The following is a 140,816-nucleotide window of genomic DNA, read 5'->3' on the forward strand; positions in this document are numbered from 1 at the left end:
AAGCCCTGCAGCACAGCTGTTCTCCCAGTGCATCGTCAACTTCACTGCTGAGCCCACAACACACGCTCAGCCTTAACCCCTGCTCACACACTCTCGTCTTGTTGCTGAATCTTCCTCTCTCCTTTGTTGTCTTTCGTTTTTCACTCCCCTAATTTTCTCCGCTCATCTAAAGCTCTACATGCAAGTCATTTATATATCGCATCTTAAAATAGTAAATTTGATTCTCACATAACCAAAGACTTCCCATCTACCCCAGAGCCACACAGGGACATTTTTTGCGTTCCTTTTTTTCTACTGCGTATCCCCCTCAACTCGACTCAGACGTCCAATCTCAAGATGATCAGCCAACCCCGGCGCCGACATCCGACTGAGCGCTTTGCTGATAATTCACTCATAAGTCCAATAGTTTCTGTCATGTGAGCTGTCTGTCAGTGGGCGTGGCCTCTGAGTGACTGACAGCTCTCTGATAGAAGGGCAAGCACTGTGTCATCATGGTGACTGCGGAGCGATTTAAGGAAATGGAGTGATAAGAGCAGAGTGGAAAAGGCTCAAGCCTGAAGGAGCAGCTGGCATTAAAGCAATGTACCAAGACGTGTGTGTGTGTGTGTGTGTGTGTGTGTGGATAGTCCTGAGCAAGAGTGCACGTCAGCACGCCTGGGTACATGTGCACATACATAGGCCTGCATGTAACTATATATTGTCAACTGTGCTGCTTCTAAGATCCCATTAATCATTCAAGGCTGAGAACAATGCAGAGAGCATCTGTGTGTACCTGAGCTCTGCTTTGTGCTCGCGAAGCCACACACACTCGGTGTGTGTTATATTAAGGCATTGTTTCAAAAGTGGTGGCTTTGCTCCTCTTTTTCTGCCAGAGAGATTAAAAATAGAAACATTCATGCTCTCTGAATGTACTTTCCCTCCAGGAAGTGTGCAGTTGTGGGCGTAAGACATTGGCCGGGCGTCGTCACGTGGCGTTTTCTTCCCAGGCCGCCATTGGCTGGCACCTGTGGGGCTCTGTGAAGAGAAGCTCTTCTGACAGGGCCCAGGAGCCCAGAGGAGCTGCTGGAAACTGGGAGAAGGACAATGTCGGTGGAGCCGGGATAGCATCAGGGGGGCTGGAGTGATGGCATCAGCGTGGCTGTGGATGAGACGTACGCAGACGAGACCTCACAGCTACGGCCAATCGCAAAAATCCACAAAAATCAGCACATGGTTGAAGAGTACAGAAAGAAAATGAATAAGATTGAAGATGGTGATGGAAATGCAGAAACAACACACACTCATCATGTACTGTGATTATTCAGAGAGGATTCTTCAGTATGTTATTTCTAAAAAAAAAAAAAGAAAGAAAAAAAGAAAAAAAAGAATCATTTGCAGTTGTTGCTTCCACATCAAGAACAAAGGTTAATTCAACTCTATGTCAAGAGCTCCTGACTTGATTATGCACAGTCAATTGAAAAAAACTCCCAGGTCTTCCAGGTGTTAAAAGCCTTTCCCTCAGTTATTGAGGAGTCTAATAAACCTTTTCAGGAGCGAATACCATGAAACACTGACGGAGAGACAGCGACCTCTTGTGTCTGATGTCTGGATTACAACCAGCCTGTGAAGACAGAATGTTCAAAATGGAGTAATGTGAGCTCCTGCAACAAACACACAAACGCACGCGCACACACACACACACACACACACACACACACACACACACACACACACACACACACACACACACACACTTTATTGATATGCTACGGGTGTTAATCTAAACTATAATAAAGTAAAATTAACCATGTGAGGGTTACAGCTAAACATTAAGTTATTTATGTAATGATTTAATAGTTAATCAGATCATGTCTGAGTCACTATTCTCTCTTTTCCACTGTGCAGTAGAAGCTTCTGGCCTGTTCAATGTGGTCAGTCGTCTAAAAGCAGCACTCATACCCCAGATGCTGCACACAAGACCATGTTTTCCTTCACATGCACACACATGCAATGTTTCCTTCACAGAACTGATCTTATATGGCCACTGAGCAGATGCAGTCTGTGTGATCAATCAATAATCCATTTAGACTCAGCGAGTGACCAATGGAAAGAGGTCACGTGTAGTATCAAGGTTCCTCCTCCAGGTGGCAGTAAAACCCCTGATATTAACTCCATCAGAGAACTGGAAACGGCTGCAGCTCAATCTCCGGCGTCTGGCCACGTGCTTGGAAACATTTTAATACTGAGAGAACTGAACAATCCTATGATGGATTCAGTCACTCGACGTTGGTCCACATGTTCTGTCAACGACAGGTAAAAGCAAGACTCTACATCATTTGACTTGGCATGGTTGTGTTTTTGTGTCTTTTTCCCATGCATTGCGTTAACTTAAATTATGTATATATTATGCTATTTTTCCAGTGATCCTATACACAGAAACTCAAATAATGCGAAACAATTTGCTTTTCAGATAGTTTCCTGCTTCTACACTGCACCGCTGCCGCTGCTGTGCCCTGCAGGTCTTGCGGCTCTTGGACTTGTCTTGAGCAGACCTATATATGAGGCCCTTGAGGTCTGCTGCAGAAAGGTTCAAAGGAAAGGACAGAGTGTGCTCGGTCTGGCACTAAGCTCTCTGTGCATCATAATGTTACTGCACACACATGCAGGAAGAGGAAAGACAGTGGCAGTGAGGAGGAGGAGGAGCTCAGGGTGGTGGAAGGGCTCTGGGTGCAACACTGAACTTTTCCCACCAAGACCCACCTTCAAGAACCTGTTATATGGCATCTGCCTCACTCTGTCTTCAAGATCCTGTTGGTTTTATGTGCATGACCATAATTAAATTACTTATGCCCTAATGCAAACAAGAAATCTAAATCATCTAAATTTAGACTGCATATTGATACTAAAAAATTGGAAGGAAAAAAGTACAAAAAATTGTATTTTTTATCGTTGAACTTTTTTCCTTTCAGTTTATCTGATGCAGTTTATTTCAGTTTGTAACCCCAGCCGTTCAGTTTTCCCCCCACAGTCCAAAAGCATGCATTTGCGGTTAAATTGTCCGTCCTTTGTTTGTTGTAGGTGTGAGCGTGATGGGCTGTCTCTTTGTGTTGGATCTGATGGACGGTTGTGCCCTGCTTTCTCCCATAATTAGCTGGGATTATCTGGGGGTTCTGCCACTTTCATTTAGATTAATCAGTATGGAAAATATATGGATGATCAAAAATAAATCTATCTGTATTTCTACTGGATAAGATGGAGTAAGCAAACCTTTCAACATGAGTACAGTTATTTACTGTAAAACTATGTTTTTTACCAATAAGAAACTCAATTTTCTTTTATTCTTTTAATTCTGTCTTTTCCTGTTTTGCTCTGTTAATCACTCCATAATGAGTGATTCATTAACAAACAACAATCAACCGTTTTTCAAACATCAGTTCAGACAATCGAGCCACTGTAAATCGGGGTGAGGTGCTTGGAACAACCCCCACCCCCAACCCTGCATACACACACACACACACACACACACACACACACACACACAGACACACGCGCATGCACACACACGTCCATCTATAACTGAGACAAGCCTCCAACATCCCATCCACGCAGTAGCCAATAGAATAAGTGCACTTACATTTTCAGCAGTAACACCCATCCACACGTCACTGCCCCGTGTGTGTGCATGTGTGTGTGTGTGCGTGCGCACACATGCACGCGCGCTATATAGAGCATCTCCATTCTCTCTCTCTTTCTCTCTTCCACACACACATTTGCAGGTGCTGCTCTTTGGCATCCCCCTCTCCCTCACACACACACAAACACACACATCCCCAGTTGGTCCACTTTCCTCTTTTTGGTGCTTGTAGAACTTGATAGTTTGCCTTCATGGAGGATTACCACAAACCTGACCAGCAGACAGTGCAGGCGCTGAGGAACATCGCCAACCGGCTCCGGATCAACTCCATCAAGGCGACGACCGCAGCGGGCAGCGGGTGAGTCCAAACCACTGATTCCCCTTGGTGGGTTTTCCTGGAACAATGCGAATGCGCTGCACTTTCACCCATCCTCTAAAGTTGGAGTTTGCTGACATTTCTCGGATGGACATCATTGGTCACACCTACCAACCCGTGCATGTGGAGATCCACTCATTCACATGCAAGCGAAGGGCCGAAGGAACAACGTGTTCTGCCTTTGTGCTCCTCCTTTTGTGTATTCGCAGAACAAGTTAAACCTCCAGAGCTGTTTGGTGAATCTTCGTGAGCCGTGATTTGAGTCCTTTTCAAATTTTATGACATATCTGAATTATCCCAATCAAACATATAAAAAATAAATTAAATAAATTTTGCTTTATGGAGAATTTCTAGTGTATTCCATAGACAAAAAAATATCCATCAAAATGTTCTGTTTAACTGTTGCATAATGAGAACATTTAACTATATATTGTTTTAACCATCAAAGATTTTGAATTTTTAAAGTAAAGTATGTCAGATGAATGAACATTAATCTCATATTTTAAAATGGAATTTTTGATCGGGGTAATATAGAAATTACTGGAATTTATATTGTTTACAAAAAATATTATTTGGATTCTGCTTGTAAATACTGAAAATTGCGTTTGACTTGATAATTTGTCCTCGTGCACTGTGAGGTCGACACAATGGATGGCAGACATGTGGGTGAAGTGTGTGTCGCAGTGGCTTTTACCGATGCATGGGCGCTGCAGTCAAATTCATTCAGCATCGATTCAAATACACAGGGTTTTTATTTTTTAATATGATAGTAACTAGTGTTATATTAGTTACAGATGCATTTCCTGAGTGCAGATGGAACATCATTGCACTTATTTGTGACAGAAATGCATTATCTGGAGATCAGCATAGTCACTGGTGAAAAGAAACCTGTAGCTTAATTCACGTCTTGAAAATTCAGCCATTTCCAGCCTATTGTGTGGAGAAATTTCATTTAGGAAAAAACGCCATGCTGCTGGACTATTAGTGTTCAAGAAATAAACAATCAATCAACCCACAACAGCGCGCCAAAATACTTAATCCTTTGCTGTCCACGGCAGTGTGAGGAGTACTGAACAATACTGACTGTAGGACTGAAGCTGGTTAGGGGTTTGTTGAGATGTTCTGAGCTACAACGGGACATTTTATGATCATTTTATTTGCATTTCAAATCAGCTTTGCGATTGTCGGAAGATTGGTTTGGATGTATTTGTGAATGGACTGTAAAGCTAAAACGCACATTGTGAGAGTCTGTGCGTTCTTCTGTGCGTATGTACGTGCTTATATTTGACATATGGGTGACAGCAGTCTCTCCCTTGTTGCACAGACACCCCACATCATGCTGCAGCGTGGCAGAAATCATGTCGGTGCTTTTCTTCCACACCATGAAGTACCGCCCTGACGACCTGAGGAACTTCAACAACGACCGCTTCGTCCTGTCCAAGGTGCAAATCAGTCGGGCCACGAGGAAAACGAAGCTCTGTGTGTGTCGAGGATGAGGATCTGAGCTACATTTGGAATTCTTTACAGGGTCACGCGGCTCCAGCGCTGTACTCCATGTGGGTCGAAACCGGTTTCCTGAAGGAGAGCGAGATGCTCACCATGTGCCACGTTGACTCCACGCTGGAGGGCCACCCCACCCCGGTGAGCCGTCACACACGGTTTCTCACACACACGTCAGGAATGAGGAATATCCCACTGAGCAAAAATGGTCAAACGCCCTCCGACATGTTCCCACATGACGACTTGTTCTTATGAGCCGTGTGATTTTCAGAGGCAGCAGTTTGTGGATGTGGCCACCGGGTCCCTGGGCCAGGGTCTTGGCGTGGCCTGTGGGATGGCGTACACCGGCAAATACTTCGACAAGTCCAGGTAGACCCTGACGTTACACTACACTGCTCTCAATCAATCATGTTTCAGGGATTATTATTTTTTATTATCATCATCATATTACTAACTTTACTTTATTTACCCTCATCTACAATGTTTTTTGCTAGAACAGTTTTTATATAATGTTTCTATTTTGAGGCGGTATCGTGCTTCCCCCAAGTAGCATTTGAGGAGGATTTTCCACATTTTGCGTGTGTGTGCTGCAGCTATGTGCATTTGCTCTCACAATTCTTCTGCTCCAATAACCACCGGCATGGCAGTCATCTCAGTTATTTTTACCCTGCAAGCAGATTTCGTCTCAGAATCCAATTCCAATATTGTGCTTTCACCATTTCATTATTTCTAAGTATTTTGTACTTAATGGCTTTCGGACTAATTCCATTTGATACATTCAGTTTTATGTTCGGTGATGACAATATGAAAAAAATGCAAGAGAAGCAAAACTGAATATATAGAAGTTTTTTTTTTTTTTTTTCGTGAAACAAAAGATTAACGGGTATTAAAATGAGATGTGAAATTCAACCTAATAAGTGATTCTAACGTTTCAACGCTTCAGGTAATGGAAAGTCTAACCAGCTGAAATCATAATGGTTTCTCCTGCTTTGCCTCAGTTACCGTGTGTACTGCCTGCTGGGGGATGGAGAGATGTCGGAGGGCGCTGTCTGGGAAGCCATGTCGTTTGCTTCTTACTACCAGCTTGACAACCTGGTGGCCATCATGGATATCAACCGCCTCGGCCAAAGTGACGCTGCACCCCTGCAGCATCACGTTGAAAAATATCAGAAACGCTGTGAAGCTTTTGGGTAACGTTGCATTTTACAGTGAAATTATTCAGTTCCTAATGTGTATAGCTTATCATGGGAATCATATCACATTTCTCTTCATCTGTGTGTAGCTGGCACGCCATCATCGTGGATGGACATAGTGTTGAAGAGCTCTGCAAGGCGCTGAGCCAGCCCCGCCATCAGCCCACTGCCATCATCGCGAAAACCATCAAGGGAAAAGGCATTCCAGGTACTTTATTTGATCGCTGTTCACACTTCACATTACACCACTTTACATGCAACAGCACCCGGCATCGGCTTTCCAGCCTCAGTGAAATCCATCCAGACACGCCATTCTCCTGTTGTTTCAGCTGCAGAGGATAAGCTGGGCTGGCACGCCAAGCCTCTTCCCAAAGACATGGCCGAGATGGTCATGAAGGACCTGCAGAGCCGGATCATGAGCAGCAGCAAGCACCTGTACCCCCCTTCCCCCATGGAGGACGCCCCACCCGTCAGCCTGAGAAACATCCGGATGCCAAGCGCCCCCAATTACAAGGCCGGAGAAAAGGTTGACCCAAAGGATCTGAGCGATACACGGCACATGTTCTGATTCATGCTGTTACAAGCCACGTTTACAAATCGATGTCTCTTTCGCAGATTTCCACGCGAAAGGCGTACGGGATGGCTCTGGCCAAACTGGGCCGCTACAACGAGCGCGTTGTGGTTCTTGACGGAGACACCAACAATCTCACCTACTCAGAGATCTTTAAGAACGAGCACCCCAACCGCTTCGTCGAGTGCTACATCGCTCAGCAGAACATGGTACGATCCCCGATCAGTTTCCACAGTCATGATTAGAACACAAATATTTATTTACCGTTCAAAAAGCCTCTTTGTCTTCTGGTGGAGTAAATTGCTCCTGCTCGGTTCCTACTGGCCTTGAGAACAACCTCACATGTCCCAGCTGCACGTCTGAGCCTATATTAATAAATTATACATGGCTGGCCTCGCTGTAATGTAAGGATGGCCAGAGACACGGGGCGTGTGTGTCCTGGTGGTCAGTGTGACAGCTGCTGATACTCCCAGTCGGAGAACAGTTCCCCCATCATTAATTTAACTGATAATAGTTTCGGGAGAGGTAATCAGAGTCGTCCCCCCCCCCCCCCCCCCCCCCCCCCCCCCCGTTACAGCTTCAGCAGCAGCCGGCTCCAATGTAGGTCAGGCATGTGTGTGATGATAAGCCGTCATGACAAGTGTATTCAGAAGTGAAATATTAATCAGTGTGGTGGGTGGGACCATCTGGCTGAGCGCATGAGACACGTCAAAGGTTGAAGGGTACAACCTCAGCGGATGAATGAAAATACGGAACATCAACCATTTTATTTATGATTAACAGAAAAAAAAAAGATACTTGAGCCTCTATGAAGTCTTTATGAAGACTTTATCCAGCATCAGATTTTAGTTTGGACAGAGGAACGATGTTGTAGTTCTGTGGAAAGTTTTGGAGACGGAGAGCAGAGGAAATTATTTCTGTCTCACTGTTGAATCTGCCCATATGGTAAAATAAGCTCCTGAGATTTGTGGGAAATGCCGCTCTCTTACTCTCTTCTAAAAGTAGTTTTTGGTTCAAAGAAGCTTTTGCAGATGGTTTATGCAGCGGATATTTGAACCTCTGGATGATTTTGTTGCGATCCAGACCTTCCTCTATCTAATCTGGCACAGGCTATTTTAGAATCATCCATGTGGCTCATGCAGGTACTAAGAAGTTATTCTCTTTCCCAGGTCAGTGTAGCGATGGGATGCGCCGCCCGTGAGAGGAACGTCGTATTCGCCAGCACCCTCGCTTCTTTCTTCGCTCGTGCCTATGACCAGCTTCGCATTGCAGCGATCTCAGAGAGCAACATCAACCTGTGTGGCTCCCACTGCGGTCTGTCGACTGGTTAGTAAATCAGCTGCTCGCACGCCACGCACACTACAACCCTCCCTACACACCTCTCACACCCTCACAATAAAACCTCCCTGACACTGAGCACTGCACACTGTCCGGTAAATTCACAGTATATTAATTGAGAAGTCAAATCTTTGTGTTTTGTGTGTGTGGTTGATGTCGGCCTCTCTTTCCTCTAATGTTGTGTTTTCCTCACAATTTACCACCTTGACCTTGCAGCTATTACTCAATCCTCCCCCTTTTCTCCCTTCGTGTCCACCCTGGAAGCTGTCAGCAGGTACCCTGCATGCAGTCCAGATTTACGCTCCGCGCATCTGCATGTTCTCACCTCACCAAAACCACCACATGACTTTTGACAGTTTCTCCCAGTGATTGATCAATACAGTTAGCTATTGGTGTTTATGTTACAGGGGAGGAAGGCCCCTCTCTGATGGGTCTTGAGGACATGGCGATGTTCAGGACCATCCCCTCCACGACCATTTTCTACCCCTGCGACGGGGTGTCCACAGAGAAGGCGGTGGAACTGGCTGTAACCACCAAGGTATTTGACCGCAGGACGGCGCTTTCTCCAAAGGGTCCGCAGTTACAGATGTGTGATGTCCTCTGTTCCCTTTTCCCCCTCGTTCAGGGTGTTTGCTACATCCGTACTGGCCGCCAGGACAGCGCCATCATCTACAACAGCAACGAGGACTTCCATGTTGGACAGGCAAAGGTGAGCAGGTCCTTTCTGCACCATGAGGATAAAATTAGAGGATTTAAAGAATATTTTAAAGAAATAGAGGATACCTTTGATCTTGTTAGGTGGTGTACCAGAGCAAGGACGACCAGGTGACGGTGGTGGCAGCTGGAGTGACCCTGCATGAGGCCCTTGCTGCAGCCGAGCATCTAAAGAAAGGTACAGCATAGCATCACATTGAGTTTGACAAAGAAAACTAAAAAGAATTGCCATGTATGGCATGTCCAGTACTTCAAGTTTCATTTCACAAGCACAGAGTGGATGCAGATGAACATTTATTTCTTCTTGTATTACAGAGAGGATTGCCGTCAGAGTCATTGACCCTTTCACAATCAAACCTCTGGATGCTAAAACCATCATCGACCACACGCGCGCCACCAGGGGACGGGTCCTCACCGTGGAGGACCACTACTATGAAGGTGGGTTTGCGCCACAGTCGCCGACTTTGCTCAGCTTCGACCGGCCGCAAGACCGGTAGCAACCCAGCAGCGAGAGGCTCGTCGGCAGGATGCAGCCCGGCCCCCGTCTGCGGTGGCACATTTCCATTGGTCCGGCGACGGAGACGCCGCGCCGTGGCGTTCGCTCATTGGCCGATGCGAGGGCGCCTCTTGTGTGCGTTCATTGCGAGGCAGCGCATCGGTGCCGTGGCGCATTTTGTAAGTGTGAGGGCCAGAGAAGGCGAGCGCTGTCAGATTTCCTTAGCCGTGCCCGTACCCATGGGGCTGACGCTGACCTAGATAGCACAGACAGCAGAGCGCTGTGCCTGCTAAGAGAGAGGGGATGGGTGACGGCACAGGACGGAGCGGACAAAGAGAATATACAGTCTGATGGTGGGGATCTCATTCATTCTACATCTTTACCGGTTTTGTTTCGGTGGAAGCGATACGGTTGTTTTTTTGTTTTGTTTTTACTTTTAGTGTTTTACTGCCTTTAGTGCACGGTACAGATCAATTGATTTTCCTCTTTGTTGCTCCCCAGGTGGCCTCGGGGAGGCGGTGTCTTCGGCCATGGTTAACGAGACCGGCTTCAACCTGCACCGCCTGGCCGTGTCCCACATCCCTCGCAGCGGTAAACCGCACGAGCTGCTCAAAATCTACGGGATCGACCGCGATGCCATAGCTCAGGCCATCCGCAAGATGCTTAGCAGTGCAACCAACGCCAAGTAACTTTGTTCCCCCTCCCCGCCCCACCCACCCACCTTCGTGGTTAAAATCAGCAGTCAAGTATGTTTTTGATTCACATGACACCCAGCTCTTTCGATTCATTCACTGTGAATACCCCTACGTGTTTACTGAAGTAATGTGATTTTCGTGCCGTACACTTTGAAGTAGAGATCCACGTCGACCTTCCTTTTGTGCATCCGTCACATCACAGAGAAAACGCAGAATCCCACAGATTCAACTGCGCGAATCACTCATGAGTTCAGCAGTGCCATAGATCCAGGTCAGTCACGAAAACATCTCTATAAGTGACATTGTCATTGGTGAATACTCACTGTACTAAATAATTCATTATTACATGTTCAACATGCATACGGTGTGATGCTCCTGTCTGTGTTTTTTTATATGATGCTCTTTCATTAGCTTTATTCAGCTGGAATTGCTTTTTTTATTGTTCTGAAGTAGCTCTTAAAAAGTGGGTGGGGCCTAGTTTTACAGTTGGTGTTGATCATGACAGCAGTGTCAGAAATAAGCTAAGTGAGTTGTTGTTTGTAGAAGGTAGTGGGAAAAAAAAGCAAATGTAGGTAGGACATAAAAAGCAGTAATGATGTTATGACGGTTATAGCTTTTCCAGTTTCAAAGGTAATTTTTTTCCTCTGCACTGCCTTTTGTTGTCAAAGTTACCATAAACCAACACACCTCAGTATTCATCTGTGCCCCGGCTGTACATTTGAATCCGCAGTGTAGCTTTTTGTCTTTTACGTTCGATGGATTCCAGCAGAATGGAGTTGCTTGGGACTGTGAAGGTAGATGCCTTGTTACATCTCATGTGTGAACCTAAGAACAGACATTTTTCTTTGTTACTTGAACTTTTGTATACACCATATTTCCATGTAATAAAGCCCTCTGCATTTGACTTTAAAAGCCTCCAACAGCTTGTTCCTTTCACATTCACATTTCTTTCAGCTCATGTTTTTTGGTAATAAAGTGTAATAAAATAAAATGTACTGGCAGGGCTCGTTACATTAGGTACAACATTATTGCACAACATAATCCACCCATTATACACCACTTTATCTAACATAACATTATGTAAGACTGGAGCTCATGCCAGATGACCTTGATTGAAGGAGGATATACAGTACACTCTGCAAAGGGTTGCATCAACCAGAAACAATCACACTGATGGGGAATCTAAAGACCTTTCCACCTCAAACACACGTTTTTGAACTGGAGTGCCAGAGTACTGGAGTATGCAAACATATGATACGCCCACTCCAGATACAAAGCCTCCCAAGGCGGGACTTAAAGGAATGCTCCGAAGATTTTTGACCCACGCCCTATCCCTATCATTGACAAAGTTAAACAAGCTCATAAATACCTTTATTGTGTCTCTGCATCCAGTGACTGGTTCCCAGCTGTTAGCATCATAGTTAGCTTAGCTCAATTGCTGGAAGTTAATAGGGAACAGAGCCAGACTGACGAAAGTGGACAAAATAGTCCTTCCAGTGGTCCAGGGGACGGCGTATTAGCACGTGAAGTAAATCCGAATGGTTATAAAACATTTTAAAAGACGTGTTATCTTTTCAAACCCTTAAAATAACATTTTGATACACACAGGATAAATGGAAGGATATACCGGAGCACAGCAGTAGAAGCCATAGACTCAGCCGCTGTGCGCCGGTATATCCTTCCGCGGCGCACTATGCTTGTGCAGGTGTGTGTGTATCAAAACGTTATTTTAACAGATTGAAAAGAAAACACGTCTTTTAAAATATTTTGTAACCATTCGGATTTACTTCACGTGCTAATACGCTGTCCCCTGGGCCACTGGAAGGAGTATTTTGTCCACTTTCGTCAGTCCGGCTCTTTTCCCTATTGACTTCCAGTGATTGAGCTAAGCTAACTACAATGCTAACAGCTGGGAACCAGTCACTGGACACACAAACACAATAAAGGTATTTATGAGCTTGCCTAACTTTGTCAATGATAGGGATAGGGTGTGGGTCAAAAATCTTCGGAGTATTCCTTTAAACCGGGGTTCACCTCTCTGAGGCTCGAGTGCTCAACACTGAATCATCACGTTGCGACATAATTAAGGTCTAAGCAGAGGAAAAAGCTGTTCAAACCTCACGATTGTTGGGAATTGGTATGAATAAAATTAGAAATGATACATTATATGCATAATAATGCACATTGAGGACATAATCCAGCTAAGAAATCTTATACACAATCTTGGACACAGTAACCCTGTAATGTCCTCTCAAATGGAAACATATTTAAAACTCGTCTAGAATTTTTTACCATGAACTGGACTCCTGCAACTCTGTAACACTCACTGAGCCTCTTTCATCTCAGCCCAGACTCATTAAAATAAACTGGATTTTTAATACCAGATTATGACTCTTTGGACTACATTCTTTTATTTACAGATTTAAAATGTGTCTGAATCACCAAATAAAGCGAAGTCTGATGATAACTGGAACAAATGAAGTCCAGTCAAAAGAAAAACACATCTCAAACAAGATCAATAGAAGTGAGGCTCTTCAGATAAGCATCAGTGTTAAAATAATGGGATGGAGTGTATAAATATGAATGATATTTATTTTATTCATTATGCAAACATTTTAAAACGCTGACCGTTTCCTTCGTTTTTATGGGAGATTGAGACCTGACAAGTAGGGCGAAAATGCTTTAATTCTTCAATTCTTAACTATCTGAACATTAGAATCTAATTAATGAAAAGGAAAAAAAATTTTTTTTGAATATACATCAAACAAGAAACACAGTGCCTGAAATACATGCGGTGAGATATTTGTATGACTGATGGCAATAACTGTATTTAAAAATAACTTCATGAAAATGAAATACAAGTCAGATTATGTGTCAAATAAATTACTTATTTACTGTCAGTGACTTTACATTTTTCCTACTATAACTGCCAATAGATCTGAGACATGATGGTTTTCCTGTTAACTTGATTAACTCCTGAAACTTCGTCTTCACTCAAAAGTCTCTGTGGTTTTAAATTCATTTCACCACCTGTTGTTTGCTCTGTTCCACTGCTTCCTGTTAAGACAGACAGAAAAACGAAGAGTTTTAAGTTTCATTTAAAGACACAGAATTGATTTAGTGTTGAAAGTACAAACTCTGTCAACATATTAGAATATTTGTAATCATTCATATTCCACACACCTCAGAGAACTGTACTTCCTTTTTGCTCCCCTGAGAGCAAATACAAGGATCCCACAACCATAAGACAATGTATAGACTGAAATGAAGCACAGCATTTAATCAAAGACGATATCAATTTCTCCAAATATCCATATTCATCTGAGAACTAGGAACCCAAGTGGTTTTACCGTGATATGAGGTGAGGTGCAAGACTGCCACAAAAAGTGCTGAACCAAATCCCCAATAAACATCTAAAAAAAAAGATTGGAGAGGGAAGTCAGACAGAACAAATCGGTATTTAGATCACAATTCACAATCACTGTTTTTAAAAAGTCTATATGAATGGAAAATTATTGTCTGTAGCAATATGTCTTAGTGAAAACTCTTGATTTATTATTGTATCACTGATGGTAAATACCTCTTTTATGATAGGGAGTGCCTTTGCATCTCTTTGTATGAGGTGGCATGTCTGAGAGGGAGAAAAAAAAAAGCAAAAGTGACACTGTTATTCTCAAACAAAGCCTGAAGCATAATATAAAATGATACTCATTACAAGATATCAATAAATCAAATCCAAATCAAGTCAAGGTTACTGATAGAGCACTTTAAAACAACTGATTTCCAACAGCATGAAAAAAAAAGATTATCTATCTATCCAATGCAAAGTATACCTTACCAGTAAGTATGCCCAATAATTCAAAAGCTATGGTGAAAAATACACCAAAACTGACTGGCATCCAAAGAGCTGCAAGAAACAAATGATTTCAAACATCCGCTGAGTGCATACACAAACATGCCTTTAAAACAACATGTCAATATTTATATATGACAATAAACCATTCGGATGACGTCTACTTACTTCGAAATGGCCGATATGAAGCCATTCCACAGCCCAGACCAAAGCACAGTGAATAAAAATGATAATATTTGTCTGAAAAGGTTCATAATTAGATATTAAGGAAAGTTGATTTGGACAGCCAACTGACTTCAATGATTGTGAAATGTGGATTAAAAAATGCATACAGTGTTGGTAAAAGTCATGTAAGTTGTTTTCCCTCATATTTCTGGAAGAGAGAGAGAGAGAGAGAGAGAGAGAGAGAGAGAGAGAGAGAGAGAGAGAGAGAGAGAGAGAGAGAGAGAGAGAGAGAGAGTTCAATCATTGTAACCCTACATTTATAAAGTATCTAATGTAAAAATATCAATATGAATTACCATTACCACGAATGGATGGTTCCAGTGAAGGCTCAGGTGTTCATGTAACACTATGAAGACTTTTGACAGGCAGATATAGTCAAGACAGACCATGTGACCTCCATAAACCTGCTCAAACCACACTGTTGAGATGTCAGGAAAGTCCCACACTAGAAGGGTTTCTCTTTCACTTTTAAGTGCACTGTGCTATCATTGGGCAATCAATAACAGTATGCTGGAAGGTCCTTTGCTGAGACACCTTTTGCAACATTACAAGAAGTTGCAATCTGCCTGATGGGTCTCCTTCTCCTCCTTGTTGTAGCTGAGTAGAGTCCAAAAGGGGGCTCCAAGACACAGCTACTTGGTACATTTACAGGGAGCTAGACATTGAAATGATCAGTGAATGAGTCAAGCTCAAGAGCAGGCTGAAACAGTTACATTATGACACAAAATACAAAAACATTTCTGACACAAGTGGAGTTTTATTCCATACTTAAAAAAACAAGAAAAAACACTTAATGCTTAAAGCTCAGTTATGTTAGAAATGATCAAATATGCTTAATGCCAAAATAACCAACTTTCAACCACAAAGGGTATATCAAGTAATTTCAACATTATCTAGACAACTGGACATATTGAGACACATATTGAGACATAATATCCCCCAAAAAAGTCAATGCATCAAAAAACCTGCAAAACCAACATAAAGAAAAAGAAAAGACCAAATAATCCTGAATTTTTGCGCACGCTTTCCTGTCCTGACAACACTGTTTAAATTTAGAACTTTTTGGGGACTTTTAAAAAGTCTAATTTGATTAATCAATCTGATTGAACCGCGATATTCAGCGGACAATTAATCGTCTTAAACTGGCTTCAATAAATTGCTTCTGGTGGTGTGCTGGTCCCTCTGCTGGTGCTTTCGGGTACTACAAAGAGTAATCAGTAATGTACCGGTTCAACTAAACATTGCTATATTATAATGCATTCTCGGTGGGGAAAAACAAATCTATCTATCTATCTATCTATCTATCTATCTATCTATCTATCTATCTATCTATAATAAGCAATATTTGAGCAGCACTTTATGTCTATATTTTCCACCGATGTACTCCTCTAATACTTCAACAAATGTATTACACTGGTCAGGTTGTGGGAAAACTGAGCTTTAATGAGCTCGTTAAAATTGGGCATCTTGGAAAGACGAATATCAGTCAATTGTTGTGAATATGGTTGCAGTTTCATGGCTTAAACGCTAGGTGGCATTAATGCACTAAACCATTCAGAAACTTGGAGATCCGGTCCAAACTGTGCAATGCATTCTGGTACCTGGAGTCCATACGGCTGCTGACTCCAGTAGGCGTTGAGATACCGGTATCTGATTCAGAACTACATTTCCCGTCACGGACCGGAGCGTTTGAACGCCGTGCAGTGGTAGCTTTTTCCAATAGATGATCTCAACAGAAGTTTCCTCTGTCAGCCTCATGAAGGGATTGGAGAAAGTGCACGAGAATGACAAAACCGCGGTTTAAATTGGGTTTCGTCGAAGTCTGCCGCAGTCAAACACATCGGGGAACAAACGCCGTTTAAGCTCCGACGATGCGGTTCAAACAAAGAAGGCTGTGATTTGCGGGTCTTGGTGGTTTTCTGGCCGCTCCTCCTGCTCGGTCAGGGCTGGGTCCCGTTACAGTTGGGAGTCGGCGGCTCGCCAAGATGTCTACGGAGGAGCAGGAATATCCCGAAGCGGTCCTGGTGACAGAAGCCGGGCCGCAGTGGCTCCGAGCCGAGGTGGAGCGCCTGACGCGGGAGCTCCGCGAAACGAGCCACGAGAAGATCCAGGCGGCGGAGTACGGGCTGGCGGTGCTGGAGGAGAAGCAGCAGCTCAAGCAGCGGTTCGATGAGCTGGAGACGGAGTACGAGGCGGTCCGCCAGGAGCTGGATCAGCTGAAGGAGGTGACCGAGCGCACAGCCACGCACACAAACACACACCTACCAGGCTAATCGAGAATAAACATATTCCTAATCGATTAATCAGATCGTTATTACATTTCAATCACTTGATTATTGATTATATTTTGTTATTTCCTTGAAGAATAACAGAGCACCTTTAAGGTTAAATCTTTCATACTTGTATGAAACCTGTTGGACGTATATCCAACGTTTTATTAACTGATTTTAGGCAGTGGCATTAATATGGCCATGAGTTGGCATCACTTGTTGCCACTTGGCCAAAGGCTGAGGCCTTCAGATCAGACGTGTGCAGCTTCTTAAGCTGATGTCAGCTTTTAACCTCCTGAGTCTCACAAGAAATAAACATAGCTTCAGTGGAAATCAAATAGAGGGCAGGCAGGTACTTTGATTCAAACTAAACTCAAGATTCACCCATTATAGAGGTATTTTAGCTTTACTGTCCCCACTTCCAGAAAAGTTGATTGTAGTTTGTATATTTACCTTCTTGGTCCCTTTAATTTCTGATGACTACTTATGTTACAAGCAATGTAAGAAAGTCTGTGTTGTGGCATGCAGCTCCTCTGTTATGGTTTGATACAACTCACTGATGAACCAAAATATCATCACTTTAAACTTCCTGCAGTTGGCATTGCTGCTTCATTCACACAGGATGCTCGGAGAGCAACACATCTTCCTGTCCACACTCACCAAGTCACCAGCCTATCACAGGACTTTCATTATGAAGCTCAGTTCATCCCAGTGAACATGTTATTGAATTGCATTCCATTTAGGGGGGTGAATGGTCTTTGGCGTGACAGATTTCTCATAGGTGAGCAGAGAAGTTGGGATTTTTGAAGCTTGCCATAGCTGCTCTAAATTCTACAGTAGATTATGTGCAGATCTAGTGTTGATGATTTCATTGCAGGCGAAGTCTCTGATCTGGTGCCCTGTAGCGGGTCTCAGACCCCAGTTCTGTATATGATCTCTTTCTTTTTCATGTAATAAGATTCACAAACCAGACAAAAAGGATTAAGCAATATCAGCTGCCGAGATTTCAATGTGTGGGTGAATGAGGCTGTATGTCAAGAGAGAAGTGGGTTTTCCCCTTCTGTTTGGTACAGTCTGAGCTTTCTTGCAGCCTTTGGTCAGTCATTAGAGGAACTTTCATCACGGCTTCTTTCCATGGTTGTGTGGGCGTTACTTGCTGTCTGTTAACTGCATGTTCTTTGCTCACTCTTAATAATTCAGTGTAGTTTTTTTGTGGCTCCTCAGCTCAGCCTGGGCTCTTAGTCTTTCACACGATAGACAGAGTGGAACTTCATCCCAAGCCTTGATGCAGCAAATCCAAAGTGATAGGTGCATGAAACTAGAGAGCAAATGGGAAGTCGTGGGAGCTGAAGTTTGTGTATTCTTACTCAATAGCAGTCAAAATAAAGAACTACACTTCTTACCCTGAGTGCGTCGATGAATGACTTATGCTTTGTGACACACTGAAGGCGAGTTATGTCCACATTATAACATTCAGCTGCAAGACGAATGGTGAGTCACTGTTTTAGTCATTCGCGTGATAGCTCATAAAACCAAACATAGTTCCTTTTTTTTTAAGTTTTCAGGCTGATGTTCCATCACATTTGATTTTTACCTTCAGTCGTCTGATCGGCTCTCATGATGACTGACCGCAGGAACACATCCGTTTTCTGACTGACAGTTACATTACCGCTTTGCATCAGAAACTGTAGGGTTTGCAACTTCAAGTCTATAAGTCAGTCCGCCCAGGGATCTGTCTTTAAATCCTGTTGACATGATATTTGATTAATATTCTATATTTAGTTTGTTTAGTCCATGTATTCTCACATGTCCAATAATTCCTGATATCTTTTGAATGTTACTACATAGTAGTAATTGTATGCTTGTCTTTTTATTTACCCCCTACCCTAAAATAATTTCCTCTTTTTATTTTCGAATCAAACAAAATTGACTATAATTATTTGAATTCATTCCTATATTCTACCAAACAGCATAAGAAGCAGTAGTTCCAGATTGGTCCCTTTCATTACAAAAACAGACAGTCGTGGATAAAGCATGTAAAAACAGGTCTCAGGTATTTAAGGATGAAAAGACACCAGTGACTGCAGCTGCACATTTTAAAGCCAGTTTATTAATCTTCTGTTTGATTTATTGTCGCTATTTCTTTGTCTGTTTGTCCGCAGGCCTTTGGACAAGCACACTCGACTCACAGGAAGGTGGCGGCAGACGGAGAAAGCAGAGAGGAGTCACTGATTATGGAGTCTGCCAGTAAGGAGGCTCTCTACCAGCAGAAGGTGCTGGAATTGCAGAACGAGCTCCGACAGGCCAAAGCGTCTCTCTCCAGTGCACAAGCTGAAAATGATCGCCTGTCATCTATTGCCCTGGAGATGAGAGAGGTAACAGTAAAAATAAATAAATAACACATGTACCATGTGAATCTTTCACTCTCAAAAATTCATTTTGACCACTTTGAACTTTTTTTAAAATCCAGCTCAGTCGAAGTTTTGAGTTGTTATTATCTTATATTTGTGTAAAAATCATCAGAGGCTCATGTCACGACTCCAAAAGTCTGAAGCTTGTTTTTTTAAAGTAATGATGGAGATAAAACTTGAGTGTGGGTTCTGACAAAGCTGGCACTTGGAACGGGGGAGGGTCCACAAGCAGGTTTGTCCTGAGCCCAGTAGGATGGATGATGTAATGGCTCACAGCGAGTGACACAAAGGATGTCCTCCGCCGCGGTTCTCTGTAGCATGGATTGGTAAGTGGACCATGCTGTCCTTCCGTCATTGCGGTCGCCTGCCAAGGTCTTGCCCCTGTTGGTATGTGAGACATGCAGACATGCTGGTCCTCATTTCACTCATGCTGACCAGACCTTTACTAGGAATCAAACTGCTCGTCTCGTCACGTAGCGATAGAGTTGATCGATTTGCATTTCGCTCGTCATGGATTCCTCTGTGAAATGCTGCCATTCTCCTCTTTGTTCTTGTGTTGCAGAACTCGGACCTGGCAGAGCTGCAGCGCTCTCAGCTGCGGGACGACATCAGGGAGTACAAGATCCGGGAGGCGCGCCAGTTGCAGGACTACAGTGAGCTGGAGGAAGAGAACATCTCTCTCCAAAAGCAAGTGTCTGTGCTGAGGCAGAACCAGGTGAGACACGCTGGAGGTGATCCCAGTACTCTTTATTGTCTTACCAATATTGGGATGTATTCTTAATTTTCTCTTTTAAACGCCTGTGCAGAACTGTGCATATGTCGCTTCACTGGACTTGCCTTGCTTATGCTTGTGATCCTCTGCACAGGTGGAATTTGAAGGTCTAAAGCATGAGATCCGCCGCCTGGAGGAGGACTCCCAGTGTCTTCACAGCCAGCTGGATGAAGCCATGCGTCTGAGAGACATCGCTGATCGACAGCTCACAGAAGCTTTAGAGACCATTAAGACAGAGCGTGAGCAGAAAGCCACGCTGCGCAAAGAGCTGTCCCACTACATGACGATCGGTGGCTCCGTGTACAGCAGCACTTTCAACACGTCCATCGATAACCCCAAACTCCACGACGATCCCTCCACTGTCATGGAACCTGACAACGACGATCTGATCAGAGGTTTCGAGAACGGATTGATTAAAGCAAGCGAGAGCGATGAAGACAACAGATCTGCAGGAAGCAAGAGGGGAGAGGCCTTCAAGCCGGCTCCAAGCCTGGTGGACGACCTGCTGAGCGAGCTCAACATCTCAGAGATCCAGAAACTCAAACAGCAGCTCGTGCAGGTAAGAGATCTGTGACGTGCACAGATGTAGCGTTTAATGTCTTATTCCGTTCTTGCCGATCCTGTTTTGATCCGGTTCTGCCAAGCGGAGTGAAAATGTCCTTCTGTTTGCTTTAGGTGGAGAGGGAGAAGGCCGCCCTGATCAGCTCTCTGCAGGAGAACCAGAAGCAGCTGGAGCAGGCCTACAGCACAGTGTCCGAGCAAAAGGAAACGGTCAACAGGCTGACCGAAAACCTGAGCGCCATGAGGAAACTCCACGCAAGCAAGGAGCGCCAGTCTGCTCTGGACAGTGAAAAAGACCGGGACAGCCACGACGACGGGGATTACTATGAGCTGGACATAAACGGCCCGGAGATCCTGCAGTGTAAATACACGGTGGCGGTGTCTGAAGCAGGGGAGCTGAGGACAGAGCTGAAGACGCTGAGGGCGCAGTACGAGGAGTGCCGGACGCAGTACGAAGACGAGCGGGCGCGGCTGGAGAGCGACGTGCAGGACTTGAGGTCGAAGCTGTCGTCCCTGGAGAAGATCAGCCAGGCGGATAAAGCGGAGGTGGCTCGTCTGGAGAAGGAGCTCCGTCTGGTCAGCGAGGCCGCAGGAGAGTCGCTCGGCAGCCTGAACGTGGCTCAGGACGAGCTCATCGCCTTCAGCGAGGAGCTGGCCAACCTCTACAACCACGTGTGCATGTGCAACAACGAGACGCCAAACCGCGTCATGCTCGACTACTACAAGGAGGGCAAGGCCATCGTGAGGAGGGGGCAAGAAGGGAAGGAGATCCAGTCTCTGCTTCTTACAAACGGGCTGATCAGTGAGACCGAGGCCGGAAAGTCAGAAACCAACAGCACCTCGGCTGCAGCGCACGAGCACCGCCCAGAACCCATGAACATCTACAACCTCGTCGCCATCATCAGGGACCAGATCCGCCACCTGCAGCAGGCGGTGGACCGCACCACCGAGCTGTCGCGCCAGAGACTTGCCAATCTGGAGCTGAGCGCAGTGGCAGACAAAGACAAAGAAGCTTGCATGGAGGAGATTCTCAAGCTGAAGTCCCTGCTGAGCACCAAAAGGGAACAGATCGCCACTCTGAGAGCCGTGCTGAAGGCCAACAAGCAGGTCAGAGGATCGCCCCCAGTGTGCCGTGTGTAGGAAACATCCGCTGTGTCTGTAGAAGGAAGTCCATTGTTTCAGTGAAACAGAATGAGATGGGATGATTTAGCGCAGTGGTTCTCATATACATGTACCGTATGAGGGTTTTAGCAATAGCTGAAAATATTACACTATTCTATGATCATGCTTTCACACCCATATGACCACTGTCCTTCAGAACTCTTTCACAGTGTAGAGGTTCCACAGAAAACAAAGAGATTTTGAACAACCTACAGAACTATTTCCAGTCAAGAATTGAATCATCTTTGGATGAAAAGGATCATCACATGAATTCCTGAGTATTCTTATTGGTGTTCTTTTAAGCATTCTTGGTTTTTCATGTGAAGTGTCACATGCAACATCTTTGGACAGGAAGAACAGCCAACATTATGAAGAACAGTATAACACTTTTAAAAGAAAATCCATTATTAAAGTCACAGCAAACAAGTTTGTATTGTAAACAATAAGTCAGATTGTGTTCTTAGTTGTGTTAAATTACAGTGTTGTGTGAACATATATTCTTATGAGAGCTATTTATGGTAGTTATTTAGGAGAAAGGACGTAGGATTAATGTTCACCACTGTTTTTTCAGACAGCGGAGGTGGCGCTGGCCAACCTGAAGAGCAAGTACGAGAGTGAGAAGGCCATGGTGACTGACACCATGATGAAGCTCCGGAATGAACTCAAAGCTCTGAAGGAGGATGCTGCTACTTTCTCCTCGCTTCGAGCCATGTTTGCCACCAGGTATGATAAATACTTTATGTGCATCCTGAGTGTTTTATAACTCCATGCTCACTGTCTTGCACTTGGCTCAAACCTTTTTTGGCACTTGGGGACAACGTACGGGAATGCAGTTGTCACTTGACGGTATTTTAGCCCAGTGATGAAGAACACAGGTGTTATAGAGGTTAACGTCTGCTATCGTAATCAAAAAAACTCCAAACAGCCACGTGTTTGTTTTCCCTCTTCAGCATCTCTACAAAGCTTTGAGCCCCAGTGGTTTTTCTGCTGTTGTTTTGTGTGTTTATGAGAAAGACGCAGTGCATTGTGGGAATAATCTGATGTAACACTTGCAGTCAACTCGGCCTCCCATCTGGAAAATGCTGTCTGGGGAAATGGGGGGAGAACATGTTTGCAGCAGATGACCGAGGCAGACGTCTCCCCCTCCTGGCAGCAGCGTTGAATCGCCCTTCCCGCGTCTCTCCCTCACAGATGTGACGAGTACGTGACCCAGCTGGACGACATGCAGAGGCAGCTGGCCGCCGCGGAGGACGAGAAGAAGACGCTGAACTCCCTGCTGCGCATGGCCATTCAGCAGAAACTGGCATTAACGCAGCGCCTGGAGGATCTGGAGTTCGACCACGAGCAGGCGCGGCGCAAGAGCGCCACCGCGGCGGGAGGCAAGGCCAAAACAAAGGGCAAGGCTGCCCCCGCCAGCCATCGAGTAAGTCAGAAAGGCTCAGGTCTCTGAAGATTTTTCATGTCAGACCTGACAAACACACACATCAGTTGGAAGACACATTTTGGTCAAATGCCAGATTTTCTGTATTATCGGAAGGAAAACACAGAAGAGCTAACTTTTTATCTCTCCCTCTCCCCCCTTTTTTCCATTCGCAGTGAATCTCTCGAGCCAAGTGTCCTTAACGGGAGTCCGTCAGAGTGCGTGACGGCTTGCAGTCACTGTTGCTTCTGGTTTCTTCCCCCACGCCGTGGTCCGAGGCATGCCACCGTTCAGACAAGCACACGTCCCGCAGTATTCGCCAAGAGCCTTCCTTTTGCAGTGCCAAATCCTGTATGTGAAATTCCCCGACGCCTGTGCGGCTGCAGGCGATATGCATCTCTCCTCCAGCTGCCCTTTGCAGTCATCGGTCTTCCAACATTATGCACCACTATAATGATCGATCCATGGGAAGAGTCCAGCATTTGGATTTTTCATTGCCTGTATTTCCCTGACTGAGCACTTTTTCTTCCACTTGTCTGCTCTTTGGCAATTCTTGAATAATGCTAATGATATCATACAGTGTGTATACTGGTTGTGCATGCTAGTCCACCAGGTTTTTAATATTTTTATGTATCTAGACATATTTTAACCTTATTTATTAAGTAACAAAGTCACAAATGAGGGTTTTGCGTTTTTAAACCAGAACTATCGGCTTATTTTTTTGAATTTTTTTAAAAAATAAGAAGCAAATATATTTTTCTTTTTTTATTCCTGTGTTGCCCGTTGGCCTTAGATTTAGATTTGCCTTTTTTGACAACTTATAAAAGAGAAGAGATGTTACACACAAACTTTATGTCCTCCTATGATCCTGCAGTTACGGAGTTTCAGAGTCAGGGTCCTAACCACATTTTGTGTTCTTGTTCTTAGAGTTGTTACAAATCCAAGTACTCCTGTTGCGTCTGAGAAAGAACTTTACAAATCCTATTTAAAGATTTTTAAGTTAAGGTCAGATCATAACAGTATTCATAAACTTTATCCATGATTGAGTGTTTTATTACAACTTTTTGTAAATCTTGTTGCGTGGTAAAATAATGTGTCTGCAGTGCCATTTTGTGACTTGTTTTTGAAGTGCAATTTGCAGCCATTGTAAAGAGAAGACTAAAGTCTATGTGCTGTATCAGAATATGTTACTTGTTGCTACTCACAGTTGTGGTTCTATTAATGTTACATGTTGTTACTGTTGCTGCAGTTGTATTTATTTGACGATGTTCTGAAGACAGGATTTGTCGTTGTATTTGTTTAACAAGTCTGAACGGTCACAATTTCAAGAAAACTGAGCTGTGGTTAAATAAACACTAGCAACATGTATGTAGGCTGTCTGTCTCTGCTTACACTCGTGGCTGGTAAAAAGTAAATAAATCTAACTTTTCACATTTCTATTGACCTATTCTCTTGGTTTTTACGAATACATTTTAACAGGCATCTTTGATGATCTACAGTTGGGTTGAAGCTGCACATGGTGACCCCTACTTAACATTTATTACATTTTGTATCACCGGAAATGCAGTGAACAGATACATTCACCTCGTTTTCACAAATTTCAGATAACTTGACGATTAGAACTTTTTTTTCAGTTCCTTCAACATTAATTAGGTGTGTGGCCCTATTGTTAGTATTTCCCATTGGTGGGGTATTCAATGATATCACAATAAATAGTATACAAATATAAACATTATACTGATAGGGAAAGGTGCAGCAACTATTAGTTGAACAAAGTTTTTATCAGTTATTCAATTCAGACTTTATTTTCAGCTAAAATGACATTTACTCAATGAACCTCTTGAATTCTCCGTTTAAAAGTACGTTTTGATATATTTGTACATAATAATAAGTGCTGAAGATGTCAGTTAAAGACCAAACTCTCTTTAAATCCTCATAATTAATAAATGAAGGTAAATTTCAGCCCTGTCTAACATTTCATTTCCGCTGAAAGTGAGGTTTTTTTCAAATATGTTGACGCTGCCCATCCCTGCTGCGTGATGACGTCAGAGGGCGTGTCCAAGCAGAGGACAGAGGGGACTCCACAATGGGAGGTTTGTGTCTTTCTTACACAAAAACAACAAATAGCGCCTTAATAACTTGTTTGTTTTCCACGCGTGTCCGTCGCGAACATGTCACGAGCACGACCACGGCGCAGGCGAAGTGGACGGTGGCTTTCGGTTTAACACAGACAGGAGACCGACTCCTTCTAAGGCTTCCGAAAGTTTCCTAACAAGACGCCTGAGAGGAGAAAGTGGTTCATTTGAACTTTGTTTTAGTCACGCTTGCTAATCAATGGGCGTTTTATCAGATATTTACGAATATCAAATATCTCCCATGTTGCCATTTCTTATCTGGCGAATGTGTTCGTTCATTTCGGAAAGTGCGACTTCGCGCTACCTTTCTTTCTCATTCAGTACCAGTTGCCGCAGTGTTGTCCTTTTTATTCCAGACAGTTTTCACGAGCAGCTGACAGAGGACAGCGCTTTCCTCCGGGCTGACAGCAGGCTGGACACGGAGCTGGTGGACAAGCTCATCCTGCAACTGAACAGGATCTACCCACAGATCCTCACAGACAAGGAGGCCACCAGAGTGAGTCCTCCCTCAGTCCCTCCTGTCCTGTCCTGTCCTGTCCTGTCCTGTCCTGTCCTGCCCTGTCCTGTCCTGTCCTGTCCTGGGGTTGTTGCTGCAAACAGTCCCACAAATAAACAGCCTGTGTTAAAATGTCATGCAAGGCTTTATTTGCAGGCTGTTCCCAAGGAGCCAAAATAAATCCACCCTGCACCAGCATGACCCCTATCCAAACTGTGTTGTCTTTATGCAAATATTATTGGTGCCTTGTTTCTCATATATCAGTTTACAAGCAGTATTTGATGTTTTTGCTTTGTGTTTGTTTGAGTCTAATGCTTTGTCGTTGCAAAAAAAAAAAAAGAATCTTAAATGCAAACATGACATGATTTAGGTATTGCAGCATTTTACTGCAGAGCTGAGAGTGTTTTTATACCTACTTTTATGCATCTTGCTTAAAACCATATTTAAATTCTAAAGTACTTTTTCATATTGTCTTTCTACTAGTGCTGTCAATTTAATCGTGATTAATCCATTGAGGTCTGCCAATTGGGTCAAAGAAAAGAACTAGAGGATAATAGTGTTTTTTTCCTGACATTGGGACTGATTTATGAGGATTAGATTCTTCATTGCAATTAATCTCAACTTTAAAAAAGTTAATTGTTGACAGTCCTCCATGAATTAATCACGATTAATTGCGATCAATGCGATTAAATTGCGATCAATGCGATTAAAACTGACAGCACTACTTTCTACACAACTATATTTTCATATTTTGTTTTCACACAACTACCTCATCAACAAATTACTTTTTTAAATGAAAAGCAATAATTTCATTCAGAAAAATGGCACGATCTCTATAATATAAAAGCATTCATGGGTTCTGTAGAATTTATGTCACACATCTGTAGGTTAGTATGCCAATATCCTAATGCTATTACTCTCCTCCAGTTCAGGAATCTGGACGTCCCGACAGGTGTCCGTCTGGGTGAGCTCCTGACACACCTGCAGCGAAAAGGCGATGAAGCATGCAAGGAATTTTACAGAGCTCTTCACTTGCATGTAGAGGAGGTTTACTTCAGCCTGCCCACACGCCTTCGCCTCAGAGGTTAGGACCTAAAGCTATTTCCATGTGTCTTCCTACCTTCATAATTTTTAAATCGTTTGACACAGTGTACTTGGTTACAAATATTCCAAAATGTTTTTATGTATGCTGATATATTTTACAGTTGTTTTTATACTACTCTGCCTTCAGATAATAACTTCGATCCACTTGCATTTCCGCAAAGCTGCCAGCAGAGATACGTTCTGAACGACAGGGGTGAGACATGAAGCTTAAATGACCTATATCAGTGTGTGTTTAGTACATGTAGTCGCTCTTATTATGCAGTGTATAAAGGGTGTTGCTTTGAATGATGGACAGTAAGCATTTTGGTCTAAATAGCAGCATACATGATTCTCTTTTATAGGTATTATTAGCTTTAATTTCAAGCATAACACAATATTCGCACTAATTATGTTTATTCACATCTTTATTTTACAACAAATAATTTCTTTATTGTCTATTCGTTGTGTAGTGTGTGTGTGTGTGTGTGTGTGGTGTGTAAGAATAATTTTCACTCTTGCATTTCACTCATGCACTTCAAAATTCATGCCAGAGTGAATATTCCTTTTTTGTGTCATTATTTGTCACAGTCGCTGTATGATTTTAAACAGGAAAATAATTACACTGGTTAGTTTTGTTTTGTTTTTTTAATTATGCAAACTCTTTTCTAGGTCCCGTCTTCTTTCTGGGCTGTTTCAGCATTGCAGTTGGGCTGGCTTTACTCTATTACTATAGTGGTAAATCATTTCTTATTTATTTTTTAATAATTTTGCATTGCAGTTTTGACACTAGGCCACTGCCAGCATTATAGCTGGTGTGTATGATTGAAAACTCATTTCCACTCAGACAGTGTGTTTGTTCCTGCAGAAGCCAAAGTGTCAGGAGGCAGCCACGGTCTGGGGATGGCTGCTCTGGGCCTGAAAAAAAAAGCTCAGGAAGTCCTGATATGGTACAGCGCCGAAGGCCTCGGGAAGTAACGGGTAACTTCTCCACAGCAGGTGCTTCAGCAGCGCTGCTTTAACGGATTGATGCCTGCACTAAAGCGCCGCACACGGCTCTCGGATTGTTCTTGACAGTCTGACACGATCCAACAACTCTCTTCCAAATTTCACCATCACAAAACGTTCTGTTATGCACTTTTTTTAGTTACATTTAAAGAGGTGATCATTTGAGGTTATGTTTCATATTGCGGTTGCGTCTTATACAATGCACCATGTTTTAAAATGCATGTGTATGTCAGTGGGGTGACATTACTGTTAAAAACACCTCTCATTCTGCAAAGATACCTCAATAATCACAAGTTGAACTCAGCACCTTTGCCAGTCTCAAACTTACATGAACCATATTGTCTTTGAGAAAATTGTAGTTTTTGCAGACCTGTTGTGTTGTGATCAATCTAAACGAGTTAACGGATCAAATGAGTGTATCTTCTAAACGGTTCAGTGGATATTTTGTACACTGTGTATATTATTTATCATTTATTCCTCAACATCTGAGAGAGGAAACGTGAGATCTATTTGGAGCTCTGTTTGGCATTTTGCTCCTATTTGCTCTCAATTAGATTTATATTGGTTAAAGGGAGGAGTGACTAGTAAGTCTTGTCAAGCCATGTTCACGGCAGGTGTTTGAACTTCAAACTAAGCCCATCTTTTTTATGTTTGGTTTGAGATTAAATATATCATTTGTATTGTATTGTATTCATCATTTTCCACGCATTTATAAGCATCAGTACTTCATGGGGTTTTCAGCCTTCAGCATTAGTAATCTGGAGTAGCCTGAAAGGAACCAGCATGATTTGTATACACACCAGATCTACTGGATTTCTGAACATTCTTAGTGTGTAAATATTACAGCAACGGAGATCTCAAGGAACCAAACGTACCCGTACATACATATTCTGAAATCTGAATAATCTGTTGGTCATTTATTCCAGGGATATTCATAATGTGGGTTTAATTAATTTAAAATGTATTGTGAATGTGATCAGATAAAAAGGATCACACTGGTGTCTGTGGTGCTGAAATTTGAATTATTACACTCTTACTTGTGTCAAGCTTGATTGTGAGTTGAAAATGCCTTTAAAAAAACATTCATACACTTGTCTGAGAAATATGGACATGCCCTCTGCTCTTCTTTGGCAGGAGACAGAATGTTGTGGCATGAGGTTTTTTTTTTAATCCATGAGTACAGAGACATGAGCAGATTAAAAAAAAAAAACACACAAAGGTAAAAAAAACGTTAAAATTCATATAAATTACAACTTCAGAAGACAAGCATGTTTGCATGATGGTGGCACGTGGTCGCCCTCTGGTGGCAAAAAGCGATAGCACACCACAACGCCGGTGCTCGTTTTAAAAGTGTTTCCTCAGACCTTTCCACTCACATCTGGACTGAAACAAAACACCAGTATATCCAGTGGAACTGTGAAAACAATCGGAGGCGTAAATTGACTTGTGGTACGAGTTTGTACGAGTATATTGTGTGACTCGGGATCACGTGTGTGCTTCCTCCAATTATATTTCGCCGTTTCCGTGCAATGCATTATGGGTGGAGGGAAACTAAAGCAAAATATTAGAATATTTGATGAAAAACCTACTTGGAGGGTCGGGAAATGTATCGGGCTTTGTAATTTGTATATATAAAATAATAATAGAAGCGTGCTGTAAGTGGACAGTCTGATGACTTCACCGTGAACGAGACGTACGGCAGTGATCGCTGGGTATATAACGTGGCAGCCGCGAGAGAAAGGGCGTGTTGTATGAAAGGAGAGAAGGTTAGCACTCCCCTTGACAAGGATGGAATTGGCCCCTGTGGCCTGCAACACATATACGGTTAAGGCATTGCCACCTACTTCGTGGCATCTCTAACCAAGTTTTTTTTTTCCTTATTTCTTTGTGTATCACTGCCTGACTGCCTTAACCCTACAGCCTGTCAGCTCCTCTGTGTCAGACCAAGTTCACTGTGTCCGCTATTCTCATACAGCTGAAAAGAGGAAGCAGGGCTCCAGCATTTCCTTGTGTCAGTGTTTCCACTGGGCTGGGCAGGATGGAACGTTTTACTTTTCCTGTTGGCTTGCAGCCCACCGTGAAGTGCCACAGAGTAGCTTTTACCCTCACCCTTTCTGACAGATCCACTCCAGGAGTGTACTGCAGTTCAGACACGCTCTTTATCTCGTTTGTGTTTTATGTCAATCCCAGTAGTGATTTAGTTTATATAAGAATTTCAGATAAAATCTGAAAGCTACTCTGAAGCACTTACAAAAAATAATTAGAATTTATTAAAATCAGAAAGTGGGGTTTGGTCTTCACGTGGGACACCAGAGAGCGTCTGGAGCTCATGGGAATACATTTTCACTGTTTTTCCCCCAGTGAATTGTTCAAAATAACTTGTTGGAGTGTATAACTGTTACTTGTTTCATTAAATCACAAAAAAACTTTCTACAAAATGTAATCGGCACAAGCAGAGTTTTGCTTTATCCTGCCTCAACAGCCACTAACATTATATCTTAAAGTGACAGCCCTGTGAGGATTCCTCACATTTTGTATTTTCAGCACTTTTAACTTTTAAAACTTCAAGAGCCATGTAAATCCCAGAGACCTTCTTCCCCACTTTTAATTTCCTGCCACTAATATTCAAAGCTTTGCTCTGTTTCCTCAAATGATTTTTTTTTAATGTGGCTCTATTTTTCCTGATGTGATCCTCTGGATGGAGATCCAAACGTTTTGCAGCTTTGCTTTGATGCAATAATCCTGTGAGTGGATTCTGAATCAAGACATTTTTCTTTTGTTTGCTGTCATTTAATGTACAGAAATTGAGTTTCTTACTGTGTATAATGTTAAAAAAATGCCTTCCATCAAGTGGTGCCATTGTTTGCAAAACTGGGACTTTGTCTTTGTGCATTAAGTGTGAAAAATAAATAAATAAATAAAAGAAACCCAACAAGTTCTTTTTGTTTTATTTATAAAGATTGCTTAAAATACTTGTCACAGTGTGTCAAACAAGGCTATATGATAAGAGCTAAGAAAACTTTGGTCCTTTAAAAAAGTGATTTAAAAAAAAGACATTTATATATATATAACTTAATCCATAAACACTGACAGACATTAACTAACATGTTAGTGACTTTAAATATTACACAGCAGACTTTGCATAGCACTCAAATATAAAGTAATAAGGTTCACTTCATTAATCGGTAGAGGTTTGAAACACTGTAAACAGTAGGTGACTTTTATCTTACAGCTTTACAGTAGGCATTGTAACACGTCATGCAGCATTAAGGGAACGGGAAGTCCTGAAGGCCTTGTCATAAATGTTTATGGGTTATAACGTATTCTTCTGTCTAGATGAGGCACATTGAAAAAAATCAGAATCTGTCAAGAAACCGTTGTGATGAGTCGGCGCCCCTGAGGTTCGTTTTAAAAGAAAATTAACCAGGAAAGCATTTCTTTGCATTCGGGAACCTGAGGTAATGTTCACAAGAAATAAGAAGTGACCGCTCTAAAGTTGTTCATCGTTAGTCATCTTTGGATATTCTCTAACACACGCAAACACACACGACCGTAAAACTTGATCCTCAGAGTACGCTCGGCCCTCCTCGAGCCCGGGAAGCTAAATTACAGAAAAGAAAATGCTCCTGCTTGGCATCTGGATATAAACGTCCCCTTCCTCTGCGGAGGATAATAATGGGTTCACTGGTTGGACAGCTGAACTCCAAACGCCGTGATGAAGACGTTCACGACCACAATGATGAAGACGAACGCCGTGGCGAAGTTTTCCATGAGGTTCAGCTTGTAGTGCATCTTCTCATCGTTTAGATTCCACTTCACTGTGAAAGAGAAGCAAGACGAGACATTACTGAGTAAAATCTGCATAAAATGACCAATCTGAGCCACGAGAGGGCGGCACAGAGACTTCCTGCCACTTCAGCTGTGAAGCAATCATTAACAGAGGATATGTCTGCTATTAACATGTGACAGCGGCTCCCTCAGGTGAAAAGCTTTTCCCCAAGGACGTTTCACGGCTCATCAGCGTGAGAATGAACCATCAGTATTCAACCACAGCATAAGCTTTTTGTTTTGAAAAAAAAAACCCACTGTCAAATCCCTCGAGAGAGAATATTTTCTCAGACTTGAGGGACCACTTCAAAACTGGAAGCAGCTGACTCGGTGGCGTTGCTTCCTGCTGTGGCTCTCCGGGCAGAGCTATTAGCGTTCCTTGTTAGCCTCAGATAGATAGGATGGAGGGGGAGAGCGGGAAAAGACAAAACCGAATACTGCAAACCTTTTATCTTCCACATTACTGAATCATAATAGGATTTCAAAGCAATACAGAAATCGTGCCAGCTTGAGTTTATAAAAATATGAATGTCAATGATTACAGGACACAACCAGAAAAGCAAGTGGTTGTGTTTCTGTTTGTCCAGACTCCATCACATATACAGTTAAGGAATCTGTCACCCCCCTCACCTATAAAGATGAGCAGAACTCCCACCAGGATCTGCAGGATGAGCGACAGGCTGATGAGAGTGACGAGGGGCACGTAGAAGCTGAAGCTGGACCCCTGTGCCAGCACGGCCTTCAGCTGGGAGGCGTTGGCCATGAGCAGAGCCACGTCCAGCATGCTCTCGGCCATGCTCTTCTTGTTGGCATAGTGGTTCATGTTGAGGGGCTCCTTCTCTCTCCTCCGACTGCCCCCACGGGGCGGGACCTGCACAGACAAAGAAGATTGTGCGAATTCTGAAAACTGTATTTTCAAGAAGCCACTTTATGGACAACATGTTTTTAACCTCAGTGAACTATTCACCTGGTGGCATGGTGTTGTAGTGAAAACATTTCATTGAGTGATTCTACTTTCATCTAGCCTGGCATGCCAGACTGACCTCATATGTTACACACAGAGACATCTCCGTGTATCCCTGAGCATGGAGAGACAGTCTGGCGGGCCAGGCTAACTTTCGTCCACACAACAGAAACAGAAACTGTCCTGAGTGCATCTGCGAAAGGGAAGTGAAGAGTTCTCTGCTGACGTCACGCTGGATAATACACCGAACAGTGTCTGACTGAGGAAAGCACATTTTCACTTCCACATGAAACACTTGCACAGAATTCAACATCCAGGGAACTATTGTGATTCTCTGACATTTCCACAAGAAAGAAAGATCCCCAGATGTTGAAATGCCTCCCCCCTGTCACAAGGACAGGCGAAACTCCAGGAATATAAATATAACTAACGAAAAACTGAGAAGTAAGACCTGATCATGAGCTGATAAACACTGATGTGATTGAAGGTGTGTGTGTGTGTGTGTGTGTGTGTGTGTGTGTGTGTGTGTGTGTGTGTGTGTGTGTGTGAGTGTATTTTAATGGCTAAAATAATAATAAAGACACAATAACCAAAAATGCACATATATAGCTATTGTTTAGATCATTTAAGTAACTTTCGTAGCGTAATTAACATTTTGTATGTAGTCCTTGTTAGTATTTTGATCCATCCATCCATCCATCCATCCATCCATCCATATTCAAACATGGTGCCACAGAAATTAAAATCCACTTTAAAAACACTTTGGTGGACACGTTATAATCCGCACATTCACTACGTTGTGAAATATTAATGCAAAATTACGAGATTGAGTTGTTTATGTGAAGATTGCTAAGACGGAACTACTTACTAAACATGGCGTCTGGGCGTAGTGATTTCAAAAGAAAAAGCAGTTCCCAGTATTTGCTTCAATGTTGTAACGCTACAATATTATTTGTTGGTGTTCCACAGCGTAGTGAATGTGCGGATTACAACGTGTCCACCAAAGTGATTTGGGGTTGTTGGATTGTGTATTTGATGAGTTTGACAAGGGGAAGCAAAAATACCGCCCACTTCCATTGTGTCCGCCGCGAAGCCCTCCTCGACTCGCCACAGAATAAACAACAGCTCGCCATCACAAAAAAACAGTAAGTATGCTGTTCGAAATGACTAAGCGATTGCGCTGAATGGGCCAATTTGCCAAAATGTTGAAGTATCCCTTTAACACAAATAACTCCATTCGATGCTACCTTCAGAGCCTTGACCTCACACATGACCTCCTGGAGCCTCCTGGAGCCTCGGGGGCCCTGGCTTCAATCCACTGTCCACAGACATGTCTGTTAAAGGTTAATTGGTGACTCAATAGGTGTGAATGTCTCTCTCTGTCTGTTCGTCTACATTTTCAGTCAGCACCGCGTACAGGAGCTGGATGACAGGCAGGAAACAGTCTGTAGCTGGAAAATTGACTGTAAAGTTTGAAGGCTTCAGCTAAAAGTGTGTTTGTGAAAGAACAGAAAATCCATTCCAGTTTTTCAGTTCTTGGTGTGGTTTCTGTTGTGAGTATTATAGGAAGTGAAAGTGTTTCTGTAGAACAGACAGAATCCTTATTTAGAAACATTTCAGTGTTCATAAAATTGCCAAGCGAGCAAAATAATTTGTCAGTGACCAGGTTAAACTGAAAAATGACCTCAGAAATACGGTGGGTCAGGACTCTTAGAAACACGGTCATATTTATATCACACCAGTATAAGCATGCAGTGGCTCCAGATCATGTGTATCACTCTGAGTACAACTCCCACCTTGTTAGAAATACAAAATACAGATTTAATACTTTTAAAAATGCTTTTTTTGTCTGCTTACCATCAATGTGATTTGTGAGGGAACTGTAGTTGTGCAACACAGTTATGTTTCTACCAACGTAGTATTTAATATGTTTTAAACTGACCTGAATGAATGAATAAATAAACTGACCTGTGTGTTTATTTAAGGAGATCCGTTTTACATTACATCTCTGGGTGGAGCGGTTTGGCCCCTGGGCTGGAATTTAAGTCTGCATGTGGAATATTTAAAGCAAATGTGTGTTTATACAGTTTCACTGGTCCCAGGACTGTGGCTATAATAACATTGCAACATATTTGTTTAAACATCAATCCCATGTGTTCACTGTTATTATTATAGTCATATCTTTAAGGAGTTACGGTAATTTTATATCCTCCAAAAATAATAAAAAGTGTCCTAAATAAACTGTCCACCTGGTCAAACTGTCAAGAGATCAGTTAATGCATTTGTACCTTCATTATAGATATGCATAATAACATTTTTGTTTGTCCTACAAGTGAAAGGAGTCTGTGATTAATGATTGATTTAAAAATATGATCTCACAGGAAAGCAGGGTCACTGCGGAAATCTGTTCAGCCCGGCGCAGTTCATCTGTCCAACAATGGCCACCTTGTGCCCAGGTTGGCAGCGGCACATGCTGAGGTTAAGCTCTGCATTTTTCTGTGTGCAGCTGTGAAAACGTGCCAGGCTGCAGAAGGTAGACCGAGATCTGTGGTATGACAGCACACTATCAACCACACCGGCCACACTCAACCTTTGAGCTGTTGCTATTCAGGCTTTCTATGTTTGCTTGCCCAAGCGGTACCAGGAAGAACATGCCACACCAAGTGAACAAACTCAAGAGTGACCTCAAATTTTACTGCAGTTATTCCAGATTTCATCAGAAGTCCAGCAAAAGCAGATGTACCATCAATTGTTTGTAATTATCATTTATTATGTCTGAAACTTTACTTTCCTTATGAAAAACACAACATTTCACATGGTTTGAAATGAGACATAAAGTATTATTCCTTCAAGAGTGAATTATAGACATTTCAGATTCTGGATGTAAAAAAATGTAGCCAAATGATCCCTTAGTAAAGATAGTCTACTGAGTCTGACATCAAACCGGTTTGCCACACAATTTTAGATGACAGTTTTTCATATTGCATACGGAAAGGCATCTGTGACAATATTAGTGTATTTTTGTTCTGTAACTTCAATTTTTTTCTAGGTGCAAAATGTGTATTATTACTGTTTTTTAATCTCACTTGCATGGTTGTCATCATTGGAGCAATAATCTTTTTAAATATTCCTGAATATTCCTTTACCACTGAAAGAAAATACAGTTGCTCCTTTCTATTCCTATGCGGAAGTTGGACAGCAGGTAATTTTCTTTAACAACAGTGGTAACCCTTTATTTTCTCGTCATTTTCCTTCTGGCATCTTCAACAGGACTGAGTGGTTTACTTCTAAGAATGAGGTTAATACAGAAAACCCACCAATGGAAAGTTGTGTTTCCACAGAGCTGCTTAATTCCGGTTCTGAAAGCCTGAAAAGCGTATTGTTGGGAGAAAGCCGTGGTCAGATCCCACCTCTGTGTCCCACCTGATCCGCAGTGATCACACAGCAGCCGCCCGGTCTCCTCTGTCATCCCGGATCAGGTGTCATTCAGGGAAAGCCGAAACCCGCAGCACGCTGTAGCTGCTTTCTACTAAACTACTAAAATATTCTCATAATTAGCCTTCACGCTTCCCGTTCAGTTAAAACAAAACCGACCTTCGAACTGGCTCTATTGTATTTAAAATACCGTAAACGCCGCTTATTCTGCTTCCTTGATTTAAATGAATCTGGAAATGATGTGAATGAATGTGAATAAAATCAGATAGGTCACTCGTGCGGCGGTTAGATCTCTTTCAGCCTGTCGACGGCTGGCTGAGCCTGAAGGACATTAGAGGGGCGGATTAACATTTCTGAACACTGAGCTGTTATTTTTTTTCTTCCTTCTCTCGAGCGGCTGTCTTACCTCCACATCTCCGTTATTTCCCCCCCGGTGCATCATTTCGTTCTCGTCGGTTGCCATGATTCTCTGGTTTGCGTGAGGAGGAGGCTCATGAACCGCCGCTGCGGGCTTACCGGCGGAGCGTCGTGCGGGAACACGGTGTGTTTATTCAGTGAGGAAGAAGAAGAAGAAGAAGAAAAACTCCGGACGACCGCCCCCCGACCCGACCCGGGGGCGACTGTCCTCTGGCTGCGGGGGATTGTCGGGAGAGCGCCTCCCTGCTGGTAGCGACGCCGCGCCTCACTTGTGGTCTATGTGAGGAGATAAGTGTGAGAAAAAAGAGCGAAAGAACGGTCACGATTGCACGATTGTGGATTGCCAATCCACAGACTCATTGACAGCATTGTACTGTACAGTCAGTGGCTGCAACACGCGGACAGTGGCCTCACCGCCCCCCAGTGGGAGCGAGCGGTATTACACTCTGGAAAAACGAGGTCCCAAGAAATATCGATGCCAAAAGAATGACTCTGGCTTCTAAACAGTTCCAAGTCTACACAACCAAGGAGATGATTTCTGCCCCTTTTTTTTTCTTACAGATAAAGGTAACTGCTACTGTAGGATGAGCATGTTTTCTTGTCCAAAAAGAGCATCATCATCTTGATTCTGTCTCAAGATAAACAACACTAAAAACCTATTCAAAGTACCTAATATATCCAGTGCATGCCTAAATTGTTTGAACAAAACAGTCAGTGCTATTATATAAAAGAGATCTTTTTATTAAAAAAAAAAGACACAAATTGTGATTGCCTTCATAGAGGTTGCTTAATCTGAAAACTGAACTGTCTTTGACAATCAATGGCACAAAAAACAAACCAAAAAACCTCAACAGTCTCCAAAAAGAAATAATAACAGAAACATGTTGAAATGCGTAGTACAACAACATAATAGACATCAAATAAAGTTTTTTTTTTTTTTTTTGCTTCAGTCATTAGTTGTCTTTGTGAAAAGTTGGGGGGCTAAAGGCTGCAGAAATCATGAAACCTAAGAAGTAAAAGGCTCTTGACATGAATAGTCAACAATCGGCAAAGAGGATGGTAGGTTGTGCATAAAAAGATACTGAGTTATGCTTAAAGTACATTAAATACTGTATAATTGTTCACTGAATACATTACTCTTTTCTATGCTCAAACCATGGAGAGGTTTTTGAGGTGTCTTTATTTGAAGGTTGTCATGCTATCTCTCATGTTACTGGTCTGGCATAGGTAAGGCCAAACAGTGCTATATGTGGCCCCTGGACTGAAATAAGTGTGACACCCTTGCCATTAAACATTTGGGTCACCAGTTTATAGTGACACTAAAATAATTGCCTTATTTTAGATTATATAATAAATCTCTCTGCAGTGAATATTCTCACTGGAATTCTGATTACTTTCCCTTTAGATGTGATGGTGCCACACTTGGAAGGAATTTGTATTTGTTGAATGATTATTTGAGCTTTGTATGGGGATCACTCCCAAGGAGAATAAAAATCTGCTGACTTTTTGCGAGTGGTTTTCATAACTCTGATGAAGCCCTGTGATGAACTGGTGGCCTGTCCAGAGTCACTGCCCAGCTGGGATTAGCTCCAGCACCCATGACTTTGCACAGGATAAAATTGGAGACAGGACTGATGGATGAACCTGTGTCTCTCTTCTTGTGTGTTATCTCTGTATCTCTCTCCTCTCATCTCCACCCCCAGTTTTTAAAAGGAAGGTTTCTTCCTTTTAAAAGGGAATTTTCCTATCTACGGTCACTTTTGCTTGCTTGTGTGGAACTGTTGGGGTTTTATAAAAGTGCCAAGAAATGACTTTGGCACTATATAAATAAAGCTGAATTGAATGGAATGGTGAGTTGTTCGTAATAATATTTAAATAAAAATGCATAATATCAAATAATTTTTACATTAAATGTGTCATAATTAAATCAAACATGATTCAACCGGCCTTAAACTTTGAAACTGAGTTGAAATAATGCCAGTTAATGAAAAACATTATTACAACATCAGAACAACATTTACACCAAATGGTTGAAGTTGTGCCATTAACTCACTGTAGATTCAACCTTGAAATAACAACATTTTTTTAGATATGTCATCATTATTTTTACAATCGTGACTTTTAAAATTTTATGAAATATATCATTGGAAAAATAACGTTATTTCAACATCCAAACAATGTTGATCAATTTACCATTGAAAAAGTGTCGAAGCATCAACTCTAAATTAAATGTTTGTTGAGTTGTGATAAAAGTGCCAAATTGACTGGCGTATTGAGAACTGTCATTACCCTTGTGACAAAATGAGTTTGTACTTATCTCTCAAACAGATGTCAGGCACATTTTCCAGAAAAATATCTTTGTCTTTTGATTTATTTCAGTGAAAAAAGCCCAGATGAATTTCTGTTTATGTGAATGCCAACCCCCACCTTGTATTTCTTTGTCTCTGTTCTCATTGTCAAGTAAAGATAGAATTATGTCTGAGAAAAGAGACACACAAGCAATCAAATTTATTTCATCATCTGATAATATTGTAAACTTGGGAGGAATACAAAACAAATATTTTACAGATCACCACTTTGTTTTGTGTGTGCTGCACCATATTTCGGGACAAGTGGTTTTCTGCAAACTGGTGGTCATGTTCCCAATAAAAATTGTTCTGAGTCAATTGTTTTAAGTCAGATAGCAGCTTACAGGCAGGGCGGTTTCCTCAGTTTGCAGTAGTTCGAGGGTTCGGATCCTGTGTTTCCCCAGTCCTCTGGTATAATGCTGGAATGTCTGTTAGCATGAATCTGAACCTGAAACTGTCCCAGTGGACAGATTGGGTACCTCTGCTGGGGGTGAATGTGATTCATGATTTTCTACACTTTTGTTGCTATACAGCTCAGTGTAACTGGTGCTATGAAGTCCATTTACTGGTGTTACACTGTTCACATACTTAGCACTAGTGTGTCAAAGTATGGTGAAAAGCAGAAGTTAGTCAACGTTCCCTGGATTTGCAAAATATAAACTAAAACCAACCTCGAGTCATTGTTAAAAACATGACGTTGAAATGATGTTTTGATTTCAACGTTGATCAGATTTGAAAAATCAAAACAAAATTCAACAGTTATTCTGGTACCTGTCGTTAATTCAACAGTGACTCAATGCTAAAATGCCAGCTGGGTAAGTTCTCAATCATGATTTCATCATCTAATTTGCATAGTTACTCATTTGCATATCTAGGTCAATTTAAATGATGACGTAATCTAAAACTGATACATTGTTGCAAACTTCTCAGTAGCGTTCTACATGACGTCATCATACGGAACTACTGTTACAAATCAGATTTGATTGATGTCTTGTTTCATATTATCACACAATATTTGAATAATTTAGATTAATGTATAATTTCTTTTTTTGTAATTTATTCTGTCAAGTGTCCATCTATTTTATTAATCAAATATTCGTTTTATAATGAATAATTGAACATGTATCTTACAGTTCTTTTGAGAGGGGTCCAAATTCTTTGACATGATGAAACGAGTTTTTTTTAAAGCAACACATTGTAATTATTTATTTTTAAAATATTATAACTCAGTTACTAAATCAATAACTTTTCTGAAGAAGTAACTATACTTTTTAAACATAATTTACCCATCACTGATGATTTCACACTATGAACAGACATTGTGAGGCCTCACCCACGATAAATTGATCATCAGGGAGAACATGTCATTTCTGTAAGTGTCTGAGAAAAGCTGCAAGCAGGTTGAGATTAAACCATTCCTAAGAATCTTTTCAGCATCACCAATGTATTTGACATAATTTGTGTGCCTTAAAAGTTTAGTGAGAAATGTGGTCAAACTAAAATATTTGAATTCTTTGGACATATGCTGTTTAGTCCTGTGAGTCTAAGCTAAATCGTTAATTATGAAATGTTGCTATAAAAGTAATTCATTAAACAATATATTGAATGATTTAAGGGATTCTGATTACTGACATGATTTTGACTGCTTTACAAGAAGGATTTGAAAACATCCCTTCAGTTCAGTCTAGTTCAGAAAATGAACAATACTGTGATACATCAGAAATGATTGACTGAGAAAGAGCTCGATGGAAGAAGCATTACATGTGTCCACAGCTGAGGGATTTTCAACCCCCAACCACCCTGTGCTCTATCCTTGTGGGTATGATAACGATGATGATGATGGTGATGATGGTGATGATACACATGTCATTCGGTTGCTCATAGCGTCCCCTTTTGGTTGGTAGGCTTTAGTCATCGCTCCACCGGAGGCGCCGTGCGTCACGCGGAGGGCGGACAGCGCTGTGGTCCACGCAGCCTGTGTTCAGGGGAGGGTGAGGGTGCCGCCTCAAAGCGTGCCAAGTTATTGGGCGCGTGTTGTTGCTAGGGGCGTGGGTTGTGCCGTGAAATTCCCAGTTTTTCCCAAACATCGGCGAGAGAGAAAGATGGGATCCGGGAAGACATCAGCCGGACGGGAGACGCGCTGGAAGCTGCGTGTGCGCTCCAGCCCGCACCACGCCGTGCCGCAGTGAGCATAATCTGATAAGCGCCTCTGCCCCAGGTCAACACGTCGGAGAGAAAAGTAAGCGCGGGGAGTTGCGTGAAATTATGCTCGGGCCACACACCTCGGAGCTGACTCAGAACTGCACCCGGAACACCTGCTACCAATTTGTAGCCAATCATCTGGAGCCTGGGTCGATGCGTGTTTACATTGGAGGACTGCTGCGCACTTCATCCCGTGATGTGTCTGAGGAGGGGAAGGTGCGTGGCACGGGATAAACACCGCGACCTGTCCGCTGCGGGACAGTGATCCTCCCGCTGAACGCATCGGATTTCTACCGTATCCACCGGGCGCGGTGTGGAGGGAAGTGATCCGGTGTCCGGTGAGCTCCGAGGCTGGACTGGCGCTGACAGCAGGCTGGACTGGGGAAAGCTGTACTGCAGCAAGGTGGACCGGGGCGGGAGGTGGCGAGGAGGAACGCACGCGCATCCTCCCGGCTGGATGGTTCGCGGGGGATGTTCCGGCTCCTAAACAAACGTGAGGCGTAATAAGGCCAAGCATCCCGAGCCGCGCGAACTGCGTCACTGCACGAGAGCGTTGCAGGTAGGCTGCAAACTCTGCCCCCGCCGGGAGAGCAGCATGCTTCACCCCCCCACCATGTCGCCGGCGAGCGTTTGACGATCCAGCCGGGATGGATTCGGCGGAGGATTCCAGCAAAGATCCGCTCGGATCCACGTTTTCCTCGGCTCCTAATTTGGACTCGGACATTAATGCAAATGCCTGCAGGCCCGTGTACGAGAATGGGACGGATCACAATGTCAACATACAGAACGCTGCCCTGCGTGGCGCGAGTGACCCCAGCGCGTACCCCTCCACGGACTACCGGGGGCTGGTGCGCCAGAGGTTCGTCCGCCGGAGCCTGTGGGTGTCGGACGCCGAGGAGCAGCCGGTGGACCCGCCGGAGCTCATCAGCAGCAGCCCGGTGCTCAACATAGACCTGAGGACCATTGTGGACCGGAGTCGGACCCGCGTCCTGCACGGCACGCGCCTCCAGGAGACCTCCAGCACGGAGAGCCAGGTGGGCCTGAAAGACAGCGCCACGGAGAGCGCGAGCGCGGACGAGGAGAAGGGGGACAGGGGCGAGAGCGAGCCCCGGGCGGAGGTGGGGGGCGCGGATGTCACAGGTAAAGCCGGAAGTGATGAAAACGAAGAGGAGCCTGGGATGAAGGCCGTGTCCACCTCGCCTGGGGGGCGGTTCCTCAAGTTTGACATTGAGCTCGGAAGAGGATCCTTCAAGACCGTCTATAAAGGTCTGGACACGGACACCTGGGTGGAGGTGGCATGGTGTGAACTGCAGGTGAGTCCACCAATCAGATCGAACAAGAACCAAGGGACCAGGTCTGTGCAGAATCCCCCAAATGTCCCAAAACACAACTCATTCCAACTGCGGGTGTATTTCTTTAAACATGCCACCCTGAGGGGGAAAAAAGGCTGTTAAATTATAATAAATCTCAGACTATAACTACCATATTCTGGTATTTTATGAGGCTTTAGACATGAGCTCATTGGATTCCCTTTATTGTCTTTGAGTCATCGGTTTAACCATGGCTCAGTCAGATAATGTACGGGAAACGCAGCAGCTGCTGGGTAACATTGATCAACCAGTCCGCAGTTAGATGCATCTGTGTCACATCTTAGAGTCTTATCATCAGAATAGCAGCTATAGGACGAAGAAACTCTTCCATAGTGTCTTCCCCACCGTCCCTGATGACTTTGTCTTTTCTTAAAACAGGTGCAATAGGTGTGACGTTAGCAGTTTACAAAAAAGTTTTCAAGTATGATCCTCATTCTTTCCAGCTCATTCTACTCTTTCACCCAGTTATAAGCTTTCTCAGTAGATGATGCATTTCTTTACATTTATTGAGACATTTATGTCTTCATAGCAGCAGCGGCAGCTTTCTGCATCACTAATCTGTACGTGTGGTAATCTAATGATCAGTTTAGTTTCTGTCCATGTGATGCACAGATTAACCTGTCGACCGACCTGCAGACAGCGGCTGCCCTTTCAGAGCTCAAAAATGTGCTCAGCTTTCAGTCTGCCCACAGTCTCGAAGATGAATTATTCTGCACTAAGTTCTTTTTTTTCTCACAGAAGAATAGCTTAAAGCAGGTTTTGATAGAAGATTTCTACTCTTCAGACAGTTGTGATATCAACAGCATGTTTTCGCTGATTTAGTGCTGCTTCAGAGTAAAGAAAGTGGTGGGTTTTTTTTTTAAATCTTGCAGCTCCTGCAGAATTGAGGTACACCACGGAACCCCGGGGGATAACTAATAAAAGAACTGTCCAATCAAGTTTAGCCATTCAGGGAAATTGCTATTTCTCTGTGCTGTTGTTTGGTTCTTCAGTAACTTGAAGAGTCTCTTTATTGAATATATATAGAGGATTACAAGTCTATTGATAGTTTTTGGTGCTTCTGTGTGTCTTGATTTAAATCCATAAATAAAACGGAACCACCTGGGCATTTTTAAAACACTTTTACATTATTAACTACAGTTTAAAGACCAGGGGTATGTCTGCTCTAATGTATACCAGGAAAGGCATGCATCATGCATGACGGTCTTTACAGCTTGTGGTTTGGTTTGCATATTTCTATCAGTGTGTGAGCAGGTTCTCAGGGGAGATCTGGTGATGATTCAACCGTCCCGTCCCCGGAGACGAGGCCGTGCCCTTCAGAGCTTCAATAGCAGTGCGACTTGTTCACGAAAAGATGTAAACCTTCTGTAACTGGAACCTTGCGACTCTGTCTGTATATCTTGCGTGAATTTCAGGGTTACAGCTAAGAGTGACACTGCAAAAAATGTGGATAGTCACAGAAGGATTTATGAATCAGATCTGACGGTGAGACAGTGCCTGGTACCGGCTCAACCAATAGATGGTCAGAGATCTGCAAAGGGAATCATTAACCTAGAATTCAGAAAATCAACAAAACCATTTTGTTAAATGTAAACCAAAAAAAAAAAATACTGTTAAGAGATCTTTTATGTTAGAGTTGCACACAAATATTTGCCTTATCTTATGGCTTAATGATAAATGCTACATTTATAGCCCTGTGGAGTTATGTCTGGAGAGTAAATGTTGCTGATGCAGCCCTCTGTAGCAGGAGGCAGAGCAGAGAGCAGAATAATGGGTTCATCTCAGGACAGCCTGGAAGATGTGTAGTAGTTGATACACAGTCAAACCGTGGCCCCATATTTAATTAGTTGCTGCTTCGTCTTATCGACAGACTACATCACGTGCGCTTCCAAATGTGTTTTCATCCTTTAATTTCCTCTGAGCAAAGATATGACAGGAGACTGTGCACTGCCACACCCTGCTGTGATGCTCCCCCTGTAAATTCTCATTCCTACACTGAAAATAAAGCAATGCAGACCAAGAAGAGGCTAACATAAATGTATCCGTCCTCCCTGAGAATCGGAGTGACTGCAGGTGGGGAGATGAGGATGCTCCTTCGCTGCTCTGCACCTAATGCAAGACGCATTAGACTGCGCACTGCACGGGTCACTATGGGACGAGAATGTAATCTGATTCCTCAGCATCGGTCAATAATCAACGCCAAGGGACATATGGAAAGTCACTCTGCGTCCGAGACATTTGAGAAAACACTAAATTCTCCACTAATCGTCCTCACTGTGAAAACCTGGAGTCGTTACAGAGATTTGCCTGTTCGGTTGTATCAGCTGTGCTGACCGGAGAGAAGCAGAAATGTGGAGTCTGTTTGCTGTCAGCCGTTTTACTATTTATACAACAGTTCAGGAGAGGCAGGGGCCAAAATATTGATCCAGTATACATGGATTCACTCAGGCTGTTACACCTAGAGATGAACAAACTAAACTCTGGAAAAATGGTGCAAAGTAAATGCGCCAAAGACAGATTTTCTTTTTAATGTGTTTGGGTTTTGTTTAATAGATATACTTCCTCCCAGCACTTCTTAGAGTGTGTTATTTACCAGCCATCAAGTCATTTTAGGATTAAAAATGTGAATAATTCATTTATTTGTCAGTGTTGCTGCACCACGTTAAATGAAACATTCACTTGTCTGTTTTCTTAAAGCGAAACTCCTCGTTCTTGATCGGTGTTTGAGTGTTGTAGGTATTATACACAGCAGTGATGAAAACCAGTCAATGCCCAGACCCTCATCTTTGCCAACTCAAAATGCCAGAGGTGTGTTCACTCCAAACATCACCACACACACTTCCTCACATCCGATCAGACAGTGGAGATTATTCAGTGGATCCTAATAGAATGTGGTATTTTGTTACATTTGGATATATGGACTTCTATTTTAGCCTCTCTGTAATTCCAGAGTACTGAGAAGGAAAAAAAAAATGAGCAAAAGGACATAAATTAATTACGTTTCTCCATTTCTCTCAGGAACGGAAACTGTCCAAAGCTGAGAGACAGAGGTTCAAAGAAGAAGCGGAGATGTTAAAAGCTCTGCAGCATCCTAACATCGTGCGCTTCTACGACTTCTGGGAGTCGCCGCTGAAAGGGAAGAAGTGTATTGTTCTGGTGACAGAGCTAATGACCTCAGGGACACTAAAAACGTGAGCATGATTCTAAAAAAATTTATAAAAGTTTATGTCCTTTCACCCTTTATAAAGCAGTGATTGAATTGGAAAATGTTATCTTGTTATCACTTCCTGTGATCCTCCTGAAGATGTGTAAAAAGACTATTCTTTCTTTTTTTTTTTTTTCAATACTGTAGTGTCAAACAGAGTGGTGTTTTATTAATCATGAGAAGTATGAAGCAGAAGTTTTATAATTCCTAGAAATCTTGCACATGCTACTCCCATCTCAATGTCTTGACAGTTTTAAAGTTAAGGAAAGAATTGTAGAAGTTACCAAATGTGGTCTCCAACTGATAAAGAGTTGAACTCTTTACTTAAATTATCAGCCAGTCCATTAGACCGTGGAGACCCAAACTTGAAAGTAATTTTCCCGTTAAAAACTAATTTTCTCCCTCAAAAGGTGATTAACAAAACAAATTATTCAACATAGTGTTGAATTCACAATGAGAAGTTTCCTTCTTTGTTGCTGCCAAAATGAGGAGATTAGTTTGAGAATGGAAGAGCCAGCGTGGCAGTGGAAGTGCTTTACGTGTTTTTGTGAGCATTTTTTCACATTATGTGAAGTTTGCTGTGTTCACTGGGATGAATGGGGCTATTTCCAGGCTTTGTCCTCTTAGGTATTTGCGTTTTATATAAGGTTATTTGTCTGGTTTACGCCCAATGAAAGCAGTAATAATTAGCGAAACGCAAATGGCTGTTAAGAAGGACAGAGGTTGCTTGAGGACAGACCTTATTTCTGAAATTAGTTTTAAAAGGCCATGTGTTTACCTTGCATTGACTAGCACGAGCACATTTGTGTCATTGTCGCTGTACTTACTTACTTTTTTAAAATCTTAACACAGGTATCTGAAGCGCTTTAAGGTCATGAAGCCCAAAGTTTTGAGGAGCTGGTGCAGACAGATTCTCAAAGGCCTCCACTTCCTCCACACAAGGGCGCCTCCCATCATCCACAGAGACCTCAAGTGTGACAACATCTTCATCACCGGACCGACGGGCTCCGTCAAAATAGGCGATCTGGGCCTGGCCACACTGAAGAGGGCCTCTTTTGCTAAGAGTGTGATCGGTGAGTAATGACGGTGAGAAATAACATAGTGAGACTGGAATGAGAACAAAGTATTTAATTTCTTTAAAAATTTACTTTTGAACCGGCAGTCATGCTGAAATGACTTCAAAGTTTTTAAATGAATTATATTTATTTGTGGAATACAAATTACAACAGTTTCTTTTTTTTTCTTAAATAGAATCATAAAATAAGAGATGAAATCAATAGCTGGACACAGTAACCTCAAATTATCATGCGAGTCGTTAGAGATTCCTGGAACAATGATTTAGTAGGCACGCTGTATCTCTGCCATCGATCCGTCTGGATAGAAATGAACCTCTGATGATCACGTGTGACTTCGTCATTTATCACGCTGTCCTGTGCCAATTCTGCAGGTACTCCGGAGTTCATGGCTCCGGAGATGTACGAGGAGCACTATGACGAGGCCGTGGACGTCTACGCCTTCGGGATGTGCATGTTGGAGATGGCCACTTCAGAGTACCCCTACTCCGAGTGTCAGAACGCCGCTCAGATTTACCGCAAAGTCACCAGCGTGAGTTCACGTTTAAAGCTCTGCACGTTGTTTTTATGACATTTGACTGTTGGAACTGTAGACACTTTACTATTTCTGATTCCTTATGGGAATCAAACAGTTGCAACTCGTCTCTCATCATTCATTTCAATCACCATGAAATTTACAGCTTAAAAATTGTCAGTGTGAATGACATACATTCACAACACATTACTTTCCTAATGTATTAAAAACATTAAATATTGAAACTATTACTCTTTATAGTAACAATTCAGTTCATACCTGAAGGAGAACAAAACTATGCTACTTTTCATTTTTTATGAAAGAGTTTGGTAAAGAATAATTTGTCATTTTTTTTGTAGGACTTTATTTTGAAAGTAAATTTTCTGCAGTGTTTCATTAGCACTTTTTTCTTTTTGTTTTTCCAGACAGAACGAGTGTCCTGTATTATCCAGTCATGCTCTGATTGCTGCTGTTTTCAGTGTGCCACTTCATGATTGCTTTTCAGGGGGTGAAACCTGCCAGCTACAGCAAAGTCAGTGACCCAGAAATCAAGGAAATAATCGGCGAGTGTATCTGTCACAGGTGGGAGGAAAGGTAAGTGGACCAATCCGTTTGTATGCCAACAGAAGCTCGCCCTCATCTGAGCGTTGCGATGTTTTGTTTTCTCCTCCAGCAGGGTGACGTTAACGCCACTATTTGGCTCTCGGTTGTGCATCATTAGGCTCCGCCACGACAGCGCCCAATTCTGAGGTGGTGCTTGTGTGTCTCATGCAGGTTCTCCATCAAGGACCTCCTGAATCACGCCTTCTTTGCAGAGGACACAGGCGTGAGGGTCGAGCTCAACGAGGACGACGATGGGAAGAAAGCAACGATCGCTCTCAAGCTCTGGGTCGAGGATCCCAAAAAGCTGAAGGGGAAATACAAAGACACCGGCGCCATCGAGTTTACCTTCGACCTGGTGAACGAGATCCCAGAAGTTGTTGCTCAAGAAATGGTAAGAAAAGATATTTTACTGAATGTAGACAATCACTGTTGATACTTCGTATTTATTTTATTGCTTTATCGACCGCACTCTATGTCCTCCATCCTACAACAGCTTTCTCTTCATCATGGAGAATAGTCTCTTTTTATTGTCTGTTTAAATGAATGAAAGCAGATTATAAAACTCTCAAATTCAGCCAGTAAGAAAATGTAAACTTTGTCATGATCACAGCAACACCTCTGCATATAATGCGATTTAATAATTTATCAATTCCACTGCAGTGTTCAGTCAAAAAGTCTTCATAAAGCAGAAAAACAAACAAACCAGGATTGTAAATAAAAACAGAAAGATAAACATAGACAACCAATCAATAATGAAAATCAGATATTTTACAATTTCATGAAATACATTAAACTAATTTAAGTGTGAGGCCATCAGCTCCTCTGAGAAATGTTGTGATATAAAGCAATCCTGGAAATAGAAAAAAGTGGCATCAATAAAAAGAGAAACATGGTTGTGTTTAAGATCAGCAAACTTTTAAAAGTAAATATAAGCAAAGCTTCAGCAATTAGGAAAGACTATCGGAAAACTGTCTGAGAAAAATAGTCTTCAAGCTTGTAATACAAGTAACATATTTAATCTTCTAGATCCAAATACCAGGTCAATCTCAACAACTCTAAATGCAATATGTGATGCTGATCTTGCAGTTTGCCACCTTGAGGCGATGTGTTGTAACTGTATTAAATTTGGAGTCTGCATTGTGACTCATTGATATTTGTCTTCATTAACATTCCTGAGCTCTGATAACGAGTTCTGATGCAGACATGAGTCGGTCAGTGGTGCATGATGGTCGGCTTTAAGAATGCACTGTATTGATTGAAACTGGAGTAACTGGTCACCTGGTCTCTGCTTCTCTATGTTAACGTGAGAGAACAAGAACATGGATTAATTGATTTCTTCAATAAGGTGTTACAACCCTGACATATTTCATTCTGAGAGTTTCTGACCTGTGTTTTCAGGTGGAATCTGGTTTTTTCCTGGATAGTGACGTGAAGATAGTTGGGAAGTCCATCCGAGACCGCGTTGCTCTGATCAAATGGAGACGGGGGCGTACCGTTTCATCAAATGGAAACGGTGACGTCGCTGTGAAGAAGATACAGCAGAACTTACTGCAGGTGCCCGGCGCCGGCGGAACACAGATATCCACGCTCGCCGCCACAGATTACGAGGATCAGGACGGCGAGCAGCAGACTCTGACCTGTACAGTGCCAGTGACGTCTGCCACATGTGAGACCACACACCTTTGTTGAATCAGCTGTTGTCTGACATTTCACATTATGTCGTGTATCACATTATTTCAGGGTGTAAAGGGGAGGGAACCTCACAAAGCTGAAACTGCATTGCAGCTTCTGCCAAACATTCATGCTGCATATTTTGTCCAGTGTCAATGAGTGATTGCTGGTTGACTGTAATCATTTTCATGCTATAAGATATTAGAGGTAATCACTGTTGGAATCCATTGTCAATTAAAAAAAAAATCTCTTCCTGTGCTTGTTAGAAGATCTTAAATTGAAATATGATAGGTCTTTTTATACATATATATATATATATATATATATATATATATATATATATATATATATATATGTATATGTGTGTGTGTGTATATAAAATGTGTGTATGTATGTATCTGCAACTGTTGTTTTACTTGTGTTTCTGCATTAAAGGTATTTTTAATTTTATTTTAATTAATCTCCAGCACACTTTCAACAAATTCAGTATGTCTGGAGAAAAGTGATTGTTACAAATTATTAATTATTATTTTTCTAAAACAGCAGTTAATCTTATATCTTATTCTGTCACCACTGATTTCCCTGATGAAAGTTTTGACATTTCATTGTGACTTTTTCTAAAAGCAGTAGTATAAGCACGACCATTAAAATTAAGAGCTGTAAAAATGTAAAAACAAAGGAAAATTCTTTACTTTTTTTGAAACCCTAAATTAAACCGGATTAAATCAGATGTTTCTACTTTAATGAGATGCTGCTTTGTCTTCTCTTTTGCTCCCTGTCCTTTGCGTAGCGTCTGTCCCCGTTGCAGAGAGCGTCACTCTGAATAACAATGTCTTCTCTGCTGTTGTTGCAGCCGACGGTGGACTGGGCAACACGATGCAGTTAGACGAACTGAACAATCAGCAGAACGGCCCCTACCACTCACTTCCGGAGCCTATTTCTACCGCGCAGATAATCTACAGTCCTCCTGCACAGTGCGACCCTCAGCTGCACCAGGGACCCTACCAGCCGCCCGCCGCTCAGACGACGCACGAAAACTACACACAAGCAGCTACACAGTTACAGCAGGGGGCGTACCAGCAGGCCGCGGGGCAGCTCCACCCCGGGGCCTACCAGCAGCCTGGAGCAGAGCCGCAGCAGGGGCCTTATCAGTGTCAGACCGTGAGTACACACACTGTTCTCTGCTCAGGAATGTGTCATTGGTTTTATTTAGTTTTCTGAAGTAACATTTCTTTTCTTTTAATTTACACGCGCTCAGCGTCACTACAGCGATCCTTTTCTCTGCCAAGAGAACCTGCTCATCACCGAGAGCACGATGTGTCTGAGGCGTGGCAGCGCCTCCTTGGTGGAGACGTTCCAGTGCAGGACACACTCGCTCACTCAGACAGTGGCTTCGCTGTGTCCTCTGCAGGATCTGCCCTCCGTAAACAGCACAGAGAGTTCAGTGCATGCTACCGATTACCAGTGCTCGAACCCGGCCCAGAATCCCTCGGTGCCGTCCCACGCCTCGCCCTCCCTTCAGCACCGTCATGACTTAGCAAGTCATTTCCATTCACCTCGCTTTCCCCCGAATTTACGAGCTCCTTTAGAGCACCGTCTGAGTGTCCCGCGGAGCCCGCAGCCCCACTGCAAGGCCTGCATGTCTCTCCTCCTCAGGGACCGGACAAAGGGAGGCGGCTCACTGGGACACACGCCCAAACGCACTTTTGCCACGTCGGCGCTCTTTACACCTGCCCCCAAATCGAGCTCGGCCTCGTCCCCCCCACCGTCGGGGTGTCCTCCCGTCACTCTGCCTGCTCATTTGGCCTCGCCCTCTCCATCGTCAAACAGTCCGCCGTCTCTGGAGACCTCTCCCTCACGTCCGTCACCCTCCTCCAGAAACGCGCTCCCACAGAGTCTGTGCGACGGCAGAGATCTCACTCTGCTCAACTACTGCCTCCATCACATAGTCAGTCGCAGGACCAGCTCGCCCACGCTCTCTGATAGAGGGATTGTTAGTAAGTCCTTGCATAGAGAGGTTGAAGATTCCGGTTCCTCGCTGACTGAGCATATAGACAGGAGTCAGAGCCGGGATGTCCCATTTCTCGTTAGCCCAACACTGGACAGGGACCTGCTGTTATCACCACATTACAGCAAAGGCGTGACAGACCCACTGGTAGGTCAGAGAAGAAGACTCTATGTAGGCTAATACCCTGATATAGAAGCAGCCGGCTGTATCTTTCCTTTCCTTATTCACCCTGCTGCACTTGACCATATACGTGAACAACCCTGGCTTAATCTACAGTGTCTGTGCAGTTTTAAGAAGAGGATTTTGCACAATCTTTTTACAATATTAGATTATGATAGATCCCTACTGCAACTTCCTCTTTTCCTTTGAACCTTCCTAAAAATGCATCTGTGTGCTTTCATACTAGAGATCAATGCTTTATCAGCTTCTTTAGTCCAACTGATTTTACATTTGAACAACAGAGTTAAACACGTTTGATGTTTTTCGTGTGTTTCTCACAGACAGTCTCTGCTCCAGCGACACCGGGCCCTGCAGCGCACCAGAGCAGACAGGCGGCGCAGAGTTACCCGGCTGCAGCCCCGCCTCTCCAGACCCAGCTGACGGCCCAGCCCAGCCAGGAACAGGTACTGCATGCTGCTCATCGTGGCAGATCCACTCATCATCTGGTCTGAGCCACAGAAAAAAGAAAAAGTTTGTGTAGTGTGTTTAGAAATTAATTTTTCAAATATATTGTTACTCACTGGCACTTGTCACCTAGAAACACTATTGTTAATGTTGTGCATGAGTTGGGTTAAAAAAAATGCATCTGACCCTCCCCCCCCTTCACAGTAAATGTTCTGTATATCTATGTGTGTGTATGTGAATGGCTATTCATGTGGCTTGTGTTTCCTTCCCATTTGTTTCTCCCTCTCCCTGTAGTGCCATCTCCAACCAGCTGCTTTCCTGCCCCAGGTAGCGCAATCCCCTAAAAACGCACACAAAACAACAGAATCTTTGAGTCTGCCAGCCTCACAGCTCGCTTATATCGAAGTAGAGATTCGGTTAAATGTAGAGGTCGTTCGTATTTCCAATTCCGTATTCACATCCTCAATCAAATGTTTGATTTCCTTCTTTAGCTGTTATCTGCTGACCAGCCTGCATCCCACCTGAGTCCTCCTGACACATCTACCAGTTTCCCACAGTCAGTCTCCAGTGCTCCTCCCCAACTCCTGCCCCTGCAGATCACCACACAGGTGTGTTATGACACCATTAGAAATGCAAGAAGTACCCAAGAATCAAATTTGGCACATGGTTAGGAGAGATCACCAGGTTAAGTAATAAAGGGGCCTGCTTGATTGTTATGTCTATCAACTGGTTGTCTTTGTTTCTTTTACATCATTTTCCCTTTTTCTTTCCCAGTTTTCCTCACCATACGCAGTTGTTCAAACAGGGGGCCTCAGGCCCCGTCCAGTCTCCCCATCTCCTCTGTCGTCTGCCTACAGCAGCAGTGACCCTCCTATGTCTAGCTCCTACTACTCACCCTCGCCACGCCATTACTCTCTTCCTCTGACCCCTCACGCCGCGTTGCCCTCTGTACCAAGTCTTGGCAGCCCCCAGACCCCTCTGTCCACGCCTCAGCATGTGCCGAGCATGGCACTCCCGATCCCCCTTCTGGTCATGACCATGCCCCCTGTGGTGCCCCTGCAGCAGGGCGGCCCCCCCACGTGTCAGTCCAGCCTTGGCTTCCATCCCACCCATCACTTACCCCTCTCTCAGGTACAACCCACCCCATACCCTACCCTCAACCCTGAGCAGGAACTTGCTGAGCTGCCTGTCCAGGTGAATATTTGCCTCAGTTCTAACTGTGATGGTTGGGTCAGGGGAGATCTGTAACAGTGAGGTGTTAGTGTGTCTAAACTGTTGGTGTGCTGCATGCAGGGCATGCATTTGGGGATTCAGAGGTGAATAATGCTTGAATTAAATATTCAATAATTCCCTAAATGTGCTTTCTTTTGTTTGTTTGTTTGTTGTTGTTGTTTTTTTCATACAGGCCATTGCTCCACATGGGACTTTAGGAGACGCTCAGCTTTTGGCTCCTGTTCAGACTCCTCTCTGGGGAAGTAAAGCAGATACAGAAGCTACAGCAGCTGGCCCAGACTTTACAATTGCTCCCACAGTGTCCGTCCTCGATCCAGCCTCTGCCTCCGTCTCAGCTATAGCGCAAGTTGAAACTCAAGGCCCAGCACAAACTCAAGCTCCGGTACGAGCACAAGATGCAGTTCCTGTGTCAGCTCAAGTTGGAACTGTCACTCAAACTCCAACACCCTCCCTTAAAGCCCCAACTCCAGTTCCAATTCAAGTTCCAACCACATCACATTCTCCACACTCAGCACCGGTATCTACGTCCGCTGCCACTTTAGAACTAACAAAAGTCTCCTCTTTGAGCTCTGACACACCTTCAGTTGTGGGAAAACCACAAATCTCAGTCGCAGGTTTAGCGTCTGGTTCAGCGTCTGTCGGTCTGCCGGCAGCAGTCCAGCCTGCAGCCGCTGCTCCCGTCTCTGCCGCAGCTCCGCCTCTGCAGCCTGCTGGCATCCACACAGCGGTCTCATTACCGGAGTGTGCCAACCTGACCACAGCACAACTGAATCTGGAAACCACATCCAGCACCCTTCAGCAGGAACCTTGTTTGGAGGTAGGAAGAAAAAAGCTTGTGTGTTTTATATTTTTGACAACAGTCCTTTTCATGTAAAATAAAACTTGTATTTGAGCCCGATTTTTGCCATTTTTCCTTCTGCAGGATGTGCATCGGGACAAACCAACATCTTTACCTAGTTATGCATATGACAGGTCTGTATCCAACTTTTCAGCAATTTCCAGCTTTTTCTGTTTTGTTGGTCCCTCTCTTCTCTATTCAACACTGAAAGTTAGGGGTAAAAGGCCTTTAGGTGAAATTTATGGAAAACATAAAAAAAGTCCTTGCCTCAGTTATATCGTGAAAGCAGAACATTTAAGTAGTTTCAAACTGTTTATTTGAAACAAAACAACAATAGTGGAGGATATAAAACAAGAAAAAATTATCAGCTTCTCTAACTTCCATCTGAAGACATCCTGTTTGAATCCTGGTAGGTGTGAGGTATTGTTGATCAGTTGTTGAGCATCGTCTTGATCTCATCATGTAAAAATGTGGACAGCATGATGAAGAAGACTGTTTAAATACCAGTTCTAATTGAAACAGGATATTACTGGTCGATTTATGGCTCAAAACTCCTGTTGTGAGTTTTTCCATCAAGCGTCTTCTTAGAGAACAGCAGGTTGTGCAAAAAGTATTGAAACATTGAACAGTGCACCCTGAAATTTCACCTAAAAGTCAAACATCCTGAATCTTTTGTGAGTAGTTTGGAAGACCACGTCTGCTTCCAGCCACAGGATGACAAAGTGTTTTGGTTTTTTTTCCTCTGCAGTGTGAACTCTGATGTAGCATCTGGTAAAGAAACAAGCGATGGCTACGATAGCTTGGCTAGTGGAGGCAAGGGGGATGGAAAACCCAGGAAACACCATCGCAAATCTGCACGAACACGTTCCAGGCAAGAAAAGACCAGCAAACCCAAACTGAGCATGCTGAATGTGAGTCATGGCCTCATTATGGTAAAAGTGGCATTTACGGTTGCAGATACCTTTAAAGTTCAGTTGGCAACATGTCACTTCCTTCCTTCACAGGTTTGCAACACTGGCGATAAAATGGTCGAATGCCAGCTGGAGACTCACAATCACAAAATGGTGACATTCAAGTTCGATCTGGATGGAGATGCCCCGGAAGAAATCGCCACTTACATGGTCAGCACCGCTTTTTACAATTCAGTGTTTTTGCCTCACGCAGTGTTTTCATGTCATCAATTTTAAACGGTGATAAAACTATTTCTGCAGGTGGAAAATGGCTTCATTCTTCCACTGGAGAAGGAAATATTTATAGACCAACTCAAGGATATCGTGGACAAAGCTGAAGACATGCTGAGTGAAGACTTGGAGGGGGAAAGAGACTCGGCTTTGAGTTGTAGTCCACTACAAGGCCAGATGTCTGAAGGGCTGGCAGGAGAGGTAATACAGAGTTGAAAACTTGCCTGAAATCCACCATAAATGTTTATATATAGATATAGACATGAACAGAGACAAATGAATTAATGCCTGCATAATTGCAAAGCAAGTAGTACCTAAACTTAGCTCCTATTTGTGCTTTTCTCTGTAGAATCAGCAGTCTGGAGCACAGCAACCTGTCTACCAACAAAATGGTAAAGCTGCATCTTTTCTAATGCACCTTATTTGTATGTCCGATAACTCATTTATATTTGTAGCTTTGATTTCTATGACATGGCATGAACAACTCCAGTATTCACACTAAATTTGATTTGCAGTCCTGCACACAGGAAAGAGATGGTTCATAATCTGCCCGGTCGAGGAGACGCCCACGTCTAGTCAGGAGACTGCCTCCGATGGGACGGCAACACAGTCACCTGGAAGCTCAGCCGCCACGCAGCCTTCTGACATGAGCACAGCAAGGCCGCCTACATCCAGAGGTGACTTTGCTTCTTTTCAGCAGTATCAGCAGATCTGGACACCTATTAGAACAGCTCCACCTTGTGGCATCATGAACACATAACAACTTAAATTTGTGGTATTTTTTTGCTCATCTTCATTATTTTTTAAATCCTTTAGCTGAAAATGGATCCTCCTCTACGATGTCTGGTGGGAGTGGAGGCTTCTCCTATGACGTGTATGGGTTCTGCAGTCCTCCGATCATGTCCAACACAGATCCGCTCCTCCTCGCCACCCTGTCTCCCCCCGTGTCTGCACCTCCGACTCTCCAGTCGGTGTCGTCAGTGGAGCCTGCAGGCAGCTCGCTGCAGCAGAGTGTGCACCAGGCCCAGCCAGCCAGAGCTCAGACGTTCCCCTCATCATCCCCACACGCTTCCTTTGCAGTGGAAGACTCAAAGGGGTCTCCTCTGGGTTCCGTCTCCCCGGTTCATGCATCTCAGCAGATGCCCGATCTGACATGCCCCGCATCGATTGCTGACGAGGTGCCCTGCTGCCCTCTGGTCATGCCCCTGTCTCTTGATGTGAGCACTTCACAGGGCGGCTCTCCTCTCACTCCTCTTCCCCTTCAGGAGTCCGGGTCAGCCAAAGACCAGCCATCCGTCTCCTATGCTCCCGCCGCGCGCGGCGAGCGACCGCAGCAGCCCGTAGTGCTTCACCAGCCCTTTTCTACCGTGGGAGGCACTAAAGTGCCCTCACTGCCCCAAAGCCCGGCGCCATCGCAGCACGCCGTGGGCCCCACGGAGTCCGACGGGGAAGGGCGGATCGGCCGCGGAGGCTTCGTGGACAGCACCATAAAGACTCTGGATGAAAAGTTAAGGAATCTGCTCTATCAGGAATACGCTCCCATGTATCCGTCCGGCAGTTCTGCAGAAACACCAGGATCCGGCACAGAATACATCCAGTCTCCTCCTGGTCCAGACAGCGCCACCGGGGGGTCCGGGAACAGCACGCCGGGGCCAATAGGAGAGGGCCGCTACAGAGGAGGAGAACAGCTGGTAAATATAGCAGAGCAAATGCTGCTGGCTTTTCAGATTGTGTTTTATATTTTGCACGATTATAAGGACCGTTATCCTGTACCTTCTGATTTCTCAGTAGTTTTCTAATGTCTCCATCTTTTTTATTCTCAGCCTCAAATTCCAGAACGAATGGATAGTTTGAGCACACTGAGTGACTCAGCTGTGTGTGGTAAGTGCAGTATTCTCTGCTCAGTGTAAAGTACTTTGGAATACTGCTGTGAGTTTACCTTTTAAACCTTTTACTGATCGACTGATTTTGTTTCGGTGTGGAATTGTGCAGTTAGAAATTGTTGCTGCGTCATTTGTTATCGCCCTGCAGCTTCCTTGTCCAGAAGAAATGTTCCTCACTCTATTTCCTGCTCCGGTACTCGAGGTCGATTTAAGGTCTGAGGTTATAGTTTCTCCTCAAAATCCACTCTGATGCCGTCACGATGCCACACAGCTGCTCAGTCGCTTCTTTGCTCCTGGCAGATCATGTCCGTTCCTCCTGAAGTTGCCAACAGGCGAGACGTGAAGCAGAGGAGCTGGAGCAGCGCCGCCTCTCCGGCTCACCCTGCTGGATATAACGGTGACCACGCTCACCCCGAGGCCATGGCCACCTCAACCACGATCGGCCGTTTCTCCGTGGTGAGCACCGAAGACGACATCACCCAGAGGACACGCTGCAGCCGCTATTCCGCCCCGCCCGATTTCTACCTGGACACGCCTCCCTCCATGGCCAAGCGGGGCTCCCTGCCTCGCGCCGTGACCTCCGCCTCGGTTCCCGTGGACGTCACGGTCCACGCTCGCTTCCTATCCTCAGACTCCGGGGCGGAGAGCAGCCCTGCCAAGCTGGCCCACGCCACCCCGTCCCAGCACTCCCGCTCCGAGCGCAGAGGAAGCGACCTCATGAAGAGGGCGGTGGCCTTCCTCCGCCGCTCCGGCCGCAGCAGCAGCGTGCAGAGCTCTGACTCGCCGAGCAGGCACGGAGGAGGCGTGCACGGCTCTGCCTACGCCAGCAGCGACAATGACTCGGAGATGGAGGATTCCGATATCAAGAGGGAACTGCAGAGACTCAGGGAGAAGTAAGCCGTCTTTTGTATTGCGTGCAAATATGCTGGCAGTTTCTCTGTGATTGTGCTGCATGTACTTTTCTTTGCTCGCTCAGACATCTGAGGGAGATCTCAGAGCTGCAGGCCCATCAGCGGGGGGAAGTGGAGCTGCTGTATCGCAGGCTCGGCAAACCTCCTCCTCCTGGCCTGGGCCTGTCACACACTGCGCCGCACGCCGGCCGGAGGAAGAGGTCCAGCAAGCACAGACTGAAGCCGGGCAAACTTCTCAGCCCGTTGGTTCAGCAGTTCAGAAATGTCACAACCAAAACCAGTGACTCCAGCAGAAACAGTGAGTTGAAAAAGAAAAAGAATCTAAGTTAAGTAGGAAGAGGAGAAGCCATGTTTCTTACACGTGTGTGTGTGTTTGTGTGTGTTTAGGTGCTGCTACTGGTGCAGGTGAGCCCACAGTGAGTTTAAATGGCTCTCCGGCCAAAGGTCCTTTCCCCACGCACAGCAGAGCGCGCTCATGCACCAGCCACCTTCCCAGCTCCACGGAGCCGGTGCAGACTCAGCAGCCCTGCTCCCTCAAGGGCTCTCTGTCTTCTGATAATATTTACACTGGACTGCATGGAGATGGCGCCGGAACCCAAGCTCCTCCCGGACAAGGTACTGCCAAGCAGCACAGTTCAAGAATGTCTTTGCTCATACCAGAGAGTGAACACTTTGATTTATCTGATTACTAGAAGATACTCTTGAGATCTAGTTTTAGTCTATTAGTGTTAACTTAAAGAAACAGGGTATTTCAGTGTGTACTTTACTCACTCTGTAATCTTCTTCCCCTGGTTCTGCTCCTCTGCAGGCTGGTCTAATTACCCTCAACCATCTGAGAGAGTCACCTATAAATCCAGTAGCAAGCCACGAGCTAGATTTCTCAGTGGGCCTGTGTCTTTGTCTATCTGTTTGTATCTCTTCTTTTCCCATATAGCTTCACGTTTTTGTTTTTCAAGTTTCTACTTGTCTTGTTTTAGCTCACAGATATGTTTTGTCTATCTTCACCAAACTTTAGTGCTGGAATTTCCTGCTGCTTTGTCTCATTAATGTTACTTTGCCACCTACTGTACTGCAGCCTTTCTCTAACAGAAGTGTATTGTTTATTCAAACCCCAGTGGAGGAATGTTTGGCTGAACAAGTAGACCAATTGAAATGTTTTGGGTTTTATTGTAGTGTTAAAAAAAACTTCTCTATATGTGATTAATCAATCCACATCAATTCCTCTTAAATTATAGGTTGATAGAATTGTTCAGATATAACTTTATTGTTTAGGATTTAAAAAAACAACAACTATTTGTCTCAGTTTTGAAGTATAAGGTTTGAATAATCAAGGTTCATCTGAATTGTAATGATCATTACTTAACATTATAACAGATATCGACTCTTTGTTCATCTTATAACATGGCCACTTTTGCCAGCATATCCACCCTGTATTAATAGGAAATCAATATCTGCATGTCACATGCATCCCACTCTTCTGTAAAGTATATTTTCTGTTTGTTATTTTTGGCTCTTTGATAATCCTGCTGCTGCATCTTGACATGGCCTCAGCTGGGCCACCTGCATGAAGTTCTAATATATGAACTGAGCTGTTTTAAATGACTGCTGGCTTTCTTTTTTTTCATGTGGTTTGTATGTATATTAGCCTTTTTTTTCTTTTTTTCTTTTTTTTTGGCAGAATTCGGTAGATGTTTTTAGCTGCTCTTGTGAATAAGATCAGTTTTTGTCTCTCACAGGGTCAACTCTGAAGCGTTTGTGTCTGGGCAAAGAGCGAGGCAGTAGTATGTGCAATCACAGTTTCTCATCTGTACGTCTGATGATCTGGTCAAACACGGCACCTTGACGCCTGTGTGTGTGTGTGTGTGTGTGTGTGTGTGTGTGTGTGTGTGTGTGTGTGTGTGTGCATTGTCAGGGTCTGGAGCTTCAGCATCAGGAGCTTTCAATCAACCACAGCAGCTGCCGAGTGGAGTCGCACCTTCTCCCCACCAGCCAGTGATCGGCCTGGCCCAGGCACAGGCAAATAACAGCAACAACAAGAGAGGCACGCACAGTGGCACGCCCATGAGTGCCCTGGAAAGCAACCTGGCCGAAGACTTACAGCGCCTCATGGATGACTGGGCCCAGGAGGTTCTGATCGTCACTCACCGACCGCGAACCAACTCTCTGAGCATCAGTGGACAGAAGCTTTGTGATCAGGTTGAGCCGCCAGAACAGCTCTATAGAAACACAGAGGTGAGTTTCAGTCTTATAGAATAGGATGCATGTATTATAATTTAAGGATGACTAAATATTTAAGTATTCCTCTATTTATTTTTGCATAATGTCACCTCAAACTCCAAAATAAGAGTTCCACTGAAAAAATTATCTATAAGAATAAGTGATATTTTTATAGACGTAATCCTGTGGAGGTAACATTAAAAATCTATACAGAAAAAAATCCCCAGCTGGACCTGAATCTTTTCTGTTCTCAGTGTAAGGCATTAGCACTGACCTCCTGACCCCTGGGAAAGTGATTTTCTGTAATTACTGGATATCAAGTGTAGCATATGCACCCAATTATATAACCCTGTTGCTGTATGTATACCAACAATGGTATGTGAGCTCCCTCTAGTGGCACATGGTATCCATTCATGAATATATACATTTTCAATAGCATGTATTCACATATACAATTGTCAAAATAGTACAAAGGTTGTAATGAAAAAAAAAAAAAAAGAAACATGAAATTCACATTTGAAATAAGTGTATAAGTAATAAGTCCATAGCTAGTAGGTTAAGCCTCCACTACTGTATGGTCAGCCATAAGAGAGTGTGGTTTTTATTTTCTCAGGTGACGCACACTGTGATTGAATGATTATTAGTGCGTACTGCCTCTCTGATCTCTGCTGATCGTATGATTTCAGCCAACAGCTGTTGAGTCTCACTGGAGAACTGCTCTGTGTCCTGTTTATCTTGTGTTGTGTCAACATTTTAGATGCCATCATGGACAGCTCCCGGTTCAGAGGGGAACAGCGCGCCCCTGTCATGGCCTGACAGCCCTGGTACGACGGTGGTAGCCAGGCCCTCTGCAGGGCCCCATCCCAGTTATCAGCTGTGCTCCCCGGCTCCGTTCCAGGCCTTGTCCTCACCTCTTCCCGTCAGCCCTTGGCCCGGGCTGCTCTTTCCCCTCCCGTCAGTCTTTGCCTTCCCTGACATGCCCGCCGCAGCCCAGGATCCCCACTGCCCCGTCCCCGCGCCGTCGTATCAACCAGCTGACCCCAAGGCCAGGACTCTCTAATCCCAGTAGCATTGTGTCTTCCAATTCTGTTACCAAAAAGAGCTCTCGTTATAGTTCTAATCAATCTTATGTGCATATGCTGTATATATTCAACCAGCATATATGTAATCATGTGTATATAATCATCTCTATTCTTAAGTTTTATGCTATTTCTTTCCATTTACATCAACATACCTCATGTCCATATTACAGTACGTAGTCTTTGACAGCAGTCTAATAATAATAGTACTTTTAAAGTATAAATAAGCCCAATACGGCTTCAAAGTACAGATTTTTGCCGTTGTATATGTACATTACCACTCACTTAAAGTTCATAATGTACTGTTCTTGCTAAGTTCATGTTAATAGTTGATGTTTGCGTTGCTCATATCGACTCTATATACAAGCTGCCGTGTGTATATATGAATTCTTGTTAGTTTGTACATAGCTCCCGTTATTGTACAGTTACCATTAGATAATCCATAGGTTGGTGCTGCAACTACGTGTCTTAAAGCAACACCTTATTCGCCGCCATCATGCCATCACTGTGAAGACTTGATATCCTGGTCAGTAGGGCCGGTCGCTTTACTCTCTCTCTCTCTCCCCCCCCCTTCTCTCAGTCCAAGGATAGGTTTCATTCTTCATCGATGAAATGCTTCCAGCACAAGCGCTTGAAATATCTTTAAGAGATTTGAATGAACTTGAACTTTATCTTCAGGTGACAACAATCACCTGTGAGAGTGCCTTGAATAGCAGTTTCCATTTTCTGGGGAAAAGCATTTAGATTCAAAGCAGACACTGAATATTCTATATATGCTTTCACATTAGTAGGTAAATTATGTAATTTGAATACTGAATGTGGATTAAAACATGTTTGATTTAGAAGCAACACATACCTAAACATCACAATCTGGTGTTGTAGTTTGTTAAATATCAGAGATTGTAAAGAAAATAACGATTTAAACTAAATTCTAGAATATATTTACTGTAAGTTGTTCCTTGATCACTGAAGTCCTGTTCTTGTGGGATCGCTCGGCCACCTGCACTCTGCAGCCTGCATGAACACACTGATACTGAATGTGCACAGGTTGATGTGGTGCGCTACAGGAAGATGTTGCAAGCAGAAACAAGCTTTGATTCTGTGTGACAAGGATGGCTAAAGGACTCAGCATAAGAGTTAAAACCATAATCATCCCATACCTCAACTAATGCAATCTGTAGCTTTACATATTGTTGCCTTTGTGGTTTTTAAGAGATTACTGAGTGGTGGGTTGGTTGTTTGGTCAACGCGAATGATCTGACATTGTTAGAGGAACATGAAGAATGTGAATGAATTGTTGAGAATCTGTTCCACATGTCATTTGTACTTTGTGTAGGTTTTAAAATCACATCTGTGAGATGATGCTGTCCTCACACCGTCTTGGAGTTCTCGCAGGAGTTTTCATGTTTTAGTCTTTCATGGGCTGAAAAGCAAACTTGAAACATTTCGTCAGTGCAACTCTCAGCATCTCTCTTAGAATAATTCACCATTAATTTAATGTGTTTCTAAAATACAAAACGAGTAATAAAGAGTCTGTAACCGAAACACTGCTCCATGCTGCCTGCAGACAGAAATTAAAGTTATATATTAGATTATTTGCTGCATGAGATATTTAAAAACAGTGACTGTTTCAGATGGTAAATGTGATTCATGCACAGGATCGGCAGTGTGCTGCTGAGGACAAACATATTTCAGCCAATCACAGGAAGCTCATGCAATTAAATAAGGTTGATGGTTTAATCCCCAGATTGTGTCTGTGGAGAGGATGCGAAACCCCAAGATTCTCCTAATGCCGTCGAGCAGCTTGAGTGATTTAAATAAACAGCCTGTCATAGCATAACACACTATTTTCTCTGTTCACAAAAAACAAACACAAAAAAAAACAAACAAACAGCCAAACTGACCTCTTCTGTAATTAATCAGAATGGTGGTGTGTGAAGCACATACTCAAAACCCAGTGTGTGTTAATTTTAGTGCAGGTAATATACTGACACACAAATCCTCTCTGGAAAATACAACCCCTGCCTAAACGGGTATTTTAATCTAATTGATATTGGAAGGATTGGTTTCCAGTAGAGGCACAAAACAGAGAGGTTTTATGAAAAAAAAAAAACAGAATAATTCAGCCAAGGTCTAATTATTCTTGGACAGCTCAAGAAATACTAGCAGCTAAATATATAACAACATAAAAGATCCCATCCAGCATTTTAATTTAGTTCACCTGTTTTCAGGGTCATATATTAGTTATAATAAAAACAGACCAAGTGGAGCTCCTTATGTTGAATATTTAGATTGATATATAAATTCACTGGTGTCCCTTTAAAGTCATTTCTTGTTTGCACTGTATCACAATGCTTTGAAAGTGAATATTTGTCTCTGAATCAATATTCGTTCAAAGATGACATAGATTGTGTTTGAGAACATTTCCTATGCAGTTTGTTTTTGTGCTTTAAACCGTAGCTTCCATCGTTATTCGCTTTAATGCTTGCAGCAAAAGCTCCATGTATGATTGCTTTGCCTGCTGTGTTTTCCCAGCACTTTCCTGACCTTGTCAGACCGATACTCTAAAAAAAAAAACTGTACATACTTGAAGACAGAATTAATAAATTTCATTTTGGCTTGACACAATGTAATAAAAGTCATAAGCTTGTTTTTTGACAGTGTTTAAATTAGGCCATCAAGAGTTTATTTGTTTATAACCAGTGTTGTTTATCAATGCAGGTTATTTCATAGTTACAAAGTCCTCGCAAAGTTTACAGATTGAGCAACCTAATCTCTGATCAATTTCTGTTGTGTGTGGGTGTTTTTTTTTATTGTGCAAGTGAGAGCTGTTGAGAGAGAAAGGAGAAAAAGAAGAGGTTTCCCTTTAAGAGAACTAAGTACACATCCATGTTGTCCCCATTTGAGTTTAAAAGACAGTTTCAGCTGCTGGAGCTAGTCTGCTGGAGGCATGATGGAGCGAGCTGTGGTGAGAATCACCCTCATTGGGCTGATGGTGGCTTTGGCAGCCACACTACCAAACAAGGTAAGACACACTGCAGTCAGCAAGAAGGTGCATTCTGCAGACATGAATTATGTATAGATATACATTTTAAGATGTCGGTCTCAGTCACAGCTCTGCACTTTGTCTAAACATAAGAGAAAGCGGGTTGAATGACCTTCTGACTCTTTACTATCAAGGCTGCTAAACATTGTTGACAGTTTTGATAGTTCTACTTTGACTTGATGGCTAAAAAACATTTTAAAGTTTGATTTTAGTTAATGATTCAGTATAAACAAATGAGAGTCTCCATGAAATATCTGAACAAAAGTTTAGAGTTTTATGTCTGATATTTGAAAATATCTGAGGACTGTTATATGCATAAAAATCAGGTTAAAGTGTCCACGAGGGGAAACTGAGTGCATGTATTCAAATTTTTTTTCTTTTGTTGAATTAAAAGATAAGTTCGGTTTAAACATTTTTCACGTTGTTTATAGAACGAAGTAGAACAATATACTCAGCCCGAATGCTTTTCTGATCCGATCAGTGCTTCAGGAGAAATTTAGATCCATAGTCGAGCTGCAGACATCCGTATACTGTTAGCCAATGGGGCATGTGTGGCGCCGGCTCCCAAAACGGCTTTAGTCGTCCAAAAACTCATTAGTTTCACCAATATTTCCTCATGGTCTGCTCATGCCACTCCGGTTTTACAGATCTCTGAAGTGAATACGGTGATTTGGATGCAAACTGAAGTACATTCACCAAGAGACACAGTAGGTGGCATTGTGCACCTAAGTTGTTGGGCCCACCCTCTCCAAAGAAGAAGAATAACATCTCTGAACTGCAAACATCTTCCAAAAGTACAAGGTTACCCTAGGTCGGAGGGTTATGATCGACTTTGTTGTCGTGTCATCTGATCTCTGGCTGTGTGTCTTGGACACTCCGGTGAAGAGAGGAACAGAGCTGTCGACTGATCACCACCTGGTCGTGAGTTGGATTCACTGGCGGAGCAGGAAACTGGACTCACTTGGCAGGCCCAAACATGCTGTGAGGGTCTACTGGGAACGTCTGGTGGAACCCTCTGTCAGCAGGGTTTTCAACTCCCACCTGGGAGAGCTACTCTCATATACCGAGGGAGGCTGGGGACATTGAGTCCGAGTGACCATGTTCTACACCTCCATTGTCGAAGCACCTGCTTGGAGCTGTGGACGTAAGGTGTCCGGTGCTTGTCGTGGTGGCAGCCCCGAACCCGATGGTGGACACCAGAACTAAGGGCTGCTGTCAAGCTGAAGAAGGAGTCCTATTGAGTCTTGTTGGCTCGCAGGACTCCCGAAGCAACTGACAGCTACCAGCAGGCCAAGCAAACTGCGGCCTGAGTGGCTGTGGAGGGAAAAACTCGGGTCTGAGAGGAATTTGGGGAAGCCATGGAGGAGGACTACTGGTCGGCCTTGAATAAATTCTGGCAAACTTTCTGGCGCCTCAGGAAGGGAAAGCAGGTCTCCACCAACACCTTATAGTGAAGGAGGGGAGCTGCTGACCTCAACTAGGGATATTATTGGACAGTGGAAGGAATACTTTGAGGATCTCCTCGATCCCATCGTCACGTCTTCCATGGAGGAAGTTGAGCCTGACGTCTCAAAGGCAGATTCACAAATAATCCAAGCTGAAGTCACTGAGGTGGTTGGTAAGCTCCTTGGTGGCAAGGCACAGGAAGTGGACGAGATTTGCCCTGAGTACCTCAGTCTCTGGAAGTGTAGGGACTGTCTTGGTTGACACGTCTCTGTAACATTGCGTGGCAATCAGGGACAGCTCCGCTGGACGAGCAGACTGGAGTGGTGGTACCCCTTGGAAAACACACAGACGCCAACAGTACAGGAGGAGAGCGAAGAGGAAGAGGTTGATGAAACCGGAGTTGAGACTACGGATAAAGGTGTAATAGTAATGATAGTACCTTGCCTAAGTATGAAAGTTGTGAGAGTGAATGGTTGGTGGTGGTCGGAGGGGCTGATGTCGCAGATTAGCAGCCTCGCTTCCGTCAGTCTGCCCCAGGGCAGCTGTGGCTACAATAGTAGCTTACCACCACCCAGTATGGACTGAATGAATAATGCAATGTAAAGCGTCTTTGAGTGTCCAGAGAAGCGCTATATAAAACCAATGCATTATTATTATTATTATTATTATAGAAGGAGCAGGATTACAATTACAGCAACACATCATCAGTAGGGTAAAACTAACCTATCTCACAACGGTGTAATCCCATCTCACGTTGCATATTAGTGGGTGAACAATCCAACGCTTGGTGAATTCTGCTTCACAATGATAGGAAGGGCCGACATCGACGGATCAAAAAGTGACGTCGCTATAAACGCTTGGCCGCCATAAGTCAGTTATCCCTGTGGTAACTTTTCTGACACCTCCTGCTTAAAACCCAAAAAGTCAGAAGGGTTATGAGGATTACACTCCTCAGCCTCCCTGGGAAAGTCTATTGCAGAATACTGAAGAGGAGGATTCAACCGATAGTTAAACCTCAGATGAAGGAGGAAAAATGCTGTTTTCGTCCTGGTCGTGGAACACTGGACCAGCTCTATACCCTTCATAGCGTGCTCAAGGGCTCATGGGAGTTCGCCCAACCAGTTCACATATGTTTTGTGCATTTGGAGAAGCTGTTTGACCGTGTCCCTCGGGGTACCTTGAGGGGGGTGCTTTGGGAGTACGGAGTCTGGGGCCACTTGTTAAGGGCCGTCCGGTCTTTGTATGACCGAAGCAGGAACTTGGTTCGCATTGCCGGCAGTAAGTTGGACCTGTTCCCGGTGCATGTTGGACTCTGTCAGGGCTGCCCTTTGTCACCGGTTCTGTTCGTCATTTTTATGGACAGAATTTCGAGGTGCAGTCAGGGGCTGGAGGGGATCAGGTTTGGTAGCCACAGGATCTCATCTCTGCTTTTTGCAAACGATGTTGTCCTGTTGGCTTCATGGAACTCAGAAATGCAGCATGCACTGGGGCGGTTTGCAGCCAAGTGTGAAGCAATGGGAATTAGGATCAGCACCTCCAAATCAGAGGCCATGGTCCTCAACAGGAAGAAGGTGGTCTGCCCTCTCCAGGTCAGCAGAGAGACCTTGCACAAAGTGGAGGAGTTCAAGTATCTTGGGGTTTTGTTTATGAGTGGGGCACCGATGGAGCCTGAGATTGACAGGTGGATTGGTGCAGCGGCTGCAGTGATGCAGTCGTTGTATCGGTCCGTCGTGGTGAAGAAGGAGCTGAGCCGAAAGGCGAAGCTCTCGATTTACCGGTCAATCTACGTTCCCACCCTCACCTATGGTCATGAGCTTTGGGTCATGACCGAAAGGACAAGATCACGGATATAAGTGGCTGAAATGAGCTTCCTCCATAGGGTGGCTGGGCGCTCCCTTAGAGACAGGGTGAGGAGCTCAGTCACCAGGGAGGAGCTCAGAGTAGAGCCGCTTCTCCTCCACATCAAGAGGGGCCAGCTGAGGTGGCTCGGGCATCTGGTTAGGATGCCTCCTGGATGCCTCCCTCGGGAGGTGTTCCGGGCATGTCCCACTGGGAGGAGACCCCGGGGAAGACCTAGGACACGCTGGAGAGACTATGTCTCTCAGCTGGTCTGGGAACACCTCTGGATCCTGCCGGAAGAGCTGGAGGAAGTTTCTGGGGACAGGGAAGTCTGGGCAGCTCTGCTTAGACTGCTGCTCATGCGAGCCAGTCTCAGATATGTGGTTAAAAATGAATGGATGAATAAATTTTTTCCATCCAACCTTTGGTCAACAGGTCATTAATTCAATCAGTCACTTGATACATAACTTTTATTTGCTGCCTCTTGTGTTTTTTCAGGACGACTGGAACATCTACAGCTTCCACATTAACTCCACAGTCAGTAGCCGCTATGCCACCACCGTCATCACAAGCCGTGTGGCAAACCGCATGGCCGAGTCCAAGGAAGTAGAGTTCCATGTCCGGATCCCCAAGAACGCCTTCATCACTAAATTCAGAATGTGTGTGATTCAAACAAACACGTTTTTGGATCCTTACAAAAATGTGTTCAAACCTTTCATTGGTTTATCTCAGGTTTATAGATGGCCAGGTGTATGATGGGAACGTGAAGGAGAAAGAGCAGGCGCAGAGGCAGTACACCACCGCTGTGTCCCGAGGTCAAAGTGCTGGAATCGTCAGGTGAATAAACTGATCGATTTATTTTATTGCCTGCTCTGTGCTAAGCTGTATTTGTTGAGGAACTTTAGTGTGCTCGTCATGATATATGGAGAACAAACAGCAGCTTTAAGCTCCTCAATACTTTCAAAACTTTCTCTGACTTGCAAGGAAGAAGTATGAAGAGCTCAAGATACACACTGGACACATTTCTTGATGAGACCTAATTACCTCCGCCAGGAGGTTATGTAATCATGTCGGTTTGTAGGTTTGTTGGTTGGTTGGTTGGTTTGTTAGCAAGATCCCGGAAAAAGTAATGGACAGATTGGGAATGAAACTTTGTGAAAAGGTGGGTCTTGGGCTAACTTAGAATTGATAAAATTTTGGTGATGATCAGCATCACTGTCTGGATCTGGGAATTTTTTAAAGGATTCTTTATCATTGAGAGATAGGGCAGTCTTTCACATGGTTGGGCAGGCGGGCCGACAGGGGGGGACAAACGCCTGGTTCACACAGGACGCGCAGCGCTGCGTACCGACTGTCAGATCGGCGCACCGCATGCGTAGCGGCTCGTGCCGTGGAGCGCAGCCGCTCCTCTCTATTTTCTCCTCTCTATCGAGCTGCGCGCGCTGTGGACCGCCAGTTGTAAAGCTGGACAGAGCAGATCGCACCCCACAGGAAGTCGGGAACGGAAAATACCAGAGAATCCGGTCAATTTTCAAATTAGAATGAAGTAAGATAACATAAATTATGTTGCTTTTCGGTTTTCAGATAAACACACACACACACACACACACACACACACAGAGAGAGGGCGACAGGGCGACAGACAGAGGCACCGCACGCTGCAGCGCTCCGCTCCGATCACACCCCCGATCACAATGTTGTGTGATTATATATGGTGTTCTTATGGTTGTTGGTGACTGATTTGAGCTGTGGCGGAGGTCTGCGCTCTCTGAGTGCCAATTTCTAGTTATCATTAATTTTCTCAAGTTTCCAATCTTCACATATTGTTAAAACATTGCGTGTGAGCTGGAAACATTTTTGCTGTTTGTGCTGCAGTTCAGTGGGGAGGACTCTGGAGGAGTTCAAGACCTCTGTCACCGTTTCTGCACACAACAAGGTCACTTTTGAACTCACATATGAGGAGCTGATGAAACGCACGCTTGGGAAGTACGAGCTGCAGATCCACGCTCGACCCATGCAGCCTGTCAAAGACTTCAAGGTATCTTTTCTCATTGCTATAAGTGACCTTTACAAACAGGTCCCTGAGGTAACTACATTTAATTTTTGTGTGTTTTTGGCCAGATTGATGTGCACATTCAGGAGAAAGCTGGAATCAGTTTCCTGGATGTAAAAGGAGGACTGAGCACTAATGCCCTGGCTAATGCCATCACTCGAACCCAAGCAGACAAAAAGGTATCTGCTGCCAGTCCCGGCCCGGGCTTGTTATCCGCCCAAGACGAGCGCCTCATGCAGCGTCGTTGCGGGGGGGTGCGGTGCTCGCATGTAGCGTTGGAGCAGGGGTGGGGGTGGGGTGGGCTGGGGTTGGAGATGGGGGGACTGCAGTCGCCACCATGCATGCGCCCACCTCCTGTACGCTGCGCCCTCGGCAGCCGCCTGGTTTGCCCTTCTTCTTTCCCATTTGTGCTTCCGGCGCGGCGGCGCTGGCACCCCCTAATGGACGGCCCCCTAAGCCAATACTGCCTATGCCATGGGCCGGCTCTGTCTGCTGCATTGATGTAAAATGTATTTGACATCTGCATCAGGATGTCAGCCACTTTCAGGTGTGATGTGAATATTGCAATGAAAAAACAATGGATCTTCATGAGAGTTGGGATTAAGGTTAGGGAAAATCCCATCTACAAATGCATACGTTCAATAGAATGTACAAGTATAAACCTGCGCGACTGATAGATTGCCGCCATTGCATGCTAATTTACACTGGTAAAAAGCACAGAATGATCCACAGATCGTTGGACAAATAATGGACCCATTATATGTGCAGAACAATCGGGAGAGTGCTCAATACTCTCTAATGCGCTATAGCATACAGAATCAAACAACAAAATCCACAACTTTTACAACTTTAATGCTGTCATAGTGAATGATTGAAATAACCGACTAGAAAATGTTGCAGATTGAGCTGATTGATCAATAAAATCTTATTCCCTCTGTTTCCAGGCCTGGGTGCATTTCTATCCTACCGAGGACCAACAGAAAGCATGTGACAGCTGTGATGAGCAGGGTTTGAATGGAGATCTGGTTATTGTTTATGACGTCAACAGGAACTCCACACTGGGAGACATCATGGTAAAGCAAGAATAATTTTCCACAAGGGAAAAAAAAAAACCTCTCAATATTACAACAATAATGTTATATATCTTTCGTTCCATGGTAATTTTTTATCCTTTCCTTTAAGATATCTAAAGGATACTTTGTTCATCACTTCGCTCCATCCAGTCATTCCCGAATACCAAAAAATGTTGTCTTTATCATTGATCGAAGTGGCTCAATGCGTGGCAGGAAAATTGAACAGGTACACTATTTGAAGAAACAAAATAATGACATCTATTTCACACAAAACATTGCATAAAAATCAGAACATGTCAACATGTTTCTCCAGACTCGAACAGCATTGATCCACATTCTGGGTGACCTGGCAGAAGACGACTACTTTGGTCTCATTACTTTCAATAACAAAATTTTCCACTGGAAACAAGAACTTGTTCAGGCAAACAGTGCAAACTTGGACAGTGCAAAGAATTTTGCACGAGAAATTTCAGATAGAGGAGGTGAGTTTTCAGGAGCTGCTGTTCTTTAACATCAACATTCATGCTTTGGTGCTGAAGTCGATTTCTGTTGCATTTTTTTCAGGCACTGACATTAACAGAGCAGTGCTGGAAGGATCCAATATGCTGAACGCACATCCCAGAGAAGGCTCAGCATCTCTCCTCATACTTCTTACAGATGGAGATCCAACCTCAGGTCATACTGAAGCCAGCACACAAAAAGTACATATTAGGAACAGTTCAGTGTTGTTCTGAGACTCAGCTGGTCTCATGTCTTGTGTTCATGCAGGAGAGACAAATATTGAAAGAATACATTCAAACGTAAGACAAGCCATTGCAGGAAAGTTCCCACTCTATTGTCTTGGCTTCGGTTTTGATGTGAATTTTGAGTTCCTGGAGAAAATGGCACTTCAGAACAATGGCGTAGCGCGCCGGATTTATGAGGAGTCTGATGCTGCCATTCAGCTGAAGGTAAGTTCCTCCTCACTATCAATGCACTTTGCAGCAAAACCATGTTGTAACTTCCATACTTTAATATCTACAGGGTTTCTATGAAGAAGTGGCCACTCCTCTACTGACCAATGTAACCATGTCCTACAAAGGTGGGAGCAATCTAACCCAGACTGTCTTCAGCCAGTATTACAATGGCTCTGAGATCGTGGTGGCTGGTCAGATCGACGACAACAACATTGACTCCTTCATTCCTCAAGCTGTGGCCATTACGGTGAGGATGGATCCATAATGCAGCTGTATGTGTACGAAACGTTCCCTTGTATTTGAATACAATGTCTTTATGACAGAGAACTGAAAGAAAGACCTTTTCTGAAACAAACAACCCGGTGGAGACAAGTGAAACAGTGTCTGACAACCAAACTCAGAGAGTTTGGGCCTACCTCACTGTCAAACAGCTTCTGCAGAAAGAGTAAGAGTGAAATCTCTGTCTTTGGCATCTGATATGAACAACCATACATCAGTGAGCTGAAACACTATTTGTCTTTAACTAATTACTGACCTCAGTCAGTACATCTATCACAGTATGATCAGAAAGATTGATTTCATGATCTGTTGGTGGTCTTTCGTAGCTGCTGAGCTCTCTTTATCGTGATCATGACCCGTTATTGAAATGAGTTACCACAACATCATGCAGAAAGCCATATGTTCCTAAAAATACAATAAATACGGTCCACCTGAAAACATTTGTTCCTTCAATACTTTGACTGAAGGGTTACCAGAAACAACCGTTTACCAGCTGTTTATGATGCAGGCTGCTCATGTCTGGACCCGAGAAAGAGGAAGTGAAGAAAAATATCTTGGAGCTGTCTCTGAAGTACAGCTTTGTGACCCCGCACACATCCATGGTGGTCACCAAGCCCCCCGGAGAGACGGCCGATGTACTGGATAAACCAAAGGAGGGGAAACAAGAATCTCGGATCTCAGGAAATCCTCTTCAAGGAGCTCTTCCTCCTCCTCCAGGTACTGCTGATCCTCTTCCAGATGGTTTAATTCCTCTTAAAGTTACTGCTGATGTTGGTAATTATTACATAATAAAATGAGTAATTGTTTTTCCAATCAGTGTAAAATTTAAGTAACCACAAACAGATCATTCAAAATTCAGAATTTTTGGAAATGATGTATGGACGCCTTGGTTTTGTTGATGTTTTCTCTCGGCAGCAATGAGTTGTATTCCAACTCAGGCATATTCACGGTTTGGCTTTGCAGTGACCTGTTCACATGTTTGTACATTGAAAGAATATTACAGTACTAGACAATTGTTAATGAATGAACTAATTAACGCCTGTGTTCTTCATTGTGAGCTTGGCTTGCTATTAAAGTACATGCTGTCAAAAACATCATGCAACAAGAGATTATTAAAGAAAAAAAAGTTCTGCATCAATTAAAATTCTTTTCTCTTCAGGACGAACAAGAACCCAGCAGGTAGGACAGTAATTCCTCTGCATACATTCACCACACCAGAACTAACAATGCTTATTTATAATTCTTCATAACCCACAGAAAATGTAATTCATACCAATCCATCAAACAAACATTAAGATAGATGCGGCTTGTTTATTTTTATTTATTTATTTTTTAACTTTCTCTAAGTTGATGACAAGGTACAGAACTACTTCTTTGCACAACAAAGAAATAAAACATTGTCCACTGTTGGATGTGAATGCCCTACAAGGCTGAAAACTGCCTTACTGAAGTTTTCCTGGAGCAACAGATTGGGTTTTCTTAATTACATACATCTTAGAGAGCAAATTTCAGTTAGAAACTATCTGAAGGTAATTACAATATCTGACAGCTTTCTATTTTCTCCCTCAGCAGCGCGTGCAATGCAGTATCAGGAACCTCAATGTACGTATGTATATACAGCACATAATGTATATTTTTGAACTTTGCTTGAGTGTTGTATTATCATGTGTCATCTTAGAGACGGTCTTTTTGACACTCTTTAACCTGTTAATGGCAGCAGGTGAGTGAGACACAAGGTTTGACCCAAGTTCCTCTGCATCCATAATAATATCAACAAACCTAACCATGGTTATTTATGAATAATCACAGAATATGTGGTTCATTGCATAATTATCTAATTAACATAGAGATAGGTGCTGCATGTTTATTTATTTATTTTTCAACTCCTGTGCGATGCAGAGAAATGCAGCTTCGCACAGCAACAGAACAAAAACATTTTCACTGTTGGATGTAGATGTCCTACAAATGCTAAAATGTTCTTCACTGAAGCTTTAATGGAGCAACAGGAAGTAGCATATTGAGTTTTATTTACTGTCATAAGATACGCCTTTGCTAGCAGACTTCAGTTTGAAACTCTGTCAAGATTACTGACACAACATTATTGACAATATGTGATGACTGTGTGTTTTCAGTTTAATTGAGCTTTTTGTCAGCAGACCTTGATGGTACGTATGCATTTACTATCGATGTAAAGTTTACTTCAGTGTTCTGTCGACAATGTTGAACCAAAGAATCAGAGAGAGTTGCTTCTGACACTCTTTTAAACCTGTTAGTGAGACACCCTTGAAAAGATTTTTGATTGTAGCAGTTTTGTTCATCTGTCCTTGATCAAAGTTGGTGTAAAACTTACAACGAAATGAAAAATAAAGGTGATAATCTAGGCTGCACATATTTAAAACATGAAATACTTTAAATTTACAGAAGACATGAGAATGTTCTCATAAACCAAACTTTGGATTTCAATAGAACCTACAGATATTGACAGAAAAACATTTTGTCACTTCATGAAAAAAATGCACAATTTGAAAGTTGCAACAGTGATTTTCTTATTCGGTATTTAAATAATGATGAAATGATTTTGTCATGATTGCATGTCGAATAAATATCACATCTTTCAGATGAGAAACAAAGACAGTCACTAAAAGTGTGTTATTAACAATTTTCCTGAGTTTACTGCTTAATTTCGCTGGAAAAAGAATGAATTCCCAAAATTCCAGTAGTTTTATTTCAAGGTAATTCCATGAAATCATACAGTAATACACAATAAAGCTAACTCATCCAGTTATCCAAACCCTTCTTTTCTTCTTGCAATTACTCACATTTGTATTCATCATGTCAAAGACACACTTACACTAATCATAAGATGTAGTAAATAATTTGTGTGATTTTACAGGTAAAAGAAAATAAAAAATTGCACTGACATGTGAACTATTTTTTCCTACAGACTTTTAAACTACAAGAATGAAAATAATCAAAATCAACATTGTTTATTGGGAAAAGTAAACTTTTTGTATCATTCAATTTATATCCTAGAGATGACCAAAAGTATTAAAGTGTCTGCAGTAATTTAGGAATGGATTTGGCAGGTTGAGAATTATATAATTAAAAAATCGTCTGCATAGAGAGACACCTTAATGCATTGTTTTCCCCTGGATATTCCTTTAATCTCATTATCAATTCTAAGGGCTATAGCTAATGGTTCATCGCCAAATCAAACAAATAAGGGGACAAACTACAGCCCTGTCTACACCCCCTATGCAATTAAAAAAAAAAACCTGAAAATGTTTCATTTGTTCGCACAGAGGTCACAGGGGTTGAATACAATATCTCGATGCATTTTTGGAGTACAGGACCAAATTTAAATTTTCTGAGGACAGTGAAAAGGTACTGCCGCTCCATGGCGGTCAAATGCCTTTTCGGCGCCTAAAGAAATATTATCTCTGATTCGTCTGAGGTACTCGGCCATGTATAAGATTTCAGTAAATGGTGCATGTTGTAGAATGACTGTATCCCAGGTATAAAGCCAGCCTGATCCGAATGAATCACTTGGGGATAATTGCATTAATCCTATTAGACAAAATCTTTTGTGAGAATTTATAAACGCAGTTGAAGAGGGCTTCACAGGCCTATATGAACTGCGTTGTAACGGATCCTTTTCTTTTTATGCAAAACTGATATAATGACTTCCGTCATAGTAGGTTGGTAACATCTGCAAATTTAATGTTTCTTGGTACACAGCTTTTAATATTGGTGCCAATTTTTCAACAAATGTTTTATAAAACACTATGGGAAAACCATCCGGCCCTGGTGCTTTGTTATTCTGCATTGACCTAATTGCTTCAACAACTTCATTGGTTGATATTACCCTATCCATTTGAGCTTTGTCTTCTTCAGAAATTTGTGGGATTGGCAAACTATCTAAAAAATCAATTGTGCTAACATTGTCATCAGGGTCAGAACTGTACAATTACAATAAAATGATTTGACTCTTAATTTTTTCTGAGCTTTGAGTCAGAAGTCCTCTCACCTGAGACTGTGTTGATCTCTGAAATTATTGTTGCAGATTGTTGGATTTGATGTGCGAGAAATTTTCTCGCTTTTTCTCCATGTTCATAAAAGATGTGTGTGGATTTTGAAAAAGACGTTCTGTTTGCTTCATTGAAAGATTGTCCTCCATCCATCCATCCATTTTCTTCCGCGGTATCCGGGCCGGGTCGCGGGGGCACAGTCTCAGCAGGGATGCCCAAACTTTCCTGTCCCAGACACTTCCTCCAGCTCCTCTGGAGGATCCCGAGGCGTTCCCAGGCCAGCCGAGAGACATAGTCCTCCAGCGTGTCCGAGGTCTTCCCCGGGGTCTCCTCCCAGTGGGACATGCCTGGAACACCTCCCGAGGGAGGCGTCCAGGAGGCATCCTAACCAGATGCCCGAGCCACCTCAGCTGGCCCCTCTTGATGTGGAGGAGAAGCGGCTCTACTCTGAGCTCCTCCCTGGTGACTGAGCTCCTCACCCTGTCTCTAAGGGAGCGCCCAGCCACCCTACGGAGGAAGCTCATTTCAGCCGCTTGTATCCGGGATCTTGTCCTTTCGGTCATGACCCAAAGCTCATGACCATAGGCGAGGGTGGGAACGTAGATTGACCGGTAAATCGAGAGCTTCGCCTTTCGGCTCAGCTCCTTCTTCACCACGACGGACCGATACAACGACTGCATCACTGCAGCCGCTGCACCGATCCACCTGTCAATCTCACGCTCCATCCGTCCCCCACTCGTGAACAAGACCCCAAGATACTTGAACTCCTCCACTTGGGCTAGGGTCTCTCCACCAACCTGGAGGGGGCAAGCCACCTTCCTCCGGTCGAGGACCATGGCCTCGGATTTAGAGGTGCTGATCCTCATCCCTGCCGCTTCACACTCGGCTGCAAACCGCCCAAGTGCATGCTGTAGGTCCGGGTTCGATGAAGCCAACAGGACAACATCATCTGCAAAAAGCAGAGATGAAATCCTGTGGTTCCCGAACCGGACCCCCTCCGGCCCCTGGCTGCACCGAGAAATTCTGTCCATGAAGATTATGAACAGAACCAATTCAGAAAGCTTTTGATTATATATTTTTTCCTTTGGAATGCCGTATATGAAATTATCTGCCTTTGTCATTTTTCAGCATGTTCTTGTGTCTCAAATTCTCTCAGACAATTTTGTGCACAAAGTCGTCCGTAAACCCATCCAACGCAAAAAGAAGACACGGCCTGCAACTCGACAGCCAGCAACTGCTGGTAAAACATTATAAATCTTATCAATAAAGACATCGGGGTCCACATAGTTAGTCTAAAAATGTGACCACTGGTGATGATTTATCCAACGGCCTTACATTACTGCTTTTTGATGTCTTTAAGTCACACTTTAATGCTGATCACTCTGTTAAAGAGGAGGTTTGAATGAATAACTAAGAGGAAATTACAGTTTTTATGTTCCGTATAACTCTGCCCGTCTTTGCATGTTTAGCTCCTCGTCTGCACAGATTTTTGATTACAACTGAAACTATGGCCCTGTCTATATGCTTTGACGTCCCTGGAGATCCCTTCATTAAACTGCTTCACCATCCCAGTAGAGGTCAGTGACGATCTCCTTTGTGCCTCCATCCTCTCGGATCTTTTATTGATCTGTTGGAAGACGAGCTCTGATTCTGTCTCTCTTGCTTTAGAGTTGTTTGTAAATGGGGAGCTCGATTCAGAAACAACTGGAGTCTTCCAGAAGATTGTCATCCACTTTGAAGCTGATAAATATGTTGAGGTTGACGTCAAAGGAGCCACGATACGAGTGGGAGAGAATACAACACGACTCACTGGAGACGATGTGTTCACAAATGACAGGTGATTTTTCATTGTGACCATTAGCAGTGTGTAAAACTGAGTGTTGAACTGTCTTATCAGACTGAGTCTGTCAGGAATAATTTGACCCTTATAGGGCCCCATACCCACATCCACTCCCTAAATCCTCATTGTCAAGTGCCTGAAGGTGACAATTCATTTCTAATTACGTTGATGTTGAAGTTGGCTGTGTTCCTGAGCTGTCCTCAGAAAAATCAGTGTGCAACTAAACAGGATTTTAGCAGGATCTTAAAAGCTAAAGGTGTTTGCTTTATAAAAAACAAACAAAAACAAACAAAAACAAATGCTTTTCCAGTTTGACGGTGATCACAAGGTCTAAGGAAATAGACATTGCAGCTGGAGACGCACGAATAGTAATCATTGTCCATGAAAAGGCTGGTAGAGAGTTCCTCTGGCCCGTCATGAGACAGAAACCATCGGCCACCAACATTGAGGGACTTTTAGGTGAGTGAAAAGAGATGGAAAGTGTTTTTTCTGTCTTTGTCGGCTCTGTTTTAAAAGTCATTGCATTTGCATGTGTGATTGTACATCTTGTAGCTTATATATACTGAATATGTTTTGCACCCGGCTGAGGCGCTCTCCTAATGAGGAGACAGATACTGTGGTTTGTATTTGTGTCCCTTTTTCACTGAGCTTTACTGCCTTTCTCTGTGTCCAGCTCTAAAACCAGCAGAATATGAGGATATAAAAGACTTTCCTGTTGTAACAAAGAAGATGAAAGACCAGGAGTTCCCTGTTACAAGGTATTGTCAATTCATATCAAAACGTGTTCATGAAACAGACTTTTAGTGTTCTGGTTTTCTGGCCTTGTAAACCAGCCCCGCTCATTCCACATCCACATTTGGATTTTGGAGCTGGGGTGGGTCTAGGGACAACCCAATACAGACTTGGTGAAGGGGGCTTCGGCTACTCCTTTGAGTGACAGCGCACTTCAGCCAATCAGCGTGTCAAAACAAATACGTCATCAAAATGCATTAGCTTCTCTACAGGTTAGCTTTAGCTCTTTAGCTCTACCTCCTCGACATGCAGCGAAAACACACAAAAACGTCTTTTCTTGTTAGAAATTCACCAGGCGCAGATTCTTGCACTTGCTTGATTGTTGTAATACGATAATTTTACTTATTGCAGCTTTCAGATGATGGTTAAAGTTTATCTCCGTAATCTCCGCTACGTGCAGTGATGGCGTCGCTTCCAGTTTAGCCACTGGAATTCGCCAAAAAAATTTGAAAAAAAAAAAAAAAAAATGGCAACACTGATTGGCTCGGCCGTCGCATTCTCTTTCTTTTGGCTTGTCCCCAGACCCACCCCATCTCCAAAATCCAAATGTGGATGTGGAGTGGGCGTGGCTGGTTTACGAGGCTACTAGTTTTCCATTTCAAATATCAATGTTCTTTTCTGTTTTTCTGTTGTAGTGACATTGCTGTTAACTACAGCGTCACCCCTCCTGAGACGATGATATGCTGGCTGTCGCCTGCTGACTCTGCCTTGGAGAGACCTCTCAATGATTTCTTCGTTGCTCAACTTTGAATAGGAGAAATGTCACTTCAAACCTAAAACAATAAACCTTTCCCAGAGCTTGAGCTGTTCAATTTCATGCCTGTTGACTCGATTCTCTCCAGTACTTTGTTTAAGCGTTGGCCATGCTGGTCTGCTTTGTTGCCGTAAATGAAAATATCATCCATGTAGATAGCAACTCCATCTCGATCATTCAGGGTCTCCGCCATCTGCCAGATGGTATCTGCCAGAAACCTGAGGCCGCATCCAGTGATGTAAACATGGTGGCACCGCTGAGCTTCGCAGTGATTTCCTCAGCAGTTGGGAGAACAAACCTCTCCCTCTTCACAGCCTTGTTTAACTTTGTCAGATCGACACATATGCACACTTTGCATCTTGGGGCTGGCACCATAGGTGCGCACCAATCTGTTGGTTCAGTCACCTTTTCGATGACTCCATTCACCTCCATGCATGCACTGTATTTCCTCTTTTACTTTCTCTAAGAGGGGCGTGGGAACTCTTTGGGTGGTATGTACTGTATGGCTCTATGTTCTCTTTTGGATGTATTTTCAAAGGCTTGAGAGTTCCGCGCTCAACCAATGCTTTGTGCACTTCCTCAGTGCATTTGACTAGTCCCATTGCACATGCTGTGTCTTTGCCCAGCAGGTCATTAGCTGTGTGGCTCTGGATCCCATATCCTGGGAATAAGTAATGCTTTTCTTTGTATAGGGCATCTGCTTGAAATTTCCCTAAACAGTTGAGCTGACCACTGGAGCTGCTCACTGGTGCAATGTTTGACTGCACCAGCTTGTGCTCAGGGACTAAACATGTTTCACTGGTGTTGCACAGATCACAACCTCTACAGTCCATTGATCCCTTGCTCTGTTGGAATCTGTCAGAACTCCAAGGAAATATGGGGTCTGTGAAACAGTCTCTGCTTCTGCCACTTCTCTAAAGGACTTACTGTGGCACATTCTTTCCCAGTGGCCCACCTTTTTGTTTTGGTTGCATGTAGAGTGTTTGGTTGGACACTTATGTTGGTCGCTATACTTCATTTTGCCACATCTTCCACATTGTGGATCTCTGTTCGTTGTGCATTGTCTCTTTTTTATTTTTCCACTGTTGTTTTCCTCTGTGCGAAGGCTCGGTGGTCCTCTGGCACCACTGCACACGTCTCTCCCTGCTGGTCCACCTGCCTGGTTGCTTCCTCGGACTGGCGTACAGCCTGAATAGTTTGGGATAATGTGAGCTGTGCTTCTAACTGCAGATTTTGAGACATCTCTTTGTCATTAATTCCCTTTGGTGGAAGCATGCCCGCTCGTGAATAACATTCCTTTAGGGGTAGAAGTATCAAATTTTCCTAACACGACATCAAATTTGTTTTGATCCACCTCCTCCGCAAAAGTGAATGCCCTGAAAATGTTTTCAGCCTCCAAGCCCATGGCGTATAGGACTGACCTGGTAGCTGGAAACGCCACTTCCAATCACCCCATTCTGCCGGGTGGTCGAACAGGAAATTCTCAGGCCGATTAAACTTTGCCATCTCCCTGGAGCCGTGTGTCCGTCAACAGCTTCTGACACCATGTAAAGTAATCCAATGTCCACACAAAGTCTTGCAATAAACGTGAGGTTTTCTTCTTGCTCCGACATAGCACACAGCATGAGCAACAGCTCAACCATAGCAAACAAAACAGTACTGACTTACAGCATGTCGTCTGAATGTCGTAAAGTCCTGTGCATATCAGTCCTGATATGACAGTCAGTAGGGACAACTGTCATAAATAATGAGGGATTTTCTCAGGTGCGGTTTAAAAAGGATCAACTGTTCTACGTGGGTGGCTGAGTGAATATTTAGATTGATATATATATTCACTGGCGCCCCTTTAAAGTGTTACGACCCAGGGTCGTTGGGAGGTCACAGGGAGTGGTCTGTTGTGCTCTGTCGCTGCTCTTGCCTCTCCCCTCTGCTCAGGTGTTCCAGATTACGGTGATTGCCCCATGGAGCAGTATAAAAGCCAGACCGTGCACGCGCTCGGGGTGGTCGTTGTCTCTGTGGGTCGTCGTCGCTGCCTCGCTCCTCCGCTTGCTCCACCCGATGACATCCTCCTGCGAGGGCCTCCTCCCGCTCGCCGGCTGCAGGCTCTGGACTTCCTGATGACCCCCTTCTGCAGCGTCCCGTTCCTGCTTGTCGGCTGAGGGCTCCTGCCTTCCTGATGGTGTCCACCGTTCGCCTTTTGGTTATGTTGATGGATCTTTTGTTTACTTTATTTCATTAAATCTTCCTTTTACGCACGTTACCCAGTCTCTGTCTCCCTTGTTTTGTTGCGGCATTGAGCCGGCCGTAACAAAAGTCATTTCTTGTTTGCAATGCTTTGAAAGTGAATATTTGTCTGTTTGTCTGTTTTCAAAGATGACATCGATTGTGTTTGAGAACATTTCCGATGCAGTTTGTTTTTGAGCTTTAAACAGTAGCTTCCATCGTAAATTGCTTTAATGTTTGCAGCAAAAGCTCCATGTATGATTGCTTTGCCTGCTGTGTTTTCCCAGCACTTTCCTGACCTTGTTAGACCGATACTCTAAAAAAAAAAACTGTACATACTTGAAGACAGAATTAATAAATTTCATTTTGGCTTGACACAATGTAATAAAAGTCATAAGCTTGTTTTTTGACAGTGTTTAAATTAGGCCATCAAGAGTTATTTGTTTATAACCAGTGTTGTTTATCAATGCAGGTTATTTAAGTCCTCGCAAAGTTTACAGATTGAGCAACCTAATCTCTGATCAATTTCTGTCGTGTGTGGGTGTTTTTTTTATGGAGCAAGTGAGAGCTGTTGAGAGAGAAAGGAGAAAAAGAAGAGGTTTCCCTTTAAGAGCAGTAAGTACACATCCATGCTGTCCCCATTTGAGTTTAAAAGACAGTTTCAGCTGCTGGAGCTAATGTGGTGGAGGCATGATGGTGCGAGCTGTGGTGAGAATCACCCTCATTGGGCTGATGGTGGCTTTGGCAGCCACATTACCAAACAAGGTAAGACACACTGCAGTGAGCAAGAGGACACATTCTGCAGACATGAATTATGTATAGATGTACAATTTAAGAAGTCGGTCTCAGTCACAGCTCTGGCTTTTGTCTAAACATAAGAGAAAGCGGGTTGAATGACCTTCTGACTCTTTACTATCAAGGCTGCTGAACATTGACAGTTTTGATAGTTCTTTGACTTGATGACTACAAAACATTTTAAAGTTTGATTTTAGTTAATGATTCAGTATAAACAAATGAGAGTCTCCATGAAATATCTGAACAAAAGTTTAGAGTTTTATGTCTGATGTTTGAAAATATCTGAGGACTGTTTTATGCATAAAAATCAGGTTAAAGTGTCCACAAGGGGAAACTGAGTGCTTGTATTCAAATTTTTTTTTCTTTTTGTGAATTAAAAGATAAGTTCAGTTTAAACATTTTTCACGTTACAGAACGAAGTAGAACAATATACTCACCCCGAATGCTTTTCTGATCCGAACAGTGCTTCGGGAGAAATTTAGATCCATAGTCGAGCTGCAGACATCCGTATACTGTTTTCCAAAGGGGCATGTGTGGCGTCGGCTCCCAAAACGCCTTTAATCATCCAAAAACTCATTAGTTTCACCAATATTTCCTCATAGTACGCTCACGCCACTCCTCCATGACAGCCCGGTGTCGCAAAATACATGCTTTTGCAGTTTTACAGATCTCTGAAGTGAATACGGTGATTTGGATGCAAACTGAAGTACATTCACCAAGAGACACAGTAGGTGGCGCTGTGCACCTAAGTTGTTGGTCGCCAGCCGCTCCAAAGAAGAAGAATAAAATCTCTGAACTGCAAACTTCTTCTTCGGAGGGTTATGATCGATTTTCTTGTCGTGTCATCTGATCTCTGGCTGATCTCAGGCTGTATGTCTTGACATTCCGGTGAAGAGAGGAACAGAGCTGTCGACTGATCACCATCTGGTTGTGAGTTGCATTTGCTGGTGGAGCAGGTAACTGGACTCACTTGGCAGGCCCAAACATGTTGTGAGGGTCTGCTGGGAACATCTGGTGGAACCCTCTGTCAGCAGGGTTTTCAACTCCCACCTGGGAGAGCTACTCTCATATACCGAGGGAGGCTGGGGACATTGAGTCCGAGTGGACCATGTTCTCCACCTCCGTTGTCGAAGCACCTGCTCGGAGCTGTGGACGTAAAGTCTCCGGTACTTGTCGCGGTGGCAGCCCCGAACCCGATGGTGGACACCAGAACTAAGGGCTGCTGTCAAGCTGAAGAAGGAGTCCTATTGAGTCTTGTTGGCTCGCAGGACTCCCGAAGCAACTGACAGCTACCAGCAGGCCAAGCGAACTGCGGCCTGAGTGGCTGTGGAGGCATAAACTCGGGTCTGAGAGGAATTTGGGGAGGCCATGGAGGAGGACTACTGGCTGGCCTTGAAGAAATTCTGGTAAATTGTCTGGCGCCTCAGGAGGGGAAAGCAAGTCTACATCAACACCTTATAGCGGAGGAGGGGAGCTGCTGACCTCAACTGGGGATGTTATTGGACAGTGGAGGGAATACTTTGAGGACCTCCTCAATCCCGTCTTCCATGGAGGAAGTTGAGCCTGAGGTCTCAAAGGCAGACTCACCCATCATCCAAGCTGAAGTCACTGAGATGGTTGGTAAGCTCCTTGGTGGCAAGGCACAGGAAGTGAACGAGATTTGCCCTGAGTATCTTAAGGCTGAATCCCATTTCACCCCGTAGCACTCTTCCTTGGCCCTACCCCTCCGTTTTGCGCATTCACGTGGAGGGGTAGGGGTGTCCTGATTTTCATTATGACGGAGGGGTAGGAGGAAGTGGTGGGGCTATTCATCCCTCCAAACAGAGATTCTCCCGAGGCACACTCCAAACGGAGGGGTATGATCCAGTGGCGGCCGGTGGCGAGGGGCGGCGGCGGGAGCGCTTCTTTTGTCCGTCTACACTGCAAGTGGTGGGCAGGGTTAGTTCACTTCTGCATCGGCAGGAGCACTCGTTTCCACACCCGTGCATTGCAGGAGCGATGCCGATATGAATGAATGTACAGAAGGAGTTAGCTCTCCGCTTATTATTAAAAGTGGAGATGAATGTAAACACAGGAATGAAGGGAAACCGCACAAAGTCACATTTGACTACACGAGATTTGGAAGAGTGGGGAGCCGATTCTCTGACAGAATCTTCTCGTGTGTGTTCTGCTTCAGAGCGACACGCACCAGAGGATCAGGAGATGAATAACACGACAAAGCCATATTGAAGAGACGTATTGAATTGTTCTTCAGTTGCAAACAAGTTTACTGCAGGCAATCTTACACTTACCTGAAAACTAATGAATAAGCCTTGAATAAAATGGTTAAGTAAAATTTAGTATTGTCTCCGTCTCGATCTTTTCTCTCAGTAAGGCTTCCACTAAAGCACTCACAGATGTTGTATTGTTTTGCGCCCCCTCTTTGATCCCGTGCAGGTGGATATTATTTCGCCGTGCTCTCCCTTCTTGGTCATCTGTTTTTCCTCCAACTTTTTATGTAGTTTGATGAGGTCACATGTAGCTTCCTCGATGCTAACGACGCGCTCCTCCGCTTCTCAGATCCTCCTCTCTGCATCGTCAATCCTGTCATTCGTCTTCTGCAGATCCTCCCTGATACTGTTGAGACTGTCCACTGTCTCACGTCTGAACTCTCGTATCTCCCTCAGAACTGTCTCCAACTAGGACATTTTCTCCGATGTCTGCGGTGCTTCAGGTGTTAGCTCCTCAGCTAGTTCCGGCGCTTTGGGGCTACCTCGTGCTAGCCTCGCTGCTAGCTTAGCTTGCTCGTCGTCCTCGTCTGCGTTTGTTCCAGCTTTGCGTCTGTTTTCTACCTTTACCTCTTGTCTTGTTCCAAGCCCCAAATATGTTCTTTACATTATTACAGTTTTTATCTCGGGTTAACAGGGCGTTTCCTCAACTTTTATCAGAGCTTTTCTGTTTATGCTGCCGCCATGCTCGACCCGGAACCAGAAGCCATCAAAGCTCTCGATTTTGGGGTCAATCTACGCCCCTACCCTCACCTATAGTCATGAGCTTTGGGTCATAACCACAATGACAAGATCCCGGATACAAGCGGCTGAAATGAGCTTCCTCCGTAGGGTGGCTGGGCGCTCCCTTAGAGATAGGGTGAGGAACTCAGTCACCAGGGAGGAGCTCAGAGTAGAGCCGCGACTCCTCCACATCGAGAGGAGCCAGCTGAGGTGGCTTGGGCATCTGTTGAGGATGCCTCCTACACAACTCCCGAGGGAGGTGTTCCAGACATGTCCCACCGGGAGGAGACCCCGGGGAAGACGGAGGACACACTGGAGAGACGATGTCTCTCAGCTGGCCTGGGAACAACTCTGGATCCTGCCGGAAGAGCTGGAGGAAGTGTCTGGGGACAGGGAAGTCTGGGCAGCTCTGCTTAGACTGCTGCCCACGTGAGCCGGTTTCACATGTGTGGTTGAAAATGGATGGATGGATAGATTTTTCCATCCAACCTTTGGTCAACAGGTCATTCATTCAATCAGTCACTTGATACATAACTTTTGTTTGCTGCCTCTTGTGTTTTTTCAGGACGACTGGAACATCTACAGCTTCCACATTAACTCCACAGTCAGTAGCCGCTATGCCACCACCGTTATCACAAGCCGTGTGGCAAACCGCATGGCCGAATCCAAGGAAGTAGAGTTCCATGTCCGGATCCCCAAGAACGCCTTCATCACTAAATTCAGAATGTGTGTGATTCAAACAAACACGTTTTTGGATCCTTACAAAAATGTGTTCAAACCTTTCATTGGTTTATCTCAGGTTTATAGATGGCCAGGTGTATGATGGGAATGTGAAGGAGAAAGAGCAGGCACAGAGGCAGTACACCACCGCTGTGTCCCGAGGTCAAAGTGCTGGAATCGTCAGGTGAATGAACTGATCGATTTATTTTATTGCCTGCTCTGCGTCAAGCCGTTTCTAAGCTGTATTTGTTCAGGAACTTTGTGTGTTCCTCATGATATATGGAGAACAAACAGCAGCTTTAAGCACCTCAATATAATTGTAACTTTCTCTAATTTGCAAGGAAGAAGTATGAAAAGCCCAAGATACACACTTCACACATTCCTTGATGAGATTTCGACCTATTTATTATTATTTTTTTCAACTTTCCAATCTTCACATATTGTTAAATCATTGCGTGTGAGCTGGTAACATTTTTGCTGTTTGTGCTGCAGTTCAGTGGGGAGGACTCTGGAGGAGTTCAAGACCTCTGTCACCGTTTCTGCACACAACAAGGTCACTTTTGAACTCACATATGAGGAGCTGATGAAACGCACGCTTGGGAAGTACGAGCTGCAGATCCACGCTCGACCCATGCAGCCTGTCAAAGACTTCAAGGTATCTTTTCTTGTTGCTATAAGTAACCTTTACAAACAGGTGCCTGAGGTAACTACATTTAATTTTTGTGTGTTCTTTGGACAGATTGATGTGCACGTTCAGGAGAAAGCTGGAATCAGTTTCCTGGATGTTAAAGGAGGACTGAGCACTAATGCCCTGGCTAATGCCATCACTCAAACCCAAGCAGACGAACAGGTATCTGATGTAATATATATTTGACTTCTGTATTAGTATGTCAGCCACTTTCGGGTGATGGGTGGGATCTGAAGATTGAACTGTGTAAACAATGAATCCTGACAAGAGTTGGGGCTAAGAGTAGGGGACATTCCATCCATAAATGCATAAGTTCGATAGATTGTGGAAGTATAAACCTGCACAACTGATAGATTGCCCCCACTGCATGCTAATTTGCACTTCTAAAATGCACAACATGATTCACAGATCTTTGCACAAATAATGGACCCATTATTTGTGATCGAGAGAGTGCACAATTCTCCCTAATGCGCAATGCGCGATGACACACAGAATCAAACAACAAAATCCAAAACTTCTACAACTTTTCTTCTGTTATACTGAATGATTCAAATAACCAACTTGAAAATGTTGCCGACTGAGCAAAATCTTATTCCCTCCTGTTTCCAGGCCTGGGTGCATTTCTATCCGACCGAGGACCAACAGAAAGCATGTGACAGCTGTGATGAGCAGGGTTTGAATGGAGATCTGGTTATTGTTTATGACGTCAACAGGAACTCCACACTGGGAGACATCATGGTAAAGCAAGAGTAATTTTCCACAAGAAAAAAACCTATCAATACAATAATAATAATGTTATATATCTTCCGTTCCATGTAAATTTTTCATTCTTCCGTTTAAGGTATCTAAAGGATACTTTGTTCATCACTTCGCTCCAGCCAATCTTTCCCGAATACCAAAAAATGTTGTCTTTATCACTGATCGAAGTGACTCAATGTATGGCAGTAAAATTGAACAGGTACAGTATTTGAAAAAACAAAATTATGATATCGAGTACCACTTTAATAGATGATAAAAAACAAAACATGACATAAAAATCAGAACATGTCAACATGTTTCTCCAGACTCGAACAGCATTGATCCACATTCTGGGTGACCTGGCAGAAGACGACTACTTTGGTCTCATTACTTTCGATGATAAAATTTTTCACTGGAAACAAGAACTTGTTCAGGCAAATAGTGCAAACTTGGACAGTGCAAAAAATTTTGCACGAGAAATTTCAGATAGAGGAGGTGAGTTTTCAGGAGCTGCTGTTCTTTAACATCAACATTCATGGTTTGGTGCTGAAGTCGATTTCTGATGCATTGTTTCAGGCTTTGACATTGACAGAGCAGTGCTGGAAGGATCCAATATGCTGAACGCACATCTCAGAGAAGGCTCAGCATCTCTCCTCATACTTCTTACAGATGGAGATCCAACCTTAGGTCATACTGAAGCCCGTACAAAAAAAGTACATATTAGGAACAGTTCACTGTTGTTCTGAGACTCAGCTGGTCTCATGTCTTGTGTTCATGCAGGAGAGACAAATGTTGAAAGAATACATTCAAATGTAAGACAAGCCATTGCAGGAAAGTTCCCACTCTATTGTCTTGGCTTCGGTTTTGATGTGAATTTTGAGTTCCTGGAGAAAATGGCACTTCAGAACAATGGCGTAGCGCGCCGGATTTATGAGGAGTCTGATGCTGCCATTCAGCTGAAGGTACGTTCCTCCTCACTATCAATGCACTTTGCAGCAAAACCATGTTGTAACTTCCATACTTTAATATCTACAGGGTTTCTATGAAGAAGTGGCCACTCCTCTTCTGACCGATGTAACCATGTCCTACAAAGGTGGGAGCAATCTAACCCAGACTGTCTTCAGCCAGTATTATAATGGCTCTGAGATCGTGGTGGCTGGTCAGATCGACGACAACAACATTGACTCCTTCATTCCTCAAGCTGTGGCCATTACGGTGAGGATGGATCCATAATGCAGCTGTATATGTACAAAACTTTTCCCAGTATTTGAATATTGTGTCTTTATGACAGAGAACTGAAAGAAAGACCTTTTCTGAAACAAACAGCCCAGTGGAGACAAGTGAAACAGTGTCTGACAACCAAACTCAGAGAGTTTGGGCCTACCTCACTGTCAAACAGCTTCTGCAGAAAGAGTAAGTGTGAAATCTCTGTCTCTGGCATCTGATATGAACAACCATACATCAATGAGCTGAAACACCATTTGTCTTTAACTAATTACTGACCTCAGTCAGCACATCTATCACAGTATGATCAGAAATATTGATTTCATGGTCAGTCAGCGGTCTTTCATAGTTGCTGAGCTCTCTTTATCGTGATCATGACCCGTTATTCAAATAAGTTACCACAACATCATGCAGAAGGCCAGATGTTCCTAAAAATACAATAAATATGGTACACCTGAAAACATTTTTTCTGTAAAGGAGGGGGGTGGATCTTCATTGGGTGGCAGCACTACGGACAGACTCCGGTCAGAGAATCTTCAACCAGCTTTATTGACATGCAGCAGGGAACTGGAACAGGTCATTTGGGGTGTATATTTACATGAACATGTGTATATACGTGTGTGGTCTGGAATAAAGAAATAAAAAAAAAACATAAAAGGTGTCATGGGGATGATTCCGTAATATTAGCAATCAGTATAATGTGTCTGGTATACAATAATATCACATTAAACAGGAAACATACAGTAATGCAAATAATCACTAGTAAACAGGGGGACACATGGCGAAAACACACAGGACATTCATATACAGGGGGTTTAGGTCATTAAAGGATAAGTAAACATGGTTAACATGGTGCAAAAGTAAACACAAACACAGGCACGTGACACAGATGAGACATTAGGTGGGCTGCAGTACACATGGGTCATAAACACGATCATAGTTAACTTCTACTCTTCCAAATAGACCCAAAGGGGTAATACCACACAATTATCAAAGTTAGGAACTTACTTCAACTTCAAATAACGCACACGGAACATGGAAAACTGTCCAGTCACTCCCTCTTCTGTGCCAGAGTGGAGCAGAGCCGAATCAATTAAGGGCAGTGCGCTGCTCTGCTGTTCATGCTCTCTCTGCGTGCTGAGGCGTTCAAGGGAGCTCCGTAAAGAGCAGTGTTCATCGCATAGGCTTTCAGACATTTTCCTTCAATACTTTGATTGAAGGGTCACCAGAAACAACCGTTTACCAGCTGTTTATGATGCAGGCTGCTCATGTCTGGATCTGAGAAAGAGGAAGTGAAGAAAAATATCTTGGAGCTGTCTCTGAAGTACAGCTTTGTGACCCCGCACACATCCATGGTGGTCACTAAGCCACCCGGGGAGACGGCCGATGTACTGGATAAACCAAAGGAGGGGAACCAAGAGTCTCGGATCTCAGGAAATCCTCCTCAAGGAGCTCTTCCTCCTCCTCCAGGTGCTGCTGCTCCTCTTCCAGATGGTTTAATTCCTCTTAAAGTTAGTGCTGATGTTGGTAATTATTACATCACAAAATGAGTAATTGTTTTTCCAATCAGTGTAAAATTTAAGTAACCACAAACGGATCATTCAAAATGCAGAATTTTTTTTAAATGATGTATAGACGTCTTGGTTTTTGTTGATGTTTTCTCTCAGCAGCAATGAGTTGTATTCCAACTCAGGCATCTTCACGGTTTGACTTTGCAGTGACCTGTTCACATGTTTGTACATTGAATGAATATTACGGTACTAGACAATTGTTAATGAACTACTGTGTTCTTCATTGTGAGTTTGTTTTGCTGTTAAAATACATACGCTGTCAAAAACATAATGTAACAAGAGATTACTGAAGAAAACAAAAGTTCTGCATCAGTTAAAGATTCTTTTTCTCTTAAGGACGAAGAAGAATCCAACACGGTATGACACTCAATCCTCTGCAAAAGTATTCACCAACACCAGAACTCATAATGCTTATTTTTATTTCTTCATCATAAAAGAAAATGTAATTAATACCAATCATTAAACAAACATTAACATAGATGCTGCTTGTTTATTTTTATTATTTTTAAATTTTCTGAAAGTGATAACTTACAGAAATACTGTTTTGCAGAACAAAAATAAAACATTGTCACTGTTGGATGTGAATGCCCGACAAAGGCTAAAAAGTGACTAAAGCTACGTTCACACCGGACGCGTTGCAAGCGTCACGGGCGTCACTGACGCCTCAAAGTGTGAAGTGTGGAATTCGACGCGTGTTCAAATTACACACGACGCCCGGGAGTGGGAGGAGCTTGTGTACTGTCTTCATGTTGACAATGGCGGAATCGGTGCCGAAATCGATCTGCTAAAGCTGATTTCACTTTAGCTCTAAACTCTTCAAATGTATAACTTTATCAAGATTTTTTTTTTAATTAGGCGACAAAGTGGTCGTTTAGAGCCCGAGTGTGACGTTTGTTTGTCCGAATACCAACTGTTTATGATTTTCTTCGGGCAAATTCGGCAAAATGTAAGCCAGCCGCAGTGAGCGGCTCCAGCACGGAGGTGTCAGAGAAGCAGGGAGAGAAGCAGAGCACACATGAACCCTGGACCCGCCACGGGGTCCGTGGCGGGCTGTTCCCCCGACCCAGCGGTCCAGCCTCCGACCGGCTTTGGCGGCGGGTGACCCAGCGGTCCTACAGAGCGGGCCCGCCGCTGGGTGAGACCGCGCGTCTCGGTCCTGCTGCGGGTCGCCGAGGAGCCGGTCGGAGAGGCGTGGGCGGCCGACGGTGTGATCCGCGTCGCCCGCCGCCAAAGCCGGTCGGAGGCTGGGCCGCTGGGTCGAGGGAACAGCCCGCCACGGCGCCGTGGCGGTGGGCCCCCGTGGCGGGTCCAGTGTTCGTGTGTGCCCGCCGGCGAGCGCAGAGTTTCTCACACCCTCCGGGGCCGGACCCAGATCACGGGGCCAGCGTGAGGATGAGGTTCGCTTTCGGCGGTACTTCCGCCTCTCCCGGGCCCAGTTTGACGAGCTTCTGGCCTGCATCAGCGCTCAGAGTGCTCGTCTGTGATTGGATGACGCGCGCGTTGACGCTTCGAAAGTTCAATTTTCCCAACTTCAGGCGTTGACGCCCACAACGCGTGACGCGCGTCGCCAACGCTCGAAAAGCTCGGAAAGCGACGCTCGAAAAGCGCCTGATGCGCGTCAGGTCCGTTGAAGCTCGTCCACCACAGACTTTGAATGTAAAAGCGACGCCCGTGACGCTTGCAACGCGTCCGGTGTGAACGCACCATTACTGAGGTTTTCCTGGAGCGACAGATTGTGTTTTCTTAATTATATTCATCTTAGAGAGCAAATTTCAGTTAGAAACTATCTGAAGGTAATTACTGACAACACCTGACAGTTTTGTTATTTTCTCCCTCAGGAGCGCGTGTCATGTATTTTCGGGATCCTAAATGTACGTATGTATGTACAGCATATAATGTATATTTGTGAACTTTACCTGAGTGTTGTATTATCATACATCATCTTAGAGACCGTCTTTTTGACACTCTTTAACCTGTTAATAGCAGCAGGTGAGTGAGACAAAGTTTGACCCATGTTCCTCTGCATCCATAATAATATCAACAAACCTAACCATGGTTATTTATGAATAATCACAGATTTGTTGTTCATTGCATAGTCATCCAATAAACAGAGATAGGTGCTGCTTGTTTATTTATTTTTTGAACTCCTGTGCGATGCAGAGAACTTCACACAGCAACAGAACAAAAACATTTTAGCCGTTGGATGTAGATGTCCTACAAATGCTAAAATGTTCTTCACTGAAACTGAAACTAAGTTTTATTTAATAAGATACGCCTTTGCTAGAAATTTTCAATTTGAAACTCTCAAGATCATTACTGACAATATGTGATGGCTGTCTCTTGTCAGGTTCTTCCACCATGTTGAGATTAATAATCGACGGCGATTTGGGTACGTATGTACTATCGATGTAAACTTCAGTGTTCTGTCGACAATGTTACACCAAAAAGTCATCATAGAGAGTTTCTTCTGACACTCTTTTAAACCTGTTCATGCCAGCAAATGAGTGAGGCACCCTTGAAAAGATTTTTGATTGAAGCAGTTTTGTTCATCTTTGATCAAAGTTGGTGTAAAACTTACAACGAAATGAAAAATAAAGGTGATGAATCTATATTGTACATATTTAAAACATGAAACACTTTAAATCTACAGAAGACTTTAGAATGTTCTCATAAACCAAGCTTTGACTCTCCAGAGAACTTATAGATATTGACAGCAATACATTCTGTCACTTTATGAAAAAAAAGCTCAATTTGAAAGTTGTAAAAGTGATTTTCTTATTCGGTATTTAAAGGTGCATTAAGGAGTTTGCATGTTTTATGCGAAACAGTGCCCTCTGCAGGCCTTGGGCGTAATGCAGCTTAGTGAAAAACTCGTGCCTGTGGCTCGCGTGCACGGAAGAGGGGAACTCCTTCCTCGCTCTCTTAGTAGCGCTCATGTAAAATTTAAGTTTCTTTTACCTGGTGGAGTCTGTGCTGGAGCTGTGGCAGTGCTAGAAGCCAGTCTTTTCTTACTTTCTGGAAGATCCTGCTCAGTTGTTGCTCACTATGCACCTGGCAGAGTAATGGCGGACAAAACGAAACTTAATGTGGCGAGATGAATCAGATTAAACAGAAGCCGGACAACGCCACCTTGGGGATTGCACCCAAGGAAATAAACTGAAATTAATGATTTTTGAGGACACTCGGGTTCGTGGCTTAAAGCTCGTGTCCAGAGTTTTGAAAGAGAGAGGTTTTTTTTAATCCAACGTCTCAGGTTCCGCCCTCCCTCTGCTTTCATGAGCGACCAAGCCACGCCCCTTTAATTGTGAACGCAAATTATCTGTTGGGTGAAAATGAGAGCCTCCGAGTCCTACAGCATCCTACATGTTTAGCTGTTTACGGTGGATGTTCAGCAGACCATGGATATATCCGAGGTAAGCGGGCCGGCTGCTGCGGAGCTAACTCTGCCTGGGCGAGTGCGCGTGCTCTCTGTCTGCGTGCACACTTTGACTGATGGCACGAGAATGCAGAAGCTCGAAGTCTATTGGCTGACGCTGACCGGCGCTTTTTCGGATAACATGGGGCTCTATGAGACGAAGGCGGGGCTCATAAATACATTTTTATATTGCTTTATGCTAATGTTATATTGTAGTATCGAACCAGACTGACACATTTAAGCTCTGTTGAAAAATGATACATACGTTGGAAACGAACGGAAACTCTGGACACGAGCTTTAAGAAGCAGGAGACGTGGGTTCTGGCCAACAGAAAAATCTTGATTAAGGTGCATTAAGGAGTTTTACAACCTTAAAAATACTTATTTTCCACCATAAATATGTTACACATTTTTAATGATGTGTCCAATGTGCCCTGACATATTCATTACAAGTACCTCTAACAGCGCTAAATTGTCACTTGAAAGTTGCAGTGCCGGTCCGGCACCAGCATTTTTTTGGGGGAGAATTTGAAAGGAGTGACGTAATGCGCGCTCCGGCTGATTAGGTTTCATTATGTCCGCCATTACTCCGCCAGGTGCATATGTGGCCAGGTCGGATGGTTTTCTTTACATAATAAATTATAATTACTTTAAATAACACTATAAAGTTGCTAAAATTGGAGACATTTATATTTACAACGCCAACTGGTAGAAACCAGCGTCCCCAAGGTTATCCTGCACAGATAAAAAGGCTGCAGATTCGTTGGACTGATGGACCGGAAACAGACATCAAAATAGACTTTGCTTTATTTAATTTTAACATTCACTTATGATACAAATATTTTCCCTTTAAAAAATGCATTTCCATTCACACACTCATCCATTCAATTAAAAATAAAGTTACAAAATGGAACCTGCATGCCTGGAAAATAAATCACATTGAAATGTGGCCTACTAAAACAGCAGCAGCACAAAGGAGGAAGCCCAAATGGCAGCAGCAGAAACCAGTCACGTGGAAGGAAAAGGCCCGTCTCTGCGACCCTAAAATATTATAATTGGAATTTAGTTTGAGCCTAATTTAATTAATTAAGATGGAGAGGAATATTGAACTTACCCAGAACCTTTCAGGCAAATCTCACCGGATCCGCAGTGGCGTATGAGTTGCCACACGACATGGGGATCTACACAGCAAACCGTGTTAGATCCCAAAATATTCTGAATTTAGAATGGAAGCACAGAAACCCATACTCACAGAACAGGTGCGCTGATGCTCGTGAGAGAACAGGAAGGGAGCACTCAATATTAACTGCAGCGGCGCCTACAAACACGCACGGGTTAGGAACGAGGCGAGTATTTTATGAATGAAGCGCCGATAGTAATCACTCACCCCGCCAGAGACGGCGTTCAGATCACCGACCGCGTGAACTCAAGAGCGGTGGAGAAGCAAGTTTAACTTGTCTTTAGGTGAACCGAGGGTTTCATGGCAGCTTCTGTGCTCCTGCAGCACTGCTTGAACTGACAAACGCCAGAGGGAGACGCGCAGGTGAGTTGAGTCTGCAATTAAAACTCCGGTGTGGCGCGAGGTGCCGCCCAGCGTGCGTGCGTGCACACAGTGCAGTGCGCGTACATATGATAGTGCACGCCCATGCACCACTACACATAGTGAGCAACAACTGAGCAGGATCTACCAGAAAGTAAAAAAAGACTGGCTTCTAGCACTGCTACAGCTCCAGCACAGACTCCACCAGGTAAAAGAAACTTAAATCTAACTTGAGCGCTTCTAAACGAGCGAAGACGGAGTCCCCCTCTTCCGTGCACGGGAGCCACAGGGACGAGTTTTTCACCAAGCTGCGTTACGCCCAAGGCCTGCAGGGGGCGCTGTTTCGCATAAAACGTGCAAACTCCTTAATGCACCTTTAAATATTAAATTTCAAAAACACATTCACTCCTCTTAAAAGAAGGGGAAGAGGGGGGGAAGCCCAATCAGAAGCTGAGGCTTACCGGTGGGACACAGGTAGTAGGGGAAATGAAGGCCTCGGAAGGATCACCCCAGACACACGTGGGCACTTTCACTCACTGAAAATAAAGGTGAACACACTCAAACCAAAAGGGGTGCACAGCACATCACACGGGATGGAGGCACCATCACCCAGGGACACTGATGCCACCACCGTTGCTCTCAGCTTCTGGAAGGGAGGGAAGAAAGACAAGGGGAGTTAAAAAGGGCTTTTCGTTCCCTCTCATTCATACATTAAAAAAAAAAAAAAGAAAATAATTAACAACTAAACACGAGGGGGAGGGCAGCCACAACTCACAAGTAAAATAAATAAATGCAAACCTGTAACTGCCACACCCAAACAAAACAAAAATAAATGAAAAATAACCAAAGGATGAAAACAAAATAGGAAACAATAACCAGAAGAGCAACAAAATATACCAACACTGTCTTAAACTAAATTAATCAAATCAAAAAGAGGAGATAACGCAAACAGATCGCTCCTGTCTTCCGCCTGGCGTTCCACCAGCGTACAAGCCCGGTTCAGGTGGTCAGCCAGTTGCTTGGAGTGCAGCAAACTGCCGACGGCCGACTCCACGGAGCAGAGGCAGACCAGGCGTAATTATGTGTGCCCACACTGGTCGTGGCAGCAACTCGGAAAGGCAAAACAGCTGGCAGGTTCCACTGCAGATTGATCAGCTGCTGCTGAGAAACAATTGAAAAAGGCAGTCATACACCTGCATGAGCCAGCTTAGAATATGAGGGTGTCTAGACTGCGTACCTGGCAGAAAAACACCTAATTGGCACACCCAGTAGGAGAGGTGGGGGATCGGTGACCTCACGATAGCCACCTAACTGCAACTTGGCCCACAGATGAAGGGGAAAAGCACCCCTAACGCAGCCGAACAGACAAACACAGCTCACACAGCTCACACCAGGAAGTGAGGAAGCCCAGGGGCAGGGTCTACTCCAGACTCAGCGGCAAAGGCTGTGCCAATGAGAATGACATACTTTTATACTGCTTTTATTAAGGAAATCAAGTCAGCAGCAGCACGCATTACGTCACATTCTCTCAAATTCACCCCCCAAAAATTCTGGTGCCGGACCGGCACTGCAACTTTCAAGTGACAATTTAGCGCTGTTAGAGGTACTTGTAATGAATATGTCAGGGCACATTGTACACATCATTAAAAATGTGTTACATATTTATGGTGGAAAATAAGTATTTTTAAAGTTGAAAACTCCTTAATGCACCTTTAAATAATACATTATTTTGTCATGATCGCATGTTTAATAAATATCACATCTTTCAGTTGGTAACAGAGACAGTTACCGAAAGTGTGTTATTCACAATTTTCCTGAGTTTACTGCTTCATTGGGGTGGAAAAAGAATGAATTCCCAAAATTCCAGTTGTTTCAAGGTAATTTTCATCAAATCACACAATAACACACAGTAAAGCCAACTCATCCAGTCATCCAAACACTTCTTATCTTTTTGCAATCACTCAAATTTGTATTCATCATGTCGACGACATACTTACAGTAATCATAACGTGTTGAAAATACTTTGTGTAATTTTACAGGGAAAATAAAATAAAAATACCACTGAAATTTAAACTGTCTTCCTACAGATTTTAAAACTACAAGAATGAAAAAAAGTGTCATTTATTTAGTTATGATTATTTTCATTTTCTTACAAATGCCTTTATCATTTTTCAACTTGTTCTCATGTCTCACTTTCTCTTCAACCATTTAGTGTACAAAGTCACCAAAGTCAAACGCATCAAGACTACACAGCCTGCAACTGTGGAGCCTGCAACTGCTGGTAAAACATTACAAATCTTATCAATAAAGACATCGGGGTCCACATCGTTGTTTGTCTAAAAATGCGACGACTGGTAACAGGGCCGGCCCGGGCTTCGGAGGCGCCCCAGGCGAGCGCCCCAGGCGAGCGCCCCTTGGGAGCGTGGTCTTCGAGCAGCCCCGAGAGTTGTTGAGCTGGGGGGGTGGGGGTGGGGGGGTGACGGGGGGTGCTGAGGAGCGATGCCGAACGATACCAATCAGTGCCGAGCAGCGCCGAGGAGTGCGGTGCGTCGGACCGCTGCACAGCGGGGCACATGGAACACAGAGCGTCATGGCGCCCCTTGTACGACCGCGGCGCCCCCCTCCGGGACGTGGCGCCCTAGGCGGCCGCCTAGTCCGCCTATGCCTAGAGCCGGCCCTGACTGTCAATGATTTATCCAACGCCCTCATATTTCTACTTTTTGATGTCTTTAAGTCACAATTTAATGCTGATCACTCTGTTAAAGAGGAAATTTGAATGAATAGCTAAGAGGAAATTACAGTTTTTATGTTCCGTATAACTCTGCTTGTCTCTGCATGTTTAGCTACTCGTCTGCACAGATTTTTGATTACAACTGAAACTAGGGACCTGCCTATATGCTTTGACATGCCTGGAGATCCCTTCATTAAACTGCTTCACCATCCCAGTAGAGGTCAGTGACGATCTCCTTTATGCCTCCATCCTCTCGGATCTTTTATTTATCTGATGGAAGAGGAGCTCTGATTCTGTCTCTCTTTCTTCAGAGTTGTTTGTAAATGGGGAGCTCGATTCAGAAACAACTGGAGTCTTCCAGAAGATCGTCATCCACTTTGAAGCTGATAAACATGTTGAGGTTGACGCCAAAGGAGTCTCAATACGAGTGGGAGAGAATACAACACGACTCACTGGAGGTGATGTGTTCACAAATGACAGGTGATTTTTCATTGTGACCATTAGCAGTGTGTAAAACTGAGTGTTGAACTGTCTTATCAGAGTGAGTCTGTCAGGAATAATTTGACCCTTAGAGGACCCCATACCCACATCCACTCCCTAAATCCTCATTGTCAAGTGCCTGAAGGTGACAATTCATTGTTAATTATGTTCATGTTGAGGTTGGTTGTGTTTCTGAGGTGTCCTCATTAAAATAGAAGTGTGTAATTTTACATGACTATGATCGTAAAAGCTAAGGGTGTTTGCTTTGTTAAACAATAAAACAAATGCTTTCTCAGTTTGAAGGTGATCACAAGGTCTAAGGAAATAGACATTGCAGCTGGAGACGCACGAATAGTAATCATTGTCCATGAAAAGGCTGGTAGAGAGTTCCTCTGGCCCGTCATGAGACAGAAACCATCGACCACCAACATTGAGGGACTTTTAGGTGAGTGAAAAGAGATGGAAAGTGTTTTTTCTGTCTTTGTCGGCTCTGTTTTAAAAGTCATTGTATTTGCATGTGTGATTGTACATCTTGTAGCTTATATATACTGAATATGTTTTGCACCCGGCTGAGGCGCTCTCCTAATGAGGAGACAGATACTGTGGTTTGTATTTGTGTCCCTTTTTCACTGAGCTTTACTGCCTTTCTCTGTGTCCAGCTCTAAAACCAGCAGAATGTGAGGATATAGAAGACTTTCCTGTTGTAACAAAGAAGATGAAAGACCAGGGGTTCCCTGTTACACGGTATTGTCAATTCATATCAAAACGTGTTCATGAAACAGACTTTTAGTGTTCTGGTTTTCTGGCCTTGTAAACCAGTCCCGCCCATTCCACATCCACATTTGGATTTTGGAGCTGGGGTGGGTCTGGGGACAACCCAATACAGACTTGGTGAAGGGGGCTTCGGCTTTGAGTGACAGCGCACTTCAGCCAATCAGCGTGTCAAAACAAATACGTCTTCAAAATGCGTTGGCTTCTCTACAGGTTAGCTTTAGCTCTTTAGCGCTACCTTCTCGACATGCAGCGAAAATGCGCAAAAACGTCTTTTCTTGTTAGAAATTCACCAGGCGCAGATTCTTGCACTTGCTTGATTGTTGTAATACGATAATTTTACTTATTGCAGCTTTCAGATGATGGTTAAAGTTTATCTCCGTAATCTCCGCTACGTGCAGTGATGTCGTCGCTTCCAGTTTACCCACTGGAATTCGCCAAAAAAATTTGAAAAAAACCCCCAAAAAATGGCAACACTGATTGGTTCGGCCGTTTCATGGCCGAGTCGCATTCTCTTTCTTTTGGCTTGTCCCCAGACCCACCCCATCTCCAAAATCCAAATGTGGATGTGGAGTGGGCGTGGCTGGTTTACGAGGCTACTAGTTTTCCATTTCAAATATGAATGTTCTTTTCTGTTTTTCTGTTGTAGTGACGTTGCTGTTCACTACAGCGTCACCCCTCCTGAGACGATGATATGCTGGCTGTTGCCTGCTGACTCTGCCTTGGAGAGACCTGTCAATGATTTCTTCGTTGCTCAACTTTGAATAGGAGAAATGTCACTTCAAACCTAAAAACAATAAACCTTTCCCAGAGCTTGAGTTGTTCAATTTCATGCCTGTTGACTCGATTCTCTCCAGTACTTTGTTTAAGCGTTGGTCATGCTGTTCTGCTGTGTTGCCGTAAATGAGAATATCATCCATGCAGATAGCCACTCCATCTCGATCATTCAGGGTCTCCACCATCTGCCAGATGGTATCTGCCAGAAACCTGAGGCCGCATCCAGTGATGTAAACATGGTGGCACCGCTGAGCTTCGCAGTGATTTCCTCAGCAGTTGGGAGAACAAACCTCTCCCTCTTCACAGCCTTGTTTAACTTTGTCAGATCGACACATATGCACACTTTGCATCTTGGGGCTGGCACCATAGGTGCGCACCAATCTGTTGGTTCAGTCACCTTTTCGATGACTCCATTCACCTCCATGCATGCGCTGTATTTCCTCTTTTACTTTCTCTAAGAGGGGCAGGAGAACTCTCTGGGTGGTATGTACTGTATGGCTCTATGTTCTCTTTTGGATGTATTTTCAAAGGCTTGAGAGTTCCGCGCTCAACCAATGCTTTGTGCACTTCCTCAGTGCATTTGACTAGTCCCATTGCACATGCTGTGTCTTTGCCCAGCAGGTCATTAGCTGTGTGGCTCTGGATCCCATATCCTGCGAATAAGTAATGCTTTTCTTTGTATAGGGCATCTGCTTGAAATTTCCCTAAACAGTTGAGCTGACCACTGGAGCTGCTCACTGGTGCAATGTTTGACTGCACCAGCGTGTGCTCAGGGACTAAACATGTTTAACTGGTGTTGCACAGATCACAACCTCTACAGTCCACTGATCCCTTGCTCTGTTGGAATCTGTCAGAACTCCAAGGAAATATGGGGTCTGTGAAACAGTCTCTGCTTCTGCCACTTCTCTAAAGGACTTACTGTGGCACATTCTTTCCCAGTGGCCCACCTTTTTGTTTTGGTTGCCTGTAGAGTGTTTGGCTGGACACTTATGTTGGTCGCTATACTTCATTTTGCCACATCTTCCACATTGTGGCTCTCTGTTCGTTGTGCATTGTCTCTTTTTTAAATTTTTCCACAGTTGTTTTCCTCTGTGCGAAGGCTCGGTGGTCCTCCGGCACCACTGCACACGTCTCTCCCTGCTGGTCCACCTGCCTGGTTGCTTCCTCGGACTGGCGTACAGCCAGAATAGTTTGGGATAATGTGAGCTGTGCTTCCAACTGCAGTTTTTGAGACATCTCTTTGTCATTAATTCCCTTTGGTGGAAGCATGCCCGCTCGTGAATAACATTCCTTTAGGGGTCGAAGTATCAAATTTTGAATGAATGCCTTGAAAATGTTTTCCGCTTCCAAGCCCATGGCGTAAAGGACTGACCTGGTAGCTGGAAACACCACTTCCAATCACCCATTCTGTCGGGCGGTCGAACAGGAAATTCTCAGGCCGATTAAACTTGGCCATCTTCCTGGAGCCGTGTGTCCGTCAACAGCTTCTGACACCATGTAAAGTAATCCAATGTCTACACAAAGTCTTGCAATAAACGTGAGGTTTTCTTCTTGCTCCGACATAGCACACAGCATGAGCAACAGCTCAACCACAGCAAACAAAACAGTACTGACTTACAGCATGTCGTCTGAATGTTGTAAAGTCCTGTGCATATCAGTCGTTGTATGACAGTCAGTTGGGACAACTGTCATAAATAATGAGGGATTCTATCTGGTGTGGTTTAAAAAGGATCAACTGTTCTACGTGGGCGACTGAGTGAATATTTAGATTGATATATAAATTCACTGGTGCCCCTTTAAAGTCATTTCTTGTTTGCAATGCTTTGAAAGTGAATATTTGTCTCTGAATCATTGTTCATTCAAAGATGACATCGATTGTGTTTGAGAACATTTCCGATGCAGTTTGTTTTTGTGCTTTAAACAGTAGCTTCCATCGTAAATCGTTTTAATGCTTGCAGCAAAAGCTCCATGTATGATTGCTTTGCCTGCAATGTTTTCCCAGCACTTTCCTGACCTTGTCAGACCGATACTATCAAAAAATAACTGTACATACTTGAAGACAGAATTAACTAGAATTTGGCACTCAGAGAGCGCAGACTTCCGCCACAGTCAACAACAACAATAAGAACACCATAAATAATAAAACAACATTGTGATTGGGGGTGTGATCGGAGCGGAGCGCTGCGGCATGCGGTGCCTCTCTCTCTCGCCCTCTCTTTCCCTGTGTGTGTGTGTTTGTGTGTGTGTGTGTGTGTGTGTGTGTGTTTATCTGAAAAGGAAAACCGAAAAGCAACATAATTTATGTTATTTATGTCATTTTAATGTGAAAATTGAGTGGATTGTCTCGTATTTTCCGTTCCCGACTTCCTGTGTGGTGCGATCTGCTGTGTCCAGCTTTACAACTGGCGGTACACGGCACGTGCGGCTCGCGGAGAAAATAGAGAGGAGCGGCCGTGGTCCACGGCGCTTTCAGTGCCTCCTGTATGAACTGTCAGATAGGTTAACAGGGGCGCCAATCTGAAACTCAGTGCTCAATGCTTCCGCCTCCGCATGCGGCGCGTCCTGTGTGAACCAGGCGTTTGTCCCCCCTGTCGGCGGGCCTGCCCAACTACCGTATTGGCCCGAATATAATGGTGCATTCACACCGGACGCGTCGCGGGCGTCGTCGACGCTTGGGACGCCTCGAAGCTGACGCTTGTGATGCTTTAAACACGACGCTTGACACCGGGTGGTCACAAAGCTCGCGACGCTCGCGACGCACGTCAGTTAATTGGCGCGCTGGAGGCTGATTTCTGTTTCCAGCTATGGCGGATCGCATCAGGAGAGCGGCTTGGCTTTATTTGTTAAATAAAGCGAGACCGCGTCGTCGTCGGAAAAGTCGCTATTGGCTGCTCTGCTCCTCTCTGCTCTGACTGCAGCGGGAAGCGCTGCTGAGACTGACCGCTTGTGAGCGCTTTGGGACGGGGGAGGGGCTCACGCAGCACCCGCTGCTCATTGACGACAGCAACGAGACGTCCTGTCACGTCTCCACAGCACCAGAGAAGGTTGCTAGATTTGTCGCTAGTTGCTTTTGACAAAAAAACGTTGCCAAGAGGCTTTGGAAAGTCACCAGATTTAGCGAGAAAGTCGTCAAGTTAGCAACCCTTGCTGGCCCGCATCGGTGCTCGGATCACTCGTAGTGACGTAGCACCGGAGGGATCGTCTCTGATTGGTTGACGCTCAGCGGCAGCGCGTCGAAAGTTCAGTTTTCCCAACTCTCAAAAAGCGACGCTCACGACGCTCCTGACGCCGGGGACGAGCGTCGTGGGCGTCGACGCTCGAAACGCTCGAAAAGCGACGCTCATGACGCTCCTGATGCGCCGCCCCGCCGCCCGCCGCTCCACGACGCTCGTCCACCATAGACTTTGCATAGAAAAGTGCCGCTCACAACGCTTGCGACGCATCCGGTGTGAATGCACCATTATAAGACGATGTTTTTTTCCAGAAATTGCATCCTAAAAAGTGGGGTCGTGTTATAATCGCGGACTTACGGTAGATGGTCAATACGCATCCGCGCCGCTAGATGGAGCCAAAGTATCACTGACCAGAGAGCGAGTGGAGCGATGAAATGAGATCAAATGATCTGATGAAAAATGGTGGATCATCTGGAACAAAGGGGCTGAACGCTGGACAACTGAGCAAACAGCAGAGGCGAAGTTATGATACCAACTTTAAACTGATGGCGATCAACGCAGCAGAGTCATCAAACAACTGCCAAGCCACCAGGAGATCTGGTGTAGCAGAGTGGAGAGCACAGAAAAAACGCCTACAGATGCTAACGCTATGAGAAAAGCTTTCCGTGGTCCTGAGAGCGACGCTTCAGAGAGACTGATAGAAGGGTGAGTGAATATGTCTCTGAAAAACGGAAAGATAGAATGCCCACCACCAGAGCCTGATTCAGCTGAAGGCACTGGAAAGTTATTTACATCATTTATGCAGTTTGGACCCCTTGATGTTTTTTATTTTTTCATTTTATATCTCGTGAAATGTTATCTCAGTTGTGAGTTTTTGAGTTTATAATAATTGTATAATGAAAAGTTGTTTTATGAGTGACCTTACTGTCTTCAGCTTTTTTTATTTTTATTTTTTTTTTCACAAAATGATCTTTGAAAAATAGGGGTCGTGTTATAATCGGAGTCGTCTTATATTCGGGCCAATACGGTATGTCAAAGACTCCCTATCTCCCAATGATAAAGAATCCTTTAAAAAATTCCTGGATCCAGACAGTGTTTCGGATCATCACCAAAATTTAATTAATTCTAAGTTAGCCCAAGACCCACCTTTCCACAAAGTTTCATTGCAATCCGTCCATTACTTTTTCCATAATGTTGCTAACAGACCAACAAACCAACCAACAAGCCAACATGATTACATAACCTCCTGGCGGAGGTAATACATTTCATTTTTGCTTGACTCAACATAATAAAAGTCATAAGCTTGTTTTTTGACAATGTTTAAATTAGGCCATCAAGAGTTTATTTGTTTATAACCAGTGTTGTTTATCAATGCAGGTTATTTCATAGTTACAGAGTCCTCGCAAAGTTTACAGATTGAGCAACCTAATCTCTGATCAATTTCTGTTGTGTGTGGATTTTTTTTTTTTTTTTTCGTGCAAGTGAGAGCTGTTGAGAGAGAAAGGAGAAAAAGAGGAGGTTTCCCTTTAAGAGCAGTAAGTACACATCCATGCTGTCCCCATTTGAGTTTAAAAGACAGTTTCAGCTGCTGGAGCTAGTCTGGTGGAGGCATGATGGAGCGAGCTGTGGTGAGAATCACCCTCATTGGGCTGATGGTGGCTTTGGCAGCCACACTACCAAACAAGGTAAGACACACTGCTGTTAACAAGAGGACACATTCAGCAGACATGAATTATGTACAGATGTACATTTTAAGATGTCGGTCTCAGTCACAGCTCTGGACTTTGTCTAAACATAAGAGCAAGCGGGTTGAATGACCTTCTGACTCTTTACTATCAAGGCTGCTGAACATTGTTGACAGTTTTGATAGTTCTACTTTGACTTGATGGCTAAAAAACATTTTTAAGTTTGATTTTAGTTAATGATTCAGTATAAACAAATGAGAGTCTCCATGAAATATCTGAACAAAAGTTTAGAGTTTTATGTCTGATGTTTGAAAATATCTGAGGACTGTTTTATGCATAAAAATCAGGTTAAAGTGTCCACGAGGGAAAACTGAGTGCATGTTTTGGATTTTTTTTTTTCTTTTTGTGAATTAAAAGATAAGTTCAGTTTAAACATTTTTCATGTTATAGAATGAAGTAGAACAATATACTCACCCCGAATGCTTTTCCGAACAGTGCTTCGGGAGAAATTTAGATCCATAGTCGAGCTGCAGACATCTGTATACTGTTTTCCAAAGGGGCATGTGTGGCGCTGGCTCCCAAAATGCCTTTAATCATCCAAAAACTCATTAGTTTCACCAATATTTCCTCATGGTCCACTCACGGCATTCCTCCATGACAGCCCGGTGTCGCAAAATACATGCTTTTGCAGTTTTACAGATCTATGAAGTGAATACGGTGATTTGGATGCAAACTGAAGTACATTCGCCAAGAGACACAGTAGGTGGCATTGTGCACCTAAGTTGTTGGTCACCACCCGCTCCAAAGAAGAAGAATGAGATCTCTGAACTGCAAACTTCTTCTTCCAAAAGTACAAGGTTACCCTAGGTCGGAGGGTTATGATCGACTTTGTTGTCGTGCCATCTGATCTCTGGCTGTGTGTTCCAAACACAACAGACAGACGATTATTTTCAATAAACTGGTTTCTTCAACACTGCCCGCCTGGAATGCGTGGTGTGGAAATGAGCGCTCCCGCCAATGCGAAAGTGAACTGACCCCGCCCGCCACTCGCAGTGTAGGTGGACAAAACAAGCGCTCCCGCCACCGCCCCTCGCCACCGGCCGCCAGCCTTGCAAGATCGGCAAGATGGCGGCGTCCTCAGCAAAAGAAGTTCATAAATGTAATTATTTTCTCAATGAATAAAGTTTTAAAATTTAAGAAAAACATTCTTCTTCAGCAAACAATTGTCGCATCTGCCTACGTCATCGGCAGTGGCGACTACTGATGACGTACGCGATTGTTGAAGGGGTGTCCCAATTCAGAGGGGTTTACATTCGACCCTCCCCCTTAGCACTCCATTTCAAAGGGGTAGGGGCAAGGGGTAGGGTGAGAAAAAGAAATGGAATTGGGCCTCAGTCTCTGGACTGTCTTGGTTGACACGTCTCTTCAACATTGTGTGGCAATCGGGGGGCAGCTCCTCTGGACTGGTGGACTGGGAGACTGGAGTGGTGGTTCCCCTTGGAAAACACACAGACGCCAACAGTACAAGAGGTGAGTGAAGAGGAAGAGGTTGATGAAACCAGAGTTGAGACTAAGGCTAAAGGTGTAATAGTAATGATAGAAGGAGCAGGATTACTATTGCAACAACACATCATCAGTAGGGTAAAGCTAACCTGTTTCACGACGGTCTAATCCCAGTTCACGTTGCCTATTAGTGGGTGAAGAATCCAACACTTGGTGAATTCTGCTTCACAATGACAGGAAGTGCCGACATCGATGGATCAAGTGACATCGCTATGAACGTTTGTCTGCCACAACTCAGTTATCCCTGTGGCATCTTTTCGGACACTTCCTGCTTAAAACCCAAGAAGTCAGAAGGGCTTGAAGATACCACTCCTCAGCCTTCCTGGGAAAGTCTATTGCAGGGTACTGGAGAGGAAGATTCGACCGATAGTTAAGTCCCATTACTGCGTTATTTTTAATGATCTCCCAATGCATGTTTGGACCATTTTCCCATAATTTGAACCTATTGTCTAGTTTGTCAGGTGTGAAGTCTGTTTCATATGCAATCCATCGCAGAAACCTACACTGACTTTTTCGATTGTATTTTTTTGTAATTTCAGTCCACATTTTTATAGATACCCCAAGCCATGAATGTACTTTCATTTTCCAGTTTGACCATGATTTTATCATCACTCGCTAGTGTTGTAGTACTCGAGATCGGTCTCGGTCTTCAGACCAGTCTCGAGACCACTTTTTGAAGATCTCGGGTCTTGTCTCACACTCGACCACATTTTTACTCGGTCTCGTCTCGGTCTCGGGCACAGAGGACTCGGGATTTTACTGCGAGACCAGCCGAGACCACGGCTACAAAAGCACTGAACTGCCTGTCAACTATCTCGCCTTTTCAGCGATTGTACGCCACAGATGGATGCGTGCGAGCCCCACCAAAAAAATGGCTTGATGCCAAATCGAGTTGCCGACCCCTGCACTACAGGATGTTCGGGCCGAATTTTGCCCCGATCTTCTCCTCCCGACTGAAGCCGACAAGGTCTGATTGTCGGAAGTATGCAAATGAGTTCGGGTCCGATCCTCCTCTGGTGTGCGGTGCGTTCAGAGAGATTTTTCTCCGGTCGGAGCCGCTCGGGAGGCATCGGAAGGGGAGATCGTAGATAATGAACATGTTTAATATTTCATATTGCAAATCCTGTGGTGTGTGGTGCGCTCCGAGAGGAGCTGATCAGCTGAAAGCCAACCTGTCCACACCCTCGGAATAGAGCTCCCTGATTGACTGAACAGCTCCATCACCAGATGATAATGCACTACTTTGAAAAAAAAAAAATCCCGTCTCAGCTGTCAGAGCTGGAGACATAAATATGTAACAGTGAAATATATTCATTATATGACAGTGGAAAAGAAAAGCCAGAGCTCCAAAACAGCGCAGAAGGTTGCTTAACCCTCAATAACTCTATCACTCCTGGATGAACTGTATTTCCTCCATTCAGACCCAAACCCAGATGTGATTCATTCATCTGCATCTCCGCCAGTCCTGCAATAATACCAATGTTTTAATTCATCTCTATTAATAACCATCACGGAAGAATGGGGGAAAAAAACAAAAAAACAAAAAAATACTTTCCGCTGACTCTGTGCCTTCAGAGCAGCAGAGCGATGTATAATGAAACTTTTTCTAAACAAATTTCAACGTGTTTTTTCTGGTTTAAACCATCCAGTCTGGGGACAAAAAGAATGATTTAAAATATTTGGTGATTTTAAAAAGTAGCTTTTATTTATCACAGACAGTTCCTAATAACTTATTTCTACTGCTCCACTCTGGAGTCAAACACACACACACACACACACACACACACACACACACACACACACACACACACACACACACACACACACACACACACACACAAATAAGTTCAATTATTATCAAATGTGGAGGGTAAATTATAATAAAATTATCTCAAACTATATTCTCCTCTCCTGTACTGTAACATCATTTTCTGACAGGGTCCTCACAGTGCGCGCATGCAAGGGGGAGGAGTGGGGGGGCGTTGCAGGAGCGATGCCGATATGAATGAATGTACAGAAGGAGTTAGCTCTCCGCTTATTATTAAAAGTGGAGATGAATGTAAACACAGGAATGAAGGGAAACCGCACAAAGTCACATTTGACTACACGAGATTTGGAAGAGTGAGGAGCCAATTCTCTGACAGAATATTCTAATGTGTGTTCTGCTCCAGAGCGACACACACACCAGAAGATCAGGAGATAAATAACACGACAAAGCCATATTGAAGAGATGTGTTGAATTGTTCTTCAGTTGCAAACAAGTTTATTACAGGCAATCTTACACTGACCTGAAAACTAATGAATAAGCATTGAATAAAATGGTTAAGTAAAATTTAGTATTGTCTCCGTCTCGATCTTTTCTCTCAGTAAGGCTTCCACAAAAGCACTCACAGATGTTGTTTGATCCAAGAAGTGAGAGCACGGCGAAATAATATCAGCCTGCATGGCTGATATTATTTCGCCGTGCCCTCACTTCTTGGTTATCTGTTTTTCCTCCAACTTTTTATGTAGTTTGATGAGATCACACGTAGCTTCCTCGATGCTAACGACGCGCTCCTCCGCTTCTCCGATCCTCCTCTCTGCATCGTCAATCCTGTCATTCGTCTTCTGCAGATCCTCCCTGATACCGTTGAGACTGTCCACTGTCTCACGTCTGAACTCTCGTATCTCCCTCAGAACTGTCTCCAACTCCGACATTTTTTCTGATGTCTGCGGTGCTTCGGGTGTTAGCTCCTCGGCCAGTTCCAGCGCTTCGGGGCTACCTCGCGCAAGCCTCGCTGCTGGCTTAGCTTGCTCGTCGTCCTCGTCTGCGTTTGTTCCAGCTTTGCGTCTGTTTTCTACCTTTACCTCTTGTCTTGTTCCAAGCCCCAAATATGTTCTTTACATTATTACAGTTTTTATCTCGGGTTAACAGGGCATTTCCTCAACTTTTATCAGAGCTTTTCTGTTTATGCTGCCGCCATGCTCGACCCGGAACCAGAAGCCATCGAAGCTCTCGATTTTGGGGTCAATCTACGCCCCTACCCTCACCTATGGTCATGAGCTTTGGGTCATAACCACAAGGATAAGATCCCTGATACAAGCGGCTGAAATGAGCTTCCTCCGTAGGGTGGCTGGGCACTCCCTTAGAGATAGGGTGAGGAGCTCAGTCACCAGGGAGGAGCTCGGAGGAGAGCCGCTACTCCTCCACATCAAGAGGAGCCAGCTGAGGTGGCTTGGGCATCTGTTTAGGATGCCTCCTACACAACTCCCTAGGGAGGTGTTCCAGACATGTCCCACCGGGAAGAGACCCCGGGGAAGACGGAGGACACACTGGAGAGATGATGTCTCTCAGCTGGCCTGGGAACAACTCTGGATCCTGCCTGAAGAGCTGGAGGAAGTGTCTGGGGACAGGGAAGTCTGGGCTGCTCTGCTAAGACTGCTGCCCACGTGGGCTGGTTTCAGATGTGTGGTTGAAAATGGATGGATGGATGGATTTTTTTCCATCCAACCTTTGGCCAACAGGTCATTCATTCAATCAGTCACTTGATACATAACTTTTGTTTGCTGCCTCTTGTGTTTTTTCAGGACGACTGGAACATCTACAGCTTCCACATTAACTCCACAGTCAGTAGCCGCTATGCCACCACCATCATTACAAGCCGTGTGGCAAACCGCATGGCCGAGTCCAAAGAAGTCGAGTTCCATGTCCGGATCCCCAAGAACGCCTTCATCACTAAATTCAGAATGTGTGTGATTCAAACAAACACGTTTTTGGATCCTTACAAAAATGTGTTCAAACCTTTCATTTGTTTATCTCAGGTTTATAGATGGCCAGGTGTATGATGGGAATGTGAAGGAGAAAGAGCAGGCGCAGAGGCAGTACACCACCGCTGTGTCCCGAGGTCAAAGTGCTGGAATCGTCAGGTGAATGAACTGATCGATTTATTTTATTGCCTGCTCTGCGTCAAGCCGTTTCTAAGCTGTATTTGTTCAGGAACTTTGTGTGTTCCTCATGATATATGGAGAACAAACAGCAGCTTTAAGCTCCTCAATTGTAACTTTCTCTGACTTGCAAGGAAGAAGTATGAAGGGCCCAAGATACACAATGCACACATTCCTTTTTGAGATTTAGACCTAATTATCATTATTTTTCTCAACTTTCCAATCTTCACATATTGTTAAATTTTTTGCTGTTTGTGCTGCAGTTCAGTGGGGAGGACTCTGGAGGAGTTCAAGACCTCTGTCACCGTTTCTGCACACAACAAGGTCACTTTTGAACTCACATATGAGGAGCTGATGAAACGCACGCTTGGGAAGTACGAGCTGCAGATCCACGCTCGACCCATGCAGCCTGTCAAAGACTTCAAGGTATCTTTTCTCTTTACTATAAGTAACCTTTACAAACACGTGCCTGGGGAAACTACATTTAATTTTTGTGTGTTCTTCGGCCAGATTGATGTGCACATTCAGGAGAAAGCCGGCATCAGTTTCCTGGATGTTAAAGGAGGACTGAGCACTAATGCCCTGGCTAATGCCATCACTCGAACCCAAGCAGACAAGCAGGTATCTGCTAGATTGACCTAACATATATTTGACTTCTGTATCAGTCTATCTGCTACTTTCGGGTGATGGGTGGGATCTGAAGATTGAACTGTGTAAACAATGAATCCTGACAAAAGTTGGGGCTAAGAGTAGGGGACATCCCATCCATAAATGCATAAGTTCGATAGATTGTGGAAGTATAAACCTGCACAACTGATAGATTGCCCCCACTGCATGCTAATTTGCACTTCTAAAATGCACAACATGATTCACAGATCTTTGCACAAATAATGGACCCATTAGTTGTGATCAGGAGAGTGCACAATTCTCCCTAATGCGCGATAACACACAGAATCAAACAACAAAATCCAAAACTTCTACAACTTTTCTTCTGTTATACTGAATGATTCAAATAACCAACTTGAAAATGTTGCCGACTGAGCTGATTTATCAATGAAATCTCAGAGTGCACAATTCTCCCTAATGCGCTATAACATACAGAAACAACAAAATCCACAACTTCTACAACTTTTCTTCTCTTACAGTGAATGATTGAATTAATAACCGACTAGAAAATGTTGCAGATTGAGCTGATTGATCAATGAAATCTCATTCCCTCTGTTTCCAGGCCTGGGTGCATTTCTATCCAACCGAGGACCAACAGAAAGCATGTGACAGCTGTGACAAGCAGGGTTTGAATGGAGATCTGGTTATTGTTTATGACGTCAACAGGAACTCCACACTGGGAGACATCATGGTAAAGCAACAGTAATTTTCCACAAGAAAAAAAAAACTCTCAATATCATAATAATAATGTTATATGTCTTTCGTTCAATGTTAATTTTTTATTCTTCCCTTTAAGGTATCTAAAGGATACTTTGTTCATCACTTCGCTCCATCCAATCTTTCCCGAATACCAAAAAATGTTGTCTTCATCATTGATCGAAGTGGCTCAATGCGTGGCAGGAAAATTGAACAGGTACACTATTTGAAGAAATACAATTAAGATATCTAGTTCCACTTTAATAAATGATACAAAACAAAACATGACATAAAAATCAAAACATGTCAACATTGTTTCTCCAGACTCGAACAGCATTGATCCACATTCTGGGTGACCTGGCAGAAGACGACTACTTTGGTCTCATTACTTTCGATGATAAAATTTTTCACTGGAAACAAGAACTTGTTCAGGCAAACAGTGCAAACTTGGACAGTGCGAAGAAATTTGCACGAGAAATTTCAGATAGAGGAGGTGAGTTTTCAGGAGCTGCTGTTCTTTAACATCAACATTCATGCTTTGGTGCTGAAGTCGATTTCTGTTGCATTTTTTTCAGGCACTGACATTAACAGAGCAGTGCTGGAAGGATCCAATATGTTGAATGCACATCCCAGAGAAGGCTCAGCATCTCTCCTCATACTTCTCACAGACGGAGATCCAACCTCAGGTTTTACTGAAGCCAGCACAAAAAAAGTACATCTTAGGAACAGTTCAGTGTTGTTCTGAGACTCAGCTGGTCTCATGTCTTGTGTTCATGCAGGAGAGACAAATATTGAAAGAATACATTCAAATGTAAGACAAGCCATTGCAGGAAAGTTCCCACTCTATTGTCTTGGCTTCGGTTTTGATGTGAATTTTGAGTTCCTGGAGAAAATGGCACTTCAGAACAATGGCGTAGCGCGCCGGATTTATGAGGAGTCTGATGCTGCCATTCAGCTGAAGGTATGTTCCTCCTCACTGTCAATGCACTTTGCAGCAAAACCATGTTGTAACTTCCATACTTTAATATCTACAGGGTTTCTATGAAGAAGTGGCCACTCCTCTTCTGACTGATGTAACCATGTCCTACAAAGGTGGGAGCAATCTAACCCAGACTGTCTTCAGCCAGTATTATAATGGCTCTGAGATCGTGGTGGCTGGTCAGATCGACGACAACAACATTGACTCCTTCATTCCACAAGCTGTGGCCATTACGGTGAGGATGGATCCACAATGCAGCTGTGTATGTACAAAACTTTTCCCAGTATTTGAATACCGTGTCTTTATGACAGAGAACTGAAAGAAAGACCTTTTCTGAAACAAACAGCCCAGTGGAGACAAGTGAAACAGTGTCTGACAACCAGACTCAGAGAGTTTGGGCCTACCTCACTGTCAAACAGTTTCTGCAGAAAGAGTAAGAGTGAAATCTCTGTCTTTGGCATCTGATGTGAACAACCTTATAACAATGAGCTGAAACACCATTTGTCTTTAACTAATTACTGGCCTCAGTCAGCACATCTATCACAGTATGATCAGAAATATTGATTTCATGGTCGGTTGGCGGTCTTTCGTAGCTGCTGAGCTCTCTTTATCGTGATCATGACCCGTTATTCAAATAAGTTACCACAACATCATGCAGAAGGCCAGATGCTCCTAAAAGTACGATAAATATGGTACACCTGAAAACATTTTTTCCTTCAATACTTTGATTGAAGGGTCACCAGAAACAACTGTTTACCAGCTGTTTATGATGCAGGCTGCTCATGTCTGGACCCGAGAAAGAGGAAGTGAAGAAAAATATCTTGGAGCTGTCTCTGAAGTACAGCTTTGTGACCCCGCACACATCCATGGTGGTCACCAAGCCCCCCGGGGAGACGGCCGATGTACTGGATAAACCAAAGGAGGGGAAACAAGAGTCTCGGATCTCAGGAAATCCTCTTCAAGGAGCTCTTCCTCCTCCTCCAGGTACTGCTGATCCTCTTCCAGATGGTTTAATTCCTCTTAAAGTTGCTGCTGGTGTTGGTAATTATTACATAATAAAATGAGTAATTGTTTTTCCAATCAGTGTAAAATTTAAGTAACCACAAACGGACCATTCAAAATTCAGAATTTTTGGAAATGATGTATGGACGCCTTGGTTTTGTTGATGTTTTCTCTCAGCAGCAATGAGTTGTATTCCAACTCAGGCATCTTCACAGTTTGGTTTTGCAGTGACCTGTTCACATATTAATACATTGAATGAATATTACAGTGCTAGACAATTGTTAATGAATGACCTAATTAACACCTGTGCTCTTCATTGTGAGCTTGGCTTGCTATTAAAATACATACGCTGTCAAAAACATCATGCAACAAGAGATTACTAAAGAAAAAAAAAAGTTCTACATCAATTAAAGATTCTTTTTCTCTTCAGGACGAACAAGAACCCAGCAAGGTACGACACTAATTCGTCTGCATACATATTCACCAACACCAGAAATAGTAATGCTTATTTATAATTCTTCATAACCACAGAAAATGTAATTAATACCAATCATCAAACAAACATTAAGATAGATGCTGCTTGTTTATTTTTATTTATTTATTTTTTTAACTTTCTCTAAGTGATGACAATGTACAGAAATACTGCTTTGCACAACAAAGAAATAAAACATTGTCACTGTTGGATGTGAATGCCCTACAAAGGCTGAAAACTTCCTTACGGAAGTTTTCCTGGAGCAACAGATTGGGTTTTCTTAATTACATACATCTTCGAGAGCAAATTTCAGTTAGAAACTATCCGAAGATAATTACTGACAATATCAGACAGTTTTCCGTTGTTAGTTTCTCCCTCAGGGATCCTGAATGTACGTATGTATGTACAGCATATAATGTAAATTTGTGAACTTTACCTGAGTGTTGTATTATCATGTGTCATCTTAGAGACAGTCTTTTTGACACTCTTTAACCTGTTAATGACTGCAAGTGAGTGAGACACAAGGTTTGACCCAAGTTCCTCTGCATCCATAATAATATCAACAATCTAACCGGTTATTTATAAATAATCACAGAATATGTCTTTCATTGCATAGTCATGCAATAAAGATAGAGATAGATGCTGCTTGTTTATTTATTTTTGAACTCCTGTATGATGCAGAGAAATGCAGCTTCGCACAGCAACAGAACAAAAACATTTTCACCGTTGGATGTAGATGTCCTACAAATGCTAAAATGTTCTTCACTGAAACTTTAATAGAGCAACAAGTTTTATTTAATAAGATACGCCTTTGCTAGAAATGTTCAATTTGAAACTCTCTCAAGATCATTACTGACAATATGTGATGGTTGTCTCTCGTCAGTTTCTTCCCCTGTGTTGAGATTACTAATGGAAGAGCCCCGCGGTATGTATGTATTTACTATCGATGTAAACTTCAGTGTTCTGTCGACAGTGTTACACCAAAAAGTCATCACAGAGAGTTTCTTCTGACACTCTTTTAAACCTGTTAATGCCAGCAAATGAGTGAGGCACCCTTGAAAAGATTTTTGATTGAAGCAGTTTTGTTCATCTTTGATCAAAGTTGGTGTAAAACTTACAACGAAATGAAAAATAAAGGTGATGAATCTATATTGTACATATTTAAAACATGAAACACTTTAAATCTACAGAAGACTTGAGAATGTTGTCATAAACCAAGCTTTGACTCTCCAGAGAACTTATAGATATTGACAGCAATACATTCTGTCACTTTACGAAAAAAAAGCTCAATTTAAAAGTTGTAAAAGTGATTTTCTTATTCGGTATTTAAAGGTGCATTAAGGAGTTTGTATGTTTTATGCGAAACAGTGCCCTCTGCAGGCCTTGGGCGTAATGCAGCTTAGTGAAAAACTCGTGCCTGTGGCTCGCGTGCACAGAAGAGGGGAACTCCTTCCTCACTCTTTTAGTAGCGCTGAAGTAAGATTTAATTTTTTTTTACCTGGTGGAGTCTGTGCTGGAGCTGTGGCAGTGCTAGAAGCCAGTCTTTTCTTACTTTCTGGAAGCTCCTGCTCAGTTGTTGCTCACTAAGCATCTGGCGGAGTAATGGCGGACAAAACGAAACTTAAGGAAATCAAGTCAGCAGCAGCACGCATTACGTCACATTCTCTCAAATTCTCCCCCCAAAAATTCTGGTGCCGGACCGGCACTGCAACTTTCAAGTGACAATTTAGCGCTGTTAGCGGTACTTGTAATGAATATGTCAGGGCACATTGTACACATCATTAAAAATGTGTAACATATTTATGGTGGAAAATAAGTATTTTTAAAGTTGAAAACTCCTTCATGCATCTTTAAATAATACATTATTTTGCCATGATCGCATGTTTAATAAATATCACATATTTCAGTTGAGAAACAGAGACAGTTACCGAAAGTGTGTTATTCACAATTTTCCTGAGTTTACTGCTTGATTTGGGTGGAAAAAGAATGAATTCCCAAAATTCCAGTTGTTTATTTTCAAGGTAATTTTCATCAAATCCCACAATAACACACAGTAAAGCCACAGTCATCCAGTCATCCAAATACTTCTTATCTTTTTGCAATAACTCAAATTTGTATTCATCATGTGGATGACATTCTTTCACTAATGTTGAAAATACTTTGTGTAATTTTACAGGGAAAATAAAATAAAAATACCACTGAAATTTAAACTGTCTTCCTACAGACTTTAAAACTACAAGAATGAAAAAAAAGTGTTCTTTATTTAGTTATGATTGTTTTCATTTTCTTATAAATGCCTTTATCATTTTTCAACATGTTCTCATGTCTCACTTTCTCTTCAACCATTTTGTGCACAAAGTCACTAAAGTCACACGCATCAAGATGACACAGCCTGCAACTGTGCAGCCTGCAACTGCTGGTAAAACATTATAAATCTTATCAATAAAGACATCGGGGTCCACATCGTTGTTTGTCTAAAAATGCGACTACTGGTAATGATTTATCCAACGCCCTCATATTTCTACTTTTTGATGTCTTTAAGTCAAACTTTAATGCTGATCACTCTGTTAAAGAGGAAATTTGAATGAATAGCTAAGATGAAATTACAGTTTTTATGTTCCGTATAACTGCCCGTCTCTGCATGTTTAGCTCCTCGTCTGCACAGATTTTTGATTACAACTGAAACTATGGCCCTGCCTATATGCTTTGACGTCCCTGGAGATCCCTTCATTAAACTGCTTCACCATCCCAGTAGAGGTCAGTGACGATCTCCTTTGTGCCTCCATCCTCTCGGATCTTTTATTGATCTGTTGGAAGACGAGCTCTGATTCTGTCTCTCTTTCTTCAGAGTTGTTTGTAAATGGGGAGCTCGATTCAGAAACAACTGGAGTCTTCCAGAAGATCGTCATCCACTTTGAAGCTGATAAACATGTTGAGGTTGACGTCAAAGGAGTCTCAATACGAGTGGGAGAGAATACAACACGACTCACTGGAGACGATGTGTTCACAAATGACAGGTGACTTTTCATTGTGACCATTAGCAGTGTGTAAAACTGAGTGTTGAACTGTCTTATCAGAGTGAATCTGTCAGGAATAATTTGACCCTTATAGGGTCCCATACCCACATCCACTCCCTAAATCCTCATTGTCAAGTGCCAGAAGGTGACAATTCATTGTTAGTCATGTTCATGTTGAGGTTGGTTGTGTTTCTGAGCTGTCCTCATTAAAATAGAAGTGTGCAATTTTACATGACTATGATCTTAAAAGCTAAGGGTGTTTGCTTTGTAAAACAACAAAACTAATGCTTTTTCAGTTTGACGGTGATCACAAGGTCTAAGGAAATAGACATTGCAGCTGGAGACGCACGAATAGTAATCATTGTCCATGAAAAGGCTGGTAGAGAGTTCCTCTGGCCCGTCATGAGACAGAAACCATCGGCCACCAACACTGAGGGACTTTTAGGTGAGTGAAAAGAGATGGAAAGTGTTTTTTCTGTCTTTGTTGGCTCTGTTTTAAAAGTCATTGTATTTACATGTGTGATTGTACATCTTGTAGCTTATATATACTGAATATGTTTTGCACCCAGCTGAGGCGCATTCCTAATGAGGAGACAGATACTGTGGACTATTATTGTCCCTTTTTCGCTGAGCTTTACTGCCTTTCTCTGTGTCCAGCTCTAAAACCAGCAAAATATGAGGATACAGAAGACTTTCCTATCCTAACAAAGAAGATCAAAGACCAGAAGTTCCCTGTTACACGGTATTGTCAATTCATATTGATACTTGTTCATCAAATAGACTTTTAGTGTGCTATTTTTCCAGTTCAAACATTAATGTTGTTTTTTTTTGTTTTTCTGTTGTAGTGACGTTGCTGTTCACTACAGCGTCACCCCTCCTGAGACGATGATATGCTGGCTGTCGCCTGCTGACTCTGTCTTGCAGAGACCTCTCAATGATTTCTTCGTTGCTCAACTTTGAATAGGAGAAATGTCACTTCAAACCTAAAAACAATAAACATTTCCCAGAGCTTGAGCTGTTCAACTTAATGCCTGTTGACTTGATTCTCTCCAGTACTTTGTTAAAGCGTTGGTCATGCTGTTGTGCTGTGGTAGCCTCGCCACTCCTCATCCACATTTGGATTTTGGAGTTGGGCTTAAATCCAAATTCCACCGGACACGAAAGCGCCGCGCTGCGTCACGTTTCAGAAGTGCCACCGTGTGCCACAGCGCTGGAGTTTCACTTCAGTTTTATTTTCTGCGCTGGCGCTTCAAAACCTCGTAAAGTCACTGTCGTTGAGAAAGCACAACACAGGAAGTTAAACCGGAAGTTTCAAAATAAAACACAATCACAACGTCACGGATGTAAATTTTTTCCTATATGTTGTTTTTACGCTGCCTCAGGAGGCACGAACTGGCCTGGCATGCCAAACTGACTTTATGTGTTACACACGTATAAAGACAGTCTGGTACCGCGCCATTGGGGCAGCATTTCAAACTGGCAACGGGAGGCGGGACTATTGAGCGGAGAGAACCAATCCAAGAAATAAGGCTGTGACGCAACCCCAATGCGACATACGCAGCGCTCCGTTGTAGTTGTTTTGTTGTCCAAATCATGGGATCATGGCATATAGTTTTACGTCCGTTTTACCCCCAAATTCCTCCGGCCGCTTAATTAAGCGATGCGGCGGCGTCTTGTTCCTGAAGTCAACGCACAACGGGGAGCGCGGTGCAGCGCCGCGCCGTTCAGAAGCGGCGACCTGAAGCGAATCACCAGCGCCGTGGCGCACGCCTCCGTTCTGGTGGTCCGTCATAACACCGGTGCTTCTGGGATGCTGCGTGGTGCTTTCGCGTCCGGTGGAATTTGGGGGTTAGAAAGAAAAGCCTTCAGAGCAGATTCTTGCTGTGGTTTCAGCGTCAAATTCAGTTCGTTCAAAACTTCAGACAGAGTCGTGATAAAACCTCGCTGTGTTGCGGCTGCCATCATGATTGTTTTGGGGGAGGTATAATATGACGCATCACTAACTCCCGCCTCTCGTGGGCTATGATTGGCCCGGCAGAAGTTTGGCGGGCAAGAAGTCAGATTCAAACAGCGCGATCCCAGACTGTTTCCCCATGTATCCCTGAGCATGGAGAAACAGTCTGGCGTGCCAGGCTAGGCACGAGCATCAGGTCAACAGGGTCCCAGACAGTAGTGAACGTAGAAATTACCGTTTTTTTTTTATATAGAATAAACCATACAAAAGAAACCATTGGATAAAAAAAGCACTCATTTGAGATCAGAACATAAACCATTTACTCATCCTTGCTGGAAGTACTTTAAATCACAGAGCAATGTGACTGGGACGAGCAGAGCGACCTTGTCAAAGCGAAATGAGATGGGTTTTCTTTTTTGAAATTTCTGTTTATATCTTATGTTGTTTGTGTGATAACGAGAGCACGAGAGCCTCTCTGAGGAGCGGCCCTCCCCCTTCGGATTGCGCGGCGCTGAGCTGCGCTCCCAGTGTGCGTAGGAGCAAGACGCCGGATACCGATGGATGGTGCGGTTTTTGCTCTTTTTTGTTTTCATGACTGTTTTTACTGTTCAGCACTTCTCGTTGTTTTTATGAATATGAAAAGCGCTTTTACAAATAAAGATTGAGATTAAGATGGCTCGGACGGCCACCATCGCTGCTCTGTATTTGGCATGGGGAAGTCAGGCGTGGCTGCAGGCGAGGCGCCGGCATCGCTTCTGGATGCATGCTGCCCTACGGAGGCGATATGAGCTCGGTGAGATCCACCGTCTTGTGCAGGAGCTTCGCCTGGACGACGGCCGGTTTCAGCGCTACTTCAGGCTGACGCTGTGTTCCACCAGAAGCAGTGAACAAATGAAATCGGTCACGCCGCATGCCGCTCGCCTTGGCATCACGCCAACTCTTCAGCGTGGTCGGAGCCCTGCATGCCCTACATCAGCACGTCCGTGAAGACCTCCACGCTGATAGGCTGTCCTGGCGCGAATTCGCTTGAAAAGTTTAATTATTTCAACTTGAGCGACAATCGGCGAATGATGAAGTGGCGGGTGGCAGGCGGCGTGTCTTTCCCTGCACGCAAAGACACGCAAAAATGTCTTTTCCTGTTAGAAACGCACCAAGTGCAGACTCTTGCTCTTGCTTGATTGTTGTAATGCTTGGTATTTTGGCTCTAACTTTACTTATTGCAGCTTTCAGACGATGGTTTAAGTTAAAGTCCATAATCTCTGCTACGCGCAGTGATGACATCACCTCCGGTTTAGCCACCGGAATTCACCAAAAAAAATTGAAAACAAGCGGCAACGCTGATTGACTCGGCTGTTTCACAACAGAGTTGAATCCCCTTCTATGGGCTACTACCCAGACTGAGCCCAACTCCAGAATCCAAGCGGATGAGCAGTGGGCGGGGCTGGTTTACGAGGCAAGTGCTGTGGTGCCGTAAATGAGAATATAATCCATGCACATAGCTACTCTATCTTAATCACTCAGGGTCTCCGCCATCTGCCAGATGGTATCTGCCAGAAACCTGAGGCCGCATCCAGTGATGTAAAACATAGAGGCATCGCTGAGCTTCGCAGTGATTTCCTCAGCAGGTGGGAGAACATACTTCTCGCTCTTCACAGCCTTGTTTAACTTTGTCAGATCGACACATATGCGCACTTTGCATCTTGGGTCTGGCGCTATAGGTGCGCACCAATCTGTTGGTCCATTCACCTCTATGCCCTGTATTTTGTTTTTTACTTTCTCTAAGAGGGGCGGAGGAACTCTTCGGGTGGTATGTACTGCATATGGTTCTATGTTCTCTTTGGATGTATTTTCAAAGGCTCGGTCTTGAGAGTTTCATGCTCAGTCAATACTTTGTGCACTTCCTCAATGTGTTTGACTAGTCCTGTTGAGGTGATGACTAGGCAGACCAGTTTGTTTAGGATTATACAGTAAACAAGATGGTGTATCCGTCAGGATACAGGAATGAGGCCGATGTTCCTTTGTTGGACTGTGAGGGTAAGTCCATTTACTGCAGTACACAGGCAGTGGTGCAACAGTCTGAAATAAACATAAATCCCAATGAATGTAACAGACTCAATTTGTAAAAAATTAAACATATAAGAACATAAACCCTCATAAATCTGCTCCCGTGAGCATGTATTTACATAATAACACACACAACAAGCACCAAGTCATATCAGCAAATGTCAACCAGATGCCTTTACACACCTGACAAGTGTCACTCTTCAGGTAATCTCCATAAACCAAATGGCTCAAATAACATAAATGCGGAAATGGTGCCACCCTGTGGCCAAAGAAAGAACGTAGCGGATATTCGCCCACACATGCTTGTTATGGCCACGACTCCGACAGAAAACATGAAACTACTTATTCCAAAATATGGATCCACACAAAATACACTTAAAGGAAGATAATCAGCTGGGATGACTGAGGAATAGGCCTGGGTACCGTTAGATATTTTTCAGGTACAAGTACTTTTCCGATACCTCACGTACGTACCGGTTCCTGAACTGTACTTTTTTCGGTACCTGCCTTCACGGAGCACAGATGATGCCATGACTGCATTTGCACTTCATGCCACTAGGTGTGCTGTTTGCATGTTCAACCTTATTTTACACAGACACCACAGAGGAAGAAGGGCGCTGCAGCCGCTGCAGGCAGGCTCGTCCGCATAGATATCATATAAGAACACTCGATGGCTCATGCGCACTGTAACCCAATGGGGACTAACGTCGTCACATGGCGGGCATTTTGGTACAGGGCTGCTCATTCACATATCACATTAATGTTAATGGAGTGTCAACTTTGAAATAACTATAGATTGCTCAATTTTCAATCGATTTTCAAAAGACTTGGTTTGTTATAAACGTCAGACATGTAGATATTTAACTGCATGCAAAACGAAAAGTTGTGATTTTAACATTTAGTCTGAATCATAGAAACGTAACGTTAGTAATAAATCAAACCATCTGTAAATCCATCAAGAATTCAATGAGTTTGAGTATTTTAGTTAGTGTAAATCACTCACCTTCCCTTAGATTACACAGAGCGCCCCAGAGAGGTCCACTGTCCGAAGATGGCCGCCAGTGAACGACGTTGTTGACTCTGCCTTTAGGCATCTAGTTTTTATATGATATCTATGCTCGTCCATGCTTCACATGTACGCGTCACATGCGCATGCGCAGTGCTCCGCGAAAGGATATACTGGAGCACAGCAGTAGAAGCCATAGACTCAGCCGTATATCCTTCCATGGAGCAATGCGCATGCGAAGGTCTGTGTGTATTAAAACATGTATCAAAACGTTATTTTAATGGATTGAAAGGAAAACACGTCCTTTAAAATGTTTTATAACCATTCGGATTTACTTCACGTGCTAATACGCCATCCCCTGGACCACTGTAAGGAGTATTTTGTCCACTTTCGTCAGTCCGGCTCTGTCTCCTTTTCACCTCCAGCAATTGAGCTAAGCTAACTACAATGCTAACAGCTGGGATCCAGTCACTGGACGCACAGACACAAAAAAGGTATCTATGAGCTTGTCTCACTTTGTCAATGATAGAGAAAGGGCTTGGGTCCAAAATCTTCGGAGTATTCCTTTAATACAAGTCCCATTGCACTTGCTGTCTTTGCCTAGCAGGTTATTAGCTGTGTGGCTCTGGATTGCATATCCTGGGAATGAGGAATGTTTTTCTTTTGATTGTGCATCTGCCTGAAATTTCCACAAACAATTTAGCTGACCACCAGGGCTGTTCACTGGTGGAATGTTTTACTGGACCAGTTTCTACTCAGGGACTAAACATGTTTGGTGTTGCGCCAATCAAAATCTCTACAGTCCACTGATCCCTTGCTATGTTGGAATCTGTGACAGCTCCAAGGAAATATGGGGTCTGTGAAACAGTCTCTGCTTCTGCCACTTCTCTAAAGGACTTACTGTGGCACATTCTTTCCCAGTGGCCCACCTTTTTGCATTTGTTGGATGAAGAATTTTTGGCTGGACACTTATGTTGGTCGTTATACTTCATTTTGCCACATAAGATTATTTGCTGCATGAGATATTTAAAAACAGCGACTGTTGCAGATGGTAAATGTGATTCATGCGCAGGATCAGCAGTTTGCTGCTGAGGACAAACATATTTCAGCCAATCACAGAAAGCTCATGCAAGTAAACAAGATTGATGGTTTAAATCCCCAGATTGTGTCTGTGGAGAGGATACGAAACCCCAAGTTTCTCCTCATGCCGTCGAGCAGCTTGAGTGATATAAAGAGCGTGCCATAGCATAACATCACTATTTTCTCTGTTCAAAGCAAACTTGATTCACAAAAAAAAAAAGAAAAAAGAAAAAAGAAAACAAACAGCCAAACTGACCTCTGCTGTAATTAATTAGAATGGTATTTTGTGATTATGTGAGGCACATACTCAAAATCCAGTGAGTGTTAATTTCACTGCAGGTAATATACTGACACACAAATCCACTCCGGAAAAATACGACCCCTGCCTAAACGGGTATTTTAATCTCATTGATATTGGAAGGATTGGTTTCCAGTAGAGGCACAAAACAGAGAGATTGTATCAAAAAATACAGAATAAAACAGCAAAGATCTAATATTCTGGAACTAAAGCTTACGATCTAAAAACAATAAATAGATAGATAGATAAATAAATAAATAAATAAATAAATAAATAAATAAATAAAATAAAAACCATCTAGCATTTTAATTTTGTTCAGCTGCTTTCAGGGTCATATATATTAGTTATAATACAAACAGACCAAGTGGAGCTCCTCATGTTGAATATTTAGATTGATATATAAATTCACTGGTGTCCCTTTAAAGTCATTTTTTGTTTGCACTGTATCACAATGCTTTGAAAGTGAATATTTGTGTTTGATTGTTTGATTGATTGTGTTTGAGAACATTTCCTATGCAGTTTGTTTTTGTGCTTTAAACAGTAGCTTCCATCTTTAATCGCTTTAATGCTTGCAGCAAAAGCCCCCCCCCCCCCCCCACCCAAAAAAAAAGAAAAAAGAAAAAAAAAACCAGCCAACCTGACCTCTGTTGCAATTAATCAGAATGGTATTATGTGAGGCACATACTCAAAACCCAGTGTGTGTTAACTTCAGTGCAGGTAATATACTGACAAACAAATCCACTCTGGGAAATACAACCCCTGCTTAAACAGGTATTTTAATCTCATTGATATTGGAAGGGCACCATGCAGTGTTGGGGCAAGGGTCCTTGGGGGCTACAAGCAAGAAATTCATCGGGCCCACACCGAAAAAAAAAAAATTTTTGCACACAATTTGCACCTAGCGGGGGCCCCCGAAAAGCCGGGGCCCCAGACAAATGCCTGGTTTGCCTGTTGGCATGCTCCGCCTCTGGCATCATGGCCAGATAGAAGTGACAGCTGGTGAGAGAGAAAGGAGAGAAAAAGAGGTTTCCCTTTAAGAGAACTAAGTACACATCCATGCTGTGCCAGTTTCAGTTTAAAAGACAGTTTCAGCTGCTGGAGCTAGTCTGGTGGAGGCATGATGGAGCGAGCTGTGGTGAGAATCACCCTCATTGGGCTGATGGTGGCTTTGGCAGCCACACTACCAAACAAGGTAAGACACACCACTGTCAGCAAGAAGCTGCATTCAGACATGAATAATTTATAGATGTGCATTTTAAGATGTCGGTCTCAGTCACAGCTCTGGACTTTGTCTAAACATCAGAGAAAGTAGGTTGAATGACCTTCTGACTATTTACTGTCAAGGTTTAGATTGTTGACAGTTTTGATAGTTCTACTTTGACTTGTTGGTTAAAAATATTTTTAAGTTTAATTTTAGTTAATGATTCAGTATAAACAAATGAGAGTTTCCATGAAATATATAAACAAAAGTTTAGAGCTTTATGTCTGATGTCTGAAAATATCTGAGGACTGTTTTATGCACAAATAACAGGTTAAAGTGGGAGGGGAAACTGAGAGCATGTATTCAGAATTTTTTTTTATCTTAAGATCTTTTCTTAAGACTGTACAGACTTGACTTTGTGAAAACAAAATCCACACCGACAGGTTTAATTTTTTAAATAAAGATAAGCCAAGTAATCATTATGGTTGAGGTAAAGGTGTGTCTGCAGGAAACAATGCAGTCTCCAAAATGTATTACCTCAGAAAGTGTGTGTATGTCTTCAAGCAAGAACATTATTTTTTCTATTCAGTAACTTTATTAGACTACTCCTTTAAGAAAAAAAAAAAGAAAAAAAGTACGTCGATGAAGGAAAGTCACTGATTGATTTAGTTGAGTTGAGTTGAGTTGAGTTGAATGATTTAAAATGATGGGAGGAGTGTCAGACACACTGAAGAAATGTGATTTGCAGTGCTCATTTTTTCCACCTTTGGTCAGTAGGTCATTAATTCAATCAGTCACTTGATACATAACTTTTGTTTGCTGCCTCTTGTGTTTGTTCAGGACGACTGGAACATCTACAGCTTCCACATTAACTCCACAGTCAGTAGCCGCTATGCCACCACCGTCATCACAAGCCGTGTGGCAAACCGTATGGCCGAGTCCAAGGAAGTAGAGTTCCATGTCCGGATCCCCAAGAACGCCTTCATCACTAAATTCAGAATGTGTGTGATTCAAACAAACACGTTTTTGGAACCTTGAAGAAATGTGTCCAAACCTTTCATTGGTTTATCTCAGGTTTATAGATGGCCAGGTGTATGATGGAAACGTGAAGGAGAAAGAGCAGGCGCAGAGGCAGTACACCACCGCTGTGTCCCGAGGTCAAAGTGCTGGAATCGTCAGGTGAATGAACTGATCGATTTATTTACTGCCTGCTCTGTGTCAAGCCGTTTCTAAGCTGTATTTGTTCAGGAACTCTGTGTGCTCGTCATAATATATGGAGAACAAACAGCAGCTTTAAACTGCTTAGTATAATTGTAACTATCATTGACTTGCAAGGAAGACGTATGAAGGGCCCAAGATACACACTGCACACATTCCTTGATGAGATTTAGATCTCATTATCATTATTATTATTATTATTTTTCTCAACTTTCCAATCTTCACATAAAGTGAAATCATTGCGCTTGAGCTCCAAACATCTTTGCTGTTTGTGCTGCAGTTCAGTGGGGAGGACTCTGGAGGAGTTCAAGACCTCTGTCACCGTTTCTGCACACAACAAGGTCACTTTTGAACTCACATATGAGGAGCTGATGAAACGCACGCTCGGGAAGTACGAGCTGCAGATCCACGCTCGACCCATGCAGCCTGTCAAAGACTTCAAGGTATCTTTTCTTGTCGTTATAAGTAACCTTTACAAACACGTGCCTGGGGAAACTACATTTAATTTTTGTGTGTTCTTTGGCCAGATTGATGTGCACATTCAGGAGAAAGCTGGCATCAGTTTCCTGGATGTAAAAGGAGGACTGAGCATTAATGCCCTGGCTAATGCCATCACACAAACCCAAGCAGACAAACAGGTATCTGATGTAATATATATTTGACTTCTGTATTAGTATGTCAGCCAGTTTCGAGTGATGGGTGGGATCTGGAGATTGAACTGTGTAAACAATGAATCCTGACAAGAGTTAGGGTTAAGAGTAGGGGACATTCCATCTATAAATGTGTAAGTTTGATAGATTGTACAAGTATGAATCCGTACAACTGATAGATTGCCACCATTGTATGCTAATTTGCACTGCTAAAATGCACAACATGATTCACAGATCATTGCACAAATAATGGATAGGTTTTTTGTGAGGAACAATTGGGAGAGTGCACAATTCTCTCTAATGCGCTATAACATACAGAAACAACAAAATCCACAACTTCTGCAACTTTTCTTCTCTTACAGTGAATGATTGAATTAATAACCGACTAGAAAATGTTGCAGATTGAGCTGATTGATCAATGAAATCTCATTCCCTCTGTTTCCAGGCCTGGGTGCATTTCTATCCTACCGAGGACCAACAGAAAGCATGTGACAGCTGTGATGAGCAGGGTTTGAATGGAGATCTGGTTATTGTTTATGACGTCAACAGGAACTCCACACTGGGAGACATCATGGTAAAGCAAGAGTAATTTTCCACAAGAAAAAAAATATCTCAATATTATAATAATAATGTTATATATCTTTCATTCCATGTTAATTTTTCATTCTTCCATTTAAGGTATCTAAAGGATACTTTGTTCATCACTTCGCTCCATCCAATCTTTCCCGAATACCAAAAAATGTTGTCTTTATCATTGATCAAAGTGGCTCAATGCGTGGCAGGAAAATTGAACAGGTACAGTATTTGTAGAAACACAATTCTGGCATCGAGTTTCACTTTAATAGATGACCAAAACAAAACATGACATAAAAATCAAAACATGTCAACATGTTTCTCCAGACTCGAACAGCATTGATCCACATTCTGGGTGACCTGGCAGAAGACGACTACTTTGGTCTCATTACTTTCGATGATAAAATTTTTCACTGGAAACGAGAACTTGTTCAGGCAAACAGTGCAAACTTGGACAGTGCAAAGAAATTTGCACGAAAAATTTCAGATAGAGGAGGTGAGTTTTCAGGAGCTGCTGTTCTTTAACATCGACCTTCATGCTTTGGTGCTGAAGTCGATTTCTGTTGCATTGTTTCAGGCACTGACATTAACAGAGCAGTGCTGGAAGGAACCAATATGCTGAACGCACATCCCAGAGAAGGCTCAGCATCTCTCCTCATACTTCTTACAGATGGAGATCCAACCTCAGGTCATACTGAAGCCAGCACACAAAAAGTACATATTAGGAACAGTTCAGTGTTGTTCTGAGACTCAGCTGGTCTCATGTCTTGTGTTCATGCAGGAGAGACAAATATTGAAAGAATACATTCAAACGTAAGACAAGCCATTGCAGGAAAGTTCCCACTCTATTGTCTTGGCTTCGGTTTTGATGTGAATTTTGAGTTCCTGGAGAAAATGGCACTTCAGAACAATGGCGTAGCGCGCCGGATTTATGAGGAGTCTGATGCTGCCATTCAGCTGAAGGTAAGTTCCTCCTCACTATCAATACACTTTGCAGCAAAACCATGTTATAACTTCCATACTTTAATATGTACAGGGTTTCTATGAAGAAGTGGCCACTCCTCTTCTGACCGATGTAACCATGTCCTACAAAGGTGGGAGCAATCTAACCCAGACTGTCTTCAGCCAGTATTACAATGGCTCTGAGATCGTGGTGGCTGGTCAGATCGACGACAACAACATTGACTCCCTCATTCCACAAGCTGTGGCCATTACGGTGAGGATGGATCCATAATGCAGCTGTATGTGTACGAAACGTTCCCTAGTATTTGAATACCGTGTCTTTATGACAGAGAACTGAAAGAAAGACCTTTTCTGAAACAAACAACCCAGTGGAGACAAGTGAAACAGTGTCTGAGAACCAGACTCAGAGAGTTTGGGCCTACCTCACTGTCAAACAGCTTCTGCAGAAAGAGTAAGAGTGAACTCTCTGTCTTTGGTATTCAACATGCACAATCGTATAACAATGAGCTGAAACCTTTGAATAACTAATTACTGACCTCAGTCAGCACATCTATCACAGTATGATCAGAAATATTGATTTCATGGTCGGTTGGCGGTCTTTCGTAGCTGCTGAGCTCTCTTTATCGTGATCATGACCCGTTATTCAAATGAATTACCACAACATCATGCAGAAGGCCAGATGCTCCTAAAAATACGATAAATATGGTACACCTGTAAAAATTTGTTCCTTCAAATAATTTGACTGAAGGGTCACCAGAAACAACCATTTACCAGCTGTTTATGATGCAGGCTGCTCATGTCTGGACCCGAGAAAGAGGAAGTGAAGGAAAATATCTTGGAGTTGTCTCTGAAGTACAGCTTTGTGACTCCGCACACATCCATGGTGGTCACCAAGCCCCCCGGGGAGACGGCCGAAGTTCTGGATAAACCAAAGGAGGGGAAACAAGAATCTCGGATCTGGGGAGATCCTCTTCTCGGAGCTGTTCCTCCTCCACCTGCTGCTGGTCCTCTTCCAGGTGCTGCTGGTCCTCGTGGAAGTGCTCCTTATCCTCTTCCAGGTGCTGCTGGTCTTCCTGGAAGTGCTCTTTATCCTCTTCCAGGTGCTGCTGGTCTTCCTGGAAGTGCTCCTTATCCTCTTCCAGGTGCTTTTCCTCCTCCTCCAGGTACTGCTGGTCCTTTTCCAGATGGTTTAATTCCTCTTAAAGGTACTGCTGATGTTGGTAATTATTACATCATAAAATGAGTAATTGTTTTTCCAATCAGTGTAAAATTTAAGTAACCACAAATGTATCATTCAAAATTCGGAATTTCTTGAAATGATGTATATACATCATTTCAACTATATAGAGGTCTTGGTTTTGTTGATGTTTTCTCTCTGCAGCAATAGGTTGTATTCCAACTCAGGCATATTCACGGTTTTGCAGTGATCTGTTCACATGTTTTTACGTTGAAAGAATATTATAGTCAATAATAACTTGGTAATGAATTAATTAATTAATGCCTGTGTTCTTCATTGTGAGCTTGGTTTGCTATTAAAATACATAAGCTGTCAAAAACATCATGCAACAAGAGATTACTAAAGAAAAAAAAAAGTTCTGCATCAATTAAAGATTCTTTTTCTCTTTAGGACGCAGAAGAATCCAACAAGGTATGACACAAAATCCTCTGCATACGTATTCACCAACACCAGAACTAATAACGCTTATTTTTATTCCTTAATAATCACAGAATATGTAAACAATACCATTCTACTTCGTGATATGCTAAGCCCACCTACGGGCTTCGCTATTGGTACTCCTCTTGGCGCCAGCCAATCCGGTGAGAAAAATTGAAACCTGTGCACCAATCCTAGCTGCGTGTTGGCACATCACCACGCCCCTCCCGAGGGTATATTACCAATGAATCTGGCGGAAATCTCCCTTCTTCTTCCTCAGCCCTTGAGACTTACAAGAAGCCATTCAAGACCTTCAGGATCAAGATTGGATCAAGATGGAAGAGCCGGCCCGTGATGAGTCGCCATTGGGCATCGGGCCTTTCACCTGCCGCTCATGCTGCACCGCTCTCATGGAGCAAGATCATGAGTGCTGCTTCGTCTGCCTCGGCTGGCAGTATCACCGCCGGCGGACTTCCTGCCCTGCCTGCCTCGCCCTGCTGCCAGAAGAATCTCAGCGGCGAGCGCCTTCATGGGTGCCGCGTCACCGGCCTCCGAGCATGACACCGCCCACCGAGGATTTCCCACCCCCGCCCCGTATGACTGGGCCGAAGCTGGCGGAAATATCAGCAGCAGCATCAGCAGCAGCAGCAGCAGCAGCAGCAGCCTCTCAGCGTCGCAGAGATCAACGCAGCGTGACTCCCTCTCCACCGTCTCCCGAGCCAGCCGCCAGAGCGCCCCCCGCAAGCCTGTGGAACACCTCGCGGGGCTCTTCACGTCCACCGCCGAGCGCACCGGCCTCGTGCTGCCGTTGCAGCCTCCGGAGCCGGTACAGTGCGACTTTGCACTCGGGCTAGCAACCGAGTCATGGACTCGGTCCCGGACTGTGGTGTTATGCCCCGCCGTGCCATCCTTTCAAGCGAACTTGCAGCGGGATTGGGGTACGCCGCTCATCGCCAAGGGCCGGTGAAAGGCTACTGCGAATATTGCTGTGTGGACGGCTGGCTGCCGGTCTTCGGAGTACCTGCGATAGAGGACTCCGTGAGACTGTGCCTCCTATCAAAATCCTCCGCCTGGCCTGGCGGGAAGCCCATGCTGCTGTCAGAGAGGGACAGGCACATGGCGGGCTTTCTGGACAGAGGTTATGGTAGTGGCAATCAATTGGTTTGCCCGAGCTAACAACATGACATTCTACTGGGCTCCATCGACAAGATCTGCCACAAGAAGACCCAGTTATCTCCCGAAGACATCGAGGAGATCCAGAACACGGCCGAGGTCCTGATGCGGATGTGCCGCGCCTCCGCCATCAACAGGGGCTGCGTCATGGCCAATGCACAGCTTGCCAAGCTCGGCAAAAAGCAGAGGAGAATGGTGAGCAGAGCGTGCACTGAGCTGCCTGGACGCATCACGCCATCGCCGGCTCTCCCTCCACGATCTCACTGCTCTGCGGCCGTGGAAGCGTGGCACATCAGCAAGCTTGGGCTGCTGGCTCTCCCGCCGTGTGCAACGCGTAAGCGGAGCGCCGCGGAGGCCCTGCCAGCGCCTCGCAAACGCTCCAAGCTGTGTTTTCCACTGGCTTCCGCCTGTGTTAGCACAGCGGAGCGTCAGAGCAGCAGAGCAACGCCGGCCCGGGTCCCCGCCGATGAGCGCCCCGGCTTCAGCACCAAGGTCAGCAGCCCGAGAAGCCTCGGGATCATGCCGCCTCCGCCGGGTTTGTCCCCAACAAAGGGCCAGTCCGTAGCCGCCTGCGCTCTTTCATGGGACGCCTCCTCCACAGCCCTTTTTCCGGGGGGCCCCCGGCTCCCGAGGCCGGGAGGACAGGAGGGCCGTCCCTTCAGGCTGTGGTGCAGCCACTCACACTCCGCTTCCAGACGTGGCGTGCTATGTTGGGACCACTTTCACCCTGGTTGTCCAGGACACTGAGAAGCGGCTATGCCCTGCAGTTCGCCTGTCGTCCGCCTCTCTTCAATGGGATCCTTCGTACGCGGCTTGCATGGGGCGGTGGGCGGCCGCTCTCGAAGCAGAAATGTCCTCGCTCCTCCACCGGGGTGCGGTAACGGAGCTGAGTGCAGAGGAGGCGCACTCGGGCTTTTATTCCCCCTACTTCTTTGTTCCCAATAAGAGCAGTGGTGTGAGACCCATTCTGGACCTGCAGGTCCTGAACGCTCACATAGCCACCAGGAGGTTCTGCATGCTGGCGGTCAAACACCTCCTGGAGAGCAATCACCCTAGGGACTGGATGACGTTGGTCGACCTCACGGACGCCAACTTCCACATCCCCATTCTGAGGAGGCACAGAATCTTCCTCCGGTTCGCCATGGGGACCAGGTATTTTCAATACGACCGGCTCCCCTTCAGGTACTCTCTCGCTCCTCGCACCTTTACCAAGTGTGTCGAGGCGGCGCTGGAGCCCCTCCGTTGTTGTGGTCTGAGGATCCTCACCTACATCGACGACTAGCTCATACTGGCGCCCTCTTATCAGGAGGCAGTGGAGCACACGGCCCAGGTCCTGCACCAGATCGAACTCCTGAGGTTCATGGTGAACCGGGACAAGAGCGCACTCACCCCTGCTCAGCATACGGCTTTGGAGCTGGATACGCTCTCTATGACGGCCCGCCTCTCCGAGGACAGGCGAACCTCCCTCCTCTCGGCCCTGAGGTCTGCTATGACGATACCTCTGGTCACAGTCCATTTGATCAGGACCGTCCTGGGTTTAATGGCCGCGGCCCATCCGGTGGTACTGTTGGGCCTTCTGCACATGCGCAGGCTGCAGCGGTGGTTTGCATGCCTCCGCTGCTTGGAGAAGCGGGACGGATACAGGAAGGTCTCCATCCCACCCCAGGCACGCCAATATCTCCTTTTCTGGATGGATCCTGCTCTCCTCATGCAGGGAGTCCCCTTGGGCTGCATATTACATCACGTCGAGGTGTTCACGGATGTGTCTCTCACAGGATGGGGAGGAACCCTGGGCCATCTCGCGGTGGGCGGGGCCTGGGGTTCCACGCCTGTTCACATCAATGTGCTGGAAATGACAGCGGTGCAGAACGTCCTACTCCATTTCCAAGCCAGGCTGAAGGACAGCCATGAGCTCGTCAGATCAGACAACACCACGGTGGTGGCGTACCTGAACAGGCAGCGGGGGACTCGGTCTCCCCCTCTTCATTGCAAATCGGCGGAGATCCTGCTGTGGGCAGACCGGCACCTCGCCTCTCTCAGAGCGCGACACGTGCACGGGGCTCTCAACGTCGGCGCAGACAAAATGTCCCAGGGAGGCCCACTCCGCGACGAGTGGGGCCTGTCCCCGTGGGTGGCAGCCCGACTCTGGTCCAGGTTCGGCCTCCCAGTGGCAGACCTTTTCGCCAATGCAGAGAACGCACAGTGCCAACTCTGGTTCTCGCTCAGGTCGTCAGACGGACCCCCTCTCAGGGTAGACGCCTTTGCACACAGGTACTGGACTCCGAGCCTTCTGTGCGCGTTCCCTCCTGCCCACCTCTTGCTCCCATTGCAACGCAGGGTGAGGACACAGAACCTCCACGTGATTGTGGTGGCTCCGGACACCCCGAGTGCCCGGTGGTTCCCGGACCTGGTCCAGTTGGTGGTCGGAGACCCGTGGCCGATCCCCGATGGGCCTGATGCGCTGCTGCAGGCAGGGGGCGCCCTTCGATCCCACCCTCTCCTGGGGGGGAAGCTCCTGACTTGGAAGCTGAAAGGGTGAAACTAGTGGCACTGGATCGCCCTCCAGTGGTAGTTTTCACCATCCAGAGTGCCAGGGACCCCTCTACTGTCAAGGCCTTCAGGTCTCGGTGGCAGCTCTTCACAACGTGGTGCTCGGAGAGGGGCCTGGACCCGGTCTCCTGCGCTATCGGTGGAGTTTTGGAGTTCCTCCAGGCCCTGCTGGACAGCGGTCGTGCTGCATCCACTCTAGCGGTGTTTGCATCGGCCATTGCGGCTTCGGCCGCTTCTCTGCACGCAGTCACTCGCTGTTGAAGCGGTTTCTGCACGGGGCGTATCGGCTACGGCCACCCCACAGGCATGTGGTCTCCTCATGGGACCTCCACACGGTGTTGGAGGGTTTTTTGGACCCCCCTTTGAGCCTTTGGAGCAGGTTGAGGATAACTTTCTCTCCTTTAAGGCCGCCATTTTGTTCACGCTTGCATCCGCCAAGAGAGTTGGGGATCTCTGCGCTTTGTCGGTTCACCCATCCTGTCTGGTGTTCAGTCACGATGGGGGACTCGTGCATCTCTGGCCTAATCCGGCCTTTCATCCCGAGGTGATCACTTCGGATTTTTGGTTGTGAGTGATCTGGATCAGGAAGCTTAGCTCCCTGCCTGGCTCATCTCGGGATGACCCACGGCTGCGGTTGCTGTGCCCGGTCAGGGCTCTGCGTTACTATGTTGAGTGCACAGCTGGCTTTCGCACTACGGACCAGCTGTTTGTGCGATACGGATCCAGGGGGCATGGAGTCCCGCTGTCCTCCCAGCGTCTCGCCCGCTGGGTGGGGGGCACTATTGCAGCAGTGTATGAGGCACAGAATCTCCCGCCGCCAGCGATCCGTGCTCATTCCACACGGAGTATGGCTGCTTCTGCAGCCCTGTGCAGAGGTGTCACGGTGGGTGACATCTGCCAGGCCGCCTCCTGGGCGTCTGCCTCCACCGTTGTGCATTGCTATCTGATGGATATGTTGCACAGACACTGTGGCCAGTGTCGGTTCTTAGTGAGAACATGAGTTCTGTCGCTTAACGTGTTGGTCATTGTGGCCCGTTGCCCGCGGTCCCGTGTGGGGTTGCGGACCAGGGTTTTTCCCCGCTGCTGTTCTGGCTCTGCTGTGGCGGATGTTGTGACCGTGTCAGTGCTTAGCGGGAACTGGAGTTCTGCTGCTTGCCGTGTTGGTCCTTCTAGCCCGGCTGCCGCTTCCCGTGTGGGTCGCGGACCAGGGTTTTTCCCCGCCTGCTGCTGTGGCTTTGCCCTGGCCGGTGTGTGTGTGTCACTGTGGCAATGCTTGTGTACATTGCAGGCGGCACCTCGGTGTGAGGCTGCCTGTCCGAATGTTCTTGGAGGTTATTGCGGCCAGTGCTGGACGTACGGCCTGTTACTTCCGTCTTTACTCCACCAATCCTGTCGGCATGCCAGCTGGGAGTACATTCATCCCTACGGCCTCCGCCTTGGTGAGTACCAATAGCGAAGCCCGTAGGTGGGCTTAGCATATCACAAAGTAGAATTAGTAGTAGTTACTTAACGTAACTCCAGTTCTACAAGTGTATGCGTGCCCACCTACCTGCTGGCCCAGCTGCCTGCTTCCTTCTTAGCTGATTCAGAAGAAGGAGATTGCCGCAGGATTCATTGGTAATATACCCTCGGGGAGGGGCGTGGTGATGTGCCAACACGCGGCTGAGATTGGTGCGCAGGTTCCAGTTTTTGTCTCAGCGGATTGGCTGGCGCAAAGAGGAGTACCAATAGCGAAGCCCGTAGGTCCGCACGCTACTCGTAGAACTAAAGTTACATTAAGTAACTTCTAAATCACCCAACAAACATTAAGATAGATGCTTTTTTTTTTTTAATTTTCTGTAAGTGATGACAATGTACAGAACTACTTCTTTGCACAACAAAGGAATAAAACATTGTCACTGTTGGATGTGGATGCCCCACAAGGCTAAAAAGTGCCTGACTGAAGTTTTCCTGCAGCAACAGATTGTGTTTTCTTAATTACATACATCTTAGAGAGCAAATTTCAGTTTGAAACTATCTGAAGGTAATTACTGACAATATCTGACAGTTTTCTGTTGTCATTTTCTTCCTTCAGGAGCGCGTGTACACTTTCAGGATGCTGAATGTACGTATGTATGTACAGCATATAATGTATTTGTGAACTTTACCTGAGTGTTGTATCATCATATGTCATCTTAGAGACGGTCTTTTTGACACTCTTTAACCTGTTAATGGCAGCAGGTGAGTGAGACACAGGGTTTGACCCAAGTTCCTCTGCATCCATAATAATATCAACAAACCTAACCATGGTTATTTATGAATAATCACAGACTATGTAGTTAATTGCATAACTATCCAATAACATAGAGATAGGTGCTGCTTGTTTATTTATTTATTTTTCAACTCTTGTGCGATGCAGAGAAATGCAACTTCGCACAGCAAAGTAACAAAACATTTTCACCGTTGGATGTAGATGTCCTAAAATGTGTTTCACAGAAACTTTAGTAACAAGTTTTATTTAATAAGATACGCCTTTGCTAGCAATTTCAGTTTGAAACTCTCTCAAGATCATTACTGACAATATGTGATGGCTGTCTCTTGTCAGATTCTTCCTCCATGTTGAGAGTAATAATGGAAGACGATTTGGGTACTTATGTATTTATATCAATGTAAAGTTTATGTAAGTGTTCTGTCAATAATGTTACACCAAAAAATCATCATAGAGAGTTTCTTCTGATACTCTTTTAAACCTGTTAATGGCTGAAAATGAGTGAGGCACCCTTGAAAAGATTTTTGATTGTAGCAGTTTTGTTCATCTGTCTTTGATGAAAGTTGGTGTGAAACTTACAACCAAATGAAATAAAGGTGATAAATCTATTTTGCACATATTTTAAACGTGAAACACTTTAAATCTACAGAAGACATGAGAATGTTCTCATAAACCAAACTTTGATTCTCAATAGAACTTATAGATATTGACAGCAAAACATTTTGTCACTGATGAAAAAAAAGCTCAATTTGAAAGTTGCAAGAGTGGAAATAAGAGTTTTCTTATTTGGTGTTTAAATAATCATAAAATGATTTTGTCATGATTGCATGTTTAATAAATATCATATCTTTCAGATGAGAAACAAAGACAGTCACTAAAAGTGTGTTATCCAGGGTTTTCCTGAGTTTACTGCTGAATTTTGACTGAAAAAGAATTAATTTAAAAATTCCAGTTGTTTATTTTCAGGGTTATTTTCATCAAATCATACAATGATAGCTAGCTAATCTAGTTATCCAAACACTTCTTATCTTCTTGTAATTATTTAAATTTGTATTCATCATGTTGAAGACATACTTACAGTAATCATAACATGTAGAAAATATTTTGTGTAATTTTAGAGGGAAAATAAAATAATATTGACATGTAAACTGTTTTCCTTAAGAGTTTGAAACTACAAGAATGAAAAAAAAAGTGTTAATTAATCACTTATCATTACTTTATTTTTCTTACAAATGCCTTTATCATTTTTCAACTTGTTCTTATGCCTTGCCTTCTCTTAGACCATGTTGTGCCTAAAGTCATCCATCAACCCATCCAACACATCAAGCCTGCAATTCGACAGCCTGCAACTGCTGGTAAAACATTATAAATCTTATCAATAAAGACATCGGTGTCCACATCACTGTTAGTCTAAAAATGTGACCACTGGTAATGATTTATCCAACGCCCCCTTATTTCTGCTTTTTGACGTCTTTAAGTCAAACTTTAGTGCTGATCACTCTGTTAAAGAGGAAATTTGAATGAATAGCTAAGAGGAAATTGGTTTTTATGTTCCGTATAACCCTGCTTGTCTCTGCATGTTTAGCTCCTCGTCTGCACAGATTTTTGATTACAACTGAAACTATGGCCCTGCCTATATGCTTTGACGTCCCTGGAGATCCCTTCATTAAACTGCTTCACCATCCCAGTAGAGGTCAGTGACGATCTCCTTTGTGCCTCCATCCTCTCGGATCTTTATTGATCTGTTGGAAGACGAGCTCTGATTCTGTCTCTCTTGCTTTAGAGTTGTTTGTAAATGGGGAGCTCGATTCAGAAACAACTGGAGTCTTCCAGAAGATTGTCATCCACTTTGAAGCTGATAAATATGTTGAGGTTGACGTCAAAGGAGTCACGATACGAGTGGGAGAGAATACAACACGACTCACTGGAGACGATGTGTTCACAAATGACAGGTGACTTTTCATTGTGACCATTAGCAGTGTGTAAAACTGTGTGTTGGACTGTCTTATCAGACTGAGTCTGTCAGGAATAATTTGACCCTTATAGGACCCCATACCCACATCCACTCCCTAAATCCTCATTGTCAAGTGCCTGAAGGTGACAATTCATTGTTAGTAATGTGCATGTTGAGGTTGGTTGTATTCCTGAGCTGTCGTCAGAAAATATAAGTGTGCAATTTTACATGACTATGATCGTAAAAGCTAAGGGTGTTTGCTTGTAAAACACAAAACTAATGCTTTTCAGTTTGACAGTGATCACAAGGTCTAAGGAAATAGACATTGCAGCTGGAGATGCACGAATAGTAATCATTGTCCATGAAAAGGCTGGTAGAGAGTTCCTCTGGCCCGTCATGAGACAGAAACCATCGGCCACCAACACTGAGGGACTTTTAGGTGAGTGAAAAGAGATGGAAAGTGTTTTTTCTGTCTTTGTCGGCTCTGTTTTAAAAGTCATTGTATTTGCATGTGTGATTGTACATCTTGTAGCTTATATATACTGAATATGTTTTGCACCCGGCTGAGGCACTCTCCTAATGAGGAGACAGATACTGTGATTTGTATTGGTGTGCCTTTTTCACTGAGCTTTACTGCCTTTCTCTGTGTCCAGCTCTAAAACCAGCAGAATATGAGGATACAGAAGACTTTCCTATCCTAACAAAGAAGATCAGAGACCAGAAGTTCCCTGTTACACGGTATTGTCAATTCATATTGATACTTGTTCATCAAATAGACTTTTAGTGTGCTATTTTTCCAGTTCAAATATTAATATTCTTTTTTGTTTTTCTGTTGTAGCGACGTTGCTGTTCACTACAGCGTCACCCCTCCTGAGACGATGATATGCTGGCTGTCGCCTGCTGACTCTGCCTTGGAGAGACCTCTCAATGATTTCTTTGTTGCTCAGCTTTGAATAGGAGAAATGTCACTTCAAACCTAAAACAATAAACCTTTCCTAGCGCTTGAGCTGTTCAACTTCATGCCTGTTGACTCGATTCTCTCCAGTACTTTAAGTGTTGGTAACGATAATAATAAAAAGTAGAATTTGGCACTCGGAGAGCGCAGACCTCCACCACAGCTCAAATCAGTCACCACCAACAATAACAACACTATATATAATAAAAAAATATTTTATTTCTCCCCAACACAAAGAATGTATGGGAGAAAGCTGTTTGTTGCATGTTCATATCTCAATGTGTTGCCTCACAGTGATCAGAGTGGAGCGCTGCGGCGTGCGGCGCACGGAGTTGTGCGGTGTGCGGCGTGGCGTGCGGAGCGGTGCGGCACGGTGCCTGCATGCGGAGTGGTGCGTCGGGAGCCATGACTGGGGTGCTGGATGCCGCCCCCCGGGACAACCGGTCGGCGGGCCTGCCCAACTATGTCAAAGACTGCTCTATCTCTCAATGATAAAGAATCCTTTAAAAAATTCCTGGATCCAGACAGTGATCCGGATCATCACCAAAATTTAATGGATTCTAAGTTAGCCCAAGACCCACCTTTCCACAAAGTTTCATTGCAATCCATCCATAACTTTTTCTGTAATGTTGCTAACAATCCAACAAACCGACGTGATTACATAACCTCCTTGGTGGAGGTAATAATACCGTATTGCCCCGGATATAAGACAATATTTTTTTCCAGAAACTGGATATATTTCTTGATCTTAAATCACATGAAATGTTATCTCTGTTGTGAGTTTTCCTACAATAATTGTACAATAAAAAGTTGTTTTATGAGTAACCTTATTGTCTTCAACATATTTTTACAAAATGATATTTGAAAAATAGGGGTCGTCTTCAGAGTCGTCGTAATCAGAGTCATCTTATACTCGGGCCAATAATACATTTTATTTCACAGCACCTTTTTGAACACTCAAGGACACTTTACAATAAAATTAAAAATACAATACAAATAAATCAAACAACAGACAACGTAACACAGTGAATTAAAAGAAACGGTGAAGTTACAGATGACAGGCAGATTGAAACTGATGAGTTTTGAGTCTGGATTTGAATTGAAGTAGAGAATCAATGTTGCAGATGTCTGGTGGAAGAGAATTCCAGAGTTGAGGAGCAGAGTGGCTGAATGCTCTGCTCTCCATGGTGCTGAGGTGGGCTGAGGGCATAGAGAGGTGGAAAGAGGGGTGTTGAGACTGGAACAAAAAACTGAAGAAAGGAGTAATCAAGAATGCTCAAAACTTTCAAGTCTCTGCACAAATTCTTTTAATTCAATAGGAGGTTGACCAGACAGGGAGATAACCTAAATGCTAGCAATAGGAAAAATACAGGGCGCCCCGGGTCTCAGCTATGAAGCTCTAACAGCATCAGAATCTCAAGCAGAAATGGCGCAGATCTCTTCTTTGCTCGGGAAGTTAAACCTTCGTGTCTGCATGATTGATGGTTACATTTTGATAACACTCTGACCGTCACAGGTTGTTTTTCTCGGAGACCAATACAGACAGCAGTTGTTTCATGAAGGTCACACGTATTCTGAAGAGAATAATCAGGCCAAAGAGGTCCAGTTTCTCATGAGAAAAAATAGGGAGTCAGCCGAAAGGAGCGGGGAGTGTTAGCTACTCCCTGCTTTGACCCTGGCCGGCCTCAAGCAGTCAAGTTGCACAGAAAGCTTTCATTTCTAATCCACTGTACTGGAGGCCTTAAAATTATGAGACAATTACATGATACATATATAGAAGGTTAATAATATAGTCAACAGTTGAATCAGTACATGTTCATTAGAAGGTAAATAAAAT

General features: G+C 43.9%; 9 protein-coding genes and 1 non-coding gene across 10 annotated transcripts; 9 read left to right on the plus strand and 1 right to left on the minus strand.

The window, feature by feature from the left end:
* Positions 1-3,752: 3,752 nt before the first annotated feature.
* LOC115388943 (transketolase-like) lies at positions 3,753-11,083 on the plus strand. The gene is made up of 14 exons (XM_030092268.1): positions 3,753-3,971; positions 5,314-5,431; positions 5,517-5,630; positions 5,761-5,858; positions 6,488-6,679; positions 6,772-6,890; positions 7,012-7,208; positions 7,298-7,462; positions 8,423-8,579; positions 8,999-9,129; positions 9,217-9,300; positions 9,390-9,483; positions 9,621-9,743; positions 10,303-11,083. The coding sequence occupies exons 1-14, from the start codon at positions 3,865-3,867 to the stop codon at positions 10,488-10,490; spliced, it is 1,887 nt and encodes a 628-aa protein (XP_029948128.1). The 5' UTR covers positions 3,753-3,864; the 3' UTR covers positions 10,491-11,083.
* Positions 11,084-16,268: 5,185 nt separating this feature from the next.
* Positions 16,269-24,535, plus strand: LOC115388372 (protein bicaudal D homolog 2-like). The gene is made up of 8 exons (XM_030091483.1): positions 16,269-16,799; positions 19,007-19,219; positions 19,818-19,970; positions 20,122-20,586; positions 20,703-21,695; positions 22,321-22,472; positions 22,941-23,172; positions 23,346-24,535. Exons 1-8 carry the CDS (start codon positions 16,560-16,562, stop codon positions 23,346-23,348), a joined length of 2,451 nt encoding a protein of 816 aa, XP_029947343.1. The 5' UTR covers positions 16,269-16,559; the 3' UTR covers positions 23,349-24,535.
* A 680-nt stretch (positions 24,536-25,215) lies between these two features.
* card19 (caspase recruitment domain family, member 19) lies at positions 25,216-29,758 on the plus strand. The gene is made up of 6 exons (XM_030091485.1): positions 25,216-25,262; positions 25,661-25,800; positions 26,728-26,884; positions 27,032-27,097; positions 27,553-27,618; positions 27,749-29,758. Exons 1-6 carry the CDS (start codon positions 25,256-25,258, stop codon positions 27,856-27,858), a joined length of 546 nt encoding a protein of 181 aa, XP_029947345.1. The 5' UTR covers positions 25,216-25,255; the 3' UTR covers positions 27,859-29,758.
* LOC115389366 (U6atac minor spliceosomal RNA) lies at positions 29,633-29,760 on the plus strand. The gene has a single exon (XR_003931594.1). It is a non-coding gene; the product is annotated as a U6atac minor spliceosomal RNA (small nuclear RNA).
* Positions 29,761-30,829: 1,069 nt separating this feature from the next.
* Positions 30,830-36,735, minus strand: LOC115388374 (ninjurin-1-like). Its single transcript, XM_030091486.1, has 3 exons — positions 36,522-36,735; positions 32,347-32,587; positions 30,830-31,706 (listed from the first exon to the last, which is right to left on the minus strand). The coding sequence occupies exons 1-3, from the start codon at positions 36,576-36,578 to the stop codon at positions 31,570-31,572; spliced, it is 435 nt and encodes a 144-aa protein (XP_029947346.1). The 5' UTR covers positions 36,579-36,735; the 3' UTR covers positions 30,830-31,569.
* A 4,691-nt stretch (positions 36,736-41,426) lies between these two features.
* On the plus strand, positions 41,427-64,120 carry wnk2 (WNK lysine deficient protein kinase 2). Its single transcript, XM_030090817.1, has 29 exons — positions 41,427-42,395; positions 45,471-45,643; positions 46,510-46,730; positions 47,105-47,262; positions 47,750-47,838; positions 48,019-48,238; positions 49,246-49,513; positions 50,372-50,679; positions 52,027-52,149; positions 52,445-52,477; positions 52,642-52,758; positions 52,925-53,344; positions 53,556-54,200; positions 54,306-54,355; positions 54,970-55,132; positions 55,226-55,342; positions 55,433-55,603; positions 55,752-55,794; positions 55,918-56,079; positions 56,219-57,093; positions 57,226-57,283; positions 57,434-57,498; positions 57,586-58,178; positions 58,262-58,494; positions 58,584-58,811; positions 59,005-59,103; positions 59,933-59,978; positions 60,110-60,428; positions 61,171-64,120. The coding sequence occupies exons 1-29, from the start codon at positions 41,730-41,732 to the stop codon at positions 61,471-61,473; spliced, it is 6,966 nt and encodes a 2,321-aa protein (XP_029946677.1). The 5' UTR covers positions 41,427-41,729; the 3' UTR covers positions 61,474-64,120.
* A 325-nt stretch (positions 64,121-64,445) lies between these two features.
* Positions 64,446-79,594, plus strand: LOC115388100 (inter-alpha-trypsin inhibitor heavy chain H3-like). The gene is made up of 18 exons (XM_030091037.1): positions 64,446-64,517; positions 68,322-68,482; positions 68,556-68,660; positions 69,699-69,861; positions 69,945-70,055; positions 70,821-70,949; positions 71,059-71,175; positions 71,263-71,431; positions 71,514-71,624; positions 71,718-71,899; positions 71,973-72,152; positions 72,229-72,350; positions 72,693-72,901; positions 77,682-77,789; positions 77,881-78,049; positions 78,363-78,511; positions 78,726-78,810; positions 79,480-79,594. Exons 1-18 carry the CDS (start codon positions 64,446-64,448, stop codon positions 79,592-79,594), a joined length of 2,457 nt encoding a protein of 818 aa, XP_029946897.1.
* Positions 79,595-82,514: 2,920 nt separating this feature from the next.
* LOC115388103 (inter-alpha-trypsin inhibitor heavy chain H3-like) lies at positions 82,515-101,461 on the plus strand. Its single transcript, XM_030091044.1, has 14 exons — positions 82,515-82,586; positions 86,172-86,332; positions 86,406-86,510; positions 86,819-86,981; positions 87,066-87,176; positions 87,624-87,752; positions 87,856-87,972; positions 88,079-88,247; positions 88,329-88,439; positions 88,533-88,714; positions 88,788-88,967; positions 89,044-89,165; positions 90,238-90,446; positions 101,361-101,461. The coding sequence occupies exons 1-14, from the start codon at positions 82,515-82,517 to the stop codon at positions 101,459-101,461; spliced, it is 1,932 nt and encodes a 643-aa protein (XP_029946904.1).
* A 3,586-nt stretch (positions 101,462-105,047) lies between these two features.
* On the plus strand, positions 105,048-118,402 carry LOC115388105 (inter-alpha-trypsin inhibitor heavy chain H3-like). Its single transcript, XM_030091045.1, has 18 exons — positions 105,048-105,119; positions 110,250-110,410; positions 110,484-110,588; positions 110,870-111,032; positions 111,117-111,227; positions 111,835-111,963; positions 112,069-112,185; positions 112,293-112,461; positions 112,544-112,654; positions 112,748-112,929; positions 113,003-113,182; positions 113,259-113,380; positions 113,723-113,931; positions 117,071-117,178; positions 117,270-117,438; positions 117,735-117,883; positions 118,096-118,180; positions 118,363-118,402. Exons 1-18 carry the CDS (start codon positions 105,048-105,050, stop codon positions 118,400-118,402), a joined length of 2,382 nt encoding a protein of 793 aa, XP_029946905.1.
* LOC115387913 (inter-alpha-trypsin inhibitor heavy chain H3-like) lies at positions 113,984-128,900 on the plus strand. The gene is made up of 14 exons (XM_030090818.1): positions 113,984-113,988; positions 120,369-120,371; positions 124,946-125,032; positions 125,882-126,042; positions 126,116-126,220; positions 126,540-126,702; positions 126,787-126,897; positions 127,355-127,483; positions 127,588-127,704; positions 127,810-127,978; positions 128,060-128,170; positions 128,264-128,445; positions 128,519-128,698; positions 128,775-128,900. Exons 3-14 carry the CDS (start codon positions 124,958-124,960, stop codon positions 128,898-128,900), a joined length of 1,629 nt encoding a protein of 542 aa, XP_029946678.1. The 5' UTR covers positions 113,984-113,988; positions 120,369-120,371; positions 124,946-124,957.
* The last annotated feature ends 11,916 nt before the right edge of the window (positions 128,901-140,816 follow it).

The sequence above is a fragment of the Salarias fasciatus genome, chromosome 5, assembly GCF_902148845.1.
Source record: "Salarias fasciatus chromosome 5, fSalaFa1.1, whole genome shotgun sequence".
Lineage (NCBI taxonomy): Eukaryota > Metazoa > Chordata > Actinopteri > Blenniiformes > Blenniidae > Salarias > Salarias fasciatus.

Excerpts from the sequence above, each read along its gene's own strand:
- LOC115388943 (XM_030092268.1), top strand. The coding sequence starts at position 3,865 with ATGGAGGATTACCACAAACCTGACCAGCAGACAGTGCAGGCGCTGAGG. Across the intron at positions 7,463-8,422 it reads ACATCGCTCAGCAGAACATG|GTCAGTGTAGCGATGGGATG; the intron begins GTACGATCCCCG and ends TCTCTTTCCCAG. Across the intron at positions 9,484-9,620 it reads AGCCGAGCATCTAAAGAAAG|AGAGGATTGCCGTCAGAGTC; the intron begins GTACAGCATAGC and ends CTTGTATTACAG.
- LOC115388372 (XM_030091483.1), top strand. The coding sequence starts at position 16,560 with ATGTCTACGGAGGAGCAGGAATATCCCGAAGCGGTCCTGGTGACAGAA. Across the intron at positions 20,587-20,702 it reads TCAAACAGCAGCTCGTGCAG|GTGGAGAGGGAGAAGGCCGC; the intron begins GTAAGAGATCTG and ends TGTTTGCTTTAG. Across the intron at positions 22,473-22,940 it reads CGAGCCATGTTTGCCACCAG|ATGTGACGAGTACGTGACCC; the intron begins GTATGATAAATA and ends TCTCCCTCACAG.
- card19 (XM_030091485.1), top strand. Across the intron at positions 25,801-26,727 it reads CAGACAAGGAGGCCACCAGA|TTCAGGAATCTGGACGTCCC; the intron begins GTGAGTCCTCCC and ends ACTCTCCTCCAG. Across the intron at positions 26,885-27,031 it reads CACACGCCTTCGCCTCAGAG|ATAATAACTTCGATCCACTT; the intron begins GTTAGGACCTAA and ends CTCTGCCTTCAG.
- LOC115388374 (XM_030091486.1), bottom strand. The coding sequence starts at position 36,578 with ATGGCAACCGACGAGAACGAAATGATGCACCGGGGGGGAAATAACGGA. Across the intron at positions 32,588-36,521 it reads GAAATAACGGAGATGTGGAG|GTCCCGCCCCGTGGGGGCAG; the intron begins GTAAGACAGCCG and ends TTGTCTGTGCAG. Across the intron at positions 31,707-32,346 it reads AGTTCTGCTCATCTTTATAG|TGAAGTGGAATCTAAACGAT; the intron begins GTGAGGGGGGTG and ends TCTCTTTCACAG.
- wnk2 (XM_030090817.1), top strand. The coding sequence starts at position 41,730 with ATGGATTCGGCGGAGGATTCCAGCAAAGATCCGCTCGGATCCACGTTT. Across the intron at positions 47,839-48,018 it reads TGTCACAGGTGGGAGGAAAG|GTTCTCCATCAAGGACCTCC; the intron begins GTAAGTGGACCA and ends TGTCTCATGCAG. Across the intron at positions 49,514-50,371 it reads GCCAGTGACGTCTGCCACAT|CCGACGGTGGACTGGGCAAC; the intron begins GTGAGACCACAC and ends CTGTTGTTGCAG.
- LOC115388100 (XM_030091037.1), top strand. The coding sequence starts at position 64,446 with ATGGAGCGAGCTGTGGTGAGAATCACCCTCATTGGGCTGATGGTGGCT. Across the intron at positions 71,176-71,262 it reads GTGGCAGGAAAATTGAACAG|ACTCGAACAGCATTGATCCA; the intron begins GTACACTATTTG and ends ATGTTTCTCCAG. Across the intron at positions 71,900-71,972 it reads ATGCTGCCATTCAGCTGAAG|GGTTTCTATGAAGAAGTGGC; the intron begins GTAAGTTCCTCC and ends TAATATCTACAG.
- LOC115388103 (XM_030091044.1), top strand. The coding sequence starts at position 82,515 with ATGGTGCGAGCTGTGGTGAGAATCACCCTCATTGGGCTGATGGTGGCT. Across the intron at positions 86,511-86,818 it reads CAAAGTGCTGGAATCGTCAG|TTCAGTGGGGAGGACTCTGG; the intron begins GTGAATGAACTG and ends TTTGTGCTGCAG. Across the intron at positions 86,982-87,065 it reads AGCCTGTCAAAGACTTCAAG|ATTGATGTGCACGTTCAGGA; the intron begins GTATCTTTTCTT and ends TTCTTTGGACAG.
- LOC115388105 (XM_030091045.1), top strand. The coding sequence starts at position 105,048 with ATGGAGCGAGCTGTGGTGAGAATCACCCTCATTGGGCTGATGGTGGCT. Across the intron at positions 110,411-110,483 it reads TTCATCACTAAATTCAGAAT|GTTTATAGATGGCCAGGTGT; the intron begins GTGTGTGATTCA and ends TGTTTATCTCAG. Across the intron at positions 112,655-112,747 it reads AGACGGAGATCCAACCTCAG|GAGAGACAAATATTGAAAGA; the intron begins GTTTTACTGAAG and ends GTGTTCATGCAG.
- LOC115387913 (XM_030090818.1), top strand. The coding sequence starts at position 124,958 with ATGATGGAGCGAGCTGTGGTGAGAATCACCCTCATTGGGCTGATGGTG. Across the intron at positions 125,033-125,881 it reads CAGCCACACTACCAAACAAG|GACGACTGGAACATCTACAG; the intron begins GTAAGACACACC and ends GTGTTTGTTCAG. Across the intron at positions 128,699-128,774 it reads CACAAGCTGTGGCCATTACG|AGAACTGAAAGAAAGACCTT; the intron begins GTGAGGATGGAT and ends TCTTTATGACAG.